The sequence below is a fragment of the Carassius carassius genome, chromosome 10, assembly GCF_963082965.1.
Source record: "Carassius carassius chromosome 10, fCarCar2.1, whole genome shotgun sequence".
Taxonomy (NCBI): domain Eukaryota; kingdom Metazoa; phylum Chordata; class Actinopteri; order Cypriniformes; family Cyprinidae; genus Carassius; species Carassius carassius.
In genome coordinates, this window is record NC_081764.1 from 28,654,705 (window position 1) to 28,798,883 (window position 144,179).

The following is a 144,179-nucleotide window of genomic DNA, read 5'->3' on the forward strand; positions in this document are numbered from 1 at the left end:
AATATTATTTATTCCTGTGATGGTAAAGCTGAATTTCCTGTATCCATTACTCCAGTCTTTAGTGTCACATTATAAATAAAAGTCCAATTTCTTTCGGGGGAAAAAAAAGAAAGAAAAAGACAACCATACTGTTTGACCTTAGTGTACATGCTCGCATTCATAAATATTTATATACAATCTCCACTTTCCTTGGTGATTATGTATGATATCGATTCATGGAACAGAACAGAGACTTTTGCCAGAAATTTGGTACAGTAATAAACTTGGCCTTCCAACACTCCCCGGGTTTCGAGTGCATGCAATAACACGTTAAGCCTTTTCCTTCCACCTTCTTCAAAACCATCATAAGGCTTAATGTGTTTTTAAACGAGTTGCATTCATATTCAGGGCTCATCTGATTTTTTTTTTATAGATAATATACTTTATTAGTATGATGTTAAGGGAGTTTGGTCTGTTAATATTTCGGTCGAAGTAGCCTACATCAAGCCACGTAAGCTTTTTCACGTTAAGCATTTTAGAATGACCGTTTTTTTTTTTCGTTTCTCCCATTTCTGTTTTTATGGCTGTCAGAGTTTCGTATTATGATAGTATTAGATAAATATACTTATATTTAAGTTATGAATAACAGCTAGTTTTGGCATTTGGCGGTGGGGTTACTCTATCTGTAGGTTATCGTTACTGTCACTGAGTTATTCATTCAAATGATCAGATTGATTAACAAAACACTTGTACAGTGTGATGCTCGAAGATGCAACTGTTAATTCTGCCTTGACTTTTTTTTTAAAGGGTTTCTTTGGCAAAAAATACATAAAGTAATTATAGTAATGTTTATGGTTTATTTAACTGAACATTTTTCAGAATATGCCCTTTAGCAATAGGCTACTTACTGAATTTTGTGCTGTTGTTTGTTGTGATTAGTTGCAGATGAGATACTGCTATCCCATCCTTGGTAAAAACATGCCAGTTATAACTGATAACCTGAAATGGTCCCAAGAGCTCAGAGAACAGATCCTGTTAAACCATAGCTAACCAAGCCAGCTGATGCATGTGTAAACAAATTCACCTCAACACAAATGACTTACACGAATACAAACCCATATTTGACAATGTAACATGCCATATTCTGGATGTGTTAGGTTGTTAGACAGTCCTGAGAACCAGGTGTGTGAGTGTGTATTGGAGGTTCTGGATCAGATGGATGAGGAAGTCTTCAATAACTGGAGTGTTGGATTTGATGAGTTGTGCCACACACATCTGAATGAACTACTGCAGTTACTGAACAAGAAAAGCTAACTTGAACAGCTCAAACTTTAACCCTGCTGTAAGACACAGGCATACATTCATCTAGATAACTAAATGGAGAATGGTTTTTGCAACCTGAAAGAATTTTGTCCATTCATTGAAAGATTATTCCACCAAAAATGTGATGCTTCAAAAAGTTCATAAAGAGATCCTAAAAAAAAAAAAAAAAAAAAAACACCACACACCACACAACACAAAATAAGTGCCAGTATTGCCTCCGCAGTGTAAGTTACTCAGTATTAACTTTCAGGTTTTTGTATTTAAAAAAAAAAAAAAAAAAAAAAAACAAGCAATACACTTGATACAGTCATGATATAACTTTTTTTACCTGGTTAAAAGCCACTTAGAACATCTTCACCCACTGCACTGATAGACACAGGCCACTGAAGGTCACCAGATTACTGAAAGTCATTTCTCAGATATTCCATGACCTGACTGTAACAGAGCGAACCAGACGGGAGACGTGCAGATCCATACGCAAAGCTTTTGACAAGACATGGTCAGAAACGGGCATAGATCAGGTGATGGCAAACAGGCGTGTAGAAGGAAAGGCTAGAGCAGTCCGAGAAACAAGCAAGGGTCAGTTCACGGCAAACGTAATCCCTTCAGGGTGAGACAAGAGGGATAATCCAGGTACAAGCAAGGTCCAGGCAGGGGCAAACAATATCCAAAAGGGCTAAATAAGAGAGGTAATCTGAGGCAATCATGCTAAGAACAGAACACAGGGAAACAGGCAAGGCAGGACTAAGACTTAACTTTAACCTAAAAAAAAAGCAGACTCCGTAGGGTAGCTATCAGCTAACTAGTGATAAACCCATACAATACTCGGCAGCGTGCAGGTGTCTGAGTGAGTTTTTATATAGTGAGTGTAATCAGCATAATCAGCAGTGTGTGTGTGTGAGAGATCATGCCTTCAGCTGTGTGTGCTATTAGTGCAATGGGTGATGGGAACTGTAGTCCGGGGTGAAGTGCAATAGTGCGTGTAGTGCTGGAGTCCATGTAGTGAGTGGGTGACCTCTGGTGGTGAATGAATGGAAGTTCATATACCAGATTCGTGATACTGACAAACACACATTCAGCATGTTCAAACAGGCGACTGACCTCTCTTAACAGATGGTGACAGGGGTAACACAACGATCTTAAAAATATTGATTCTCAGCATCTGTCGATGCAGTGTAAAATAGCCTTTAGAAACAAGATTGCAAAGGCCCTGGGTCCAGTCACCAAGAGAAACCATCATTCACATTTTCATCAGAAAATCTAAAAGTCTAGGTGTAATTTCAATACACAAATCCTAATTCCACAAAACAACTCTAACAACAACCATTTTATAATTGTTTATTAATTAAATATTCGTCCCATTTATGTTTTCTTGTATTATTGTGTTATCAATTAGCCATTCGTTTAGTTTGTTTGTTTAATGTTTTAGATAAGTTTAAGCTGGGAACATTTTGTCCCCAAAATACAGCTCAGAAACACAGATGCACTCAAACACTCATGCTTTCTCCATGTTTACTGTTATATGATGTTGATGTTTTAGTTGATGTCTGTTTTGAGGGAAGTGGCATTCTGAAGAACCACAGCATTCCTAAGGCTGCTGTGAGTCTGTATTTTAAATGGGAAATGCTTCACATGGTAAGACTGTGTGTAGACATCTGTGCCTTTATTTTTAAGTAACAAGTTGAACCGTGCCAAGAAATTAGTTCTGTTTATTCCATCCTTTCAACTTTCTTTTGTCCCTCTCTCTCTCTGTATGTGCATGTTTAGTACACCAGTACTCTGTTCCAGATCACTCAGTGGTATAATAAACTACACAGCACATTTCTGGCAGTTAAGCTGCTTTGGGAGAGTCTGAGCTGGAGAAAGTGAGGTGTATCTTAAGGCCGGTGTTAAAGGAACTGCTGACTACGTTAAGAGGTAACAGATATATACTCATACTGTTGTTAGCAAATCCAAAAAGTCTTTAAATGTTATTGGTCTACTATGTAAAGGCGCTTAAATTAACGTATAGTACCCTCTCAGAAAAGAAAGTACATAATTGTACCTTTAGGGGTACAATGGCTTATCACTAGGGCTGTACCCTCAAGGGTACAGTTTTTGTACCCTTGTGTTTTGTACCTTAAGAGACCAGTTTTGTACCTGTGGTGGCAATTTTGTACCCTTATTTAATGGTACAAAAATGGACCCTTCAAAAAGGGTACAAAATTGGCTTCGACAGGGTACAATCATTGATATGAGATATATATATATAATTTACACACATACACACACACACACGCTGAATTAAAATCAGAATTTATTCAATCCTTTTCATTTTCACATTTTACATTTCATTTTAAACAATATCTAACTGTGACATATAAATGATCATCTACTGAGTAAGTGTATTTAACACCCCTGGGGTTGTTTTAAGTGTAATTAATTAAGTCCTCTTTTCAGTGCAAACAAATTTTTTTTATTATTATTATGTTAAAAATAAAGTTAATGTACAAGATTAGACATAAAAGCAAGAGTCTTCAGACAGATGTATAAATTTCAACATTTATTGAACAAATGGGCAAACTGGCAACTTTGAAGCATATACCATATATGTATATATATGTAGAGATTAATTAGTTACATTCATTAAGTGTTGCACAGAAACATACAATAGTTAATAAAACACAAAATCATCAAATTTACCTAGACATGAACAAATATGACGTGTGGAGTTGTGTAGCATCCATGAATGATGTTCCTCATTGTCCAATCAGCGAGCAGGTACTGTGTAGTCTCTTCTCTGCATCAAGCTGTTCTTGTTAGTGCCTGCAGACAAAAGAGAAAAGTAACACTCAAGGTCAGCTCTCCAACTGATTCTATTTATATTAATTGCGTTTTTCATATACCACCCATCTGGCAATATTTTGAGGCAGACAATAGGTAGTGAAAGAAATGTCCAAATGTACCTTTTTGAAGATGTTTTTCAGCTTGACAGGATGACATTTTTCCAGGTCCCTTGCAGCCTTGTGATGATGGTGGAATCAAATGAAGTAGGAGACCAATTGATGCAATATCGCTGTCCATTCTAGATAACAGATATGACAAAATCAGCAAAAAAATTTAATAAATGCATGAACACAGACTACAGTTACAGCAAAAATATAGATATTTTTATTCTGAAATATAGTCTAACCTTAGACAATCGGTTTCTTCCTCCTTTACAGCTGACTCAGAGGACAATTGGGTCCTTGAAGGTCTTGGGAGAAGCCAGGAACTTGGCTTCATGAAAAGAAAGAAAAGAACAATGACAACAACAAAACAACAATTAATGTCAACATCTCTCTCAGGAACCATTCTGCTCAGTTGACTGTGTAGTCACACAGTGGCTCTTTTCACAACCTGGCATTAGCACACATCTTGAGTGACACATATGGCCATATACAGTTATTAGGGTTCGTTAAAAATGAACATTTCACCAGTTTATTTAGCCTTTTGTTATCTTTGTAACAAAACTGAAGATATTTTAATAGAATATAAGATTTCTGTCCCTTACCTACCACTTTAATACTTCATAAAGAGCCCTAATCCATAAAGAGAAGCAGGGCCGTAGCTGGGGTTTGAGGGGCCCCGGTGCAGGATGTACCAGTGGCCCCTGTTTGAAATTGTTTAATTTATATGTTCATTCTATTTATTTATTTGTGCTAATTGCACAATGTTTAAGTTGTTTCATGTTTGTATGTGTCCAGGTACAGAAAACAAATAATTAAAATAGCACTGCATAGTCTTCACTGTAAATTAACTGTCATACCAAAATGTATTCAGACACCTTCAACATTTCTTAATTATCACAGTTTATTTGCTCTAGTTTATAAAGTGGTAATAAAATAGGATAAGAAATCATAGTTGATCTGTCAGAACAAATTCATCTTGATAATATCAGATAACTTTGATAGAAAGATATGTAATGGATAACAATCAAACCAAACTTCAGACAACTGTTAGTATGGCAATATTTACACAACTATCAATACTTTGTTGAACAATTACAAAGCAATGCTTAATTCTGTTCAGTCTGTGGTGTGAAAAGGTTGCATTAGCAATTAAAGAAAAAAAAAACACTTAAGCAAAACATGAGGTCAGAGTGTGTGAATAATTTTGGTCCCATTTTTTTCTCTATCATTTTCACTAGTTGTCCACTGTATTTAAGTTTTTTTTCGGTATAATATGTCACAGTTCGCTTTATTTTGCTATACTCACTTACCTAAATTAATTATAGTGTCCTGCACCTACTATTAAAATGAGTTGGTGCCAGACGGGCCGGTCTGAGTATTTCAAAATCTGCTCAGTTACTGGGATTTTCACGCACAACCATTTCTAGCGTTTACAAAGAATGGTGTGAAAAGGGAAAAACATCATGTGGGCGAAAATGCAGATCATGAAATACTTAGACCGGCCCGTCTGGCACCAACCCCATGCCACGCTCAAAATTGCTTAAATCACCTTTCTTTCCCATTCTGACATTCAGTTGGGAGTTCAGGAGTAGTGCTGTCGCGATAACCACAATATTGTAATACCGCGCTATTGACAAGCAAACCGCAGAGGAAAGATAGCAACCGCAGAAACCGCGGCAACCAGGTTCAGGTTTTTTTTTAATTAGGCTGTCGCCTTCTTGTTTTTTCAATTTGTCCCTTAGCATTCAATGTTAAATAAATTAAGGATACAATAGGGTTACGACTGTAATTTTCTCGCGAGCCGTTGTAGCTTTGAGGTGCTTCGTTTGTTTTGAATAGGCCGGCTGAAACGATGGGAGGCGCTCGATCTGGTCCCAAAACCTAATATCACGTCGCCAATATGGGAACATTTTGGCTTTCAAGCCAATGAAAAGTGCGAGCCAGCGAATATAGATGAGGCAATATGCAAAATTTGCTGCAAAAAGGTTCCTGTGACGCGGCAATACATCTAATTTGAGGTCGGGACATTCTAAAACGCTTAACGTGAAAAACGCTTAACGTGGTTTAATGTACTAATACATTGATATTAACAGACCATCCTCACTAAACATCATATTAATAAAGTATACTATCTACAAAAAATCTGATGATCCCTGAATATGAATTCAACGCGTTTAATAACACGTTAAGCCTTTTCCTCTCATAGAAAACCATAAGACTTAACGTGTAATTAAACGACTTGCATTCATATTCCAACCCATAATCAGGGATCATCTGTTTTTTTTTTTAGTTTTTTGTACATCGTAGGCTATACTTTATTAGTATAATGTTTAATGAGTTGGGTACATTAAGCGTTTTCTAATAACGGTTTTCTATGGGAGGAAAATACTTTACAGTATGTTATTAAATGAGTTGCATTCATATTCAGGGATCATCTGATTTTTTTTATAGATAACAACTTTATAAGTATGATTTTTAGTGAGTTTGGTCTGTTAATATCACTGCCTTAGTAGCCTACATTAAGCCATGTTAAGCGTTTTTCACGGTAAGCGTTTTAGAGTGTTCCGTCATCCAGCGCAGCTGCCCCCTCAAGCATCAGGTCGCGGAGCAACATCTTAAAGAACAGCTGAGACCGGTACTGGCCGACAGTTAGGAGTAGCTGAAGCCTTTGCGAAATCTGTAAAATACAGCCGTGAAAGTAACAGGCATAACCTACTGCTGAAGTCACGGACAACCTCCGCGTCAGTGCCCATACCCAAGAGAGCGTGAGCAGATATCGAGCTCACACACGCTATCTGCATGAGGAGTGCATCGACTCCAGCGCGAATCCACTGTCCTGGTGGTGGGCCAGTGGTGGCGCGATAATCAGTCTAGATTTCCGCTGCTGTCCAAAGTCGCGCGCAAATACGTGTAATACATGTTAGAACTCTTTGATTTCTTTAAAAAATATATTAGAAAACGCATGTTCTTGTTGCTGTTTGGCATTTAACATTAAACAAAAATGTTTTAAAACGTGTCTCTCTGTCAGTTAAAAAAGCAACAATATATGCTACATAACTCAACGATAGAGCTTTGTATGCAGCAAAATCAGGATAAATTAGGTATGTTAAAAAAACAAAAAAACAAAACAAAACGGCGGTAATACCGCATATCGCCAGGCTTGGGAGGGTTACTTTAAAAATGTATTCCGTTACAGTTACTAATTACTTCATAAAAAAAGTATTCAGTAACGTAATCCAAGTACCACAAAATGAAAGTAATGTAACTGATTACTTTTGGATTACTTCTGGATTACTTCAAGGTCAAATATTATTTTTAAAAAACAACAACATTTATTAATTAAGAATTTCACAGCCCTGAATTAATATATAGCCTATGTAAAGGATTATACAGACATCTAGTGCATGGTATTGGTATTACAGATTATTTTGTTTTATTTTCAAGAAAATATAATAAGAAAGAATTTAAGACAATGGAAATGTTTCTTCAACAGGAAAATAGAGAATACAAATTTCATTTTTTCCCCCAAGCAAATATAGTAAGAACTGAATTTTTAGACAGTGGAAATGTTTCTTCAACAGGAAAATAGAGAATACAAATTAAAAAAAAAATATTCGATGAAGAACGTGTTTTCGTTACTGGAAGGCACAGTTTGCACTGTACAACCATGTTGTTTGCATTTTCTTCTTTGAAAACAAAATAGCAGCATAATTTCCATGAAATGAACGCGTTTTTGCCCACGGGCAGCATATCATTTAGCAGCAGTGATTCAATCTGCGTCTGAGGAGATTGTAGACAGCTGTTATTAGCGCATGCACCAGCGGGTGGCACACGTGACTTACGTGAGTCATTAATCAAGCTGCGCTTAATATAGTGTTATTATGCCAAAATACTGATTTATTTAGTTTTAAATGAAACCATTGTAATCCTGAAAGTATTCCCCCTTTTTTCAAAATGTAACTATATCTGATTACTACGTTTTTTGACGTAACTGTAACGGATTACAGTTACTGGATTTTTGTATCCTGATTACGTAACGCCGTTACATGTCCGTTAGTTCCCAACCCTGCATATCGCGCTATTGAGCCACCCATAATAACCGCAGGGGAAATTTCTTTACCGCGACAGCCCTATTCAGGAGATTTTCTTGACCAGGACCACACCCCTAAATGCATTGAAGCAACTGCCATGTGATTGATTAGATAATTGCATTAATGAGAAATTGAACAGGTGTTCCTAATAATCCTTTAGGTGAGTGTATATATACATACACACACGACATATGACATCAAAGAGAGTAGACGCTCCTTATGCTTTTGAATCGCTCTCACAGTACTTTAATGTCATAAACCGATCGTTCTTGCAGTGTGCAGCGCCGGTTCAAGTCGAACAAGCCTAATTTCTTTTCTCTCACAATCTTTATAAAATATATATAGGCTATATAGCAAAAAAAAAAACACAGAAACAAGACCATCTAGTGGCAATGTGAAAGGAGTGTATCTACTAATGTCAGAGGGGTTAACCGCAGTTTAAAAAACAAAACAGCATGTCCCAATATAATAATACCCTACTAAAGCATGTTAACATCAGCTTATATAACTAGTAGCTAATGTTAGCATCTTATCTGCTGCTTTCTCGTCGTCAGACCGATAGCACTCCTTTCACTGGTGACTTTGTGTTTGAGGCCACAAATGTTACAAAGCTGTCATTAAGTTGAAGTTGTCACACAGTCCTCGCTAAAGCCACTCACTCGCTCTGTTTCAAAACAGAAACAGAATTACATTACTTTCATTACAGTGTGCTCCTTAGCACTGGGAGCTCCCTCTGCTGTCCATAAGGTGCCTCTGCGCACCAGCCATTTCAAACCCAGCCTCCAGTATTTGGGCCACGCCTCCTAATTTGCATACATGCCTCAATCCTCAAATGCCCAATCCTAAATCCCCAATCCTAAATGGCTTAATGATTAAATCCCCAATCCTAAATACCAAGTTCCCAATCCTAAATCCCCAAATGCCCAATCCTAAATCCTAAATGGCTAAATGACCAAATGCCCAAGCCTAAATACAAAATGCCCTATCCTAAATACCAAATGTCCAATCCTAAATACCAAATTAATTTTCTACTTGGACTTTAAGTTTCAAATTTAGATTTTTAGTTTTGGTTTAAGACTTTTCATTATTTAGACTTTTAGTTTATAATCTGACCAAATAATCCCTCCATAAGAGTCATCAGACTCACAGGAGCTTCCTTCACTTGACACTGCAGAAGTCTGAGCCAATTCTATTGAAAAAGGATTAAAAAAAAACAATTATTTCAGTAATTTAAATAAGTAAATGTGGTAAAACAATTGTGATTACCCCTAATTATACTGGATGGATTGCAAACCGTCGCCACGGACTGTATTTTTTTCTCCTACAGGTCACTTGCGGGGCTGCGCGTAGTTTCACGATACTTGCATAAACGTAACATTACTTGTCTTAAGAAAAACTTGATGATAGCGCGTTTGTGTCTTGACGCAGATATGAAATGACAGACAGATATTCAGTGCTGAGAACAAGCAACGCAAGACAGTGGCGAATAGAAGTTTTTAAACGTGCTCTAGTCTTGCATTAGATAACGTTAGTATTAGAGTTTTCCTTTAGAGTTTTGTTTTAGATAACGTCCATCAAATGACGGGTAAATGTTCCGCGTTATAGCAGCTCTGGCTGCAGAAAGACTACACACCTGCAGCGGCGAGACAGACACTTCAACACGGTGTTATAAGTCAGAAAAACGAATGCTATTAGCGCATAATAAAATGCAGCACTCAACGCTTTCAAAAACAAATACATTTACCATTTGATGAATTTTCTCATTTGAATAGAAAGCCTACCGAATATAAAGTTAGCTGCCTCGGTCTTCCGCGCCAGACTACAGTAACAGTTACGTTAAACCCAGGCCTTGGCGGGAACAGAGGCGAGAGGACGTGTCGGCGAACAAAAATGAAAGAAGCGTAAAGCATAAATGATTTACATTGTAAGCACATTCCAAAAAGTTATTTTACACATAACGTTAATCACCTTTTTTGAGGAAACCGAATGATGAGAAACTTTAACGGTTCTGTAACTTACATCTCTGCACCTCATGATCATCATTAAACCTGACAACAACACTTGCAGTTAGTAATTTCTAAATGTGTTCACCAACAATCATATTTTGAGTAAAATTATCAACAAAAATGTTTTTCCAATGTACTTTTATCAAGGGAAAAGCAATCCAACTTACCGTCTCGGTCGCTCGAGGAAAGAATGTCGTCGTCGCCTCGCGAGGCAGCAGTTACTGAGGGGCGGAGTCCAGACAATTCTGCGTTTTTTTTTATTCCGCACTTTTAGTGTAAAAGTGAAATTACACCATATAACAGGAACATGATTACTATTTAACACTGTAGATTTTTAATTCAACTCTTTGGCAATTAATGACTTTTAACACTGCAACTATTACACTGCTGATTTTACTGAAAGCCCTGTAAGAACCATGCTATGACTTCGTCTCCGTCAAAAGAAAGACCGCCAACTGGACATTCTTGTAATTTGAAAATCAAGCAGCCAGTCAGGGCTGGCTCTTGATATTGTACCTTAAACTTTAAAAGAAATGGTACATATATGTACTTTTTAATGCTTGGGAACATATATGTACCTTGAGGTCCTTTAATAAGCCTTATGGGGTACATTAGTGTAGATTGTACCTTGGGGGACAGAAATGGACCCCTACTGTATCCCTATTTCTGACAGTGTTGTTATGTTGGAGTATTTCGGTTAGCTATTAAACACGAAGCACACACCTGAGTGATGAACAGAATAGTGGAAAAAACATCATGTGTGTAATTGAGGAATCCCTCTCTCTTTCCTTGTAATTGAGTTTTGTGATGGATTAGAACACCACACTTGGTGATCTCTTAGAGCTGCAGCTCCACCATGCGGAGGAGGAAGTGAAGAACATTGTGGACAAAGCAGTCAAAGAGATGGGAATTGATAAGGTACAGGAAGCAGACTGAAAGCATTTCTGAGAAACTTTTTGAGGCATTTCAGGTCCCAATAAAATGTATCTGTTGTGTGTGCAAATTCTGGTTGAGATTCAGCAGACATGGTCCATGATGTCTCTGTCATATGAGACATACACAAGTACCGGAACACCTCTGCTCAAAGCTGATGAAAACCTCGTTGAAACCCTGGATGACAACCAGGTATCTTCCTGTATCAGTCAGCTGGGTTTAGCAGTTCCAGTCTGCATAAATAAACGTTTACTTTGTTCAGGCCAGTTTGGTTCTGTTCAGATCAGATCAATTTTTTTTTGGCGATGATCAGTTTAAAGTAGTCTAATTCTAATTCCAATTAGTTTGATTAAATCCAGTTCAGTTCTGATCAGTTTAGCTCAATTCAGTTCAGTTCAAATCAGTTAAGTGTGGTTATGATCAGTTCAGATCAGTCTAGTTCCGGTTTGGTTCGGTTCTGCATGATTTTAAAGTCAGATCAATGTAGTGCAGTTCAATTTCAGTCAGCTCAGTTTGGCACTAAAATACTATTTGTGCAGCATGAAACATATTTCTGCATCAGTGTGGTGTAATTCCATTGCATTTTAGTGAAGAAAAAAACATGCAGTCCAGCCACTGTGGTTGGATTCCCAAATGATTGAATTTTACTGAGTGGATTCTTTTTACACTTTTTACTTTTTCTTTTTACATAAGTTTATAATACTTGAATACTTTTGTCATACTGGAAAATTAAGAAAAGGGAAAAGTTAAATGCAACTTTTTAAGGAATTATGTTACAATAACTGACTGTAGTATTTTTTGTTTTGTTTTCAGATAAACAAGTATGTTAACTTAGCATGTTTCCTTAAATATCTGCAAACATATTATGGTACTTTTATGCTGTAGTACAGTCAAAAACCTACATACAGCACCTTTAAGAATCATTTCAAACATTTGTCCATTTATATATGTTTGGTGCAGGTAGCACTGACTGGCAGTCAAATTTGGTGGGCAACACACGTGGGCATTGCCTTTGAGAGGGTGGAGGAGGGTTTTATGACTGCCTTGAAAGACTACAACCGAAAACAGATAAATAAAAATATAAAAACACTTACTCATTTACTTCATGTTGATAGCTGAGAAAATGTAGATCAGTCAGCTGAATTCTCTGATAAACATGCTACTGGGTGACCTCATCCCTAGAGGTTGAAAGAAGATCATGACCATCTACACTACTGATGTTAATGCTCGTGATGTAGTCACTAAACTAATATCTCAGTAGCAAATCAGACCAATAAGTCTGTATTCTGTTGCCTAAAATAAGGGTTCTCAAAGAGGAAATATGAAGACGTTGTGACAGGAGGAGCACAAGACAGACACAGTGGGCGTGGCGTCAGGCCTCGGAGAGGCTTTTATTAACAGAAAATCATAATAAAAGGGGATAAAAGTGGCCCCTGTTTTATTTGATTTTCTGTTAATAAAAGCCTCTCCGAGGCCTGACGCCACGCCCACTGTGTCTGTCTTGTGCTCCTCCCGTCACAACGTCATAATGACCTAGGTAACCAGTTGACAGGTGTTTGCGTGGCTTTTGCAGTTAAGGCATTGATGGGATGAGAAGCAGAAGCACTTTTTACATCAACATCTGTGATGCACAATTTCAGTTCTCATATGAGTATCTAGGGAATGCCAACAGACCGGTCAGTGTCACACAAAGTTACTGATGAGATTTCTGCTGGTTACTGATGCTAATTGACTATGCTGATTATTGAATCTGCAGATGCTACATCACTCTGACTCAATCTCTTCACCTCATCATGATTGGTGCAACCTATGGTCCTGCTGGAACTGGCAAGACTGAAACCAACAAAGACCTAGGCCGATCACTCAGCAGTGATCTCAGTGTAGATGTGATGTATTTTTGACATGCCAATGTTCTTGGGCCTGATAAGTGATCTCTTTCCTCTGCTGAGCATCCTACGCAAGAGAGTCCAAGAGCTTGAACAGAATGTATGCCGGTTGGGTCACTGAACTCCACCTGAGGCCAGAGGAGAACTTCATGCTCAAGGTGTGTGTTGTATGTGAGAAATGTTAAAATGTTTTGTCATTTTATGGTTTTTGATATAGATCCCCATGAGTTGCAAATCTTCTCCTCTGGTTCTTATCTCTTCTTCCCCTCTCAGGTGACCCAGCTGGAGGAGCTATTTTCATTGAGACACTGTTTTTGTAGTGGGTGGACCTGGAACAGGAAAAAGTCAGGTCAGTCTAATGAACAAAAAAAGAAAAAGTCACATTAATAAATAAATGTTTTTCAAGGTTATGATCTCTCTAATTTATTCTATGTATTTGCTGCTTGTTGTTTTTCTAATACATTATATTCATAGAGACTATGTTAGCTAGCACAAATGTGTTGAGTGAATCATGTTTCTGTTCAGTAAACAAATTATTTATGATTTATATGATTGTTTGTTGGTCAGATTCTAAAGACGCTGCATAAGGTCTACTCTAACATGAAACTGAAGCCCATCTAGACTGACATAAACCCTAAAGTTGTCACTACTGATGATCTGTTTGGCTTCCTGCACCCATCTACACGGGAGTGGAAAGATGGTATATGTGTGTGTGTGTGTGTTTATGGAAGTGTGGTTTTGTTTGAGTTTCATCTCTATAGACATCTGTAAACTGTGGTGTATTTATGTGCAATTGTTTCACTCTACTTTTGAGTGTGTTTCATTTGTCTATAGCTATGAGAAATCCCCATAAATGTCTCATACAGATCTAAAATAAACTACATGATATTCTAATGCAATGATATTCTTAAATTATGTGTGGATTAAATGTTCTGATTCTTTTTTTGTGGTCATTTTATGCATGTATAAAAATATATAAAGGTGGTGTTTGTGTGACCAGTTCCTTGGGTGCTTTAGGTCTGTTTTCTTCTACTGTGAGCGAACTCTCTGCTATATCTCATGATGGGCCGAAGTGCAGTAGTATCTTTAGATGGTAAATTTAGATTTCAAATTCAATATTGATTTTAGAACGGTTTAAATTATTTACTGTACTGATTTCGAAACTCAAAGAGGATTTCATGGTGGCAAAAGTGCCTTTCAATTACTACACAACCTCAGCAATGTTACAATGTGAGTGAGATGATGGAAGCTATATATGGGCACAATGTATACACGATTAAAAACCAAAAAGAATAACATTAGCAACAGTAAATAATATAAATAATCACTGTACATTTATGTTTGCATTGCAGCTTTGCATTGTAGGTATGACCGTCAGAGACGAGCTCCCAAGGAGATTCATAACTGTCTTTATATCACCTGCATGAACCCATCAGCAGGAAGCTTCTCAGTTAACCCTTGACTACAGGTAACCATAACAACCCATACAAATCCAGCCCACTCCTTAAAGAAACCATAGCAATATTTCATCCCTGATTAGATGTAATTTTAACAACCAATTCATATCCAGTTTAGTATCGAGTGTAGACTTGAATCGAGCCTAGACAAAGAGTTGCTTGAATAGGATGGGTCTGATTTTATTATTTGGTCTGTAAGTGAAAGTGACATGACACACAGCCAAGTATGGTGAACCATACTCAGAATTTGTGCTCTGCATTTAACCCATCCAAAGTGCACACACACAGAGCAGTGAACACACACACACACACACTGTGAACACACACCCGGAGCAGTGGGTGTGTTTTTTAAAGTTCAACTGGTTATGCAACAGTGCTTCTTGTGTCCTGGCTGACCTCAGTGGTACTGTGACATGCTATTGGCATAACAGTGGTAATAAAATGCTGTGCCTGATGGTGACCCCAGTAATGCTGTGTATAAAAAAAATTTGAGGGCCAAGCGCCGAACCCTGAGGCACTAGTTGATAAAGTTAGTTGATAAAATAATATTTCTGGCATTTCTGAGTGTTTGCAGTACATTTCCCTGGTGTAGAGGCTCTTAGCACTATATACAGCAGCATTCTGAGTGGTCATTTCCAGGAGGGTGGCTACAGTTATGGTGTTAGTCACATTACCAGCACACTGGTCCTGGATGCCATCTGCCTGCATCAGAAAATGAGCCAAAACTTCCTTCCCACAGCCATTCGTTTCAACCTCAGAGACATCTCAAACATCTTCCAGGTGTGTGTCTACTGAACAGATTTAAGTGTGCATCTGTGCAGTTACATGGCCATATGTATGTATACAGTGGCCTAATTGTGCCACTTTATATCACACCGCTGGTAGTTTAGATACTTTATACATATTAGTGTTAACATGTTGTTTTCTGTGTTCTCGTGTGTGTGTGTGTGGGGAATTCTCTTTGCTCTGCCAGAGCAAGTGTGGTACCCTTTAGACCTGGTTTACCTATGGCTGCATGAGACTTCTCGTGTGTATTCAGACAAACTGATGGAGGAGAAAGACATAGAGATGTTCAACAAGATTCTGTTAGACACGGGCAAGAGATACTTTGAGGTGATTATAATTTCTCAAAACCCTGGTGGGGCTTCCAGTGAATTGGAAGACCATTTATCAAAAATAATCTTTTGGTTTCTCTTTCCCTTTTTATTTTTTTTAAGGGTATAGATGAGTCTTTTTTTTATCAACCAGCCATTATTCTACTCTTATTTCGCTCATGGTGTGGGTGAGCCACGTTATGCACAGGTGACCGACCTGGAGAAGCTTCAGAAGACCCTGATGGATGCTCTTGAACACTACAATGTACTGTACACTGACATGAACCCAGTGCTGTTTGAAGAAGCCATACAACACACATGAGCCATCTAGAAATAGCAAAATCACATAATTCAGAGTTTTAAAAATGATTAACACAATTTACATAAATCGTATTAAATGAATAATGCATAAAACACCTCAAATTTAGTTTGTCTTGGTTTACACACACAAAAAAATGACTTCTAAGTTATCGAAGATATTCTGGAGGTTAACAACCTATTTTGTTGAAGTGCTGCAACTGAAGCCATGTGTGTGTGTGTGTGTATAGCTGTAGGGTAAGTCGAATTCTTGAGTCTCCTGTGGGGAATGCCTTGTTGATTGGAGTAGGTGGTAGTGGGAAACAGAGTATGTGTCAGTTGGCTTCTTTTCTCAGCGTCATGGAAGTATTTCAGATCACACTGAGAAAGGGTTACGGCATCGGCGACCTGAGGGTAACACACCCACACACACTGCATTTCAGTGATCTTTTTATTTGAAGCTTAATATGAAATACCATGAAAAGTTTTCCCAAACGTTTCTTCTTTCTTTGTAGAGTGATATTGCTGCACTGTACAGAAAGGTGGGAGTGAAGAATATTGCAACAGTCTTCCTGCACAAAGATGCCCAGATTCCTGATGAAAGATTCCTGGTGCTGATCAATGACATGCTAGCATCAAGTACACATTGCAAACACATTTCCTTCTCCTTCCTCCCAATCCTGTCAGTAGCTCTCAGTTTGTTTGTTTATATATGTGTGTTTGTGTACAGGGGATATACCTGTGAGGAAGAGGTTGATATGATCTTCACCTCTATTCGAGTGGAGTTGAGGGCGCTTGGTTTGGTGGACACGTGTAAAAACTCCAGGAACCTCTTCATTGATTGTATATGTAGACAGCTTAAGGTTGGTTTACCTAGAAGACTGCATCTAAGTGTATATATAAAAAATAAAAATGCAAATGTGACTCTGATGTCATGCTCCTCCTGCATTGTAGGTGGTGCTGTGTTTTTCTCCGGTTGGCTTCACTCTTCGTACACATGTACAGAAGATTCCGGCTCATGTGAACTTCACCGCCATTGACTGATTCCATCCATGGCCCTAGCATGCATTGCAGTCCGTCAGCAGAACATTTTATACAAAATATCTCTGGCCTGGAGGTAACAGAGACTAGGGACAGTGAGGAGATATGTTTTTTAAAATTTAAAGCTTTAAAAAATGGCCCTCTTTTTCAGGTGGAGGATATAAATTGGCCACACAGGAAGTGGAATTGCAATTAAGAAACACTGATACTGAAGCTCTCATCACTAAAATTGGCCAGCAGAGTGCCAGAGTGTCAGGAGAGGAGTGTAGCAGATGCAGAAGAGCAAAGAGTAAGACACACACACACACAAATGCAGATATTTCCACAATCATGCACAAAATTGCACATATTACCATAATAGAATATCAAATGATTTTTTAAAAAATATTTAAGACATCATTATGATTGTAAATTGTGTAAAATAATTACTGTAATATCGGTTAGAGGCCATCCAAGTAGAAGAGACCAAGCAGCAGCAGGAGACTAAGCAGACTTGGTGAAAGCAGAACCAGCTTTACAGGCAGCTATTACAGCACTCAACAGGGTGTGTATTTGTGTGTGTACTGTACAGTATATATACTTGACTATAGTTTGGGCACTTAAGTATGTTTTCTGTCTCCTGTATTGAACCATTCTTACACTCAGAATTCAAATGTTTTGTTTTTATGTGCAGAATTGTTTGTTTTGTTCAGAGTAATTGTGTATTTGTTTGTCTATAGCTAAATATAACCACCACGGATTTTTCCAAATCCTTCTGCCATCGTATCAAATGTGTCTACAGCTGTTTTGGTGCTTCAATCTCCTAATGGCTGTATCCCAAAGGACCGCAGCTGGAAAGCATCTAAAGTTGTCATGAGTAAAGTGAGGAGCTGACATTTAATATTTATTCTCTTAGGGATTTAATGAGTCATATTTGCAAACGTTTCTATTTTAATTCTGCTGACATTTAACTTTAGCCATGTTTTTGAAATCTGGCTTTTACCTCTGATTCCCTCTATAAGCAGAAGCCTGAAATGTGCTCAAATGGCCAACATTTGAGAATTAATGTTTTTTTAATTAAATCTTGAGAATTAAAGTTTTCAAATGGAACATTGATTATCAGAATGCATCAATTTGTCAGGGAAACTATGTTGTAACTCAACAGGTTATGAGAAGAGGTAAATTGGGGCGTTTAGTTGGATGACTTACAGGCACTAATTAATTTTGATTAAAAGCATATCACTGGAGCCCCCAGTGCGTGTGTTCAAAGCAGAGTATTTGAGTGATCCTGAGTTTAATCCAGAGTTTGTGCATCTGAAATCATCTGCAGTGTCTCTGTGCCTGGGACATTAACATCATCCACTTCCACGAGGTTCTGGTCCCTTACACTTTCATAATCATTCAGAACCAGTGCAGTCCATTAATGACTATATTTAAAGTACTGTTTACACAAAGTGCAAGATGCACACAAAAATGCAAGATTTTAAAATCAATACCTTTTTTTTTTTGCAAAACATTAGCAAAAAGTCAGAAGTTTGCCAGTGTGATTTCAGTTTCTGAGAACAGTTAATCTATTATACACAGAATTTCAGTTTCACTGAATAAATTTTCTTTTTTGACATTATTTTGTTGTGTGATTCCTACTGAGTTTGTGATTGTATTATGTGACATTTTTCTGCTTCTCTCCTCTATGCTGCTCTGTCTAGATGTATTCAAGTAAACCCATGCTAATCTGTTCACATAAAGTGATACAACATAGTTATGTTACAGCAATGATACAGCATAGTACTTGGAAAAATAACATTTTAATGCAATCTCAAAGACACATGTAATTATCTAAAATGTTTTGAATGTTATTGTGGAGTTACTCCACAACCTCTGGATGCCTTACCTGAATGACCAGAAGGTGTGTGTATGTCTGTGACCAAAACTATTTGTCTTGAGTACTGATATTGTCTGTTATTGTAATAAAAATGTGTATTGTTTCACCTGCAAATTTAAGAAACCTCAAAGAGTATAGAGTGCAGGGAAATAAAAATAAATTGATTATTTGCATTCAGTTCTGTTTCGGTTATAAAAAACAATATTTTACACTAGAAATTCACAAACTTTGGTTTGCAAACCTTTGTGGAAACTGCGGGAGATGAACTTCTGATGAAATAGCAATGCTGGATGAAAATAAATTATACAGATATGTTACAATCATGGACTTGTAGCTGGAGCAGGGGGAACGTGCCCTCGAGGACCACACCAGACTATTTCTGGACATTGCCAACAATACCAGCTACCCAGACGACACACTCTGCTCATTCTACATAGCATCCTCAACACCAGAGATTGTCCAGAGATGGTCCTCGAAGGAATTTTACCGCCTTTGTGGAGTGGGTACTGGTGAGAAACGGATCCCAGTTCACTGTCTGCCATACTGATGAGCCATTGCCTAATGGAGCGACAGAGCTGAGGACAGTGGCGGACTGGGACAGTAAATCAGGCCGGGAATTTGACTCCGCCCCAGGCCACCTCTGTTGCTGCAGTCACTACCACCCAATTCATGTGTCCACCAGACTGCTAAACTCTTTGGCTCTTTCAGTTGTTTGAATTGGGTTATATTTAAAAAATAAAACGTACTCGGTTACTAAACGTAACCTCGGTTCTCTCTAGAAGAGCGAACGAGTACTGCGTCTTAGCTAAGACGCTACGGGAAAAGTCTCTTTTCACGAAATACTGAAGCAAAAAATTATCCTTAATTTTGTATTTTTGTAAAGCGCATTTGCAGCAGTACACAGCCATAGGCGAGACGGCTCGTTCGCTCATTGGCTTGTTCTGCGGCAACTGCACAGCCTATCGAGCGCGGGCTGATGCAACATCAGACCAATAAGGGCGCTTCGCGCCCTTCTTGCCACTTCCCGCCGAAACGGGTGTGGCCCAACCTATAAAAGGAGCTCGAAAAGGCTGACTCACCTGATTTATTTCATCGCCGAAGCGAACCAGAGTGAATCGTGCGCACGGCAGAGAACGCAGTACTCGTTCGCTCTTCTAGAGAGAACCGAGGTTACGTTTAGTAACCGAGTACGTTCTCTTACGAGAGCTCTCTCGTACTGCGTCTTAGCTAAGACGCTACGGGAACCCAATGTAAAACGCCGTGCGCGCAGGGATCACACACCAATAAACCTGAAGCAACGCCCAGGATTTACAGTGCACAGTCACCTGAGGGACTCACAGAGAGTCCAGGACAGAAAAGGGAAAAAGCCCTCCGTCCCATATCTAGCAGCATCCGTAGATGCGGCAATATGACGTCACACAGCCGAGGCAAGGCCTGACCAATGTGGCAATGCGGGTCTTACGCAATACTGCCCATATAACAGTCGGCAGCGCATAGCGCTCGTGAACTCAGAATTCCCCTCAGGGCCCTGATTCGCCTATACCGACAGCAGCCTTGCTTGCAAGGCGGGAACCTCCAGGTTATTGAACCTGATAAATGTAGACGGCGAGGCCCAACCTGCCGCCATACATATATCCTGCAAGGAGATCCCAGTAGACCACGCCCACGACGAGGCGATGCCTCTTGTGGAGTGTGCTCTGACGCCCAACGGGCACTGAAGGCCCCTGGAAGCGTAAGCTAACGCTATGGCGTCAACTATCCATCTGGATAGAGTCTGTCTCGAAACAGCCATTCCCTTGGAACGCCCACCGAACGAGACAAATAGCTGCTCCGTCTGCCGAAAGGCAGCAGAGCGAGACACATAAGCTCTTAAAACCCTGACAGGGCAAAGAAGACTCGAGTCTCCATCCTCCCCTGACACCGGCAGGGCAGACAGGGCAATAACCTGAGCCCGAAACGGTGTGTTGAGGGATTTCGGCACATAACCGTGCCTAGGTTTGAGTATGACTCTTGAGTCATTGGGCCCAAACTCCAAGCACGACTGGCTCACCGAGAGCGCGTGCAAATCACCCACACACTTCACAGAAGCGAGAGCCAACAAGAATACTGTCTTGAACGGCAGATGCTGAAGGCTAATCGATTGGATAGGCTTGAAAGGGGGACCTTTCAAGGCCTCCAAAACCGCCGCGAGGTCCCACATAGGGACTGACGGAGGTCTGGGAGGATTCAGCCTCCTAGCTCCTCTGAGGAACCGGATGACTAAATCATTCCTTCCTATTGACTGACCGGACGCCGTTTCAGAAAACGCCGCGATGGCAGCCACATAAACTTTGAGCGTGGATGGGGCTCTGCCCTTATCCAACAGCTCCTGAAGGAAGGAGAGGACCTCCGTCACCTCACAACTAAGGGGTGAATAACCTCGAGCTGTGCACCAGCTGGAGAACACCGACCACTTCGAGGCAAACAGACGTCGTGTCGACGGAGCTCTAGCCTGAGTGATGGTATTTAGCACTCTCACTGCGAGATCAGCGGGTAACCATTGAGTGCCCATACATAGAGGGACCACAACTCCGGTTGAGGGTGCCAAATCGAACCCCTGGCCTGCGAGAGGAGGTCTCTCCTCAATGGTACCGGCCACGGGGCGACATCTGCTAACTGCATCAAATCTGGGAACCATGGTTGGTTCTTCCAAAGAGGTGCTACAAGCAGTATTGAACATCTCGTTTCTCTCACCCGTTCTATCACCTGCGGAAGGAGGGAGACGGGAGGGAACGCATAAAGCGGGCAGCACGGCCATCTCCGTGACAGCGCGCTTTCGCTCTTGGAAAAGAACGCGGGGCAGTGAGCGTCTTCGTGGGACGCAAAGAGGTCCACCTCCGCCATGCCAAATCTCTGCCACAACAGCCGGACTGTTTGCGGGTGTAGAGACCATTCGCCCGTAGGAATATTGCCTCTGGACAGCCTGTCTGGACCCAGATTCTGCAGTCCAGGCACATGCACTGCTCTCAGCGAGCACACGTTGCGCTGAGCCCAAATCAGGAGGCGTTCCGTCAGCCTGCACAGGTTTCGGGACCCGAGACCGACCTGGCGATTTATGTAGGACACCACGGACATGTTGTCCGAACGGACTATGACGTGGTGATCCTTGATATGGGGACAAAAGCGCGTCAGCGCGTTCTCCACTGCCAGCATTTCCAGGCAGTTGATATGATGGAGCTTTTCCCATTCTGACCATAGGCCAAAGGACGGTCTGCCTTCGAGCAGCGCTCCCCATCCCGAAGTGGAGGCGTCCGTCGACACCATTTTCACACTCGGGGAAGTCCCCAGGCTTACACCTGATCGGTACCAGCCGTTCGCTGTCCAAGGTGCTAGAGCCGCAACACAGCTCTGATCGACCTTGAAATGCAGCCGGCCAGACGCCCACGCTCTGCGCGGCACCCGAGCCTTCAGCCAGAACTGCAGGGGGCGCATGCGGAGCAGGCCCAGCCGCAGAACCGGAGATGCTGAGGCCATGAAACCCAGCATCTTTTGACAGTGTTTGAGCGACACAGTCGCGCCACAGCGGAAAGAACTCGCTGCACGCTGAATGCCCATCGCGCGCTGTGGTGACAGCCGCGCCGTCATGGAACACGAGTTCAGAACTATACCCAGAAACAGGATCGTCTGACTGGGGTTTAGCGAACTCTTCACCCAATTGACACTGAGGCCGAGCTTCTCGAGGTGATCGAGTAAAACGGCTCTGTGGTCCATGAGCTCCGCTCATGATCGGGCCAGAACCAGTCAGTCGTCCAAATAATTCAGCACTCGTGTGCCTCTGAGTCTAAGAGGAGCGAGCGCTGCATCCATGCACCTCGTAAACGTACGAGGAGCTACGGACAAGCCGAATGGCAGGACTGCAAACTGGTATGCCTGGCCCTCGAAGGCGAATCTCAAATATCGCCTGTGGTTTGACGCTATCTGTATTTGAAAATACGCGTCCTTCAGATCTATTGACATGAACCAGTCCCCTCTGCGAATCTGCGCGAGGAGCTTCCTGGTCGTGAGCATTTTGAAACTGCGTTTCATCAATGCCTGTTCAGCTGTCTTAGATCCAGTATGGGCCGGAGACCCCCGTCTCTCTTGGGCACCAGAAAGTATCTGCTGTACAGCCCCCCCTCGCTTTGAGACACAGGCTCTACAGCCCCTTTGCTCAACAGTTTTGATATTTCGGCCCGAAGTATGTGTGCTACTTCTGTTTTGACCGTAGTTTCGACGCGCGCTGAAAAGCACGGTGGGCGTCGAGAAAACTGTAGCGTGTAGCCTCTCTTTATAATGCCTAGCACCCAATCCGAAACCCCTGGAAGCACTGACCATGCATTTGCATGAATGGCTAAGGGCTGGATGCGAAACGCGCTCTGTTGACTGGGCAACGGCGGCGCTCGAGTGTGCTGCGCATCTGAGGCGGGGAGCGCGCTGATCACAGCGGGCAGATCGCTCTTCCTCGACCCCGTTCCGGCGCTTAACCGACTGGAGGGAGGCTGAGCGGGTCCCGTGGGACTCGATATATCTGCGAGTAACCGTGGGCTGCATGTGTGCACTTTTACCACTTTAAACTCGCTGTCTGCCTGTGCAGAATGTACGTGCACGGGCCTCGTTTTTACAGAAGCCCCGCGCCGTATGTGACATAGTGTATGTGGGCACTGGGAAGTGGGCACGTTTACTATGCGGTGCGCTCGACCGATCTGTGTCGATCTTATGTGCGCTAGCCCTGTGTGCAGGGCTGTGCTTATATGTGGAGATGGGCACTGGGTAGTGGGCATCGTCACTGCATTTATAGCACCATCGGCCGTGGCCGGACGAGCATGCACGGGTTTCGTTTTTACAGAAACCACATGACGCGTGTGACATAGTAATTGTGGGCACTGAGGGGTGGGCACGTTTACTACGCAGTGTGCGCGACCGACTTGAGTCGACATTATGGGCGCAGGCCCTGTGTGCAGGGCTGTGCTTACATGTGGAGATGGGCACTGAGGAGTGGGCATCGTCACTACATTTATAGCACCATCGGCCGTGGCCGGACGAACGTGCACGGGTTTCGTTTTTACAGAAACCACATGACGCGTGTGACATAGTGATTGTGGGCACTGAGGAGTGGGCACGTCTACTATGTAGTGCGCGTGATCGACTTGAGTCGCTTTTATAGGCGCGAGCCCTGTGTGAAGGGCTGTGCTTATATGCGGAGATGGGCACTGAGCAGTGGGCATCGTCACTACATTTATAGCACCATCGGCCGTGGCCGGGACACCAGAAATTACACCTTTTTCGGGAAATATCTGGGTAGCCGTGATAACGATTTTCGTGTGCAGGCAAGCGGGCAACCGTACAGGCTTGCGCATTGCAAACAACGCTGAAATAGTCACAATCTCTGGAAACTGAAACAGCGGCGCGCTTAGGTGAGAGCCCGGCCGCAGCGGAACTCGTACACTGGCGCTTCGATGAAGCAGCCATCGTGTGTAGTGCCGACGCAGCGTCATGCAGCATGCGTAGATGGCTTTCCCAGGATGGCTTCGGGGCTCCCGGCCTCACCGTAATCCTCTGCCGCGGTCCCCGCGGCGCGGGGCGACGGCCAGTAGAGCGAGAACGGGGGTCTCGAGCTGCGTTGCTGAAGCTGTTGTGATAACGGCTTTTGTGTGCAGGCAAGCGGGCAACTGTGCAGGCTTGCGCATTGCAGAAAACGCTGAGACAGTCACAATTCCTGGAACTGAAACAGCGGCGCGCTTGGGTGAGAGCTCGGCCACAGCGGAACTCGTACACCTGCGCTTCGATGAAGCAGCCATCGTTAGTAGCGCCGACGCAGCGTCACACAGGAGGCTTTAGATGGCAACACCGCTTTTGCCGCCGTCCAGCAGAGGGCGGACAAAGGTGCGTCGCTATCGCCTGTTCCACCGGCGGAAGTGAGTGGTAGTTCCTGTTTTTAGCATCATCAGTGTGGAGAATGCTAGTGAGACAGACGAACGAGTTCGTGCTGAATATGGAGCGTTCCAAGCCTTCGCCACCTCTTCGTGAAGCTCAGGAAGAAATGAGGCGGGCTTTGAGAAGTACGCTCATCCGAAAGGGAAATACCATCCAGCCGGGAACGAGAGGGGGGGGCGCTGGTGCAAACCACTCGCGGCCGAGACTCATCGCGGCCAACACGATCATTCGCCCCGGCTCCTTCTCGATGTCAGCTCGTCTGCTGGGCTTCTGAGCAGAAGGCGCGAGATCCTCGGAGCTCGCCCAGCCCTCACTGCCCGAAGCTAGCAGAGAGCGCGTGTCCTCTTCCCCCGACGCGGCCCTGAGATCGACTTCCTCGGACGACGCGCCGGCAAACAGCGGGCGCTGCCCACCGGGAAGCGATGCAGGGGGGGCCGGTGAAGCAGGGCGAACCGGCGAGCTCGGTTGAGCTGAAGACGGTTCCGGAATCCGCTGGAAGCGATGCTTTTACGGCGCCTCAGCGCAGCGGAGAATGCAGGCTCAGAGAAAAAGGCCAGGCGAGTCCTCAGAGTCACCATGGCAACAGCTCGCAGTGGGGGCATCCGCCGTCAGCGAGCGAGCGCTGCATGATCTTCACCCAGGCAGGAGACACACATGACGTACCGGTCTCCCTCGCTGAGTGGGGCTCTGACGAGCCGCAGGAAGGCATCTTAAAAAAGACGCGAGCTCTTTTACGAGTGTGTGTCGCAGGGCGAACACACACACACACATAAAGAACAGCTTGTATATAACAGGATTGAAAGGATATAGGCGCCGGATAGCGCAGCAGGAACGGCAATGGAAGGCGGCGATGCCAGCAGCTTCAGAATGGCTCGTCCTGCTGATGTGCTTTCTCTGACGGCGCTTGCTTCCTCCGTGATCCAGCGATGCGTGAGCTTCGCTGAAGAGATGAAAAATCAGGTGAGTCAGCCTTTTCGAGCTCCTTTTATAGGTTGGGCCACACCCGTTTCGGCGGGAAGTGGCCAGAAGGGCGCGAAGCGCCCTTATTGGTCTGATGTTGCATCAGCCCGCGCTCGATAGGCTGTGCAGTTGCCGCAGAACAAGCCAATGAGCGAACGAGCCGTCTCGCCTATGGCTGTGTACTGCTGCAAATGCGCTTTACAAAAATACAAAATTAAGGATAATTTTTTGCTTCAGTATTTCGTGAAAAGAGACTTTTCCCGTAGCGTCTTAGCTAAGACGCAGTACGAGAGAGCTCTCGTAAGAGAACAAAATCCTTAGACTGTGGACGGGAAAAATAATCAATTGAACTATCAAGAAGTATCAAGCCATTCACTTTCTCTTATCATCTTTCCCTTAATTACCCTCTCTCTCACTCTGCACATTGAGTTTCTCTGCAATATGAAATAAGCACTTTCAATAATCTATATTAATTATTCAGCCATCAGTTGTATGTCCCAATGATCACAGTCCTACTACTGATGACCTTATAAATCATAAAAGCACATATTTTTAAGAGTATAGCTAGCATGTTTAGTTTTGCTAATAGCTTAAACTATAGCCTACCTGAAGGATCCTGCCCACACTCAAAAGCTGAACTGTCCACCCTCTCTTGTTCAACAGCAGGAGTACTTTGTTTATTTTTTATTATTATTATTTTTTTTAAATAGATTTTATCTATTGTAAGTCGCTTTGAATGAAAGCGTCTGTCTGCCAAATGATTACGTAAATATTAGGGTGGAACAGTTCAACTTTTTCACAGTTCGGTTTGTTTCAAAGTTTTTAGAGTCACGGTTTCGGTACCGTTATATGTGCTATGTTTATGGAAAAACTATACTTTCAAAAATATATATATTATCATATTATTAAGAATATTCTAACTACAAGCAACAGCACAAATAAATACAATAGAGTAAAGATACAGACATGTAAAGATAAACTTACTTTCAGGTTTTTTTTGGTAGGTCTTGCATTAGTTTTTAGGTTCAGAAATTAAATAAAGTAATCAAATGTAAAACAGCATTGCATTTTGGACTATGAATTAAAGACTATTATTTTTTAAAGTTAAAAAAGCTTTTTAATCAAGAGCAGTGAGTGATTTCTTTGTTGTTGCTGTTCGATTAATATAAAGACTGTCACTTTAAAAGAATACACTGATACAGTGTTCGTATTAGTATTGAACAAGAGTCAATGATTTGTCCAGGTTTTTTTTTTTTTTTTTCATCGCTGTTATAATGTCTGGGAATCCAGAATGTGCTTCCATTATTAGAAACATATATTAGTTGATCCCAGTTTGTTTTACGTGTTATTTATAGTAAACCATATTACATGCTTTGTCAGATTTAAGTTGAACAGCGGTCCCAGCGCGTGCCGAACCGTGTGTGGAGAACTGAACGTTTTTTTTTTTCAGTGAACCGTCCCATCCCTAGTAAATATAAATGTTATTCTGACCGACCTACTCCCTTACTGGCGAACACGGCTGGGATTTTGCAGCAACTTGCTGCGTCTGTGGCCAGGGCTTTTCTCCTTTTTATACGTTCCGTCTCTGCTCCTCCTTTGCTTTTACGGCTTCATTTTTTGAGCGATTTTCTAAGATAAAGCCTGCCTCTGGATATAGCCAATTAGGCAGTGCTTCGCTGATGTTTGGTCATGTGGTGGTGTCATTTTCACTCCGAGATCGCCTGATTCGTAGATTCATAAGTCTGTCAGTTAATTCGCAGTTGCATACCAGACTATTGCACGTCAGTCTGATCGACTGCACAGTGGCAGCCGGCAGGCCAGAATGACCGTCAGGCCACCGGGAAATGTCCCGGTGCTCCCGATGGTCAGTCCACCCCTAGCTGAGGATAACCCCAGAGCCAGGGCCTCATGGCACGTCTGACCAGGTAATGAGCCGGCAACAATGCCCGCGATGGATGATTGTACAGTGGAGAGCAAGGGTGTGGAGGAAAGCCCTGCCCACTGTACAACCACTGAGGAAGGACTCAAGGGGATTTAATAGATTTTTATTCAGAAATACCCAGTCTTCCTTCATCATCTGAAATCTCTGCCTGTCCTGTTATGGCTATGAAGGCCGTTTATGAACTGTTTGTCTGCTCTGAACAGTATGCATGTCCTATCACAACCATTGAGAATGTTCCCCTATCTCTGGTACTCCCAGAGCTGGGAGTTGCCATCTGATGTGTGTGGGCAGCACACACCATCCCTGAACCCCGGACTGCTCAAAACTCCAACCCAGCCTCCCTCTCCACTTCATCAGTCCTCACCACCACCTCCGCTGTCCCCTGTTAGTCCATCTACTCACCTTCAGGCCACCACTGGTGATGTGGGTTTGCCGTGGGACTGCCAGTCTCCATTTCGGCATTGTGGATGGAAAATCTCTTGTCTCTGCCTCCAGCCTCAGAGTCCCAGATTCTGTCTCTGTACATCGACCCAGCAACTTCACCATGGCTCCTAGCTCCCTCCTCTCCCATGTGGCCCATCAGTCCACCAGCTCCGCCAGGTTTCCTCATACATCTGGCTCCGCCTTGGTCAGTCGTTGACCCGCCATCCCCTCAGGACTCCACTCCTCCGGCTGTGCCTTGTTGATCTGCCCCACTGGCTCTGTTGGGCTCCTCCCTTCCTCCAGCTCAATCTTGGTCCCCACTTACACCTCGGTCGACTGAGCCATCTGCTCTGTATTGGCCATCAGGATCCTCCCCATTACCCTGGATTCGTGGCTCTCTGTTTCGGCCCCTGCCCCCTCCCACTGATATACCATGGTTCCTCCTGTTTCCCCTGTGGCTACTCCCTCCGTCATCGCTACCCTGGACATCCGCCTGCCTACCTTTCGCCATCCCCTGTTGGCATCCCAACTTCGCCCCTTTCGTCCTCCTCCTAAGCCCCCTCCATCCATTCTTTGTTTTTGTTTACGGCGTGAAGTCATGCCTGGCTGGAAAGGAGGGGTTCTGTCATGATCATGGACTTTTACTTTGTTGTCTTTCCTCTTGTTTTTCTGTTTTGACCTAGTTTTCCCTTAAGCCTGGAACGCACCAAGCCGACGGTTGGCCGTCGGGCAGTTTTTGTGCGTCGGCCGACTAAGTTTCCTCAGTGTGTTCCGCACCGTCGGCTGAAATTGGTCCTCGTCTGCTTTTCTTCTGCCGATTCGACATGTTGAATCGGCGTCGGGCCGTCGGTGAAAGAGGGAACTCTGATTGGCTATTCAGCTTAGTGAACGAGTCAGTGGACGAGAATAATAGCAAAACAGCGAGCAAAGTCAAAACGGTACAGATAGAGGCTGTTCTAATGATATGTCATCTTACCTGATTGTTCCTTGGCGAATATTTCAATATTAACAGGAGAGGAGTGGAATAAAGAAAGTGTTTAGCAGGATTAATATTCAAAACAGTAAGCACGCGTTGCTTTGTTTACGGTTTCTATAACTTCAGCCAGCAGCGTCAGTTTCCCTTTTTGAATGACGAATATAGACGAATATATCTGCAGAAATAGACAGTTGTCGCATTTACACGCAGGCGCAGAACGCGCATTCTACCTTACAGTCGGCAGTAGTTCTCTCGTGCGTTCAAGTGCAGCTTTTTACCCCGACTCGAGGCGACAACACAGTTGGCTTTCATCAGCGCTAGTTCGTCGGCATCGGCTTGGTGTGTTCCAGGCTTTATGTCTGATAAGTTTATTCTGATCATCTCAGGGGCGTGTCTAGGGGGAGGCTGAGGAAGGCAGTGAGGATAAGCCCTGCCTCCCCTGAGAAATGGACTGTCCCTCTGATGATAAATAAAAATGTAAAAGTGGATTGTCTTGTGCATATTTTTCCATCACTAGCAGATGGGTCTGACCCAACAAAAATCCAGTTTGGCGCTTTTTGACAGTGCGCCCGTGCTTCGGGCGTATGCGCTCAGAAAAAGATCATCATGTGAGAACAGAACGCCAATGAAATGTTTACCTGGCAGAGCTTTAGAGCAGTAGCGTGTCCACAAGGCCAGGGTGGCACAAATGAGCTTTGCCACCCCAGTTGCCACAGCAAAACAGCGTTGAGAGCATTGAGAGCTGAACAGCGTGATTTTGACTGAAACAGTTTTTTTTTGAAAGTCAGAGAATTCTGCGACTTTGAGGTCCAACGCTAAAGTGCCCTCGCTGTCCGGTCTGCCCGCTGTCCTCGATTTCTGCTGAGGGTAGTATATTAATATTTTTGGTTTTGGAAGATGTCTCCACAATCTGCTTTTGAAGAAATGTTGTATTGTGCTGCAGCGCACATTGTATCAGCTGCAGTTCTGGCGCCACGGAATTTATATACTGTGACATTAACATCAGTGTTAACTCAGCGGTAGAGTTACTCAGGGACAATGCACTTATTCACAAAATATTTTTTTGCATCTGCTTTAAATCCTTACTGGTTATTTAAACGTTTAATTCGTGTGCTTTTCTGACGTGCGGTTTTTCTGAGCTCAATCCACGCGGCATGAAAATGAAAAAGCCCTTCAAACTGTTCCTGATTACTAAGTTATGTTCTGTGCTAATACTGTCAAAAGACACAAGGTTTATGTATAGACTCAGTTGGATATGTCTAAAATGAAAGTAAACAACTGAAAAAGGATGCATGTCTGTAAATTAGATGCGCGCAGGTCTTAAAGGGACAGTAGGCTACATGCTGCCATGTGAATTAAAGGGATAGTTCACCCTAAAATTAAATTTCTGTCATTGTTTATACACTCACATGTTATCCAAAACCTATATTAACTTCTTTCTTGTGCTGAACACAAAAGATATTCAGAAGAATCTGTGTAACCAAACAGTTGCTGGTCCATATTGACTTTGATAGAATCAAAACATACTATGGAAGTCTCTGTGAACCAGCAACTGTTTGGTTCCTTTTCAGGAACTTGAGCTGCGTCAAGCGCTTCGTGGAATGTCCCTGACGAGACCGACTCTGAATATCGTGTGCAATCTGTCCAACGGAAGGGCGTGACGTCATGGGCGGGTGACGTAGCGACCAGGAAGCTATAAAAGCATGTGTCGTGCAGCTGGCTTCAGCTTCGCGTCTGTCAGCAAGCGGTCTGTGTGTGCATGTCAAAAGTCTGTCCCGTTGGTCCTATTTATTGTTGTCTGTCCCTCAGCCATTAAAAGATCACTAAAACAGCTCGATATGCCTAAAGTGAAAGCAAAGACCAAACATATTAAGGGCGATTCCAAGCCACGTTATAGATTGTGTGTTCCTCCCTGCCCTCGCTACATTATGAGTGGGGATACACACAATTTATGCGTGGCTTGCCTGGGATCGAAGCACGCTGAGTCGGCTCTCGAGGGGGCCGACTGTCCGCATTGTGAACGATTGCCAATGCGGACGCTTCGATCCCGGAGGGCTCTCTTCGAGGAGGGAGCCTTCACCAGCGTTCCCCTCGGTGAAGACGGACCAGTCCTTATCTCCTTCCTCATCTGCCAGATCCGGTGCCCAAACCCTGGGTTCGGAAGCACGCTCGTCTGTTTCTTCCCCCCAGGGTGAGGGATCAGCTCTTCACCTCTCTTCCTCCGAGGAGGTCGATGTGGAGACTGTTGCTGGGGATTCGCCACCCCTGTCGCCCCAGTATGAGGAGCTTTTGGAGGTGGTTACACGAGCAGTAGATAAATTAAAAATCGAATGGCCTGCTGAGAAACATTCTGAGCCGCAGAGAAGCAAATTAGATGAACACTTTCTGCGGCCTAGGCAACCACCTCCACATCGGAGCCTACCTTATTTTCCCGTTCTCCACGACGAGATATCGAGATCGTGGAATCATCCGTATTCGACCCACCTCTTTGGCCCCGATTCACTATATTATGGCAACGTGATGGGGCTGGGAGAGCGGGGTTATAGAGCGATGCCACGGGTCGAACAGACGCTCGCGGGCTATCTGTCGCCCGGATCGGCATCGTCTCTAAAGGCTCCGACGTTGCCCACCAAGCCTCTTAGAGTTACATCATCGCTGGTGGGCAAAGGTTATGTGGCAGCAGGTCAGGCTGGGGCTTGCCTTCACACCATGGCAGTCCTACCAGCTTATCAGGCCGACCTGCTGGGAGATATCGATGAGGGAGAGGGGATCAAGTCTGAAGATATTGAAGAGCTTAGAAAGACCGCTGATCTCTCCCTCCGCGCCACTGAAGAGACCGCTCGTGCAATTGGGCGGTCTATGGCAGCCTTAGTGGCCGCGGAGAGGCATTTATGGCTGACCCTGTCAGAAATCAAAGAAAGAGACAGGGTCTGCCTCCTGGACGCCCCGCTTCAGCCTTCTGGCCTGTTTGGTGACACAGTCAATACTGTCATCGACAGGTTCCAGGAGGCACGAAAACAGGTGGGGGCATTCCAGAATTTCCTCCCTCGTCGCTCTCGTGGTGCATCTGGGCGGGAGATGGTCACGCCACATACCGGCTCCTCATACAGGGAAGCGCAAAGACAGAGTGTCGAGTCGGGGACTTCCAAAGCTAAGCCTGATTTAAGAACTGTTATCGAGGCCCGGAAGTCCTCGACAAAAAGATCCTGACGCCAGTGGCTCAGGGGTCCTGAGGGTAGCCCCTACTGGGGTAGAGCGCAGTCCACCTCATTATACGGTGCCCGCCTCCCTTCAGTGCCTTCAGGAGGTCGGTCTGCCAACCCTGCCAGAGTTTCAGGGCCCAGCGGCCTCCAGCGAGCTCCAGTTATTCAGTTATTCCAGTTATTTCCACCCGCGAGCGTAGCGGAGCTGGGATGCTCGCTGCCCCTTCGGGGGCCTCTTACACCAGAGGTCAGTCTCGAGAGACTGATTCCCTTAGTAGATTATTAAGCAGCGTGGAAACTACTGCCAAATGTATCTCGGGGGGTCTTGCGTACAATAGAAAAAGGCTACTGCATTCAGTTCGGTCATCCACCGCCAAAATTCAATGGGGTTACACCGACAGTGGTCGGCCCCCGGCAGACTCTGGTTATGGAACAAGAAGTGAATACCCTATTAAGGAAGAAGGCCATCGAGGTGGTCCCTCCTCTAGACAGGGAATCCGGGTTTTACAGCCGGTATTTCATAGTTCCAAAGAAGGATGGGGGGTAGCGTCCGATCCTAGACTTACGTCACCTGAACCGCTCAGTTATGCCACTGAAGTTCAAAATGCTCACTGTCAAGCAGGTTGTAGCTCAAATCAGATCCAAGGACTGGTTTGTCACGATAGATCTCAAAGACGCATACTTCCACATATCCATCCTTCCACAACACAGGAAGTTTCTGAGGTTCGCTTTCGGGGGCAAAGCTTATCAATATCAAGTACTTCCCTTTGGCCTCGCACTCTCACCCCGCATGTTCACGAAATGTGTAGATGCGGCTCTGGTATCCCTCCTTATGCAGGGCATCCGCATTCTAAATTATATCGATGACTGGTTGATTCTAGCTCAATCAGAGCAGATGGCGGTTCGACATCGAGATGTCGTTCTCGCACATATGGGGGAGCTGGGTTTGAGACTAAATGCCAAGAAGAGTGTACTTTCTCCAGGTCAGAGAACCACCTATCTAGGCGTAGTGTGGAATTCGACCATGATGCAGGCACGTCTGTCTCCTGCTCGGATCGAGTCGATCCTCACATCAGTCGAGAGAGTCAAAGAGGGCCAGTCACTCACTGTCAAACAATTTCAGAGATTGTTAGGTCTGATGGCAGCTGCATCCAACGTGATACCTTTTGGCCTGCTGTACATGAGACCCCTACAGTGGTGGCTCAAGTCCAAGGGCTTTTCCCCGAGGGGAAATCCACTTCGAGTTATCAAGGTCACGCGGCATGTGGAACAAACCTTGGTTCTTGAATCAGGGCCCGGTGCTGGGAGCTCCTTGTTGCCGTGTAACGCTAGTGACAGACGCATCCCTCACCGGTTGGGGTACGGTCATGAGTGGCCACCCTGCCCGCGGTCTGTGGAGTGGTCGCCATCTGACATCGCACATCAATTGCCTAGAGATGCTAGCAGTCTATCGAGCATTGAAACATTTCCTCCCAGACCTGAGAGGTCACCATGTGTTGGTGCGCACCGACAACACATCAGTGGTCTCTTATATCAATCACCAGGGGGGTCTGCGTTCACGCCCCTTGTACAAGCTGGCACACCAGATCCTTCTGTGGTCCCAGGGCAAACTCCTCTCGCTCAGAGTAGTGTATATTCCTGGGAGATTGAATGTGGGAGCAGACATACTGTCGAGGCAGGGGCCAAGGCCCGGGGAATGGAAACTTCACCCCGAGGTGGTGAAACAGATATGGAGAGTGTTTGGCACAGCCCAGGTGGACCTCTTTGCGACTCAGGAGACATTGCAATGTCCCCTCTGGTTCTCTCTAATTCATCCAGCTCCTCTGGGACTGGACGCTACGGTACAGACCTGGCCGAGGCTTCGTCTGTACGCATTTCCCCCTATCGCTCTGCTCCCGGGAGTTCTGGTGAGAGTACGCCGGGACGGGGTCCGTCTGTTATTAGTAGCCCTGTTCTGGCCTGGCCGAGTATGGTTTGCAGATCTAGTCTCACTCCTCGACGGCTCTCCGTGGGAGATACCGATCAGGACAGACCTACTCTCACAGGCGCAGGGCATGATAAATCACCCTCGTCCGGAGCTGTGGAAACTGTGGGTGTGGCCCCTGAGGGGGCACAGCTCATAGAATCCGGTCTCTCAACTGAGGTTGTTGAGACCCTCCTCCAATCCAGAGCCCCCTCTATGAGGAAACTGTACGGCTTGAAGTGGAAACTCTTCACTTCATGGTGCAGAGACCGCCAGCTTGACCCTGTTAACTGCCCAGTTGGTACAGTTCTGGAGTTTCTACAAGCTAGGCTCTCTGCGGGGTTAACCCACTCCACCTTAAAGGTATACATGGTGGCCATAGCTGCTTACCATGTCTCTTTCAATGATCAGTCACTCGGTAGACACCCCCCTAGTTACACGTTTCCTCCGCGGTGCGCTGAGGCTGAGACCTCCAGTACGATCCCATGTTCCCCCCTGGGATTTGGTTGTGGTTTTAGAGGCTCTTTGTAAAGCTCCATTCGAGCCAATACAAGATATCTCAGATAGACATCTGACACTTAAAACTGCCCTGTTACTGGAAATCACCTCACTAAAGAGAGTTGGAGATCTTCAGGCCCTTTCGGTGGCCCCTACTTATCTAGACTTTGCCCTTGGTATGGCCAAAGCATTCTTATACCCTCGTCCACAGGGTTTTTTTTGCCCTGTGGAAAAAATCCGACCAATTGCTTGTTTGCCACGGTCCTCCTAAAAGGGTTCTCCTGCCTCCAAGCAGACCCTAAGTCATTGGATAGTCGAGTCTATCAACGTCTCCTATGAGTCCTCTGGTCTTTCCCTTCCATTGGGAGCCAAGGCTCACTCTACTCGGGGTATGGCGGCCTCTAAGGCCTTCTCAGCAGGTGTGTCCCTCTTGGACATCTGCAACGCTGCGGGGTGGTCCACGCCCTCTACATTTGTCAGATTTTATGACCTTGACATGCGAGCCACTCCGGGCTCTTATGTTCTCTCGCCTTAGCTGTGCTCTTCGGATACACACTAGGCAGGGATTTGGAAGTCTGGCAGTGTGGGCACATCGTTCCTCAAAGCGCTTGACGCAGCTCGAGTTCCTGAAAAGGAACGTCTCAAGGTTACGAATGTAACCCTGGTTCCTTGAAGGAACGAGACGCTGCGTCGCAGAGCTATACTCCCGGCACCCCTGCCGGCACTTGCTTCCCTACTCGGAGCTGAAGCCAGCTGCACGGCACGTGCTTTTATAGCTTCCTGGTCGCTACGTCACCCCGCCCATGACGTCACGCCCTTCCATTGGACAGATTGCACACGATATTCAGAGTCGGTCTCGTCAGGGACGTTCCCCAAAGCGCTTGACGCAGCGTCTCGTTCCTTCAAGGAACCAGGGTTACATTCGTAACCTTGAGACGTTTTCCACCTTCAAAATAGCTTATGTTTAGCAGAGGAAAGAGGAAAACTCATTGAGGTTCTTTTTTTCATAACTATTTAAACATTGGGTGAATTATTCCTTTTTCGTTAATAAAACACCAAACACACAGAGAAAAATCACTCGATACTCTTGACTGGAAAAAAAAACTTTAATACATTTGCTTTAATAGGAATCAGTGTGTATATAGTGTTTTATTTTTGTATTTGTTCATTTTTTTATGCTCCTTCTAAATACACCTCTTGTACCTGAAAATTAAAAACTTTATTTTTATAATATCTGTATTTGTACATAGAGCTTAGTGGAATAATGAGGGTTTTCCAGGTGATAAGATATCTACTCAGAATGCAACTATACTGACCAACAGTGAGCGCTGGCCTCTGCTCATTGACCCCCAGCTGCAGGGCATCAAGTGGCTCAAGGGTCGCTATGGAAACAGCCTGAAGGTCATTAACCTCAGCCAGAAGGGTTGAGGGGGTTGATGAATTTACTCCAGAAATTACATCACAAGAGAATATGAAAATTAAATTATATATTTATAGTTATTATTCTTATTTTCTTTTTTTTTGTTTTATTGTTCACTAAATGTTTATTTTTTTATTTTTAGATTAAATGCATCCTAATGACATTTCTTGTTATCTAAAAGACAGTTCTTAGTGTTGTAATTTATTTAACCTTTATTCTGTGTCATTGTTGTTTCAGGTATGTGCATGTGACTGAAAAGACCTTAGTGTCAGGAGAGCCTGTATTGGTTAAAAATCTGGAAGATACAATCGATCCAGTTATTGAACCACTGTTGGGACGACACACCATCAAGAAGGACAGGTAAACCACCACAACGTGGCAATAATCACAACAACCCAGCATTCCACACAAAGTACTCCAAAGACATTTCCTATCGGTGTATCAATATAGTAAAAATATATTTACTATATTGTTATATTGTTCTCTCACCCTCATAATGCTTCTTTTTCTTCTCACCTCTGCAGATGTATTAAAGTGGGGAATCAGGAATGTTATTTCCATCCAGGCTTCCAACTGATTCTGCACATTAAACTGGCAAACCAACACTATAAACCTGAGATCCAGGCTCAGACGACTCTCAGCAACTTTACTGTCAAGATGGGCTCAAGGGCCAGCTGCTTGCAGAGGTGGTGAACCTGGAAAGACCAGACCTCAAACATCTCAAGGTGCATGCGTGTGTGCACTTGTCAGATCTAAAACCCTTTTGAGTGTCACTGATGGTTATAGTAACTTCTTTGGAGACAACATGCTGCTGGAGAAACTGGAGAGCCCTAAACACAGCCGCATAGATTGAGATGAAGGTTTGTCTGTTTTCAACCATTTTTTCTTGGAAAACTGAATATGACTGAATGGTGTGGAAATCAATGTCAGTTTGCCATTATCAATATGCAGGAAGTCCTTTTGTCATGTGGTAAGAACCAGTAAGCACAAAGTGATATCACGGTGAGAACCACTGATAACTGGGTGTCACATCACTAACTTTGCACTTACATTTTATCTAGATTTTTAAAACATTTCTTCTCTACCATTTTGCACTTCCATATTTGTCACTGACTCCCATAAGCTCTCTTCAAAACCTAGTGAGCTTCTTAAAATAACATATTTATGTTATTTTATGCATGTATTTTATGTACGAATGTTTGTGTTTCTTCTAGAAAGTTCATCTGGTGGCAAAGTGGCTGGGAAATCTAGAGAAGCTTCTTGAATGTTGCTGTGTGAACAGTCACCAAGACTATGAGTGCACATCCCACTCCACAGGAACATATCATTCCACAGGGATTCCACACTTATGAGCCACCCACAGGCATGCTGGCCAACCTACACGCTGTTCAGGACAACTCCGATCAGGTAAACAAAATGAAAAAAGTTGCATGTTGTGCTGGAGGCCCCACCCACTGTAAAATCCTATTGGTCCAAAAATCATGCTTTATTAGCTGTTTATTAAATATCAAACATGTTCAAACGTGTCAAGAATGGGATGTAATACAAAACATTTACTTGTGTGAATGATTAAGTCAAATGAGAAAATGTCATTTTAGAAACAATTTTGATACATGCCAGTGTGTGTGTGTGTCTGTGTAGGACATTCGAGACCAGTGTTCCCAAGAGCAGGAGTTTAAGACCATCCTGCTCTCGTTGTGCTATTTCCACGCTAGTGTGGCTAAAAGGAGGAAGTTTGGGCCACAGGGCTGGAACAGGAAGTACCCTTTTAATGCAGGAGATCTCACCATATCAGTTCATGTGTTCTAAAACTAGCTAAAAGTCAACTCACAGGTGTGTAATTAACTATGGGACACAAATCCATCTTTCTCTCTGTGTTTGTGTAATACAGAACCATGTAAACAAAGGTGTATTGCCCAGGTACCCTGTGAAGAACTTTTTCCAATGCCAGTCTGTAATTAACTGCATTGTGGTATTATGAATTGTGCTTGTTCGCTTGTCACATCACAATCTCTTGTCTAAGACTTTAGGGTGATTGTCAAAAGCCTGGCTAAACCGAGCTTATTTTCTCTGGCAGGGAGAGCTGGCAATTTCATCAGAGATGGAGCAGATACAGACAGCTCTGTTTTTGACAATGTTCCAGATACCTGGGCTAGACTGGGCTACCCCTCTATATATAGTACAGCCTCGGACAGTGGTAATCAGTGATCACTGATAATGCTGTTGTAGTTCTTGTAAATGTTTTTTTTTAATATTTTATTTTAATCTAGTTTATGTTATTACTTTTTTCAAATAGGTCTATATTTAAAAAAATATATATATTTTAGTACCTCAACTTAAACTTCCACTTGCATTTCCATGTCTTGGCAACTATATTAAGATGATATATCTTGTCTTGCTCACATTTTTTGTGGATAAAATGATCCCAGAATGCATTTAAGTTGTATCCATTAAGATGTTATTGTTCATTATCATAATTTTGCTGCTTGCTGTATGTTGTCAGCTCACTTAAGTTTAAAAAATTCTATAAAAGCTGTGCCATTTTATGATAACTATCTGTTTATGTGATGTCTGTGTGTTTGCAATCAGGTACATTGATGTGTTACTCCGCTGTAGAGAGTTAGATAGCTGGACTCACGATCTCTCTCTGCCTAGTCTGGACTGGATCTCTGGTTCATTTAACCCTCAGTAAAGCTTGTATATAAATAAGAAGAAAATGTATGTACGCTACCATTCAAATGTTTGGTGTTGGTAAGATTTTTTAAATGTTTTTAGAAGGAGTGTCTTAAATTCTGTCTTAAATTCTAATTCTGCACTTTTTATCCTCACTAATGAAATTAGGATTAAAAAAAAAAAAAATTCTGCAAAGCAGGATTATTTTACTAGTGGCCTGATAATGTACCCCATCTACAGTATATTTAAATAAATCTGTTTCTGCGATTTAGTTTTCCCCCACTTTCACCTATTCTATATGAGCTGTGTACTGTGCCCAGGAACTAACCAAAATGCCCAAAGTGTGAATTCTCATTTCAAAAGGATTTTGCAGATGGTGGTGCATAAAAAAAGCCTTAGGTTTTCCACAGATTCTTACATATATAAAGTATGCTTTTTCAGGGTTTCTGTGGTTCTTAATGTCTTAAATTAGTGCCCTCCAATAATATTGGCACCCTTGGTAAATATGAAAATAAACCTGCATCATTTATCCTTTTGATCTTAAATTCAAGAAATTCACAACATTCTATCATTGTAGTAAAACAACGGAAAATGGGTGTAAAATCTCATTATGAAATATTTTTCTTTAGTTCACGTTGGCCACAATGTGTTTCCCCCACTTTTAATTGTTTTACTTCAGTGAAAGGTTAGAATTTTGTGAATTTTTTTTTAATGAAAGATCAAAAAGGTAAATGATGCAGATTTATTTTCACAGCCACCTTTGCTCATACAGTATTTACCAAGGATGCCAATATTAGTGGAGAGTACTGTAGAGCAGAAAGTAATGGAAGTTATATTTTCAAACTAATACAACTCACTGTCTGCAACTGAGATTTACATTGTGTTCCCTTCCATTTATCCCTTCCATTTCTTTGCTTGGTTAAAAAGTCTTACATTTAGCCTCATCAAACCTGCTGAAACCCTGTTTTTCCATAAATAATCTTGTGCAACATGGTAAATTAAGCATTCTGTCTTTTATTAATTTACACAGTTTTGGTGACTTGTTATATTCACAATATACAGCATAAATATAATACATACCAATATATCCAAGGAAGAAAACATTCTAATCTGCTATGTCTTGCATTGTATAAAATACAGTGTCAAACATTTAAAAAATGCATAAAAACAATTTTGCGAACAGCACTAGTTTTAAAAAGTGACACTGTACAAGATGTTTAAAAGAGTTTGTGCAAAAGATCGCAATAGTATAGTATCTCTCTCTTGCTCTTTTCCCACACTGGGCACATGTCCTGGCCATGTCCCACAAACACCCCTAAGGCAAACCAACTCTGGCCAACTTCCTGAAACACCAGACATGACTTCGACCATCTCAAAGGAAACTGTTAGGTCATCGCATGCTGTGATCACAGAGGTCACATGAGCCAGACAGGACAACCAATGACATCTGTGTGATGGCAGATGAGGATTTAAAGCCTCTCTCGCATACACTGTTATTTCACAATGCTCCGCCTCCAGATTTCAGCCTACCAATCAGATTAACTCATTCACATTAGAAGCTCTAAATCTGCTGGCCCTATGAGTAAATTAATAAATTAAGACATGCATATATTTTTCCTGCTTTTATTTTTATTTTTTTTTAGCTGACAATAGGAAGACTGTGTGTTTCAATGCATCTCATTAAATGTGAATAAGTGATTAATTCAACTAACTAACTTTGGTTAAACATGCAGTCCTTCTACACATGAACTCAATGCCATGTTATACTGCAAGACTAAAAGTGTGCATTTTATGGGTTCTGTTAACATAGATCTATCATCTGGAAGGCCAGGGATGACTGCTGCTACCAAACCTAGTGCTTTCACCTCCAGATCACATTATCCAGATATATTTCTACAGATAAGCACTGCTACAGCTTCAGAATTAAAGAATCTTCTAAAGTGAATCTGTAAATTGCATAAATAAATGACGACAAAAAAGCATAAAGAACACAAAAGGGCTTTTCACAGGACCACTTTTAACCCTGGGTTGAGCAACTGTCCAGCACTACATGAAATCAGGCATTAACCTTGCTTTAACTGCTAGAATCCAAAGGCAACAGACAACCAATCATATATAATAGTTATACATCAGTCTTGATTTGTCATGGCTGACTCCAATACTGTTTTGTTATTATAATTTTTTTAAAGCAGTATATAAGATACAATGAATATATGAGTATATGAACAATGTGTTTTTTGCTCTATTACAGGGCAAACTCTCAGTAGTCATTTAAAATTAGAGGCAAACACTGCATTTTAATCATGATCCAAAAAAAGATGCTACATACATGAGCAGTTTCTGATTTAAATTAGATGTCATTTCAAAATCTGAAGCAAAAACAGAATGTTCTGACTAGCACTGTGAAATTATACTGTATAAAACATATCTGCCCAAAACTGAAACAGCAGACGGGCTGAAGGAGACGCAATTTCACTCTATGACAGAAGGTGGTGCCTATGAAACAGCATCCGATCTTGGAGAAAAAACAGGCCGGTTCAGATTTATGGCCATTTGAATGTTTTCTAACATTAATTGTTTCAGGACAGTGATAAGCTGTTTGTTCTTGGCTAAAAGAAAACACATTTATTTTCCAGGACACTTTACTTTTTTTTCCTCATTTTGCATGTGTTTTCCAGGAGTGGAAAATGAGTCATAAATTTTCCAGGACGTGTGGGAACCCTGGTAATACAGCTCAAACTGCAACCAGAGTGGATCACTGTGGCAACCTTTCCACAGATGGACAAGAAGTTAAATTGTTTTATCATAAATTTGCCTCAGAAATATGCAAATAATATCTACCCAGGGTTAAAATGATCCTCTAAGTGTTAAAAGCCCCAAAGTGGAGTGTTTGTGAAGTGTTAGGACATTCATCTTTAAGGTTTAAAGGGTTAGTTCACCCAGATAGCAAATTTATGTAATTAAAAACTTACCCTCATGTTGTTTCAAACCCGTAAGACCTCCATTTATCTTTGGAACACAGTTTAAGATATTTTAGATTTAGTCTGAGAGCTCTCAGTCCCTCCATTGAAGCTGTGTGTACGGTATACTGTCCATGTCCAGAAAGGTAAGAAAAACATCATCAAAGTAGTCCATGTGACATCAGAGGGTCAGTTAGAATTTTCTGAAGCATCGAAAATACTTTTTGGTCCAAAAATAGCAAAAACAACGACTTTATTCAGCATTGTCTTCTCTTTCGTGTTTGTTGTGAGAAAGAGTTCAAATCAAAGCAGTCTGGATATCCGGTTCGCAAACGAATCTCAGTTCACCAAATCGAACGGAATCATTTTAAACGGTTCGCATCTCTAATACGCATTAATCCACAAATGACTTAAGCTATTAACTTTTTTAATGTGGCTGACTCTCCTTCTGAGTTCAAACAAACCAATATCCCGGAGTAATTCATGTACTCAAACAGTACACTGACTGAACTGCTGTGAAGAGAGAACTGAAGATGAACACAGAGCCGAGCCAGATAACGAACAAAACATTGACTCATTCACGAGTCAAGAACCGTTTCTGTCAGACGCATCCGATTCGTGAACCGAGGAGCTGATGATACTGCGCATGTGTGATTCAGCGTGAAGCAGACCGACACACAGAGCGCATGAACCGAACTGATTCTTTTGGTGATTGATTCTGAACTGATTCTGTGCTAGTGTTATGAGCGCGGGTAAACCGAAGGCTTGAATCAAGGGCAGTCATCGCAAATGACGCCATTATACGTCGAGCGCAAAAGAACCGGTGAACCGTTTTCTTCAACCGGTTTATTGAATCGAACTGTCCGAAAGAACTACTGGTGATCCGAAAACCGATGCAACCGGTTCTTCACACGTAAACGAGTCAGTCTATTGTTCGCTATCTGGCTCGGCTTGGTGTTCATCTTCAGTTCTCTCTTCACAGCAGTTCAGTCAGTGTACTGTTTGAGTGCATGCATTACTCCGGGATATTGGTTTGTTTGAACTCAGAGGGAGTGTCAGCCACATTAAAAAAAAGTTAACAGCTTAAGTCATTTGTGGATTAATGCGTATTAGAGATGTGAACCGTTTAAAACGATTCAGTTCGATTTGGTGAACTGAATGATTCGTTCGCGAACCGGATATCCAGACTGCTTTGTTTTGAACTCTCTCTCTCAACAGACACGGAATAGAAGACAATGCTGAATAAAGTCGTCGTTTTTGCTATTTTTTGGACCAAAATGTATTTTCGATGCTTCAAAAAATTCTAACTGACCCTCTGATGTCACATGGACTACTTTGATGTTTTTCTTACCTTTCTGGACATGGACAGTATACCGTACACACAGCTTCAATGGAGGGACTGAGAGCTCTCGGACTAAATCTAAAATATCTTAAACTGAGTTCCAAAGATAAACGGAGGTTTTACGGGTTTGAAACAACATCAGGGTAAGTTATTAATTACATAAATTTGCTATCTGGGTGATCTAACCCTTTAAATTGCCCAACATGAGGGCCAAAAATGGTGGCATTTATACCATCAAAGTTTTGTCAAATTCAATACTGAGACATGATATTGCAATACTGACAATGTTACAATGTTTAGTTGGCTCTGAACGGACAGTGTGTCGTTTGCTGAATGTAACTTTCCTGTGTAAATCTGATATGGGCAGAATAATGTGATATTAGGAGATGATGACAGTTTGATGATGAGACTTTGCTTTGCAGAGTTCAGTTCAAGTAAAAGATTCTTCCTGAATACCAGGAAATTCATAGTTAATTAAATACATACATAAGTCTCAAATAAGTGATATAATGACAAAAACCAAGCTCATGTCACTTGATTACTAATGCAAATGTGTTTTTAAGAAACATGCAAAAAAACTAAAACAAACACTGCATTTTTTCCCCAGCATGCATCTTTCATTAACATGGTTGTATGTCCAATATGTTACTTTCTGAACAATGTTTTCATTTATATATTTACAAAATGAACAACCTTTAGACTGACTCATACTGCATTAATGCATCTGTTCACCAGTTTTTGTTTGACTCCTTTTAAGGTAACTATAAGGGACATGGAAGGTCATTGTCAGTTCTTTGCATATGACTCTTCAGTTTTGTGTTTTCTACCCTGAGTCTAGCTGTAGCTGCTGTTGTTTTGAAGGGAGGAAGTTAAGCTTACTGAAGATATTGTTCTGTCTATGCATAGTTACTTGATAGCATACAGAAGTTTGACTCCTCTATGAGGCATTCTTATTCAAACCTCATGATTAAACACTGCTCTTACTGTATATGCCCCTTGGAATTCTGTTGTTATTGGATTCTGTTTCATGACCATGAAACTTTAACCTTTGACCTTTTGTTACTGCCCTGGAAGACCAGGATCAGAGGAGGGCCTGTGGAGACCGTCGTCCCACTCTGGCTTTGCCACCAATGGCGAGGCCGTGTTGACTTCAGAGTTTATCATCGTGGTAACAGCAGTCGTTGGAGTCTGGGCTTTACAGGCGTTCTCTAGATCATCAAGACTCTGCAAAGAATAAAAACAGATTAAAAATACTGCTATTTCTGCCATTTGAATGTTGTATGCTAGTGTAATTGCAAAGTCAGTCAAAATCAACTGTAATCTGGCAAAAGTTTTTAATCAAATGATGCTTCACAGAGCAGTGGACAAATGCTTGTACTATTGATAACATTGTGCTACTGTTTGAAATGGTTATTGTTTCATATTGCCTGCTTTCACATAGGAATTTTAAAAATAGTATGCGGTAGCGTTGCTAGGCAGTTGCCAGGGTATTTCCAGTTGTTGCTAGTCAATTGTAAGGTAGGGTGATCATATGTCCTCCACATTTTTGAAAAAGTTATAATCACTGCATACAGTAAAGTTACGGCTTATGAAAATGAAAATGTTAAATATAGTTAAATGTTACACGTATAATACAATTATTATGAAAATGGTAAATATTTTAATCAATCATCAATCATCATCAATTTATTTAGCTTTGTAATAAGTGATACGACTGTACGTTATGCCTTAAATGTCTGTCTTGTTAGAACTTCGTCTAGGATCAAAGTCATTTGTTAGGAACTGCTTTTTATTATGGAAGTTTTGTATTTGAAGAGCTATAAAAAATATATTTAAACTCAAATCAATTTTTTGTGTGTAATTATTTAATTTACGTGGCAAGTAGCCATATAATATTGTATCGACAGGGTTCATTCACTGATAACAACCAGCAGGATGCATAAAATATAAGTGAGATTTCAATTAAACTTGGCCTCTGAAATTAGAAATATCCCTGGTTTCTTCTTCAGAGATTCTGAACACAGCCGGTGTGTTACCTGCGTCTGCATGGCAGTGACGGGCTGCATGGGTTTGTGGTAGTCTGGAATGACGGCCACACTACTGTACGCTGGAGGTCCCAGAGTGCTCTGCCTCTGGAGCAACTGTAAAATAGCCTGGATGTCTGATGTCATCTGCTCTTCCAGCCTACAAACACACACACACATATATTGACACAGAAGTCTCTGACCAGCAGATGGCGGCAAGTACCATTCTATAAACAGCACAAAATGTTCTGCATGATAAAGTTGATGTTTTAACTCAGATTTACTCTTTCATGTGACCTACTTTATCTCATGTTCTCTCTCTTTCACCTGTTTAGGTGTTCCTGCAGTACATCCAGTCTTTGCTCCATTTCGCCGAATGTGATGTCACTTTCACAGTCGTCTACTCCTTTTCTGTCTTGAGATTTCGCTGAGTCATCTGCATTCCCACAAGGCCATTCTTCAACACACACATCTAGAGAAACACAAAGTCCCAGTGCAATTAATCACAGAAACGTACAAACACATCAGATACATACAAACCCAAATGAATCAGACATATATATATATATATATATATATATATATATATATATATATATATACAGTACAGACCAAAAGTTTGGACACACCTTCTCATTCAAAGAGTTTTCTTTATTTTCATGACTATGAAAATTGTAGAGTCACACTGAAGGCATCAAGGGCTATTTGACCAAGAAGGAGAGTGATGGGGTGCTGCGCCAGATGACCTGGCCTCCACAGTCACCGGACCTGAACCCAATCGAGATGGTTTAGGGGTGAGCTGGACCGCAGACTGAAGGCAAAAGGGCCAACAAGTGCTAAGCATCTCTCGGGGAACTCCTTCAAGACTGTTGGAAGACCATTTCAGGTGACTACCTCTTGAAGCTCATCAAGAGAATGCCAAGAGTGTGCAAAGCAGTAATCAAAGCAAAAGGTGGCTACTTTGAAGAACCTAGAATATGACATATTTTCAGTTGTTTCACACTTTTTTGTTATGTATATAATTCCATATATAATTCCACATATGTTAATTCATAGTTTTGATGCCTTCAGTGTGAATCTACAATTTTCATAGTCAAGAAAATAAAAAAAACTCTTTGAATGAGAAGGTGTGTCCAAACTTTTGGTCTGTACTGTATGTCCGACAATAATTTTATCCACTTAAATCCCGCCCCTTACAGTTGGCTGCAAGCTTGCATTAAGATCTGCCTCCATTCAATCAGCAAATGATGGATATAACCAAGTCCCCTATATTTTTTACTTTTCTGTTTTACTTTTTTACGTCTCTGTTTTATCTGTTTGTATGTCACAAGTAAAGTGTTACTGTAGGGCATCCTGGAGAATGAGTATGTTATACCTTTGTGAAACAGATTGTTTTCAACACAGTCTTTAGAGTATCTGTCAGGGATGGTGCTCATGTTGACATGAATGGATCGACTCAAAGTCCTCGCCATCTCTTCCTCACCCTCCTCTTCCTCTTCCTCTTCCTTCTCCTCCTCCCTCGGTAACGTGTGAACCTCTCGATCTCTTCTTCTTTCTCTGTCTGTCCTGCTCAGTCTGCTCGGAGAACCTGAGGGAACACAAGGTCCTCACAGAATTACACACACAGTTCTCACGGTCACTCTGCAGACTACACTTTGAACAAGGAAAAAGATTTGGCTGGGATGAATAATCCAAACAGCAGGTTACACAGGGACGGGGGATAAAAGGGCTCTTGACCGTTCAGGTGAAATCTGGCACGTTGCAAACATACAAGAACAAACATCTGTCTGTGACCAACAATCACCATGACAACAGCTTGAAACCCAGCGGGAGAAAAAAGAGATGGGTGGAAAGAGGAGGGGAGGTGATGGGGGAAGGGAAACAAAGGAGGAACCGAAAAAAGAGAGAAGCTCCTGACCTGCAGAGCCGTTCTTCTTAAAGCAGGGATGGGTCCTGATGTCAGGGTCTTCTGTGTCTGAATCACTCACAGCTGTGTAAAGGTTCCTCTGAGGAGCCGTGGCTCCCTGCCACACAAGACCACATCATATTAGGCAAAGCATTATACGGACACTAACTTTATTTACTGCAGCAACATCAGGAAGGGAAAAACAGATAGGCTTTCTTCTGCAGAACATAAAAGCTGACTTTTTGTAGAATTTCCAGACCATTGTTTAAATATGAAAACTTCAAAATGACATAGAGAATAATACATCAGAATGATAACATACATTTCAGTCTCTTTGTTAAAAGAAAAAGTCAAGTGAGCTTTATTGTCATTCCAATATATGTGGAGACATACAGGTATCATCAAATCTAATTTAATGGCTTTCTAATGCCTTTTTAAAATGTCTTTAATGCCATTCACAACTCATATATATCACACACACTCCCGGAAAAAGGTTTTTAATTTTTTTGAAACAAGTCTCTTCTGCTCACCAAGGCTACAGTAATAGTAATATTGAGAATATTATTTCAATTTAGAATAACTGTTTTCTATTTTAATATATTTTAAAATGTAGTTTATTCCTGTGATTCAAAGCTGAATTTCAGCATCATTACTCCAGAGTCAGCGTCACATGATCCTTCAGAAATCATTCTAATATGGTGATTTGCTGCTCTGTAATGACCAATTATTATTGGAGCTCAATTATTAATAATGGTTCTTATTATTATCAATATAGTACTCTTATTTTTTTTGTGGAAACTACTTATTTTTTACTTTTCAGATTTTATTTTTCACACTTAGATAAATGGAAAGTTCAAAATAACAGGATTTACTATATTTGAAATAAAATCTTTTGTAACATTATAAATGTCTTTACTGACACTTTTGATCAATTAAATTCATTATATATATTGCATATATATATCCTACTGATAGACGTAATTCAACCATACATTGACTTTACATATACTTTAAACACATGCTTTTGGCTTATGTTTAATTATATTGCTAATCTAAATACATGTCATATACAGTAGCAGTTATTTATGTTATTATTTATATTTAGTTTTAAAAATATTGTTTTACTCACAATTTCCACCTGATAAAACATTTTATAACTTGGAATGAGTAGGAAAAGGTAAATTCATAAAAGATGTTAAAATACCCATGGGCTTTATTAATTTTACATTACTCGTCCTGGTTTAGAATTCACACTTTTAAAAAATTAGGCTTCCACCTATAAACAGGTTTTTCAAGAAAGTGGAATCCTTGGTCTTTTTTTTTTTTTAAGTCATGGTAACACTTTAGTTTAGGGACCAGTTCTCACGATCAACTAGTTGCTTATTAGCATGCATATTATTAGCATATTGGCTGTTTCTTAGTACTCATAAAGCATAATAAAAAAAAACATAATAGTGTTACTTTAACTCAGTTGGTAGAGCATTGCATTATCAAGCGCAAGGTTGTGGGTTAGATTCCCCGGAAACAAATGTTAGGTAAAAATTGATAGCCTGAATGGACTGTAAGTTGCTTTGGATAAAAGCGTCTGCTAAATGCATTAATTTAATTAAATTTAAAGCACATAGTTATACCTTATTCTGCATGACCATATTGTACAACTTCACGTGAAAACTACTGGCCTAATTCACAAAATGTGTATCAGATGATGCAAGTTGTTGCATATTAATTACATTTTGTTCAAATTAAATGTGGGTTGCCATGATGATATCTGTTTCCTACATAATCTATTTTTATCTACTGAAACCGTTGCACAGTATACAGTATTTATATTCCATTGCACAGACCACTGTATATTTTATAAGGCATTCTATTTCTATAACATTACTCAATAAACCATCATCTTCTAATCTCCCATGTCTTCACTTGAACCTCTGTACTGTATATGTTTGTCCACTCTGTAAGCCCAAATCTACAGTAAACTGTTCCTCTAGGATTAATAAAATCATACAGATTTATATGAATGTGCTAATAGATAATTCCATGATTGCTGAAGATGCTCTGCTAAGTTTTCATAAAGGCTCGGGCAGACTGTAGAGGGAGCTTTATGTAGTCAGTGCTAGCATGGAACATTTGATCTTATTTTAAAACATCAAGAACTTATAGCTTGCTGCTTTACCTTGCCATTTTCATCACGCAGGTTAAAGGTGAGCTCCAGATTGGACAGGAAGTAGTCTGAGAATTCAGGATACATCTCCAGAACCTCCAGCAGATCTTCTCTTTGGATGGTGTGGAGGTCGCAGTAGCTCAACGCTCGAACATCTGCATTGGCTTTCCCTGGTTTGGCGTACAGATGAATCATCTCACCAAAAATATCATTCTTACCTGAGAGGTGGGCGTACAGTGATCAGAGGAGAAGACAGGGAAGAAAAGATAAAGCAATGAGGGAAGAAAATGAACAAAGAATTAGAAGGGAGAAAGTAAGTTCCTATATTAGTGTGTGACTAAGCAAGCAACATTTCACAGGCAGAAAAGGCCAACTGTAGTAGTGATGTAAGAAACACTGCACACACAGAAGTCACTTTCAAACCAGGCAGATTTCTTGAACCCATTGCAAAATCTGTGGGTAGATCTTCTGCATGTGAAATTCCTAATTCCTTTTGAAATTGTGAAATGTGTGTCAGGGCTGTCTACAGAATATTAAGTTATGCAAGACATTTGCATTAAATTGATTTTATTGAATGTTTATTGTGGCGAGTGGGGCGGGGCCGAGGGACGTGGGAACAAGGAGGGAGGCCGGCAATGATTGGGAAATCAGTGGCACCTGCGACCCACTGCCGGTCTCGAGTCCCACGTAGGAGATGGAAGGATATAAAACTGGAGCGACGACAGTGAAGGACGAGAGAGGACCAGGCCTGGGCATTATTTTAGGTTTTGTGTTTATTTTGTATTATTAAACTGTTTTTGATTGTCCGCCGGTTCCTGCCTCCTTCTTCTGGATGAATTGGAAGTTTGAATTCATTACAGTGGGGCCGAAACCCGGGAGAAGGAGGGACGCGCTGCTGAAGATCCCTCGCCACTGTGGGGAATCCGCGGTGCCATAGAGCTGGCGAGGAGGATGCCGCCATGGACGCTCGAGGCGGTGGACTGCTGCCGTCCGCCTGAACGGGGAGGAGCAGGGAACGGGGGACTCCTGCCGGCTGCCCAAAACCGGAGGAGCCGTCGCCGTCCACCGGGCGGCGGAGGAGTGTCGTGCCGTCCACCGAGGGCCGTCCAGTGCCACTGCCAGGCACCGCGGAGGAGATCGTCCAGCCGGTGGAGGGCCGAGCAGCAGTGCGTCTGGGAACCAGAATTTTTTTTTTCTCTCTCCCCTCTCCCGTCTCTGTCGCTCCTCCTTCCATCTCCTTTTCTCTCGCCTCGTCTGTCCTACCCCCAGGTTCCCGCAGGTTCCCGTGAGCGGTCCCCCCCGGAGGGAGAGGGGGGGGAGTAGAGCGCAGTCTCGAGGGTATCCCCCGGCCTGCGAGGGGCGATGGGGGTATGTGGCGAGTGGGGCGGGGCCGAGGGACGTGGGAACAAGGAGGGAGGCCGGCAATGATTGGGAAATCAGTGGCACCTGCGACCCACTGCCGGTCTCGAGTCCCACGTAGGAGATGGAAGGATATAAAACTGGGGCGACGACAGTGAAGGACGAGAGAGGACCAGGCCTGGGCATTATTTTAGGTTTTGGTTTTATTTTGTGCGCACCAGTCGTCCGTGAGGGGCTGGTGCGCTGTTTTGTGTTTATTTTGTATTATTAAACTGTTTTTGATTGTCTGCCGGTTCCCGCCTCCTTCTTCCGGATGAATAGGAAGTTTGAATTCATTACATTTATCTTTAAAGTTGAAGTGTGTCATTTCTCATAGCTGTTGGCAAACGTGCTTCCAAAACACTCCCCATCTGCCACTGATTTCGTTAGAAATGAAGTCAAGAAAAGAGCATTTCACTAAATACTAGACCTAATAATCATTATATTTTACTTAACTGTTAGTGATGCCTTATTTAATGTTTAAATAAATCTGTATAAGAGTCACTGTGTAAATGTATACCTTTTTTAAGTTAAGTGTTGATTATTAAATTTAAAAATAAATAGTAATTAAATTTAAATTTAGGCTCTGTTGTTAATTGTACCGTGACGTCAAAACCGAGGTATGTTTGTGTACCATTACACCCCTAGGGTTGATTCTGTCACGGTTGGTAAACACCGGACACGCGATCCAAGCGCTGGTGACACAGGTGTCCGAGCTCATCCAGCAGATTCATCAACTCACCTCTCTCACTGCGCCCACCACACCACACCGCCTACGCCGCCCGTCCCCCGGGAGACCTCCCAGGACCACTTCCGGCCAGAGCCGTGACTTCCGGCGCCGGAGAGTTACTCCGGTGAGCCAAACTTTTGCAAGACTTTCCTTAACAAATGTTCCATGCATTTTGCATTGCAGCCCGCACCTTCGCGACAGAGGAGTCCAAGGTCACGTTTGCTCTTACCCTACTCTCTGGCAGGGCCGCCTTATGGGGGACGGCGGTGTGGGAGAATCAACATCCGTGTTGCGCCTCGTTCCACTCCCTCTCCGAAGAGATGAAACGGGTCTTCGATCGAGCCACGGCCGGCAGGGAGGACGCTCACCAGCTCTCGGACCTGAAACAAGGAAAATCATCAGTGGCGGACTGTTCCATTCAGTTCAGCACCCTGGCGGCCGCGTGCCAGTGGAACGAGGCGGCGAAGTGGGATCGATTCCTGCATGGGCTGGCCGACCGTGTTCAGAAGGAGATCTACCTCCTCGAGCTGCCCCCAATGCTCAACGGCCTAATCAACCTGGCCCTTCGGGTGGACCCTCGGATTAACCGCCTGGGTAGACAAGTCAGTCCTACACGCCATTACATCTCTCTGGAAAGGGGCCGGACGAGTCGAGAGAACATGGTTGGTCCCGTCTACAATCACGAACCCATGCAGGTGGGTAGAGCTCGGCTTTCCCAGAGGGAGAGAGAGCGGCGGAGGTCCCAAGGACTGTGTTTATATTGCGGTGGCTCGGAGCATTCCATCCATTCATGCCCGGTAAAAGAGCCAGCCCGGTAGTAAGTTTGAGGCTACTATCGGGTGGGATCTCCGCCGGGAAGTCCTCAACCACATCATCGACTCTCCTTCCGGTGAAACTGCGGGGGGAGAACCACACTCACGACTGTCACGCCCTTCTAGACTCTGGGGCCGAAGGAAATTTTATTGACTCTCTCCTTGTACGTCACTTGAACCTTCCTGTCCTTCCTGTGTCTCATCCCATCCATGTCACCGCACTCAATGGCCAGGAACTGCCACACGTCACCCACTACACTGAACCCATCACTCTGCTCACCTCAGGCAACCACAGTGAAACCATATCCTTTTACCTCATGGACTCCCCTGTAGCTCCCATTGTTTTAGGTCACCCCTGGTTAATCAAACATAATCCACGAGTGGATTGGGGTTCCAACACTGTCACCTTGTGGAGTGAAAGTTGTCATGAGTCTTGTCTGGTTTCTGCTTGTCCTGTTGTGCCTGTTTCTGTCTGTCAGAAAGAGACCATGGTGTTATCAAACGTGCCCGCAGTGTACTTGGACCTGAAGGAGGTGTTCAGTAAGTCCCGTGCTGCTTCTCTTCCTTCGCATCGTCCCTACGACTGTGCTATAGATTTAGTGCCAGGTAAGTCTCCGCCTAAAGGCAAACTTTACTTTCTTTCTATTCCGGAGAGAGAGGCCATGGAGAAATATATTTCTGATTCCTTGGCATCGATGTTCATCCGTCCTTCCTCTTCTCCAGTGGGGGTGGGATTCTTTTTTGTGGGTAAGAAGGATGGTTCTCTGCGACCTTGTATTGACTACCGAGAGCTGAACAACATAACAATAAAGAACACCTATCCGTTACCGTTGATGTCTTCAGCTTTCGAGAGGTTACAGGGAGCATCCGTATTCACAAAATTGGATTTACGTAACGCTTATCATTTGGTCCGCATCAGGAAGGGGGATGAATGGAAAACTGCCTTTAACACCCCTAGAGGGCACTTTGAATATTTGGTGATGCCGTTCGGGCTCTCCAATTTGCCAAGGGTTTTCCAAGCACTCGTTAATGACGTGTTGAGAGACATGGTAGATCAGTTTATATATGTTAACCTGGATGACATACTGATTTTTTCTTCATCTCTCCAGGAACATGTTCAACACATCATACGAGTGCTCCAGAAATTACTCGAGAATCGGCTTTTTGTCAAGGCGGAGAAATGCGTATTCCATGCACAGTTTGTTCCCTTCCTAGGGTATATCGTCTCGTCCGAGGGAATACGTATGGATCCTGACAAAGTTAAGGCTGTGATAGGTTGGCTATCTCCAGATTCCCGTAAGGCCCTACAGCGGTTTCTGGGGTTCGCCAATTTCTATCGACGTTTCATTCGTAATTCCAGTACTTGGTGGACTGGGAAGGTTACGGTCCGGAGTAGAGGAGTTGGGTACCTGCTAGGGACATACTCGATCACTCCCTTATTGATGATTACTATCAGCAGGTAGGCCCTTCTGGGAACTCCAGGAGGCGTTCTTAGAGGGGTGGGAGTACTGTCACGGTTGGTAAACCTTGATCTCTGGGTTTTGCACTTTGTGGGTGAAGTCTGTGTGTTACGCGTCTGCACTGATTAGTTTGTGGGTGTCTCCATTAATTGTCATCAGCAGCAGCTGTCACTCATTACTCATCCCTATATATTGGCTTGTCTAGCGTCTTGTGTTCGTGAGAGCATTGTTTCATGTTTGTAACCTATGCCTTGATTTCTTATGTTTCTGCGTTGGATGTCCGTGTCTCCCCGGAACCACGTCCACTCTACGCAACCCACCACCAAGCAACACCACTTACCTTTGGCTCGCTTCCCCGCAGTTCCTGTGTCACCCTCTCCTGCTGCCAACTCACCTCCGCCTTCCGGATTCGTCATTCCTCAATACCATCTTGGACTGTGCATTCCTCCCAGCGTTATTTGTGTCTCAGTTTTGTATTGTCTCATTGTCTTCATTAAATCTCATTAATCTCGCACTTGCTTCCTGCCACTCCTTCACCCAGTCGTTACAGATTCAAACTGATAATAATTTTTTGTTTATTTTATTAAAAGAACCAGCTCATAAGAGTCATTTGTTGTGGACAAGGGAACACTTGTTGGCAAGTGTGTGCTGCCAGTGAAGACAAAATATTTACACTGAACAAAATTATAAACGCAATTCTTTTGTTTTGCCCCCATTTTTCACGAGCTTAACTGAAAAGTCCTCAAATATTGTTCACAAATCTGTCTAAATCTGTGTTAGTGAGCACTTCTCCTTTGTCGAGATAATCCATCCACCTCACATATCCACCTGGCATATCAAGGTGCTGATTAGACAGCATGATTATTGTGCCTTAGGCTGGCCACAATAAAAGGCCACTCCAAAATGTGCAGTTTTAATATATTGGGTTCGAAAACCAGTCAGTATCTGGTGCGGCCACCATTTGCCTCACGCAGTGCAACACATCTTCTTTACATAGAATTGATCAGGTTGCTGTATGTTGGCAGGAACTGGAACACACTGTTGTATACGCCGATCCAGAGCATCCCAAACATGCTCAGTGGGTGACATATCCAGTGAGTATGCAAGAACTGTACAGATCCTTGCAACATGGGGCTGTACATTATCATGCTGCAGCATTAGGTGATGGTCGTGGACGAATGGCACAAAAATGGGCCTCAGGATCTTGTCACGGTATCTCTGTGCATTCAAAATGCCATCAATACAATGCTGACTGTTGACATCAGCAAACTGCTTACCACACGACGGCATACACGCTGTCTGCCATCTGCCCTGTACAGTGAAAACCAGTGAACAGTGAAGAGAACACCTCTCCAAAGTGCCAGACGTCATTGAATGAGCATTTGCCCACTGAAGTCGGTTACGATGACGAACTTCAGCCAGGTTGAGACCCGGATGAGGACGACGAGCATGCAGATCAGCTTCACCTGAGACAGAACTGTGACTCACCGGAAGTAAACTCACCATTCTGAGAAATAAATCTGAACTGTGAGATGCCAACTCAGAATTCTGAGAATAAACATCAGAATTACAAGATAAAATCTGAAAAAATAAATAAATTGTAAGATATCAAATCTGAAATTGTAAAAATAAAGTCACAATTCCTTCTTTTTATTTCAAGCTCACAATTTGGGTAAAATATATTGTGATAAACACTGAGGATGTGATATTTCTGAAAGCCCCTGCAAGCTTTCTGAGAACATGTGCCAAGAGAAAAGGCAAGCCCTTACAGCACATTTCTGCTGTGATACATATCAAAGGTCAGACCTGACAAACAAATGACAGCCACCTGGGCAGCAGCCACCTGCCATCCGGCTCAGGGTCGTGGCTTAAAGGTGCCATGTGCAAAAATTGAGGTAAAAATATTAAAAAAATGACCTACACGCATCAAAAGTATGAGAAGAAATAAGGGCGATGATGTCATTAAAAAAATGTCAAGTTATAGTGCTGAAAAGATATAAACCTTAATTAGCAGTAGCATTACTAGCCCCGGCCCGACAGGTGTCGTAATACCAGTTTCGGCCATGGGAGGCGGTATGCGGGCAACATAATCACCAGCCAACCTGCAATACACGAATAACTCGCACGGCTTGTGGGCGTACTTATACCTGATGTCAATCATGTGGAAAGTACAGCCCACTACTTCAGTTCAGGGAAGAGAGCGGAAGGATGACTTAAGCCCTTGGCAAGAGACCACTACCCGCTACAGGGAAACAACCGCGCTCGGAATCACAAATCAAATCCGATAAGAAAAGGAGCCGAACCAGAGTAAACATCGGCAATGCTTTCAATCGCTGGAGACAACTGATGGACCTGAAAGAAATGAGGTTCGACACCGAACTTGCACCATTTATTTTGGATTGGTAAGTTAGATGCTGTTAGTATTTCGCTAGAAGTTTGTTTTATATGTTTGTGTATTTTTTTTCGGGAAGTTATAACATAGAAATGTATCGAAGGCTGTTCTATAAACGTGCTAATGTTAGCGATGGCTAACCGTAGCTGCGTTTGATAATTAGCTAGCTATAACTTACCCATTTTTTTATATCATAAGTAACCTGCTCTAACTAGTCTGTTGGTCTCCGTGTCCTCTTTGCTTCGTGGTTTTTCTGTACGTGAGAAAATTGATGTGTGGCATGAAAGCGTGTGAAAAGAGTCAATTGCGTGTGTCTCACGGTGAATGCTTGAGAGTTGGCAGCTCTGGTTACTGTTGGTTGGCGCTAGCTTGGTCAACATCAGCTGTCTGATGTTGACCAATGATGTTGACAGAATGCTGTCTGTCAAATTAATTTAATTCAAATAATGTGTATATACAACTCAATGTAATATGAACAAAACGAATATGAACATATTCAAGGGTAAACGTGAAGGGGAGTAGCTTGAAGATGTCATGTTTCAAAATCACTTGACATCACCCAACGTTCCTCTGGAGGCAAAATGTCCTCTTATAGCAGCGGTTCTCAATTCCAGTCCTCGCGCCCCACTGCTCTGCATATTTTGCATGTTTCTCTTTGTTAACACACCTGATTCAGATAATCAGCTCGTTAGAAATGAACTCCGTTCATGAACTGTTTTTCAAATGTTCATTGCTCCCTACTCTCTGAGCAGGGGAAATCTGTTGAAGTTTACCTCACATCGAAACATTCATTCACTGATTTGTGCTGTGCAGCGTCTTTAAACATGGACAACTGTGACATCATATACCTCTGTAAATCAATACAATTTAAATTCACGTCTTGCACACTTCAATGCACTTTGATTGGAACATATAGCTACGTTCGCTTCGAACTGGAATCATGGCTGAATATCCTGTGATGTCCACTTCGCAGGGCACTTATGTTCGAATAGAACAAATGTCTAAAATGGCGCGAGGACTGCAACTGAGAACCGCTGTCTTATAGGCTTCGGCTATGCTCTAGGGTTGTTGTGAAGGTAGGGGCGGAGCATAGAGACTATGCCGTTTCTCGTTTGTTACTCTAGAGTAGACCAATTCACTTTATTGAGGCATACTGCCCCCATCTGGTATGGAATGTGGAGTATGACTTGATTTTTTTGGCAGATATGACAGATTGCACCTTTAAGCCATTAGTGCTGTATATTATATATCAATTATTTGAGATGAGTATGATATTAGTGTAACAGAGTCTGGGCCAGAACCAGAATTAGTGTACAGTGATGAAGTGTTCATCTGCAACACTTTCGTAAGACAATAGATTCTTGCTGAGGTAGTGATTTTTCAACTGAGACCTAAGAATACATATGAAGCAGGAGGTAGCTTCTCTCAGCAATTTCGTGTAGTGTATAGCAAGTTTCTGCTGAGTTGCATGAGTGTGTAATTATGTGTCTCTTTTTTTTCCCCCTGGCCTTATTCTGTTAATGCCAGCTTGCGTAGGAAGAGAGATGGACCATTTAAATTTGGCTTACCCTGCTCCACCTGCATCAGTGAGGCTGGAGACTCTTGAGCATCTGTGTGCATGAGTTTAATAAGTGCGCCTGTAAATAATGAAACTAGCGCTGTCACTCATGGCTCTCCATCACACTAAGTGACACTTATTACACAAATCTAATGAACAACATGCACCACACTGCCATCACTCTCATTCCCGCATCTTCTTATTAAATTACAACCCTTTTTCTCCCTTGTTCTCTCATTTTTTTCAGCTTTCCACTATTTCAGTCTCTCTCCATCTATAAAAGAACATGATGCACTCATCATAGGAGAGATCTCTTTGAATGAAGGACAGCACATCTTTCATTAAGTCTCTTATTACCTTTGAGCCTCTGAGCTGTTTATATTAAATTTAGATGAGTGTGCAAGTGCCATATTGTAAGACAACCCATTTTCCACAGCATTGCATTAACCCACAATTAGGACATTGATACTGTACTTATTATAGGATATATACACCGATCAGGCATAATATTATGACCACCTTCCTAATATTGTGTTGGTCCCCCTTTTGTTGCCAAAACAGCCCTGACCCGTCGGCATGGACTCCACTAGACCCCTGAAGGTGTGCTGTGGTATCTGGCATCAAGATGTTAGCAGCAGACCCTTTAAGTCCTGTAAGTTGCGATGTGAGGTTTCCATGGATCGGACTTGCTTGTTCAGTGCATCCCACAGATGCTCGAATGTACTGAGATCTGGAGAATTTTGATGCCAACTGAATACCTCAAACTAGTTCTTGTGCTCCTCAAACCATTCCTGAACCATTTTTGCAATCCTGTTTCAATGAAAGGGTGTCCATGGTCTGCAACAATGCTTAGGCAGGTTGTGCGTGTCAAAGTAACATCCACATATATGGCAGGACCCAAGGTTTCCCAGCAGAACACTGCCCAGCATCACACTGCCTCCACTGCCTTGCCTTCTTTCCATAATGCATCCTGGTGCTATGTGTTCCCCAGGTAAGCAACGCACATGTGATTCATCAAACCAGGCCGCCTTCTTCCATTGCTCTGTGGTCCAGTTATAATGCTCGCATGCCCACTGTTGGTGCTTCTGGCAGTGGACAGGGGTCAGCATGTATACCCTGACTGGTCTGTGGCTATGCAGCCCCACACACAACAAACTGAGATGTAATGTATATTCTGACACCTTTCCATCAGAACCAGCATTAACTTCTTAAGCTACAGTACAGTAGCTTGTCTGTTGGATTGGACCACAAAGGCCAGCCTTTGCTCTCCACATACATCAATGATCCTAGGTCACCATGACCCTGTCTCCAGTTCACCAGTTTTCTCCTTCCTCAGACCATTTCTGATAGATACTGACCACTGCAGACTGGGAACACCACACAAGAGATGCAGTTTTGGAGATGCTCTGACCCATTACAATTTGGCCCTTGTCAAACTCGCTCAAATCCTTATGCTTGACCATTTTTCCTGTTTCTAACATCAACTTTGAGGACAAAATGTTCACTTGCTGCCTATTATATACCATCCATTAACAGGTGCCATGATGAAGAGATAATCAGTGTCATTGACTTCACCTGTCAGTTGTCATAATGTTATGTGGTCATAAGTTTTTTAGGGTTTGATTGGAAGCTGAAATATGTTAGAATGTAAGCCCTTTTCACAGCCCTTTTCAGATTTTACTGGTGAATTACAGGTAACTTACCGTTAAGAGAGTCAAGTGTGAACAGGACCTTTTCAAAAATACCAGTAAATTTGTTCCCGTAATTTATGAGACAATTTCGACCAGATTGTAAGGGGTGGCTTAGACCAGGAAAGAATTAAGCATGTAAACGCTTGAATTTGACTTTTTTTCCAAATCAGATTTAAAATACCTGTGCAGTGCCAGAATGTGTATGTTTACATTTAGATTTAGTCATTTAGCAGACACTTTTATCCAAAGTGACTTACAAATGAAGATAATGAAAGCAATCAAAATCCACAAGAGTGCAATGATATGCAAGTGTTATAACAAATCTCAGTTATCTTAATGCAGTACATGTAGCAAGGTTTTAATTTTTTTTATTATATAATAAATAAAAAATAAAATGGATAGTATAGAAAAGGAATTGAGAGAGCTTTTTTGAAAAAAAAATAAAATAAAATAAGCAGTTTATGTTTACATAAATTAGAGCTCAAAATTTTATAACATTTACTAAATATTTGTTAAAAAGCTCTTTTGACATAAATGTCAGCTTTGTTTTTATATGTCATCAAGACAAAAATTGCAATTATTCTAACAGAAGCTTTGATGACATTATTGAGGTCAAGGTTAAGTCACCTTTATTTCTTTTTCAATCTATACCATACAGTTTGTGTCAAAGCAGCTTTATGGAAACTCAGTTATGGAATGTGAATCCTTATTGGATTCATTCTGATTGCCGAAAATGAGTGCACGTAACCATACCTAGTGAGATTTCGTCACAAAAAATGTTGGTGGGTTTATAACAGGCTCACAGTGAAAGTTTGTTCAATTGTTCATTGCTCACCCAGGATAGCCACCACTATATCGTCTCTGAGGATCTCGATGGATCCCCTGGCCACAAAGTAGAGGGCCGTGAGAACGTCCCCGCAGTGCACCAGCGTGTCACCTGGTGGGGCATGAGTGGTCTTAAAGCGCATCGCCAATGCCCGTAGACATCCTTTGGTCGCTCCGTGGAATGCCTTGCAGCTCTGGAGCAAACTTTCATTCAGATGAAGACAGATATCAGCCTGCAGGCACTCTGGAAAGCCCTTCAGTACCTGCAAAGAGGGAAAAAAGAGAGAAAAAGACAGAAAGAGTGTTCCCCATGGAGAAGAGGAGAAGGAGGGTAGAATGATTACAGGTTTTAAGAGCTTTGTGTTAGAGCTTAGATTATACAATACTTATATAGCCCTGCCTCCCTCAACTACAAATACATAAAAGATGAAGCACAGTATGAATACATCTGGGATCCTTTGTTTCTGCTGCATTGCATTGTGTTTGCCTTTGATTTGCTTTTGCTTCATATAATGATATATGGCACATCAAGCAGAGGAGAATGCAACTGCCACTTATGTTTTATTCCAATTTTTCTGGTTCATGTAATAAAAATAAAAAAAGGACTAAAAGACACTGTTTCTTGTTTAAAATTACATTTAGGAAGTCTGCCAGGGAACAAAGACTGGCATGGAAATGTATTAATCTGCAATAACTATCTATTTGACTGACTAACTAAATAGTCTGATGCCTAATAAAATGGGAAATGTAAATATGACCTAGGTCTATTAAAAGTGAACCTGATTTAATTGAAGGAAAATGACTGAAATAGAACTGGGCAAATGTCTGTATGCAGGATTAGCCACAGTACACATGCCATTAGCTTTGTTAATAGAGATTTTGATTTAATGCCAGTCTTCAAATGGACCAAACTTTAATTACCTTAATTGAGATTAACATTTAGACTATGCTTACCTTATAAAACTGTACGTATATAACCAACACTGCTCACGGTTAGACATGCATAGTTTAAAATCAATGGCATGCTTTGATACAAATATTTTTTGCAGCTTTTTTGGTCAAAAGCAAACATTAATCTATACCTCCTGCTCACCAGGGTGTTGAAGTCAGTCCATTTGAGTGCGTATAAGAAAGAAAAATACTTATCAGATCACTGCGTAGAAACAAGAACACATTTGACATTAATAGTCTGTGACTGAGATACATATGTTTAAAACACTAGATAGCTAACACACTGGCGCAAACTGTACACACTGACAGATAAAAGCACTTATTTATTCAATGACAAGAATTTACGTTAAGCGGAAAAAACCTGACTCTTACCATGTTCATGTCGATGCCATTGGTGTATGTCCATGCGTGTTGGAAGTACTCCTCCAGTCTTTGTCTCAGTGGGTTAGGGATCTGGTGGAAGCGAATGAATTCTTTGACCCGAAGCATTTGCAGATGATACCGAGCTGTTCCTGAGTACAGTCGCTGAATTATAGCAGACACATTCCCAAAGATACTAGCATACATCAGAGCTAAAACACAAAGAGAGAAGACATATACAGTATATGTATATATATATATATATATATATATATATATATATATATATATATATATATATATATATATATATATGTATATATATATATATATATATATATGTATACATATTTGTGTGTGTGTTTGTATATATATACATATATATATATATATATATATATATATATATTTACATTTCTTGTTATTATTGTTGAAAACAGTTGTGCTGCTTAATATTTTTGTGTAAACCATGATACATTTTTTTCCAGGATTCTTAATAAATATTTATAGATAGATAGATAGATAGATAGATAGATAGATAGATAGATAGATAGATAAAAACACAAACACACATAGACTCCTAGAAAACTAGTGAAAATTATTTTAAAGTATAACGTAAACTGCAAAGTAATTACCAAGTATATTATCAGAAATTTTGTCGCTAAGTATAAAAGCCCATTATATTATATTATATTATATTATATTATATTATATTATATTATATTATATTATATTATATTATATTATATTATATTATATTATATTATATTATATTATATTATATTATATTATATTATATTATATTATATTATATTATATTCTGTTTGTGAACAGCTAAGATTAAGCTGACTTAAAAATCGTTCCTGTTTGCTATACTGGTGTTAATTTTAATTTATTGATACCCACAGCCAATGAGCATGACACAGATGGAGAAGATCTTCTCTGAGTTGGTATTTGGCGACACGTTTCCAAAACCCACGCTGGTCAGACTGCTGAATGTGAAATACAGTGCTGTCACATACTTGTCCTTGATTGAGGGGCCTGAGGAGAGGTCAGTGCCGTTGTACTGCTTGCCGATAGATATGGCTAGATTGTCCAACCAGCCGATAGTGTGATCCAGATAGTGCTTCTCCACATTGCCGATTGCATACCATATGCAAGCCAACCAATGAGCAATCAGCGCAAAGATACACATGAGGAGCATTAGGACAGCCGCCCCATACTCTGAGTAACGATCCAGTTTCCGTGCCACACGGACCAATCGGAGCAGTCTGGCAGTCTTCAGAAGGCCAATCAGAGTTGTGGTCTAATTAAGAAGGTGAAGAGCAAACATAAATTCACGTTAACATAATGTTAAGATAAAATGACACTATTGCAACAAAGTTAAAACAGCCAGTCATATTTAACACTACAACTGCCACGGGGTAAATTTTACCCATGACTGTTTTTCAAATGTACTTACATAACTGATTTTCAGTGAAATATCCAAGTCTCTAAGTCATTGACTTTTACTAAAATTGTGTTATTTGCAAACCCCTGTTGTTAAAAATTGTTTATATAAAACACTTTAACTCCCAGGGGTTATTGTATACCTAAAAAAAACGTGAGTAAAATTTACCCATGCACATGACTTTTGATATGGTTTTTATATGGTTAAAAAAATTATTATGTCAGTGTATTATGCCAATGTGTTCACAAAGTAATGTCTAGAGTCATGAAATTATTATTTTAGTCAACAAATATGAGCAATAATAATTTACCACACTGCATAGGATGTATGATGCTATGACTGATTCAAGTGCACAGTCTCATCTAATTGATAGCAACACAGTAGTAAACAATAAAATTAACAAAAATAATAATTAGTTTTTCTCAGTCACTTTGGAACATTTCTCAGATCAGAATTGAAATTCTCAAAACTATCTGTTCAATTCTCACATCATTGTGTCACTGGTGCACATCAAAAAAGCAGTTTCTCATTTCTTTGAACAAGTTGCAAATGCTTTGGTACATCCATGCAAATGATTATGTACAATTCTCTGTTGTTTCCTACATTATCAGTTGCTAATGTCATGTTGCTCAAAATTTATTATATAGTTTTCTGTGCAATAGTCTTACCCCCCAAAACATCGGGTCTTTAGTTCATCGTATAAGTCATTACAGTTTTTTACGATTGTTTACACACTAAAATTAAAATTTCCACACAATTAGCAAAATTTTACTCCAATGAGCAAAACACCTCCACAGATTTGCACAACATTACACACAATGTCTGCTTCCCCCTTTTTGCAAAACATTACACACAGTGATTTGTAAAACTCTACACACATTTTCACACCTTAGACACAGATATATATTGTTAAATATATATATAAATATATATATTTATTTATTTTTATCTTTTTTTTTTTTTTACATAGGATTGAGGGCAGGGGCGGACTGGGACCAAAAAGTGGCCCTGGACTTTCTGGCCCACAGCAGCCCACCACATCAAAACGCAAACGCCCCTGTTTTGATGTAATTTATTTATTTGATATTTAAGTATACTGTTTGGGGATTTTAACCAATAGGGCAACTGATCCTCCATTGAAAAAAAAAAAAAAAAGATAACCTGCGTGCTGCAGCTGTTCATTTAACGACTCCTAGTGAGCGATACATGTTCATCACGAGACAAACATTCTCCTAGAACTCACACTTTGCATTCAATTAACAGATGCATGAATATGCGGTAATATAAGTTCATGATCCGATTCGTGAACAGATTATTCTCTTGAGTAAATCTTTTAAAATAATCATTTATTTTGTTTAACGAAAACATTGTGGAAACCAGTGGTTCACAAACTGGATAGATCTGAGGTGCAGGGCTCGCAAAATCGCTAGCCCGACGTCCAGGGGCTATTGTGTTTTGCAGTCGGGCTCCAAAATGTATCAATGCTCTTCCCGACGGGCTATCGTGAATAGTGATTTAAAATTCGCGTTGTTCACTCGCTTGGAGGGGTGAAATGTATCGTAGTTGATCGTTTTCACTTGTTTCTAAATCTTGCTGATTCAACTTTTTTAAACAATTTGCGCGCGTTTGAAGCTTGCGCGCACTCGTTCAAAGCACGCGCTGTGAGCAGCATTTCAGACAATGCGCGTACAAAGAATTAATTCATCTTTTGGGTATCCTAACTTCTGAATGAACAAATACACACACAATTATTTCAAAATAATTGTCTCTGCAAGTATTCTCGTAAACACAGTCGGTTATGTTTTAAGTGAACGTATACAGTGGCCTACTGCTCAGAGAAATTCGCTGTACCAGATGAATCTGTCTCTCTCTAAATTAGACGAAAACGCGCTTGTTGGCTGCGCGATCGACTCACTCATCCATTTGCGTAGAAAAGAGATGTAATATTATGATTTCCGTCAATTAAAAAAAAAAAAAATAATAAAAAAAAAAAAAAAAAAAAAAAATGCACTTACTGTTTTGCCAATTGCGAGTTTGATTCGAGAAATGTACCAAAGCGACTGAGAAAAACTGTAATCCAAAGTCTGAACATTTATGAGTAGGCTAAAATAACCTTTGTGATCAATTATACATTTTTGTTTTGCAATTTTAGTGTTTATTGTTTGCTACTGTGTTGTTTTTTTATTATAGTCTGCATATTTCCTGAAAAACAAAAATTATTCTTATATATTTATTCTTAATATGTGATTAATATGTGATTAATTACATATTATTATAACATGAAACCACCCAAATATGTATCTATTTCCTTTTATTTTCCATTTGCATTGTCATTGCTGGATGTTATAGCCTACATCCACCATTAAGAAAAGTGTTTAGTGTAGCCTGCTTAAAATAGCCTTGAATGCAAAACAACAGGACAAAAACATAGTTGGTGACTAAAAATAATCATTTCATGAATCTAGACATTACTTTGTGAAGACAGTGGCATAATACAGTAACATAATACGTTTATAGCCATATCAAAACAGTAGGCATGTGAATGGTTAAATTTTACCCGCGGGCAGTTTTAGTGTTAAATCCATATTTAAGCATTAAACTGTATTTTATATTTAACCCCAAAAATGTTATTTATTTATTTTTTTTTTTTGCCAGGTGTTCAGGATGGTTGGTATGCTGTTCCATGAAGTTTAAAGTAGTTTTTTGTGTTTGTTGTATTTGTCACTCAAAGTATAAGCAATAATATGAAAAGCATGAAAAATCATTCATTCTTGAATGCTTAAAGCAAATCAAACCACAGGTATACATATGCACTGCTCACCTCTTCTGATCCTCCCTCAAAAATGAGCAGGTCAAAAGGTATGGCTGCCACCATGTCTATGAAGAACCATCCCTTGAAGTAATGCACTGCTATCTTAGCCGGATGACTAACCACCTCTTCATTGGTGTTAACGTACGTAGTCCGGAAATTTATTAGAATGTCTACAATAAACATGATGTCCACCATGAGGTCCACCACGTTGATTGGGCTGCAGGAATAACCACACTCTCGTCTCTTCTGCTCCTCCACATCATTGAGCAGGAAGGCCGCACTGTAGGGTGTGAAAACAGCCGTGTAGATGACTAGCAGCAGAATCAGCCAATCCCAGACTGCCTTAAAGGGGCTGTAGTGTAGGATGGTGAACTTGTTGATGCGTGACGTCTGAAGTTTATACTCTGGAAGCACGTCGGCGCCTAGCGACAACACCTGAAGCATGGAGACGCGGTTACTATGACAACAATGGTAATTTTATATTTTGCAGCTATTAACAGATATCAGAAGCTGCAAAATCAGAGACTGGAAACAACACAGTGACTCATGTATTAAATGTACACATGATTTAATTCATGCAGTGTAGAATGTGATTAAGATGTGATCATGATTCTGATATTCATGGTGTTAATAATCTCATACATTTGAAAATTAGACATCATATTATCAGCATAGCAATTTGTCATGTTCATGTTCATATTAATAACAAATTTGCCTCAAAAGTCAAACTCCTGATTTAATTCTTATTAATAGTTAGTAAGGTAGTTGTTCAATTTAGGTATGGGGTAGGATTATGGGATGTAGAATATGGCCACATATAATAAGGCATTAATATGTGCTTTATAAGTACTAATAAACTACCAAAATGCTAGTCCTATACTAATAAGCAACTATTTAATAGTGAGAACTGCTCCCTAAACTGAAGTATAACCAAAACTGATATGGCATACTTTTGCACAAGCTAAATTATATAATGTTTATGCAAATACTGGATTATTGTTATCCAAGATTATTTGAAAATGATCCAAAGAGCATCTTGTTCTTCATTCTAAGCCATGGATTCGCAAAACTGGGATTCATGAGGGAACTACAGAGGGTTTGTGAGTTAATACTAATTTTAAATAATTCAAAGCATTTTAATAAAAATTAAACACTAACTTAAAAAAAAAATAATATTTTATGTTTTCCTGAATGCATTGTGACAATTAACCAACATCAGAGAACTGTGAACATGCAAATATGTTAAATTATTCAAAAACTACATAATTTATTGAAATAAATTTGGGCTGTCAATTTAACATGCTAACTTGGTGTGATTAATTATAGAAAACAACATGTTTTCTATATGTTAATAATATTTGTGCATTAATGCCCAGTACGGTGTACATTTTAGGACATCCTCAGACCTCAGTCATTAAATGAAAAGGCGTCATGCCTCAGACTAAAAGGCTTCAGTCATCGGACAAAACGGCATCACGCCTCTGACGAAAAAGCTTCAGGTAACAGGAAAAACAATGTCAGGAGTCAGGTCTCATACAATTAACGTTATGCATCAGACGAAACGGACTCGGACAAAAAGTCATCAGACGAAACGGACTCAGACAAAAAGTCATCAGACGAAACGGACTCAGATAAAAAGTCATCAGATGAAACGGACTCAGGTGGACTATCGTGTTGCCCCGCCCCATGTGACGTCACACGCACGCCGTTCACAGGAAGTGGTATATAATGGTTGATTGATGGCAAAAGGAGGTAAGCAGCGTCTGATATTTTATATTTTAACAGTTTTATTCAAATGTTACACTAATTAAGTTATATAGGGAAGAGAACATGCTTTTCGAGAGTCCTGTGTGCACGTTTAAAAAGTTAGTTAGCCATATTGCAACTAGCGAGCTTTTATTTTGGCTAAGTAGTAAAATTACCCTTACGAAAAATAACCATGGTTTTACTATCAAAAAAAAAAAACAAAAAAAAAAACACATGGTCGATATAGTTAAATCAAGTACCATATTACACATATGATGGCTGTTTAAGGAAAAATAATATTTTTATTTTCATTATGATTGTTGTAGTTATTTATAGTGGTATTTGCCTGCTTTAAGTAAGGTAACAAAACAACAATGCCAAGATATGAGACTTATATTATATCTAAGGGAAACATTCTATTGTAAGTTAAGTGGATGCATTATATTCATTGCATATTATAAATCATAATCTTAAATGATATAACCACAAATAAGTAAACATTATAACACATTAAAACTGTTGTTATGATTACTCATGAGATGATATTACATATTACAAAGTTTATAAGAATACTCTTATAATTTGTTGGTCAATATAGTTATATCATGGTATCCACAGATTAACCATGGTTTTGCTACACTAACCATAGTTTAACCATGGTGTTTATAGTAAAACTGTGATTATACAAATGGTACGTTAATCATTACACTAAAAAAAAAAACATGTTACTACACTTTTACTATAATAAAACCATGGTCACTTTACGTCTGTGTAAAGCGAATTCTTTCAAGCTATTAGATTGAAATCTTGGTCTAATTATAACATACCTGTATGAGTCTAACACTAACATTAGTTGTTGAATTAAATGATTTTGTAAAAACAATCGTTCTGTCTTATAATTAAATATATATTTGTTTGTTTCAGCCAATCAAGTTATTGCTGACATTTTCTGGGTAAGCGTGGCCATGCTGAGCAGGACGATTACCTGGATTCAGTACCCATTTAGATGTCCAGGCAACAAATAAGCTCCTCCATGCAAGAGAATTACCATTTGTTCAATCCAAACCTGCATGTCATCCTGGACTGTACAGAAATCTGCTGTGAAAGCCCTACATCACTGAAACTCCACTCTGAAGTTATAAGTGCACTACCACATTCAAAGGTCTGGTTGGGGTAACTCTGTGTGGTGCAGTGGAGATGTGGTCATGGCAGACAAGGGGTCCACTATTGAAGATATGCTCTCCAGTGTTGGTGCTAGACGGATCATTCCACCTTTCAAATGTGCCAAGCAGTTCAGCAAACAGGACTGTGAAAAAACACAGGCCACTGCACACCTCAGACTTCTGGTGCGAAGGGTGATTAGAAGGGTCAAGGAAATACACATCTGGGATTCTGGTGTGCCACTCACCTTGTCAGGAAGAATTAATCAGATCTGGCATAATTGCTGTTTTATGGTTTATTATCAGGGACCAATGTTTCTTGAGCAGTGAATGTATATTAGTATATTAGATTTTTAAGAATAACTGTGATTATATTATAATTTATTTTATTATTTTTTACCTTTTCAGTTAGTTGCAGTGCATACCTTTAATACCTACCATCATTAAAAAAATTTTGTAATGTAAAATTTTATATTTTGTAAATTAAAATTATTTAAATAAAATGTGCCTGAAAATAATTTGACAGACACAATGAAATAGTTGACAATGAAAAGTATTTTTATAATAACTAATAAAAAATCTTCTTTGTTATATCATACAATGTATGTGTCACGGCTTACGCTGCTGGAAGGAACACGGAGCCGAGGGATAAACGAAACAAGGATTTATTAAATCAAACATAGGCAAGGTAAGTAGCAAATAACAGGTGGCAAGTGGCAAGTAACAGGTTACAAGTGGACAAGTGGACAAGTAACTAGTAACGAGTAGACGAGTAGACCCGACAAAACAGAACTGAAAGGACAAGGCTTTTGTACAAGGGATAATTGGGAAAACACAGGTGGATGGCATGACTTAATTAACAGGGACATGGGACACATGCGGAAATGACTAGACACACCTGGGAACTAATCAAACCACATAGAGACAGAAACTGGGTCACAGGGGCAAAAACACACAAAATGAGTCCAGGTGTGTGACAGTACTCCCCCCTCCCGGTAGGTGCGTCCTCGCACCGTAAAAACAACAAAGGGAGGCGTGGGTGGGAACTTGGGAGGAGGTTCCGGTGGAGGACAGCCTCCCAGGAGGGGGCCAGCAGACAGGGACTACAGAGGAAGGAGCCAGGGAGGAGATGACGGAGGGAGGAGCCAGGGAGGAGACAGGAAGGATCTGAAGCAGGAGGTACCCAACAGGACCCAGGCCACAGCCATAACGGCCCAAGGTGGGGCCGACGGTGGAAGGAGCCATGGAGGAGGAATGGTCACCGACTCCAGGGACTCGACCCACGGCAACGGAGCAAGTGGAGGAGGAGCCCGAGGCGGAGACGGAGAGCCGAAGAGCCAGGGTGACGGGGAGGAGCCGGAGGTCCTAGGCGGAACTGATGGCTCTGGTGACTGACGCGGCGATGTGGATCCGGAAGGCCGCGGTGAGGCCAGAGTGACCGAGGACTGAGGTGTAGCCGAGGGGATGAAGGAGCCTGACGGAGCCGGAGGGACGGAGGGATGAGGCGAAGCCGGAGGAGTGGAGTCCCGAGGCATAGGATGGACGACGCCAGACCAAGGCGGAGCCGGAGGGACGAGGGAGCCAGGCAGAGCATGTGGACTGCCGGGCCACGGCGGAGAGGAAGGAGCTAGGAGCCATGGTGGAGCCGACGGGTCAACGGGCCGAGGCGGAGTCCAGGCCCCAGAGGCTGGAGGCGGAGGTGAGGGAGACGCCGACCAAGGCGTCGCTGGAGGATGGCGGTCCCGCTGAGCTTGCACCACAATGATGGTAGGCTGAGGGCGAGCAGAGGGGCAGCCAGACGACAGCGGAGGAGGAGGCAGGAGTGGGTGGGAGGGTGGGAATTTTGGAGGAGCAGGCATTGGAGTAAGCTCTGGGGCTGGAGCCCTTCCTGGGCTTAACGGAGGATCAGGAGCCCGTCCTGGGCTTAACGGGGGATCAGGAGCCCGTCCTGGGCTTAACGGGGGATCAGGGGCCCGTCCTGGGCTTAACGGGGAATCAGGAGCCCGTCCTGGGCTTAACAGAGGATCAGGAGCCCGTCCTGGGCTTAACGGAAGATCAGGAGCCCATCCTGGGCTTAACGGGGGAACAGGAGCCCGTCCTGGGCTTAACAGAGAATCAGGAGCCCGTCCTGGGCTTAACGGGGGAACAGGAGCCCGTCCTGGGCTTAACGGGGGAACAGGAGCCCGTCCTGGGCTTAACGGGGGAACAGGAGCCCGTCCTGGGCTTAACGGGGGAACAGGAGCCCGTCCTGGGCTTAACGGGGGAACAGGAGCCCGTCCTGGGCTTAACGGGGAATCAGGAGCCCGTCCTGGGCTTAACGGAGGATCAGGAGCCCGTCCTGGGCTTAAAGGAGGATCAGGAGCCCGTCCTGGGCTTAAAGGAGGAACAGGAGCCCGTCCTGGGCTTAACGGGGGAACAGGAGCCCGTCCTGGGCTTAACGGGGAATCAGGAGCCCGTCCTGGGCTTAACGGAGGATCAGGAGCCCGTCCTGGGCTTAAAGGAGGATCAGGAGCCCGTCCTGGGCTTAAAGGAGGATCAGGAGCCCGTCCTGGGCTTAACGGAAGATCAGGAGCCCTTCCTGGGCTTAACAGAGGATCAGGAGCCCGTCCTGGGCTTAACTGAGAAACTGACATAGGTGAATTGGAAACCCCCTCATTTTGACCCATTTGGCGCTCCACATTTTGCTCCCTCGTGGTGGGCAGTGTCGCCGGCTCTCGCACCTGGTCTGACGGGTTGCTCTCTGGCTCTCCGTCATCGGTGGGCTCGGGCTTATGCCTCGTACCGTGGGGAGATTGTAGGCTGGGCTCTGGGTCCAGAGTGGACCTGGCGAGATCCTCCATTGGGCCGACCGTGAGAGGTGACCCATTTCTCACCAGATTCCACTCTATGAATGCGGCGAAATCCTCCCGAGGACCATCTTCGGGCGACAACGCTCTGCACCTGGAGTTCAGGCTGGCGTGATAAAAGGTGCAGAGCGCGTGGTCCGGGTAGCTGGTGGCATTAGCTAGGAAGAGAAACCGTCTAGTATGGTCCTCGAGAGAAAGTCCCTCCTGCTCCAGCAGGAGGAGGAGGTATTCGGGGCGATAGAGGGGATCCATTACACACTACGGAAAGAAAAAGACTGTGAAAAAACGGAAAACAAAACGGAGGGAAAACACGCAGTTTTTAACTTTTTAGGTCGGGTCTTCTGTCACGGCTTACGCTGCTGGAAGGAACACGGAGCCGAGGGATAAACGAAACAAGGATTTATTAAATCAAACATAGGCAAGGTAAGTAGCAAATAACAGGTGGCAAGTGGCAAGTAACAGGTAACAAGTGGACAAGTGGACAAGTGGACAAGTGGACAAGTGGACAAGTGGACAAGTAACTAGTAACTAGTAACTAGTAACGAGTAGACGAGTAGACCCGACAAAACAGAACTGAAAGGACAAGGCTTTTGTACAAGGGATAATTGGGAAAACACAGGTGGATGGCATGACTTAATTAACAGGGACATGGGACACATGCGGAAATGACTAGACACACCTGGGAACTAATCAAACCACATAGAGACAGAAACTGGGTCACAGGGGCAAAAACACACAAAATGAGTCCAGGTGTGTGACAGTATGAAACGTAAATATACACAACTAGTAAAAGAATATGCATATCATATACATTACAGAAAATGTAATACAAAAAGTATTCACCTTAGTATGTACATATTTCTAATTAATAGCAAGTACAATATATTTATTGTTATAATTTGTGATGTATCTAATATGTTACAAAAGATCTAAATAAATCTTAGGTTCATACTATAATATGAACAGAATCTGTCCATTCATACCACTGAAAGATACACATCCAGGTAAACGTTATAATAGTACTTTCATTGATGCTATGAAGGCATCATCTCGCCAAATCATCTGTATTATGAAATCTGATTTTGTGTCAGTCACAAAGTCACACCAGTGTAGACCAGTGACTGCAGTCTGACCTTGTACCTGCCAGTACTACTTATGGGTCTCTTTAAGTTTGGGTAGTCCTCTTTGAATTTTCATAAATGTAACCTGAGCAACGTTTTCAGCAGAGGTGCTTTTTACCTCCACTAGTCCAAACTGGAATGTTTCAAATGGATCATGCACTCGTCCGTCTGGACTATTTTAAAATTACAGCCAAACTGAAAACCAAGCACAGGTAGTGGGGGAAAATTAACATTAGGAACACCTGCAGCTATAGGGGGACATTGGTATGAAAGTGGACTGCCAAGAGGTACAACTCTACTTTTGACATGCCCTCAAGTATGTGTGTCAGCAAAGGCTTGGGATTAATCTGACTTAGTTTTGCACCAGAAGCCAAGACATCAGCATCTGGGGGGACCTAAAGAAATTAACACAAATTATGAGTCGTGAGGACATTAAGCTATAGCTGTGCGCACACACACACAAACAAACAAGAGTTGTGAATTACCTGTGTAAGCCTTTTATGGGGTAGACTTGATTCCATTCTTCCCAACTGATTCTGGTTTCAGGACACAAAGTTCACTCACTGCCTCTGGATGAACTCTATAAAACGAATACAGTAATAGTTAAAAGATTGTTTACTGACCTTGGGTAGTTTTCATTTATATATTTGTTACTTAATCTGCACTCTTGTTCATTATTAGTCTATGATGTTTAAATGTTTACATATACTTTCTTTGAGTTAATAGTGTTCTTACCAATGCAGAAAAGAAAAATACATGCCTGTGCTCTTGGACGATGCCATCTTTGTGGCTCACTTGATTTTATTCATCTTCTTAGATGCCTTCACTGCAAGATAAAGGCATTAGATGCTGTAAAAAAAAATTCATTTGTATAAGGATATTGTATAACATCAGTGAAGAAGTACATTATCGATTAAACTTAACGGTAACACTTCCTATGAAGCCCGTATTTAAAACAAATTATAAGAGTATTCTTATGGCATTATAATGAATGCATAATGTATTAGAAAAACTTATAATGACATAAACTTTGCAATATGTCATATCATCTCATGAGTAATCATAACAACATAACAACAGTTTTAATGTGTTATAATGTTTACTTATTTGTGGTTATAGCATTTAAGATTATGATTTATAATATGCAATGAATGTAATGCATCCACTTAACTTACAATAGAATGTTTCCCTTAGATATAATATAAGTCTCATATCTTGGCATTGTTGTTTTGTTACCTTACTTAAAGCAGGCAAATACCACTATAAATAACTACAACAATCATAATGAAAATAAAAATATTATTTTTCCTGAAACAGCAATCATATCAAATATCTGATCAGATGAATGTGTAATATGGCACTTGATTTAACTATATCGACCATGTGTTTTTTTTTTTTTTTTTGATAGTAAAACCATGGTTATTTTTCGTAAGGGTAATTTTACTACTTAGCCAAAATAAAAGCTCGCTAGTTGCAATATGGCTAACTAACTTTTTAAACGTGCACACAAGACTCTCGAAAAGCATGTTCTCTTCCCTATATAACTTAATTAGTGTAACATTTGAATAAAACTGTTAAAATGTAAAATATCAGACGCTGCTTACCTCCTTTTGCCATCAATCAACCATTATATACCACTTCCTGTGAACGGCGTGCGTGTGACGTCACATGGGGCGGGGCAACACGATAGTCCACCTGAGTCCGTTTCATCTGATGACTTTTTATCTGAGTCCGTTTCGTCTGATGACTTTTTGTCTGAGTCCGTTTCGTCTCAATGTTAATTGTATGAGACCTGACACCTGACGTCGTTTTTCCTGAGACCTGAAGCTTTTCAGTCAGAGGCGCGATGCCGTTTTGTCCGATGACTGAAGTCTTTTAGTCTGAGGCATGACGCCTTTCCATTTGAGGTCTGAGGATGTCCTAAAATGTACACCGTAGCCCAGGTTTCTAATAGATCAAGCTAGCCAAAGATTCAGTGACTAATTATTAAAGACAGCCTTGTTTTTAAACAAATCAGCCATTTGAATGAATCGGTTGAATGATAAACTCATTAAGACGTGACTTGGTGGCCACAGACAAGCAGTTTTAGTTTCATATAGAGAGAAACATTTAATAAAAAAAAAAATAATAATATAATTTCATGTTTTAATATTCTTTTTAAAAACAAACAAAAAACATTAATATCCATTTATTATCACTATTTTTCAACAAAAAAAAATTCTTAAGCTAAAAGCTTGGGAATCACTGGTTTAAGCAAATATATTATATTATAAATATACATATTTGTTTAGTGACTGTTGATTTCCATCTTCAAATTTTAAAATTAGTTTTCTGTGACCATTTTCAACCCTCTCTGACCCTTAGAACTGAACTCACTGTTTTTCCTACTGTACTTTTAAGACTTAAAGATTTAAATTAGTAAGTATAGTTCATAAAGTTGTTAAAATAATCACGGTTGTGATGCCAATATCATAAAGATTTTTGTAACTTGTTTCAAGAAATAATCTGTTCTGATTGGCCAGGATGCTTTGCAATGTGAATGTTAGAGTATGTCTGTTTAGTACTTAGTAATCGAGCTCCTTTTTTCAATAGAGCATCACACTGTATATCTACTGTATAGAAGTTTTGGAAAATACATCATGCTGATGCAAATTTCATGATCCAGCTCTCAGATGGTAATGTGAAAAGCTCAAAGAAGGCCACATGGTGACGGGTCACAGCCGAGGCAGCCATGAGTTAATCATGGACCACAGCACACCATCCAGCCAGCCAGCCAGAGAAAAAAATGACATGCAGAAAGACTGTTATGTCCTTCCCATCAGGGAACCAGTCTGTACAGACAAGACCAGTCTGGGTGTTCAGTGAGCAAACAAATGCATAGGGTTATATACACAGCATTGTATTAAAGCATCCAGAAACACCCTGGATGGTTATTATTACAAATGAGTCAACAGCTGCTTTGATCTGTACAGTGATGTATGACAGCATACTTGTGGGACTCAATGTCACAGAGGCAATTCTCATACAGCCCTCCTCTCCATTCCTCCACTGATACAGAGAGGATGAGAGACAATTTCCTCTTGCTTTCAGTGACAGTAATTGCCAAGCCTTACACACACACACACACACACACACACACACACACACACACACACACACACACACACACACACACACACACACACACACACACACACACACACACACACACACACACACACACACATGCAACTACACAAACTGGCTGAATAATGTAGTTATCTGCTTGGAGGACCATGGGCTGCAGCCACTAAGAGGTATACTTTTAATAGTGTATGCTGCATTTATTTTATTCATATCACAATTTAACACAACTGTTTATTATTTTAATGTTTTTTAAATTGCAATTTATTCCTGTGATGGCATTCTCAGCACCATTACTCAAGTCTTCTGTGTCACATGATCCTTCAGAAATCTAATAGGTTGATTTGCTTTTTTTTTTGTAACAAATTGTAAAGTCTTTTAAAGTTTGTCTCTGTCTTTTCATCAACTGAATACTGTGTTTTGATCAACTTAATGCATCCTTGCTGAACAAAAGTACAGCTTTGATATCTAAAAAAAAAAGAAAGGAAAAAGCACTGAACCCAAAAACAAACATTATATTTTTTACTTAATCTGTTATTGTCTGAATTATTTAATGTATGTTTATAACTTTATATAAATTATAATGTGTTTGACATTATTATTTCTCATCAACAGTTTTGAGTAGAAACCTAATTATATTGTATTAGAAAGTGTCTTTTTCATCCAGTGCATTACCCTCAAATTGGGTCATAGTGTCTCAAAATGGTGAAGCAGTTTAAAAAAAATGCTCTGTATTGACTGAGGCCATCCTAATTAGTAGAATAATCAGAGCTGTCTCCATGTGTTCTCCTAATAACTGTATATGATATTGTCTGTGTACCACTTGACAAGTTGTGTCCTGCCAAATTACTTCACCCATGCAGTGTATAAATAAATTATTAGGGTTTAATTATTAATCTATAATGCAGTGCGGTAATCAAACTCTTGCTTTAAGTGACATTTGTTGGTTTACATCAGATTAAACTTTAAAGTTATGTTTATCTTTAAACTATCATTGTGGAAAGCTTGGTTATTTTTAATCTAATATGGATGTGTTAAAACACGTGGTTGCACATGAATGTAAGTGACTTCTCTGAGCTCATTAACTTTTCATGAGTTTTCATTTGAGGATTTCATTATTATAAAAAAAGTATAAATATATGTATTAAAAAAGGGATATATTAAAAAAGGGTCAATCAGAAAGAGAGAAATCGTGTTTGGCATAAAGGTTGCGGATGTGTGGGAGGCTACATTTCAGGATTAGATGCCAAGAACCAGTTTAATTAGAGTCCAACTTTTCAACCAGCATGACACAAAGAATAAAAAAGATGAAACAAGCCATCTGGGTGTGTAACTGGCCATCTGGTTAGTTACAGGCAACAAGTCAATAATGTGGCAAACAAACAAAAACAGCACCACTGAAAGGAATAGACAGAAGAGGAGGGAAAGAGATACAATCTGAGCCAGTATTTTGCGTATATGTGTTTAGTCATTAGTGGTGCATGTTTGCATATACACTACTAGATTTATTACTTAATGCTTCATGATTAGTTCCTACTACTTATTCCAGACATGTGGTTAAAATACATGTATGAAGAATATGGTGTTCCATACTTCTTATTGTTTTATCGATCCTGCTAATTGTGCAGAAAATATCAAATTTCAAGCAGAGGGACTTTATATGTAGAATCAACAGACATTTTATATCTATTTTGAAAATAGGGGCGAGGTCCTGTTGGGGTATGGGCGTGTTTGTTTTGGTGCTTTCAAATATCATCATTATTTCGCAAAAATCTTGCATCTTTAAATGACTTGTTTTGCAAGGATTTGAGAAAGGCTCCATTACCTAAAACAAAGCCCTTAAACAATTATTAAATATTATTTGGCAAATGGTATAAGATATTATTTTTGTTTAAAGATTAGGAGGACAAACATATTATTCATTGGAATAATGTGCAGTGATTAATACACATAACAGTATGAACAGAAGTTCTAAGAGAGAATTACTCTGAGGCAAATTCTTCATATATATATATAACATATATATAAAAACATATATTTCATAATGACCCCCCCCCCCCATTTTAAATTCGTATTATCCAATGAAAGGTAATATTTTTGTGGGGGTTTTTTTAGATAAAAGATCAAAAGGATTAACAATGCAGATTAACTTTCACAGCCTTCTTTGATCATATTTACCAAGGGTGTCCATACTTTTGGGCATGACTGTAAATGTTTTCATGATGTAATGTCCATCGCTCACCTGTGTGACCTTCTCTGTGACATTGTGTGTTCGATCTTTGACCTTTGGTGCAATGATGGTTTTCTCTGAGGAATGCGGAGATGATGCCCGCTTGTCATTGTTGGTCTCTGAGAAGTTTAGAGTGATGAGAGGGATCTTGTTGATGGTGCTGTACTTAGTAAGGTTTGAATCAGATGTGGAACCCAAAATGCTGGACTTGATCTGATTAAATGGACCTAAAAGCAAATATACACAAATTATGAGCAGGGTACAACTCTCTCTCTCGCTATCAAAAAATAGCAGTGTATCAGGAGTCACTTTCATAGTGACATCAACACTGATCATGTTAATAATCTGCATTTATAGACCAACATTATTAAAACCAGCACCACCACCACAAACAACAACATTTAAATCAATTGCAAACACAACATACAAAGACAGTAGACGCACGCACAACAGAGACATGACAACGGTTAACATCAAAGAAGTGAAGCCCTAGCCATACCCCCAGCCATCCAAGAGCGCGACACTAGCCAATGAGAAGAGAGCGAAAGAAAGGGGGGAAGGGGAGCAAAGAATGATTTAACTTTTGAAAAGTTAAGAGGTCAAAGGTCAAAAGAATCTGGAATCATCTCAAGAACTCTACTATCATAAACAGGTGACTGAATTGAAATGATCCACAAGATTTATGACAAGAATGCTACAAGAAACTAAACAATCCATTCTCCTGTGGAATACATTAACTTTAACCTGAGAGGTTGAAAACCCATGTAGGTTCAGAAAGAGAGATTTAGAGGAAGAGAAGAAAGACAGAAGAAGCTGCAAAAGCTCAAAATTAGTTCTTAAATATCGGCTCAAACAATCCAGCAAATTATTTATTTCACATGCACTTTCACGTCATGCAAGGCATTACACATGCAAATCTCTCCTCGGTCCCTCTGGCACATTCACACTTATTTTTCAGTATTTTGTGATTGTTAATTTGGTATGTTTCAGGAGCATTCAGTGTAAGCCTGAGCATGCTTTACACAGGCAGGCAGGCAAGCATGTGCTGAGTAACAGCTCTGTTACCTTTAATACTATGCCCATTATCTGAGAAAGCAATAGACCACAGATGGACAGGGTGTAAGGAGAGAAAGACAGTGAAAGGCAGTCAAAAACACCAGTGACAGGTGAGATCTATTAGGTTTTTCAAGTGTATGAGGGTATGTGTTAGTAAAAACAAAAAAGACAGTTCATAAAGACAATAAATAATTTAGTGGGGAGGAAGTATAGGCATAAATAATGATTTTGGGTTAAATGAACAATTTTGACTTCCCACAGTATTTTGGAACTTAAAAAAAAATATACAAAATCCAAACTTTCACTTATATTAAGAGTTACATTATCATTAGGTAACGTCTTCCAAAAAACACTTTCTTAAAGTGGCATTTCGCTAATATAGCAAACATACAATTTCATATTTTATATTAGGAATAGACCATACAAATTTTAGTTGTGTTTAATAATGCTGTAAATTATGCCCGTTGGTATCTTCTTCCAAAGTATAATAAATCACTTGTTCAATGAACAACCTTGAGATGCTTAACATATTAAATCAAAATGTTGTCACAGTTTTCTTGAACTCTACATTTTTGATATTATATGCAAATGTGTGTGTCTTTGATAAGATGACCCTTTGCATATTAAAAGTACAATAAACTACATTTCTTACCTTATAATTTACTTCATGTACAAGGTATTTACTGTATTTTATTGCTTATCATAATGGAAATATATACTAAAAATATATAAGTTTGTCTGTCTTACTAACCTAACAAGTCACATCACGTTCCTCTGGATTTTATTGCCCTTTTATTTAACACAGGCAATAAAAAACTAAATTTAATGTGACATATAATTGGCCAAAACTAAAGTCATTCGTCCTTGTAAAGACATCTATCTACAGACAAAACAACATTTTTAATTATGTTATAGCTATCACAGAAGAAGAACGTGGCTGGAGTACAAACATGGTCAGTCCATTAATAACTACACCCGAGTGCCAAACAACTATAAAAACAGCTGCAGTTGAATTTAACGCTCAGCAATTTCAGGTTACACATTTCAGGATATAGGTCACAGTTTAACATCTGCTGTGTCCTAGAGCCTTACAAAGTCAAGGCAGTGAGAAAATTACTCATTTTAATGAGAAAAGCTGCCCTGTCTCTTGATTTCATCAGTCAGTTTCAAGGACTAAGAAAAAAAGATTAGTTTTTACTTTTAAATATTTGAGCACACTTAAATATCCTACCCTATTCATATGTAGTGTAGTGCCTCATTCTATATTATAAAGTTTCTAAATTAATAGTTATTAATAACCATCTTATAATTTCAACATATGTAAATTGGAAGTCCCCACAGAGATAAGCAAGCAATGTTTTTAAAATTTTGTTAACATGTTTTACATCCTCAGGCCTTCCAATATGTAGATGAGTTTGTGTCTTTTCAGACAAAAATTGAGAAATTTAGCACTCAAAAATGTTTCTTATGCTGTGAATGAGTACAAACAGCTGATTAAAACATCATAATAATCCACACTCCAGTCCATCAATTAACTTCTTGTGACTCGAGAAGCTGTAAATTTGTAATAATAAAAATCTGTTAGATCATGCCTCCATAACAGAAATTTCAGATCCAGCTTTGGGTGCCAGATCCTTGTCTGGTACCCAAAACCAGTGTTAACAATCTTCTATCAGTCAAGCAGTTGACTGAGTAAAGCCAGAGAAGAGCAGAAGTAATGATGAATGATAAAGTAATGATAAAAAACAGCAAAGATTACTGAATAGTTACGTATGTTTCAATGCTTAGACTTTGTCTGACCAGCACAAATAAGTGTCATTATACCACAATCAATAGCAATGGAAATTACTGCTTCACAACAATGTCCCGTGACATTAAAAACCTTGGAATAAAGACATTCTCTTATCTCTTACTCATGAACACAAATATCCTTGAAACCACAAATCTAAAGACTAAACAACAATGGAAAAATAATAAAACATAATAATAATATAAATGAATAATCAATTAATATAATAAGTATATAAATGGTTTAAAATTAATATTATGAATGATTATATGATTAAATGGAATAATAAAAAGATTAAATTATTATGAATGAATGAATGAATGAATGAATATAAAATAAAGAAAGTAAAACAACACAAATGTATGGTTGCTCTCTTGAAGCAAAAAACACAGTTTGCATTTGAGGATCCTTAGATCTTTTTCCTTCCAGCAAAATAAAAAACAAGTCCTATATACATAATATAGATTTTTTCCAGTGAAAAATAAGTAATTTTGTCTGAATCAGGAGAGAAATATGCACAGATCAAGTGAAAAAAAAAACAGTCCAAAACCGTTCTAAACAAATGTGTGGGTGGATTTTAATGTGAGAGGACAATGGGATGAACCTTTTCACTGGAAGAAACATTATTATGGATTATGGCCAAAAGGGACAGTTTACAGTTCAAATTATGGATTTTTTTTTTATTACAAACACAGGTTTTCACTTCAGAAGCCATAAATTGGTGGGCTGGAGTAACAGTATGGATTACTTGTGGATTATTGTGATGTTTTTATCAGCTGTTTGGTTTCTCATTCTGACAGCAACCATTCAATGCAGATGATCCACTGGTGAGCAAGTGATTTAATGCTAAATTTCCCCAAATCTGTTCAGGTGAATGAAACAAATTCATCTACCTCTTGGATGGCCTAAAATAAATAGTACATTTTATTAAAATTTTCATTTTTGGGTGAACTGTTCCTTTGACACAACCAATTACAGTCATATAATTCTTCTTAAAAGCTTATGCTTGTGTGTTTAGATGTGTTTGTATACCTTCGCTAGCATGGCGATCACGGTACGTCCTCTGTGTCTGTGTGCTGAGTCCTTCTAAATCTTGTGTAGATGATACTCTCCTAAATGTGCACATACTGGCCCGTGATGCTCTCCTAGATGCAGTCGGCAAAGGCTCCTGTGGGTCCACTCGTTCCCAAGGGCCCCGTGGAGACGAGTGATCCTGTGGCTCTGAGATAGGTGAGCATGACCCCAGATAATTCTGGCCAATCAGAGCCCAGGTGTCATTTCCATAGGAAGGGCTACAGCTCTCGCCAGTGGGTGGATGGAGTTCACGTGGAGAGAGGGAAAGAGAGACAGATGACGAGCAGGAAGAGTGTTTCTCATTCTGATCAGCCAAATGGATGGTCACCTCATCCGGGTCTTCCTGGGGGAGGGATTGCTTACTCACTCCCAGCATGCTTAGTGGTGCAGGCAGACGAAAACCAAAGAAACGTCCTTTTTCTACAGGAAAAAACGAACAGAGTAAGGTTCAGAGGAGGTAACAAGAAATAGCGTTATTTTATAAAATTTTATAAAAAGGCAAAGTTAATGTCCATCTCCAGCGGGCGGGGGAAATTACAAGGGACTTGGGGCAAAAATGCCACCTAAATGAATCAAAATGCCCTCCAATTTCAAGATAAGGGAACCCTGTACATTGAAACTACATTTACTAATTAAATTTTACATTCACTACTAATGGTTGTTGATTGTGGCATAAGATTTAGATCAGCTCATGGTGCATCAAATTATGTTTATGCAAATTCTTTATTATTATTGCACATTACTAAGCATAAAGGTTTTCTGAATACTGCATTTATGCAAATGTACTCATAAACTACAAAGTGCAGATATGATGTAAGATTCATTTTGCAGTGTAGACAGCTTCAGTGATTATAAAGGATAACCAGATACATTTAAGAAAGTAATTATAAAAACTGCACCTTACAAAGGTTAAAGAAAATCCCCCTGTCCCTTAATTTGAAATACAATTTCTGAACCTGTCTTCCTTCACCTTCTTAAAGGCCCAATATATAATATTGAAAGCTGGTGGTTGAAATGGGTACTGCAGTCAAAATTCAAGATGTTGTAGAGTTGTTACACCTCCTCCTCCTGAGACTTGTCATTCATGCGGGTTGCCAGATTGAGGACACACAGCATGAACAAGCACAACTGACAATGGTAGACAACAAACCTTGCACTGTAAGGCTGATGATACACAGGGCAACTTTTTGAGCAATTTTGCTGGGCAACTTTTTTTGAGCAATGTTGCTTGGGCACTTTCACATTGAGAATGGATAACAAATGTCTATCTGGATACCTTAGATCGGTTGTAGGCCCTGTGTCTCATCTGGTTGCCCGTTGGTGGCAACATTTCCCAAAAAGTCCTGTGTATCATCAGCTTTAGTTTATAAGTTGCATTTTAATTTGCCTCTGGTCACAGAGCTTTTTAGAGGTATGTCTTTTTAGTACAGACCAACACAAAACAGGCATTCCAACACAGAACACTTATTTCAAAGTAGAATAACTGGCTGTAGTGTTTCTCTGAGAAACAAGTATGTGATCTTATAAGTATCTGCAAACATATTATGGTATTTTTATGCTTTAGTACAGTCAAACAAAATTACATCCACCTTTGGTCCCTGAAGGTACAGTACTCCAGGGGCTCTGGGAAGAAGATTTAATGTAATAATGTTAGATGACATTCTTTATTGTTCTATAAAGTGTTACTAAGAAAAGTATTGTATATTGTGCATTTAGCCCTTACTCACCCAAACTTGTCAACAAGGCTACTTTATGTGAATGCAAGTTCCTTAGCAAGTAGTTGTGAATCACAGGTGTTTTATAGTATATGAGATGAGGACATTGCATCCTGCAATGAGGCTGGAACCAGCACATCCAGTGCAAGAAGGCTTAGACTTTTTAATTTTACTTAACATTATTTTATTTATCAGGATATATATAAGGATACTGTGTTTTTTTATTTTGCAATTTGAGGTGTTCAGTTTTATTTTGGTTTTAGAAAAATGAATGTGATTGTTCTCCTCACAAATCAACTCTTCCTTGTTTTTCACTGGCATGTCTCTTTGACTAGTGCATCTTTGAGCCTATTTTTAAGTACTGTTAAGATCAGATAATCTCAGACTTTTACTAAAGTTGTTTTGGAATTGGTGAATTGTAAACTTGTAATAGTAGTAGTAGTATACTTTATTGTCCTCGAAAGGAAATTAGTTGTGGACTACATGTTGCCGCATATACATATATATAAAAAATTTAAAAATAAAAGTTGATTTAAGACTTACAAATTTAAAATTAATAAGATAAACTGTTATTAAGCAATGGAGTAATTTTAACTGTAAGGGATTTATACTTTTATTTAGGTATGGTTTTCAGGTACTCTTTACACCTCTGGTTGACTAATCGAATAAAAGGGAACTGCTGCTGCTAGTCAACATGGGAAATACTAGTCGAAATATACTCATTTTAATGTTATGTTTTTGAAAATTGGTAAAAAGTGCAAATGTTAGTGGAAAAATAATTAGTTTCATTTCATGTCAGACCTTGCAAGCATGCACTTTCATCATGTTACTCACTGCAAGCAAGGTGTGAGAGCGCATTTACCAGTTTAAAGGGGGAATTATTATGAATGAAAGGGAACTGACTTTCTGCAAAAGGGTTTTGTTGACATTTTTCATGTTATCTCCACATACGTAATTCTATATAAAATAGTGATTATATGTTTAGCTCTGCTTTGTTTACAGGAGTAACCATGGTATCTGCTAAATTTCTGCTTGTCCAGAAGCGGCACCTAGTGTCAGAGAGTGAATTTGCATTTTCATTCACCCCGTCTGCTGCTTTAGTTGCCGTTATTGTTGTAAATGTGAACTTTGGTGGAAAATATGAACAATTCAGATAATAAGGTATCTGGAATTATTTGATTGTTTGGTTCATAGTTTAAGTATTTCAAATAGATTGCACATACTCACTGTTTTTGACTGTCTTCAGAGGGTTTTTTTTCTTTTAGACTAGTCATTTAAAAAATTTCCATTAGTTGTTGTGCACATCACAATTTCCAACCCCAGAAATACTAAGGATACAAATCACAGCATTGCAGCAGCCGCCGTCAAACAAGGTTACACTAATGGGGTTTCTGCAGCAAAACCTCTGCACCCAAGCGGTCCTACCCACACCGTCAATCTTTAACAAGAACTTCCTAAATGTTAAACAAACAGAATTGTCTCTGATAGAAGGAAAAATGGGACATCAGCATCAATGAAATTCAGTGAGAAGACGAGAGGAGACATTAGATCAAATGAGCTCTCAATCTGTATCTTTCTCCTCTGGAGGACAAAGCAGCCTTAGGACTCTACATGGATTTCATTACCTGAGCTTCATATCATCCACAGATAAAATAAAGCTAAATAATTTATGGACCAGTGAGACCAACTTAATCAAATATTATAGTATTTGGCAATTCCACAGCATCGAGTGTAGGAGAGCTTTGTGAACATGTGATGCCTTACAAAACCATTTCTGGTGTCCTAGTAAAACTCATGACATCTGTTTCTATTGTATTTGTGTTGTTGCATAACACTTCAAGCAGCCACAACAGTTTGACATGCTACATTTCATTTAAAACAATTTAAAACAGTGAAACAGTGTATGTTTTGTTATATATATATATATATATATATATATATATATATATATATATATATATATATATATATAATAAACAGCATGATAAATATTCAATGTCAACATTTTGGCGTTAATGAAATGCACCTTTGTGCTGATTGGTTAACCAAAGATCAAACCGTGTCTTCATCAGTTCATCCTCAGTTCCACGCAGTAGAATAATAGTCCTCCGGTGCTACAGGTGTATAGATTCTTAAAGCGTTCGATTCGAGAATCTACAGGTGTATAGATTCTCAAAGTTTGTTTCCTGCAAACTATTGCGAGTTTGACGTTCCTCTCAAGATGCACACAGGATCGTTGGGAATTTTCTCTGTGTCATGGTGAATGTTTGCGGTCGTTTGTGTTGGATGATATACGGGCTTCGGAGTTTTCTCGGCAGAGGATGTGAAACATTGGCGGATTTCCGAGTGCTTTCCAGGGTTGCCAGGTTTTCTCAAAACCGCCAATTACTACTAAAAACTAGCCCAATCGTGTTTCAAAAATGGGGTTCCCCTGTAGAATTCACATTCCAAGGGTTAAATATGACATTATTGGGGTCACCTCAACCCACGGACAGGAAAAGAAACCCGCAGCAACAGTGTTTAAAAAAGCCCAATTTCGATGAAAAAAAAATGCGGACTTGGCAACGCCGGAGCTTTCCGAGCTGTCGCGTTGGTGCTGCTTGGGTCTCAACAAAGTCCTTTTAGGCAAGTGGTGCCACTCGGCCGCCATCTTGGTAACGCCTCCGGGCAGCTATTTCAGACTAACAAGACCAGGCTCCTATCTAAATTAATGGGCATAGAGTCAGAACTGCACTTTCAGTGGTCACCGGGACATAAAAACTAAAATATAATAAAAATCGCTGAAAAATGTTGATGACTTTGCCCCAAAATAAGGTTTAAAACGCCTTTTTCCCCACAGGTTATACTTTTACTATGCATGCGCAAGGGTTCCTCAACTGTGCGCATACGTCAGTGGAACCACACGATAGGCTTAAATGCTTCCCAGCTTGACTGTTAAAGCAGATGATTGGCTTTCCAGAGGGAGGGGCGGGACATGTGCATACAACCGCGATCTTTGCCGTTACAGGTTTTCCTTATATAGTTGTATTGAGGATTGAGGAAGTGGCATGTCTCTTATAAATTGTCTCTGGTCTCAATCAACAAAATATTTCAACTGTGTGCTCACGTGAACCTGCAAGAACGAAGTCTCTCCGGACCTGCAGAAACAAGGCTGCCGGTCTCTTTTGGCATCTTGCCTCCATCCCTTCATCAGTTTACAGCATTATAAGTATCACTTTTGTGGTGCTTGTGCATTAATTTTATTCTCTGTGAGGTTATATACTCACACGTTCAAGATAAAGCACTGGGAGTTTCGTGCTTATCTAGCAAACTCACACTGCATAATTAAGATGTTGATCAAATTAATGCATACAATTTTGGAATAACTCGTTTGTAACGAGGCATTTTAAGGCTTGTTAATAAAGGCTACAATCTAAAAACTAAAAAAGGCTAAAAACTGATAAAGATTGTTGCTTGCATAATTCATTTCTGTAAAAATATGCTATGTTTAGCACACTAAAGGTATTTGTCTTAATCATATGCTTTCATCTTTGTTTATTCAGCCATTGTTTCATTCGCGTCTATCTACATCAATTCCTGAATGCTTTGTACAGGAATGGGGTAAGTATTAAGACTTCCGTCTCTCCGGTCACATAGACCATTCTGCAAAGAGGTCTTCGCTGTTGATTTCTGCACCAGCATCCTCTGAATAAGAGAATGAACGTAAACGGACGCATTTTGTTGCTATGCTCAAACACTAAAGTTTTCCCAATACACATTATATTGACTAATCATTTCATCATACTTTCGTATAATCTGCCAAGGCCTTTCTATAATCTGTTTTTATGTACTTTCTATCATAGGGGACGTCATCTCAGGGTTTCCTTGTAAACTTCACCAATGTCTGGATTTGGAGGTTATATTTACTATTGTTAATTTAGTTTGTGTCCCGTGATTTAATGTCCTAAACAGTGTATGCTCACTCATAGCATCTGCTTTAAAGTTCTGCAAAAATCTTTGTGTAAAGACTTTATGGTTTTACAGGATTCAATAGCCATCGAAGTTTAATTGGTTTGTAAGGCACCATTGTTAAATGTAAAGCGTTTTTATCCTTCTGCAATGGTAATGTATCAAGATTTTCTATCTTTGTCCTAGTCCATACATTACTAATATTTTTGATCTGGTTTCTTTTTTCGAAAGTTCACTCGTCGGGTTCATATGGTTAAATGGAGTCTATCAATTTTTGCGGGAGTTAGCCAGAGAATAGTTCTGTTTTACAGTTCCAATATTTATACTTGTGTTTTTATGCTTTCTGCATAAAGCTAATTACTCAATTAGATTCCATGGATTCAGATGCAGAAAACCGTTGCTCACACCTCATTTTTACACAGCTCTTCAGACTGGCGCTATTATGAACACGGGATCTATCAAGCTGATGTATACATGGTCCTATTCCATTTGAGTCTAGGTAAGATTCAGCTCAATGCTCCTCAGGCATCTTAAAGTCCATGTGACCCGGAAGCTGCTGCTGACTTTATTTCAGTGTAGTGACACATCTCCAGCTGAAACATTTACATTTACATTTACATTGAATCATTTAGCAGACGCTTTTATCCAAAGCGACTTACATAGAGAACAATAGAAGCAGTCAGGTTAACAAGAGAACAACAACAGTATACAAGTGCCATGACAAGTCTCAGTTAGTCTAATATAGAACGCATAGCCAGGTTTTTTTTTTTTCTTTTTATTTAATAAATGAAAAGACAAGAAAAGGAAAAGTGCTAGTATTAGTTGGTTAAGTGCTGTCGAAAAAGATGAGTCTTTAGATGTTTCTTGAAAATGAGTAAAGATTCAGCTGTACGAATTGAGATTGGGAGGTCATTCCACCAGCTCGGCACAGTCCAGGAAAAGGTCCGTGAGAGTGATTTTGAACTTCTATGGGATGGCACGACAAGGCGTCGTTCACTTGCAGAGCGCAAACTTCTGGAGGGCACATAAGATTTAACCAGTGAGTTTAGGTATGTTGGTGCCGTGCCAGTGGTCGTCTTGTAGGCTAGCATCAGTACCTTGAATTTGATGCGAGCGGCTACTGGTAGCCAGTGTAACCTGATGAGGAGAGGAGTAACATGAGCTTTTTTTTGCTCATTGAAGACAACCCTTGCTGCTGCATTCTGGATCAATTGCAGAGGCTTGACAGTACATGCAGGAAGGCCCGCCAAGAGAGCATTACAATAGTCCAGTCTGGAGAGAACAAGAGCTTGGACAAGAAGTTGGGTGGCTTGCTCTGACAGGAAGGGTCTAATCTTCCTAAAGTTGTATAAGGCAAACCTGCAGGACCGGGTCGTTGTAGCAACGTGGTCTGTGAAGCTTAACTGATGATCCATCACAACTCCTAGGTTTCTGGCTGTCCTTGAAGGAGTAATGGTTGACGAACCCAGCTGTATAGAGAAGTTGTGATGAAGCAATGGGTTAGCTGGAATCACCAGGAGTTCTGTCTTCGTCAGGTTAAGCTGAAGGTGATGGTCATTCATCCAGCTAGAAATGTCACTCAGACAGGCTGAAATGCAAGCAGCTACCATCGGGTCATCTGGTTGGAAGGAGAAGTAGAGTTGGGTGTCATAAGCGTAGCAGTGGTAAGAAAAGCCATGCTTCTGAATGACAGATCCTAATGACGTCATGTAGATGGAGAAGAGAAGTGGTCCAAGTACTGAGCCTTGAGGAACCCCAGTAGTAAGGTGTTGTGACTTAGAAATATCACCCCTCCAAGAGACACTGAAGGATCTGTCAGAGAGGTAGGACTTAACCCACAGGAGTGCGGTTCCAGAGATGCCCATCTTTCTGAGGGTGGACAGGAGAATCTGGAGATTAACGGTGTCAAAAGCAGCAGACAGGTCCAGTAAGATGAGTACTGAGGATTTTGAAGCTGCTCTTGCTAGTCGCAGGGCTTCAGTAACCGAGAGCAGAGCAGTCTCAGTTGAGTGGCCACTTTTGAAGATTGGTTGCTGTCCAGTAGGTTGTTCTGAACAAGGAACATAGAAAGCTGGCTGAACACAACTCGCTCAAGTGTCTTTGCAATGAATGGAAGAAGGGATACTGGTCTGTAGTTTTCAAGAAGCGCTGGATTTAGAGATGGTTTCTTGAGCAGTGGGCTTACCCGAGCCTGCTTGAATGCTGAGGGAAATGTTCCAGAGTGAAGAGAGGAGCTGATAATGTGAGTAAGCAAAGGTATGACTGAAGAAGTGATCGCTTGAAGGAGGTGAGTGGGGATCGGATCAAGTGAACAAGTAGTAGGATGATTGGACAGGAGAAGTTTGGAAACGTTCATCTCTGAGAGTGGGGAGAAGGAGGAGAAAGAGTGTGCGTCGGTCATTGTGAAGTTGTCCTCAGTCTGCGGTGTGGAGAATTGGTCACTGATGGTTTGTCTTATTTGTGAAGAAAACTGCAAAGTCATCTGCTGTAGGAGTCGATGGAGGAGGTGGTGGCGGCAGATTAAGAAGAGAAGAGAAAGTCTTGAAGAGTGTCCGAGCATCACAACAGCTGTTAATTTTGTTGTGGTAGTAGGATGTTTTAGCCGTGAAGACATTTGCAGAGAAGGAAGAGAGGAGAGACTGATACACACTGAGGTCGGTAGAGTTTCTTGATTTCTGCCATTTCCTCTCTGCAGCCCTGAGTTTAGAGCGATGTTCACAGAGAACCTCGGACAGCCAGGGGGCAGGTGGGGCGGTGCGTGCTGGTTTAGACAACAGTGGGCAAAAGTTGTCCAAGCAAGATGTTAAAGTGGAGCAAAGAGTGTCCGTAGCGCTGTTCGTGTCCAGAGCTGAAAACTGAGAAAGTGCAGGAAGCAAGGATGAAACCACAGAAGATAGGCGCGGTGGAGAGAGTGAGCGTAGCTTCCGTCGAAAGGTGACCTGCATTGGAGTGTGAGCTGCTTCAGGAGTAAGTGCTAGGTTAGCAGTAATGAGGAAGTGGTCTGAGGTGTGCAGTGGAGCAACTGAAGAGTTGTCCACAGAGCAACAGCGCGTATAGATGAGGTCCAGTTGGTTGCCTGATTTGTGAGTCGCTGTAGTAGACACTTGCTTGAGATCAAATGAGGCGAGCAGAGTTTTGAAGTCAGCAGCCTGGGGTTTATCTAGGTGGATGTTGAAGTCACCAAGCAGTACCAGAGGAGTACCATCTTCAGGAAAGTTTGATAGCAGCACATCCAACTCCTCCAAGAAGTTTCCCAATTGACCTGGGGGACGATAAATGACCACACAGTGGATTTTAACAGGGTGGGTTACAGTAATAGCATGTGATTCAAATGAACCGTTACCTGTAGGTGATAGCTGAAGATCAAATTTCCATTCTTTTGATATAAGGAGACCAGTACCTCCACCCCTCCCAGTGGTACGAGGAGTGTGGGAACAAGTGAAATTGGTGAAGAGGGCTGCAGGGGTGGCAGTGTCTTCAGGTTTGATCCAAGTCTCAGTCAGTGCCATGAGGTTGAGACCGGAATGAGTAGCAATAGATGAAATGAAGTCTGCTTTGTTAACTGCAGACTGGCAGTTCCAGAGACCAACTGGGATAGAGAGCGTAGTAGTAGTAGAGGTCAGAGGGAGACAGGCCGTAGGTTTGTCAGACAGGTCTCCCTGCAATGTTTCTGGCTGTTTTTTCTGACAAGTGCTTTCAAAACAGCTAATTAAGTACTTTCACTGGCTTTGGCCATGCCTCACTATTTAGCAGATCGAAACTGGGCAGTCCCGCGATAGGCAAACGCAAAACCAAGCGCCACTTTCAGCACGTATTTACCAGGGTAAGACACACACAATTTAAACAAAAAACTTTCCTAGCAATGACGATCACACAGAAGTCTAATGAGAAACCAAGACAAAACACTCACAAGCTGCTGTCCTTCTCTGTTGCTGGCTGTTTCTTCTGACAAGTGCTTTCAAAACAGCTAATTAAGTACTTTCACTGGCTTTGGCCATGCCTCACTATTTAGCAGATCGAAACTGGGCAGTCCCACGATAGGCAAACGCAAAACCAAGCGCCACTTTCAGCACGTAACAGAATATTAATTTGAACGCATGGTTTTGGTTGGGCTCCTGGTCTCTGTCTCTCACTCATAGCAAACTAACGGCTGGAGGGGCGTGTTTAAGGATATTCTGCAAATGCTGTCAAACTGTCGTCATCAGAAAACGTCTTGGTTACCTGGGTAACCCTCGTTCCCTGAAGGAGGGAACGTAGACGTGACGAATGGGATCTCGCCCGAGAGCCCAATCAACTTTGAGTGGTACAAAAACAAGCAAATGGTACACAAAGTACCTTGGTCTGCGGAATTTGCATCGCAAGCTCCTCCCCACAGAGCGGGTATATAAGAAGCAGCGCGGGCAACTCGAATTTAAGTCTTCAATGAGGAGCCGAGCCGATGTTCAGGGAACGAGGGTTACATATGTAACCAAGACGTTCCCTTTCAGGCGGTCACGTTCGACGTTACGAATGGGGTCCCTTACAAAACGCCACATGGCTGTCTTCCAGCGACCCGTGTGAGTGATAGCACCCTGTCATGAGGCCAGCACGAGTGAGGGCCTATAGCTTACACAGAATACACTGGGTAGCATATTCCAGCTGGACGTATGCTAGCAGGCTGCCTGCCCGTGGTAGGACTTACAGAAGGCAGGTATCCACTAAGGTGGTGATACATAAGAACTCTGAGGTACCCAGCCCGCAGGGTGGAAGTTTTAACGACAGAGCTGGCAAGGGGCTTGGCAAGGGAAAGACACATGCTGCGGAGAGATTTACTGTGGACATACGCACGTGGGATTGCCCAGAAAAGGGGAATCACAACACATGGAGGCACTTAGTCCCACACAGGGCTGACCAAAGGGCATGTACGCAAGTGTGGGACATCAACAGTGCTGGAGGAACCCAGGGTTCTGACTGCGGAACTCACCTGAGGGGAATAGCGCACACATCCAGTTCGCGGAGTGGAAGGCGCAGCAAGCGGATTGACACTGAGCAGGTCCTTACTGGCCAGAAGGGGCGAGTACCCGGGAGGACATGGGCTCTAAACGGAGATCTGTCTGATGGCCTCAGACTGCTTCTGGGCGGCAGAGAACTGCTGGGCAAAGCTCTCTACAGCATCGCCAAAGAGGCCATCCTGGGAGACCGGGGAGTTGAGGAGCTGAGCCTGATCAGACTCCCTCATGTCTGCCAGGTTCAGCCATAGGTGGCGCCCCTGGACCACCAAAGTGGACATCACCTGACCCAAGGAGCGCGCATTGACCTTCGTCGCCCGGAGAGCGAGGTCGGTAGCAGTGCGCACCTCCTGCAAGACCCCTGGGTCAGCACTGCCCTCGTGCAGCTGCCGGAGCAGCTTGGCCTGATAGACCTGAAGTGAGGCCATGGCATGCAGGGCAGAAGCGGCCTGACCCGCAGCTCTGTAAGCCTTGGCCCCAACCGTGGATGAGAACTTACAGGCCTTGGAGGGCAGCTTGGGACCACCACGCCAAATGGAGGCGCTCTGCGTACAGTTGCATCGCAGCAGAACGCTCCACCGGGGGAATCCCAGCATACCCCTTGGCCGCCCCGCCATCAAGGGCAGTGAAGGCGGAGGAAGTACCAGAACGGTTTCGGGCAGTTAAAGGTGCCTTCCATGAACTGGTTACTTCCATGAACCAGAAGTAATGAACCAGAAGGGGGTGCTGGCGATCCGCATGAGCAGCCCCCAGGAACCAATCATCCAGCCTCGAGCGCTTGGGACAGGGCGGAGGATTCCACTCAAGCCTGATGCTCTCCGCTGCCCGGGAAAGCACGGCCGTCAGCTCGGGATCGGACTCGGACAACGCTGGCACTCCTTAGGGAGGCAACGCAGCCGAATCCTCATCTCCCGAGGACTCAAGCCCGCCTTGTGATGCGGCGATCGACATACGGTCCTCTTCGCGAGCCCCGAATGAGATGTCAGGAGCCTGAGAGGGTCCAGCAAACTCATCCGGAAACTTGGGTGAGGTTGGCTAGTCAGGGAAGCCCACACAGTAACCCTCAGATCACCCTGGCCACCAGCCGAAGTAGCCCTCTTACGAGAAGAGGAGCTAGAATGGGGTGTGGCAGAGGGGACTCTATACCTTTTAAGGTATTCGAGTCTCAATCTCAACGCCGAGATGGTCATGTCCCCACAATGAGAACATAAGCCATCCAAGAACTGGAAACCCAGATACGTGACACAGCGATCGTGGCCGTCACGAGGAGCGATGTATCGACCACACCAAGAAAAACACGGGCGAAATGACATCATCCTCACGATGCAAATTCCGCAGACCAAGGTACTTTGTGTACCATTTTTCTCGTTTTGTACCACTCAAAGGTAATTGGGCTCTCGGGCGAGATCCCATTCGTAACGTCGAACGTGACTGACTGAAAGGGAAAAAATGCATTACAGAGTGGAAGTAAATGTTCAGATTTTGATTAAAGACTACAAAGACAAACAATGATTAATTTTTTACATCAAGACTAGCAATGTGTGCTAGCAAGTAAAGTCAATTTTGATTCTATGCATACTTTAAGATATAATCAAGGCTTGTTTATTTTGTGCATCTACTAGTGTTGGTTCATTCTGTCCCTCATACCTATTGACTTCGGTCTTACTTTGCTGTTGTGGCACCTTGCATAACACTACTATGGTCATCATCAAGTAAGTTTGTCCATTACGGTTTATGAAATTCGGCTTATCTTGGCCTTCACATATCACTGTCTATTGAGGTCTTCGCTTAACATTGAGTATCTCTTCTTTTATGGTCCTGCTGATCTGGCTCATTTTCTATTTTTGGGGCAGAATGTGTTTCCTCTGTGGGTTCTCTCAGTTAGATGGAGTTGTATCAAGCGTGCACAGGAGTCTAGCCTAAAGAATGTTACATATCTGTGTATGCTCTTAAGTCGCTGCTAGGTCCCTAATTGTACCTCTATCATTTAACCTAAACTAATGGTCCCTCTTACTCAATGTGGTGGTTTAGAATTCCCATAATCCTCATCTATTGCCATGTACATGATTGTCCTCATTGTATTTCTGTCAAGATTAGACTCTAAACTATTTCATGTAAAACCCAAGGTACAGTATAATACTCTTTGATTTTCTCAGCCTAGCTAGGCTTTTCTCCGCAGCCATTGTGGCTTTTCTTTAAGGCCTATCAGGACCGTTCCATCTTCTGTGGCCCACCGTTGCCTTTTCTGTGGCCTATCGTGGCCTAACTCTCAGCATGGCCTATCGTGGCCTCTATCACTGTCCGACCTGTTTCTCTGGCCTTCCCCTCGAGTCTATCTTCCTTTTTGGGTTTACCCTTTGTAGCTATGGGGTAAGTCCTCTGTGGCCCTCCGGGGCCCTTTTCCTCTGTGGCCCTCTGGGGCCCTTTTCCTTTGTGGCCCGCCGGGGCCCTTTTCCTCAGTATGGCCCATGGGTCTCTATCACTGTCTAGCCTATAGTGGCCCCTATCAATATCCGGCCTTCTCGGCCTCTATTTACTATCTATTCTATGGTTGCCTCTCTCTCTGAGGCTCTGTGGTCTATCTTCATTGCCATATAAGATAATGCTTTAGCTATAATCTGATTTTGTATTCTTATGTCTGGCTAAGTGATCTCTTCGCAAATACTGGTGGTGGTGGTGAAATACTGTATTACCTCTTTTCAACCAATCATTACTACCTGTGGCTTACCTTAGCCTTTCTTTCCGTGACCTACCCTCTATTCACATCTAAGTGTCATTTCCTTCTGCAGCCCGTTTCTCTGGCCTTCTCCTCTGTGGCCTGCCGGGGCCTTTTCTGCGACCTATCATGGCCTCTCTGTCGGAGGCTCTGTGGTCTATCTTCATTGCCATATAAGCGCATTCTTTAGCTATAATCTGATTTGTATTCTTATGTCTGGCTATTTATCTCAACTTATCTCTTTTCATTCATGTTCCAGGATCCTCTAAGAAATACTTCACCTGGTGCGTATTACATTTTTCATCTTTCTTTTGGGGTAGGCTCCTCCCTGCCTTCGGCAGGATTAGCTGGTATCTACAAACTTCAGATCCACACTATGGATGGGGCCTACGCCAAAATAATTCTGTTTTTTGTATTTTTTTGTAAATAAATACTTCAGTCTTATCTACAGCTCCTGAGTCTTTCTGGTAGAACTACATGAGAGTGAATAAATTTTGATTTTATTTTTGAGTGAACTATTTCTTTAACACTTTCACATTGTATATTTCACAGTGCAGGATTAATTTAACTGCAAAAAGCTAAAGGTTATTTAAATTGGTGAAAAACCTAAAGCAGTCATAATTTTTTATTATTATATTATAATTTTTATTTTGCCAAAAACTAAATAGGTTTTCATGACTATTTTACACCCAGTCTTTAACTTTTAGAATTAAACAGGCTATATTTGCTGCAACACCCTTTAGAAAAATGGCGCCTTCATATGTGAAATGAGATGTATGCTAATTTGCAATCTGCAGATTTCCTTTTGCTTGCAATATAGTTTTTCCTGCTATCTACTTCAATAACAGCCTTTTTTCATCACATTTTGTAAACCTGACACACTTCAAGTGCAACACAAATTGTTGCAATCAGCCAAGAATGTTTAAAGAACTTCGATAAAAGCGTTTCTAACACATTTTTGACTTGGGTATTTAAGGATGTGCAGAGCATCAGGTGCTACACAAAGCTACATTATACCCACACATTACTCTTATCATTTGTTCTTCTACTGTTAGGAATAATAGCATGTATTCTACTTTCTATTACCTCACTGTTAAAGTTTCTTAATATGGGATAGTTTGAATTTGTGCTGTTTAAATGTATTCATCTGGCTGACATCAGAAATAATCTTAATTATTATTACATATTTCATTTCATTCAAAAGCCATATGAAGTTATAAAGCCCTCAGTCTTGTATATCAGTTAGAATCTTCTTTTTTAATCTCTGCCGTGTGATTTCTCTCTTTCTCTCTGTCTGTCTCTACCCTTGGGTTTCAGAACCACGCCAGCATTAATTAAAAGTCTCTCCAAACTGGGCTATTTATATCACGCCTTCATCAAAACAACCTAATGTACCCCACAAAAGAGGCTTTTTGGAGGGGGATGTCCATCAACTTAAAGTAAAGACTAATAAGTCATTGACAGAATCAGGATGGAAATGCTTGTAAATTTTACTAGCTAGATTGTCTCTGCTTTAATGGTTCAATGCACTTCCTGTCTGGTTAGCCCCTCAGCCCTGTTCTCAAAGGAAGCAAGATCTAGGAAATCTATATTCATCCCAGCTGGAAGTTTTTTTAAAGTGTCATGTTGAATGTCTCAGCATAACACTGAACACACTGCCATAGCAAATCATCAGTTTATAACAGCCCTGACTAAACAGTGTCTCTACAGTAACTCGCACATATACAGTATGAACACACAGATGTCCTTTTCAAAACATTCCCTGTTGCTATGATACCACAGAGATGGTACCACAGAGACGGTATTAGCATTGGATATTAATTGGATTTCACAGTTCAGATGTGACTTTCCAATACAGAGTTAGAGGAGGACATCATGCAGTGTGTGTGTACTGTATGTATGCATGTGCATGTGTGTAAACTGATGCAGTAGCATATTTTGAAGAAAATGCAATGCAGCAGTTTTATTGCTTACAGGTCTCTAGGAACATTTGTCATAATTATAGCCAGTACACACACACACACACACACACACACACACACACACACACACACACACACACACACACACACACACACACACTCTGTTTATATTGGATGGTTTAGTGAGCACCATTTTACTGAACGGGATCCCATAAATGAAGCACCGTTCAGCACCTGGCCTCAGGGATCCAAATAATTGTAACACTGTGTCAAATAAATTATTCCCACCCCACTTTATTTCCTTTCTGGCTGACTGGGTTTGGTCTTGACAATGTGTGCTGGTGAGCCAGAGCAACTGGAGCAAATAAAACCATTCTCTCTTCCTCTGCCTTCTCCATATTTCTTCCTGCACACCTTTTCATCAAACATCATTTGTTTGAAAATGTCTCTTCCTCACTCCCATCTGGCAGACAGGTAGTAATCAATTATAGCAGATGCTGGCAATGGATCACATTGATGGAAATGAAAAAAGAGGGAATTATTGAAAGAAAATAAATAATACTAAAGAAAGAGCCTCACTTTGTTCATTTCTGGTTGGCGAGGTGTGGTTGAGTCGGTCTAATGAATCCATGCTGCCCTCTTTCAGCACGTAATCAAAGCTCAAGATGAACATCATGACAACCCCCTCTTCGTTCTTCACAGGAATGATGTGTGTCGCACATAGGAAGTCTGATCCTGCAAACATAAAGCGACAAAAAAAATTATCTTTTGGTTTAGATAGCAAATCAAATCCAAACATTAAGTTCAGTGAGCATCTTTGCATCTTAAAGTCACCATTGACCTCAGATTATTAAGAGTCATCAAATGAATAAGCTTAATTAGCAGAAGTGTACATATAAATTACCAGAGGCAGAAGGTGGTTATGGAGAGCAGGTTATATTTGCTACTTTACTACATATACAAACATGCAGTTTCGGGTGTAGATGTTGATGCTCATTCAGTTTGACAGCTTAAGGATTCATTCCTGACAGGCAAAGATGAGGGTCGCCATGGCAACTATAGGGCAAGACAGCCCTTGAGAAAAAGCACAATGGAGCCATGGCTCTGATCTGTCCTCACATTTGTTAGAAACCTGTGGATTTGAGTTGATCATAATCGGGGCACAATAGCGGACATGCTAATTAGACAATGGCCTCCATCTCTAAAGTCGCAATTATAGTCATCACTGTCATAACTATTATCATTCATAATTTAAACAAAAAAAACAAAAACAAGCACATCTCATGTTCTTTAGAGAAAATCTAGATTATTAAAATATCTTCCAAGGAGGCTATAGGTTGACAATTTTTTTTCAATTAATATATTCTTATTAATATAATTTAATGTTATTATAAATATATTAAAACAATTTAACTTAATTAAAATGCTAAAAACTTTAAAATCACAAAAATAATTGTTAATCATTTTACCTCAGACACTCTGTTAATAATATATAATAGTTTGCACCCTGATCACAATTTATGTAATTATATTGCTGATAAATAACAAATTAGCCTTCTAAACTGTATTCAGTCATGTCCCAAATTTTGGTAAAAAGGCTTGATATCTGGTTTATCTGGTATATCTGGTTGCATATGCCAGATAAAATGAATAGAAAACAGCTCATACACTATATTTGTATAATATAATATAATATAATATAATATAATATAATATAATATAATATAATATAATATAATATAATATAATATAATATAATATAATATAATATAATAATTTGTCATTCTTAGTAAGCACCTCCTTTCACTGACTATTTTTTTAGTTGAAGAATAATTTGAAGTTTGAAGAGTCTGATTTTATACTCTACACAGGATACATGAAAAGTTGATCTCTGTTTTACTGCGTCACATCACCAATGGTCACTGTCACTCAAAAAGATGGAAACTGCTACTTCAGGTCTCTGCAAATCGCTGTCAGTGTGATCGCCCTCTCAAGATGATGAGTTCATCTGCTTTGATGGCTACTTTTTTCAGTTTATTGAGAATTATCTCAGCAACAATCAGAGAACAGTACAGAGTTTACCATGACAAGAATTCCCTGTGTGATTATTCTGCCCTGCAGGAACAGCCTTTGGGTGTGAGTCTGTAGAATTAGCTCAATTTAGAATGAACTTGTTTGAATGATCGCATATCAATTAGAAAGACACAGAAAAAATAAGTTGTGTTTGTTTGTCTGCTTTATTTGGCCATGTGATCTATAAATAAATCTGAGCTTTCGTCTAGTGTGCCCAGTGTTTCTCTGTCAATCTGTGATATTATTAGCGGCTGTGCACACACACACACACACACACACACACACACACACACACACACACCACAGAGCATCTGCAATCAGCACCAGCAGAACATCAATAACGCACAAACACACACACACACCTGGAACTAACGACAGCAATCAGTGCTTAAAGAGCTCAGATAAACAATATCATCATTATGGCATCTATAATGATAGAGCTCAGAGAACAAAGTTTTTTGAACTTCTGTGCAAATGCAAATCACAGTAACTGCTGTATACATTTGCTCGAAAATGAATTATGATTGACAACAAATCAGTCTATAATGTGTCCAGTGACCCAACAATCAAACTGGGGTCCAGGACTCCCAAGGGGTTGTTGCAGGGTCTACAGAAATTGTCAAAAGAAGTGTAAAAATAGAATAGAAAACAATAGAATAGAATAAGAAAAATTGTATAGAATTGCATAAATGGGTGTTTTATACATGAAAAATATTGCTGCCTTTATTTTGGGGGTTCTCGATCATTATATTTGAGGGTGGAATTACATTTTTTTAAACACCCCTAACATGCCATCTGGCTCAAATATGCTCAGATTCAAAATGAACAGTGTGAAAACGGATAGAAATTCAACAGAAATTCAATCCAAGACATCTGAGTTTCAGAGTTGGAATATTTGTTTAGCCTCTGTCAGACGGCACAGCTTTGAAAAAAAAAACACAAATTATAATTTCTTCACTTTTTGTCACGGTAGACAACATATTTTATCAAACTGGAATAAAAATGTGTCTGTGAGGGATAGACACTAAGGCTGCATTTACACTGCTTAATGTCTTAATGCACAGATCTGATCTTTTGACCATATCCAATTTTTTGACCCGCCTGTTTACATTCACTTTAGGCACGACTGGTGTCTGATATCTGTGTTTAAATTCATTCCTGCTCAAATGGATTGTCTGCAGTTATCGCTTTACTATGCACATGGTAGACCCTCAGGTTCTGAATGGCCGTGCTGTTAAAATTATTTATATACTTTAAGTTGAGTGGCCATTATTATTTGTCAGAATGGACAACGGCAGTCATGGATGTTTTGTAGCACAAAATCTGACTGAACGGATAAATAACTAAAAATAACGGTAATTTTCATTCATTAGGCTATTTTATCTACAGCTCATTACAGGTAGAATTCTTAAGTGACATAAAGAATTGCCAAAATTATATTTATTGTAATAAATTCAAATGAATTAACGAGAGAGAAAGAGAAAACGCCAAGCGAATGTTAAGTTTGCTAACAAGTGAAGCATGTTGGATTAATTAAAAAAACTATTTTCACACAGCTGTATAAACTAATTAGTAGCCGGGACTGTAAAGTCTTAAAATGACTGATACTGATAAAGTGTAATAACGAATTTAATGTAATCTATCCCTCTCTTTCTGCAGTTGACGAATGGAATACGAGAGGCAGGTATGCACAGAGAAAAGCAGGCTATGACCCTCTACTATATCAATGTCAATATTAGCACATAATGCAATACATCCTGGGACAGGAAGAGAGCTGCAGCTTGATCACTCTAGGCCATGAGGAAAAATCTGTAAGGAAAGCATTTTGAGCTCCATTAGTTCATTTTTATATTTTACCATGTCAGAAACTGGGTGACAGGCAGATGTTTCACACTCTATAACAGCCTTTCTACCTCTACATCTTGAATCCACGTCCTCTGCAGAAAACCAAAAACTATTCTATTGTGTTCAAACATCTTTATTAATAAAGTCTAAGAGTGACAGAAATAAGTACTATAAAATAATAAAGACCAAAACCGAAAGCATCTACAAGCTCATTTTTACGCTACATTATCCTAAAACATATGTAATTGTTTTACATAAAAGTGCTATCTAAAAATATCTACAAAAAGAAACTGTCTACAATGAAGTGGATTTGGATTCTTTGCATATTGGCTTAGCTCCGTGTGGAATAGAATTTATTGCATGACTGAGCATAAATATCCATTTTACAGCAGAAAATGTTTGTGGAGTGTAACAGCCTGTCAGTTTTAATCTCAAACAGTCTTGGTTGATTATGTTCGGCATTAACCTAGGTGAGAGGCAAATTGAGGAAACCATCAGGCTTGTTTGTGTGTGTGCGTGTGTGTGTGTAGACCGAAAGGACAAGAGAAGCTTAAGAGATTAGGAACTGAATAAGTGCTTTAAACGCTTGAATTTCATGCTGCTGTGGTGCCATTTTAAATTAATTAAGCAGTCTAGTAGGGCAGATGAAAAATCCCCAGCAAACTTGTATATTTTAAAATGTATATATATATCACATATTTTTAGTATATTATTATATTATACTATATTATGAATATCCACAAAGGGATCTTTTTAATTAGTAAATACAAATGCCTTTGCTTGATGTAGGTGTTACAGATCACTCGGGAGGCTGAGGAGTAACAGACAGAAGAGTTTATTAATAGACACAAGCAGAGGAGCAGGTAGTGTTGGGTAGAGTGGTGAATGGATCCGTGAGAGCTGGGTGAAGACGTCAGAGGAAGGAGGTGAACCACACACACGCACACTGGGGATCTTGATCTTCGGAGAATCGCTGGAGAGAGGTAAGTAGAGGAAGAGTTAGTCCTTTGAGTGAGCATACAGGTAAGACCTTGTCGCGAAGTACTCAGTACTCAGGTGAGGGCGTGCGTTGTGAATGAGTGCAGGTGGAACCTGGCGTGTTTGTAACAGTACCCCCCTCCCCACGGCCCGCTCCTGAGGGCCGAGGACCCCGACGACATGGTGGACGTCCTCTTCCCCTGGGAGCTGGTCCCGAAACCGCTGCACTCCTCCGCCGAACCAGAGTAGGGCGCCGGCCGGGCCATGGGACTGGCGTGAACGGAAGGTGAGGAAGTGCTGGCATCGTTGACGGAAGTGCTTGCTGGTGTTGGGGATGTAGGTGTAGCCGTGAGTGTTCTTCGGAGTGCATCGACCAGATCTTGAAAGGGGTCCGTGAGGCTTATGCTTGTGCCTAGCGGTGTGCCTAGGTGTGACCACGGGTGATTAGGAACGGGCAGAGGATGAAGCTTGCCTGATGGAAGATGGCGAGGGCTCTTGGATATGGCGCAGCTTGTGCATCCGTTCACGTACCTCCTGACATCCGAGGCCATGTTGGGCCACCAGAAGCGTTCCTTAAGCAACGAGAGGGTTTCATTGACCCCCGGGTGACCAGTGCCAAGAGATGTGTGAGCGGAGTGAATTAGTGGAGTGCGTCGTGTCCTGGGAATATACTGATGTCCCGGTGGGCAACCCGGCGGGGTGTTCGTAGTAGGATCAGTAGGAGGAAGAGTCTCTGCAGACCAGGTAATAGGAGAGACGATGACCTTTTCTGGATGAATGGTTTCTGGTTCTTCGAGATTCTCTTCGGGGGAGTGACACCGGGACAGGGCGTCAGCCTTTACGTTTTTCACCCCTGGGCGATATGAGATGGTAAAGTGGAAGCGGGTGAAGAATAACACACAGCGGGCTTGTCTTGGATTTAATCTTTTGGCCACTCGAAGATACTTCAGGTTTTTATGATCTGTGAGGACCAGAAAGGGGTGTTTGGCTCCCTCCAACCAATGCCTCCATTCTTCTAAGGCCAACTTGATGGCCAACAACTCCCTGTTGCCGATATCATAGTTGACCTCCGCCGGGTTGAGTTTCCGGGAAAAGAAGGCACATGGGTGGAGGCGACTGGGATTCCCCTGCTGCTGAGAAAGGACCGCTCCCACTCCGGTGGTTGAGGCGTCGACTTCCACGACGAAGGTTCGGTCGGGGTCAGGATGAACCAGGAGTGGGGAGGTCGTAAAGGCCTCTTTGAGGGTGTGGAAGGCCTCTGTGGCGGCAGGAGTCCAGGGGAGAGATTTGGGTTTGTTACGGAGGAGACTGGTGTGAGGGCTGGTGATGGTACTGAAGTTTTGGATAAAACATCTATAGAAGTTGGAAAAGCCAAGGAACCCTTGTAACTCTTTGATGGTGGTAGGAGTGGGCCAATCTCTGACGGCATTTACCTTCCCCTCGTCCATCCGGATGCCACTGCTGCTGATGTTGTATCTATGGAACTGCACTGAGGGCTGATGGAAAGAGCACTTTTCGGCCTTGAGATAGAGTTGAAAGGCCCTCAGGCGTTGCAGGACCTCCGTAACGTGGCGTTGATGTTCTGCCAGGCTCTGGGAGTATATGAGGATATCATCTATGTAGACAAGGATGAACTTGTGGAGAAACTCCCGGAGCACCTCATGGATGAAGTCCTGGAAGATGGAGGGGGCATTAACAAGTCCATACGGCATCACGCAGTATTCATAGTGGCCAGTTGGGGTTATGAAGGCTGTTTTCCACTCGTCCCCCTCTCGTATCCTTATGAGGTTATAGGCGCTGCGGAGGTCCAACTTGGTGAAAACAGTGGCACCACGGAGATGTTCCAAGGCAGCTGGGACGAGGGGAAGTGGGTACCTGAACTTGACAGTGATATTGTTGAGAGCCCGATAATCAATGCATGGTCTTAAGCCTCCGTCCTTTTTCTCCACAAAAAGAAACTCGAAGCAGCAGGGGAGGTAGATGGACGAATATAACCCTGGGCCAGCGCCTCCTTGATGTATTCCTCCATGGCCTTCTCCTCCAGAATGGATAGGGGGTATATCTTTCCTTTAGGCACTGGTTTACCCGGCACCAGATCGATGGCACAGTCCCACGGCTGGTGTTAAGGCAGCTTGGAAGCCCGTTTAGGGCAGAAGACGTCACTGAAGGGGGCGTAGCAGGTAGGGATGGCGATGGATTGGTTTTCCACTGGGCTCTCTATTGAAGTGGAACAAACTGGAAGAGGTTCAGGGGAAGATGTGGCCGGAACTGGACAACCTGAGATGCAGCTCTTGAAACAGGCGTCGCCCCATTTCAGGACTTCACCCGTCTTCCAGGAGATTACGGGATTGTGCTGCTCTAACCACGGGCGCCCTAGAATCATGTCAGCGGTGGATTCCTCCAGAACCAGCAGATGGATTTCCTCATGATGGAGTAGTCCGGTTTGGAGGGAAATGGGACCCACACTTTGACGCATGCATCTTCTACTTAACGGTTTGCCGGTGATATTGTGGACTAGGTAGGCTGACGGCGTTGCCGTGGTAGTGAGCTTGTAGTAGAGGCACAGATTCTGGGCCAGCCGTCTTTGTCTTTCAGCCATAGAGAGATGATATGAGTCCACTAGCATGGGTTCGCTGGCTGGTTCTGGGGAGCTGACGGCCTCTGGTCGGCAGAGTGGCGTAGAGGAATACGTCTGGCCCTGGTGCTCTTCTAAGCACGACTGCATACGGGTGGCGAAGCGGATGGACAGCTGGATGAATCGTTCAAGCCTGATGGTGTCCTCGTATGCAGCGAGATGCAACCGCACTCGAGGTTCCAATCCCTGACGGTAGGTAGTCAGTAAAGCCTGTTCATTCCATCCACTGGAGGCCGCTAGAGTCCTAAACTGAAGGGCATATTCATTGACAGACATTTTTCCCTGTTTGAGATGAAAACTTCTTGGAAATGGTCGATGAAGCTGGAATAAGACTGGATAACTGGGTTATTTTGAGTCCATATTGAATCTGCCCACAGTAGTGCTTTACCTTGCAGTTGAGAAATTACAAAGGCTACCTTGGATCTCTCGGTGGGGTACAAGTGCGGTTGCATCTCCAGGACCAGCGAGCATTGTAGGAGGAAACCGCTGCACTCCTCCGCCGAACCAGAGTAGGGCGCCGGCCGGGCCATGGGACTGGCGTGAACGGAAGGTGAGGAAGTGCTGGCATCGTTGACGGAAGTGCTTGCTGGTGTTGGGGATGTAGGTGTAGCCGTGAGTGTTCTTCGGAGTGCATCGACCAGATCTTGAAAGGGGTCCGTGAGGCTTATGCTTGTGCCTAGCGGTGTTGGTCCGGTCTTCTGTTACAGATCACTCGGGAGGCTGAGGAGTAACAGACAGAAGGGTTTATTAATAGACACAAGCAGAGGAGCAGGTGGTGTTGGGTAGAGTGGTGAATGGATCCGTGAGAGCTGGGTGAAGACGTCATAGGAAGGAGGTGAACCACACACACGCACACTGGGGATCTTGATCTTCGGAGAATCGCTGGAGAGAGGTAAGTAGAGGAAGAGTTAGTCCTTTGAGTTAGCATACAGGTAAGACCTTGTCGCAAACGAGACCGGACGCTGATTGAGTGCGTGTGTGTGGTATTTATGGTGCCGAGGTGATTGGGTAATGATGAGGGTCAGGTGGAAGTGCTCAGTACTCAGGTGAGGGCGTGCGTTGTGAATGAGTGGAGGTGGAACCTGGCGTGTTTGTAACAGTAGGACATCAATAGGACACACAGGAGAATTATTTCTGGTTCTGGTTTCAGGAGAAAGTATTTGATGGTAAGGGTATAGGTTCTGTGTATATGGCTGTGAATATACACACACATAAACAAACATACAAATGTTTGTGCAATGTGGACTTACAGAGGTATTTTAAAATCACTCCATTACCATGACCTCTATAAATAAAGAATGGATCGGTTGACCCAATGACGTCTTAAAGGAAATGTGATCTGATGCTTGTCTTGAGTGTGTAAAGCAGGAGAAACCACAGTCAAACTAGCAAGATACACTGAGAGAGGTTAACAGGGCACATCAAGCTCTCAGCATTAATGAGTTTAAACTATTAAAGAGTTAAGCCATATTAAGACTGCTATTCAACTGGTATAAAAATAACAGACCTGTTTTTTTTTTATACTCGATTTATTGATGATCAATACCACCAGTATCTCCAATGTAAACATATTTGTTTTCAGGTAGCCTAAAAATGTGTTTTTATTTGTAAAAAAAAAATAGATCAACTAGAGTCATTTTATGGGTTAAATCAAGTAGGAAATAGATTATAAAAAAAATATAATGTCTGCATTGTTTCATTGTTATCAAGATACTATGAGCTATTTCTACTTGATCTGACCCTAATGATGTACCATAATTATTGTAACCATATATAGTCAGATTACAGATTACTTTGGTACTTATTGTAGACCAATATTGTCCTATTGATTCAGTCATTTTAGATAATAAATTTGTCTTGAATAATTCCAGTATATTCAGATTTTACCACATAAAAGTGCAATTCTGATCACCTTCACGTTTGCTAAACAGTTTTATCATATAATATAGAAACACTGTGTCACGTTTCTGAATTCTGTTTCCTTATTTGGTCACCTTCTTTTTCTTGTTTTAGTTAAGTGATTGATCCCCACCTGTTTCCAGTTCCCTCATTACCTTCTGTGTGTATAAATACCCATTCTGTTCAGTTCCTCCTCGTCCGTGATTGTTTATCGTTGTTGATATCGTTGTTGATGTGTTTGTTGTATGCTAAATGTAATATTGTTAATATAGTCTGTACCTCCTTCGTTTTCATCAGTAAACTCCTTATTTGTTCCAGATCCTCTTCTCTCCCTTTGTTTTACGTTTAGCACTACCTCATCTGTAACAGAATCACGGACCTAAACAGTATAGTTTATTTTAGCGGCGTTTTTTCTTTCATTTATTTTTTGCTTTGTTTTTCTCCTCTCCCGGAATGGCCATCCCAGCAGTCCGTCTCCTATGCCTGGAGCAATTGGACCGTTCGCTGGAGGACCACACCAGGGACTTTTTAGATCTGGCGTGCCTTACTCACTTCCCCGACCGCTCGCTCTCTAACTTTTTCTATGCCGGCCTGAGTGAGCGGAGTAAGGCACGCCTACCAGCGAACGGTCCCCGAGAGGATTTCGCCACTTTTGTGGAGTGGGTGCTGGAGAAAAATGGTTCTTCATTCACCATCAGCACCGCCGAGGAGGATATCTCCAGTCCCACTCCCGACCCAGAGACCAGCCAGCCATCATCAAGCCACACGGAGCCAGAGCCCACCGCAGCCGCAGAGCCCGAGCCTAAGCAGGACCTCGAGAGCGCGACGGACCAGGTGTGTGAGCCGGCAACACCGTGCATCGTGGGAGTCCTCCTGGAGATCAAAGGCGTGGAGGAAAGCCCTGCCCACACTCCTGCGACTGAGGGTGAGCTGTATCCGGTCTCTGGAAATATGGAGCAACTTATGGATCTAATGGACTGGTCTATGGAGGTAATCCCTAATCTTCCTGTTTCTCCGCTGGTTCCGTCCAGCCCTGATCCCCTTGTATACCCTCTCAGTCTCCCACTCCTACCTCCTCCAGTCAGCTCCTCTGCTCCATTTCCGCTGGTTCCGTCCAGCCCTGAATTTTCTATTTCTCTGCTGGTTCCGCCCAGCTATGAATTTTCTGTTTCTCCGCTGGTTCCGCCCAGCCCTGAGTTTCCTGTGTCTCCGCTGGTTCCGCCCAGCCTTGAATTTTCTGTTTCTCCACTGGTTCCGCCCAGCTCTGAATCTTCTGTGTCTGCGCTGGTTCCGCCCAGCTCTGAATCTTCTGTGTCTCCGGTGGTTCCGCCCAGCTCTGAATCTTCTGTGTCTCCTGTGTTCCCTCCCAGCCTCCCTCTCCCACCTCCTCCTGGACCTGCCGGTCCCTCTGCTCCACTTCCGCTGGTTCCGTCCAGCCCTGATCCTCCTGTCTTTCCTCCCATCCTTCCTCTCTCTCCTCCTCCTAGACCAGCCAGTTCCTCGTCATCCCTGCTGGTGCCAGTCAGTCCTGCTGCTCACCCTCAGTCCGCGCCATCTGGGCGCGACGGTTCGCCACTGGAATGCCAGTCTCCAGCACCGCCTTGGCGCGTTAAGGCCCTGTCTCCGCCTCCAGCCTCCGAGCCCTGGACTCCTCCTCGGTTCTTCGACCTAGCGGCTCCGCCTTGGCTCTTAGCTCCCTCGTCTCCACCGTGGCCTGTCATCCCACCTGCTCCACCGGGCTCCCTCGTCCCTCCGGCTCCACCTTGGTCAGTCGTCGACCATCCGCCGCCTCGGGACTCCACTCCTCTGGTTCCACCTCATCACTCCATCCCTCCGGCTCTGTCAGGCTCCTCCTTCCCTCTGGTTCCACCGTCATCCTCAGTCACTCCGGCTCCACAGCGGTCTTCCAGGACCCCGCCTCCGCCTTGGTCGCCAGAGCCTTCTGCTCCACCTAGGCCCTCTGGATCCTCCACGTCACCCTGGCTCTGCGGCTGTGCTGCTCCATCTTGGGCTCCTCACCCACCGGTGCAGTCTCCGCCTGTCGGCCCCCTGGTGTCGTCGGCCCCTTCACCATGGCTCCTCCCGCCGTCGACTCCACCGTGGATCTCCGTCCTGGCTGGTCTCTGGTGGACCATCTGGCTGCTCCGGGCTCCTCCCTGGCTCCTCCCTCCATCCACTCCGCCCTGGTCCCTACCTCCATGCTCCCTCATCACCTGCTCCTGGCCTGCTCCTCGCCCGCCTCCAGAACCCCCACCTTCCCTCCGCTGGTATTCCTCTTGCGGTGCGAGGACGCACCGTTCCGGGAGGGGGCGAACTGTCACGTTTCTGAATTCTGTTTCCTTATTTGGTCACCTTCCTTTTCTTGTTTTAGTTAAGTGATTGATCCCCACCTGTTTCCAGTTCCCTCATTACCTTCTGTGTGTATAAACACCCGTTCTGTTCAGTTCCTCCTCGTCCGTGATTGTTTATCATTGTTGATGTGTTTGTTGTATGCTAAATGTAATATTGTTAATATAGTCTGTACCTCCTTCGTTTTCATCAGTAAACTCCTTATTTGTTCCAGATCCTCTTCTCTCCCTTTGTTTTACGTTTAGCACTACCTCATCTGTAACACACTGCGTCTCACACACTAAAAGTGTGCATGCACAAATTTGTGTGTGATATCTACGTACAATTTTTTCTCATGTACCAATCATGATTCATCAATACTAAAAGGAAATTTTAAATGTACAAATAAAAAAAGAAAAACTGAAATAGCATATGGCTTTCTAAAAGGGTTTGCTGAGAAACAAAAGGCTGTGTAGAAACCCCTTTTTGTGTTTTATGCAAATTATGGTAGCTTATTTAGAATACTCCAAATTCATTAGCATCAAAGTGAAGTTAAGAACAAATTTGTGTGTATGTATGCATGTGTTGTGAAATAGACAGATTGTTTTGGTGAGTAGTTTTCCTTTGTGAATAAATACAAATAATCTACAATCATTAGTGAATGAGACCAGCTGACTCACTGGTGCATCTTATTTGCTTGAACATTTAAGCGTGTACAAGATTTTTTTCCCAAAGATTTGTAAGAAAGTTGGAAATTTTTACTTTCCAAGCTGAACAATCTGCTGTTGAATGTGATCATAGCCACACTGTTGTTTAGCCAGAGAATAACTTTTTCTCAAAGGAAATTGTTTTGTTTTTGATGAAATAGTACTGTTGTGTAAAACCAGCACTCTTATTGTAGCAGCATGTTTATGGTTTTATAATTCTGTTTTCTTCCAAGCTGCATTGATCAGGCTACCATCATACCATGAGAGTAAAAGAAATTCAGCTCAGGTTGCAATTTTCATTTCCCACACATTGCGTGTCCTGAGGTGAACTATGTAATGTGTAAGAGAAGAGCTGTTAAAGAATTTTGCGGCTCCCCCAAATTGGTTTTCCCCTTCATTTACAGCAGACACAAGACACAGTTACACTGTCTGTGTGTTACTTTCCGTTGTTGCTTGAGATGTTAAGAAAAAGTGGGGACATCCCATATGTAATGGTTTTTATTCTGTACAAACTGTTTATTCTATCGCCGTACAAAAACCCACCCAACCCTAACCCTCACAGGAAACTTTTTGCATTTTTACTTTCTCAAAAAAACTCATTCTGTATGGTTTATAGGCGTTTTGAAAAATGGGGACATGGGTTATGTCCTCATAAGTCACCCTCTCCTTGTAATACCTGTGTCATACCCATGTCATTTTACAAAGTTGTGTCCTGATATGTCACACAAACACACACACACAAGCACACGCACACACACACACACACACACACACGCACACGCACGTACACGCACACGCACACACACACACAAGCACTGATTGGTGACAGATTGGTCTTTGAGGAGCGTGTGAAAGGTTGGTTATTACTGTGCTACAGAAGAGACAGAAAATACTGTAATCACACACAGACCAGATGGGCAACATGTCAGAAAGCCCATTATGAGCTGCTTCTGTGTACTTTTTCCAAAAATGATCAGGTTTCAAATCTTGTGAACTCCATGTGAGTTGTTTTACTTGTTTGTGTTGTGTGAGTGTGAATTTTTCAGGACTACCCAACTATTCACAACCCCCAAACAGTCCTGTCATTAACTAAAGTGAAGACCCATTTACATTTACTCATTTCATGTCTTGTATGTGTCTGCCTACTAAGGTGGCTTGAGTGGCTGAGTCTTGGAATACATATCAAAGGCTTTTATACTTTTAAAGTGATTGGGCAGAAGCATGAAGTGACCTTGTGTAACTACACGCAGACTAAGGGTTTGTTCATACTTGTAGCTCGGTTCGTTTGTTTCGTTTGGTCCAGCCTATTTAGTTCTGGTCTTCTTAGCATTCACATTGGCATTTTAACATCGAACTAAAAGGCATAGGGATATGTTCCCTTACGAAAGGAAAATATATTTACCAATATATTTCTTAAAATATATTGTGATATATTGTAATATATTATTTTCCCTTTTTATTTTCTAATATTTTAAATATTTGAATACATTTAATAATATTGATGATACATATATTATATAATATATTGCAAAATATACAAATGATTGCCGCTTTCAATATATTGCAATATATTGGAAAAAATAAATATATATATAAAAATATATGCCTAATATATTACATGATATTTTCCAATATACTGCAATATATTTTTGTTTCATAAGGGTTCACAACCTAATTGGTCAGCTTTTATGACATAAATTTTGTGACAGAACATACTGGACATCCACAGCAATGCTATGTGTTGGGCTAAATGCATTTGTTGTATCTAAAATATTGGTGCCAACCTTATGTATTAAAATACTATTTCACATGAGTCAAAAACATAGAAAACTATACATATTTTAGTTAACTATGTATATTTTTATACTTAACTAAATACATTAGGTTATTCAAACAAAACAGAATTCAAGGGTTACTGTAGATCAGATAGAAACAGCTCCTTATGCTTTTAACAAGGTAACACACAATATGCACACAAACTCATAATTTAGCCAGCTCTATGATGGTCAGTATGCATGTTGTTATAGACTAAGACTAGAATGAATATGACCTGTTGTCTTGCAGAACTAAGGATGAGGCCAGTCATGTTAACACAATCCCAATCTGACTGTTGAGCTCATGGGTTCAGAATGACTATCTGTATCTCTTTACAGAGCTCTAACCCTCATCTGCTCAGTGCTTCTCTAATTCAACTCATAGTGATGAGAAAAGGTTTGTAGTCTGCCAGAATGAGTATATGAGGATGAGTATGTTTACGCCATAGTAGGAATAAAACATGTCAGTATTTCCTCAAACAAACCTGTAATATTCTTGTTCCTTTCACAGAGTGTTGAACGCATTCACAATCTGACAAAGCATTTTAGATTTGTGGTATATATAGTAATGACTAGTGCTGATAGGGTTAGTTTCTGCTATATTGCTGTGGGTTAACAGTACAACAGTGCAGTCTGTGTCTCTGTTCCCCTGAGTAGAGACTCCAAACACCATACCTACCAAAAGCACAAGAGCTATAAATACCTCTTTCTGTGTGTGTGTGTGTGTGTGTGTGTGTGTCCTCCTCTCTCTTCTGTCTCTGCCAAAGTGAAACTGTAACATTTAATCTGCTCATAATAGAAAGAGAATCTGCATTGACAGATTTCAGTTTCACAGAATTAAGATACAAGATACAGAGGCACAAGTGTGAATAATTCTGATTTCATTAGAAAGTAAATCCACATAATCATGTGTGCTAGAGTTTGGAAAGAAGGGAATAACTGAGTCAGATGTTGAAGCAAGTGAATTTTGAATGCATGAACAGATTGTCATTATTTGCCGATCATCACCTGATTTCTGTACCAACAGCATTTATACACCCTTTGACACAGTTGTGTTCGGTCTTTAAAATGATTGGTATACGGAGCTGAGTGCTGATTGGTGGAGCCTTGTGTTAATAAACACAGCTCATTAATCATACAGAGAGGCCTGCAGGGCAACATGACGGCATATGTTCATTAGCAAAGCAAAGAGCAAAGAATAAAAGACATGAAGAGTCATGGGTCACTCTTTTCTAAACACTTCCTCATCTGACAATATACACAGTCATAAACCAACACTGTTATTCACCCCAAACAAAAACCTCAAACGTCATCTAAAAATCATATCTGATCACATTTTATAACTTCTCTACAGCAGTAACAAAAAAATATAATGCTTAGCAGATTAATGGTTCATACACAATACATGTGACAATATGTTGATAAAAAAATCGTTAGTATTAGTCTTAGTATTCTGATGTACATTAACTAATGATCTGTTAATAACTTTATTATATTTTCTATTGTTATTTTTAAGAATACATTCTCAATATGACTTATTCAAGAACAGCAATTTAAAAACACTCAGAAGGATTGTGAGTAATGCATTGCAGCATGAAAACATACAAAAGCTGAATGCAAAAATACTGTAAGAAATAGCTTTAGCTGAATTGAATTATTTATTTTATTCCTACTGAATGGATGAAATCCTTTGCGGCAGGGAATTTGCCATGCCAGCAGTGTAGGATAACAATGTCCTCTCAGACAGGAGGTCTCAGAAGAATTATGCAGGGCTATCACATTCTACTGCAATATAAATGCTAAATAAGGCATGACCCATACTCATGAGAACTTAGCTTGGTTTGGTACAGTTCAGTGTGTGTGTGTGTGTGTGTGTGTGTGTGTGTTTTAGGCTAATGTAACTGAATAAGCTCTAATATGACCACACACTCTTAAGGGTTATTTAGTGGTTCTTTGCAGCAAACCACTTCAGCAAAGAACCCTCTTCTGATCAAAAGCATTTTGTATCCACCTTATCTTTCAATGCGGAAGTAAACACTTTTCTGTGCGAGACTTCCGGTTCATTGGCATTGTAAGGAAATAACAAGAATAATAACAAAGTTCAGTAAACAGTAAAACTGTTTGAACCACAAACCAGTGTGTTTATAGTTAAGATAATACATTAAAATAATAAGGTAAGATACACCAGTTTGTAATATCAAGCAGCAAAAGGAGCCATTTTTTTACAGCTAAAAATAGCTGTAACACATTAAATTTACAAGAGGCCAAGCCCACTCTTCCAGGAAAAATAGAATGGATAGGGCACTTGGTTTGGCTATATGATTCTCTGGAGATTAAAAACTTTCTTTATGTTGCATTATAGGTTCTTCAGATCAGTGTAATAAACATAAAGTTTGAATTCTGAGTATGGGTCACCATACTTGGCTGTATGTCACGTCACATAAATAGATAACACCAGAAAAATAAGAAAAAAGCATTTCAAAATGATAAATATGCCACAGTTATATCTTTCTTACTCTGAGATTATTATTATTATTGTTTATTTTTTTGTTTGTTCTAATTTTATTCGTTATTCTTATGAATGTGAATAGAAGAATGAAAATCAAAGAAGGTAGGGAAACAGAGGGAAAGACAGATGCTTTCTAAAAATGCTACACGCACCTGCTCATCATTCACAGTGTAATGCATTCACAGCAAAAGCCACTAAAGTCAATATAGAGAGCAGGTCCAGAATGTGTTGTGCTATGGCTCAGTGAGAGGAGTGTAGCCTCATTTACACCTCAGAGAGAGAAGTGAATTTATATGCGGTCTCCAGGGTGGAAACCAAACATAATGACATGTCCATTAGGTTATATGTTCATATGAAGTATAAGAGACATACAGAACAAAGTCAACATTGCATAATGCACTATTACGAGTTTACACTTTCGCTTAAGAGGGAGTGTAATTGTTGTGGTTATGATTTCCGTGCTGAAGGAATGATGTCTTTGCCCTGACAGATCTGAGCAGGTAGAGTCTCCCATTATATTTCTCCAAAAAATCATCATGAGAGATCAAAACTAAGGACGGAAAAATAAGACGGGAAGACTACGAGAAGCATCTTGCCAAGCACAGCAGTAACCAAATGAGAAACATAAGAGCAGAATATTGATATTACTGAATGAGAGAATTCTCAGTGGGAGGACAGGGGCCTGGTTTGTGCTGTTGCAAAGAAGCTTGATTATGTATTTATTTAATGTATTAAATGTAAATCCAAATAACCTTCTGGGACTCAGCAAATAATTTTAGAGGATATTTGCATTTTCTATATTTTATTTAAAACTAACTGGCATAACAGTTTAAAAATTATACAGGAAAAGAGTAACCAAGTTGTACATTATTTAGCAATTACAACTGTGTTTGACTGATTTGCCATTTTCTTGCAAATTAACATACAGTAGCAAAACTAATTCAAAGCAAATTATAGAGTGCATTAGTGTCTGCTCACTTTTTCAGAGGCATTAGTTCTGCAGCATTTCCCATTAACTTTTCCCATAGGGATTTTTTAAAAAGTCTTTGTTTTGTCTTTGCCATGAACCAAGCCAACCAGCTACAAGGCGATAATATAAAACAGTACATGAGACTTAACATCTTTATCAAGGCAAATATCTACAATGCCAGAAAGCACCGTGAATGACATAATCAAATTGAAAACCATGGAGACATAAAAAAGTTGTTGATTATATCTATTGAAAAAATATATTTTACATTTAATAAAAGAACACCATTATAATAAAAATAAGCTGAAATCATGAAAATGGATGGCTTCAATAGAAGTAGCCTACCTCAATTAACAAGATTGCAGAAAACTTGTCTTTAAAGGTTTATAAGTTATTATTAAAAATCAGTTTCACTATGGAGAAAATTGAGTTTTTACTTTTGGAACTCAGCTGTTGCACTCTATAGCCTCTTTTACACATACAGTCTTTACTGGTAAATACCATTTAGAAATCATGTTTGAACCAGGCCTTTTCAATAATACAGTAAATTCTTAGGTCAGATCAGATTACTGTTATAATGCTATGTATTAAACAAAGCATAAGATTACTGGTATGAGCACATACAAGGTCAGGATGCACTAATGTAAGAAGTAAAAAAAAATCATATTGCTATGTAATGTTTAAAGTAAGCTCTTTAAAAAAACAAAAAAAAAAACACGGGTCTCAAGACCCTCCCTTTCTTACCCCTTGCTGCACAGCAACACTGCAGTTTGATACTATTGTGCAGCGTCTCGTGTTTTTTTTTACCTATAGCAAAAACATATTCTGTGTGATCGGCCATTTCTGCCTGTCAGTGGGAAGTCAAAAAGATGTTGTTAAATTGGACAGATGTGTATCTAAAGTTCTTCTCCTCAACCAGGCGAATGAAGACAACAGCGCAGTGTTTAAAGGTCACATACGATGACTGGCATCAAAGAATTTACTTGAATTTTGGAGATAATGTTTGAATGGTCCCTTAACACTTAAAAGCCAGAACACCACTGCTCGTGTGAATAGCACATTTTTGTATTTAGGGGAAAAGTCAATCTGGTAATTTTACAGTAATTTACAGGATTAAATGCATGCAAGGGGCTTATTATGATCTTGTACAAGAAAGAACAAAATCTATGTCCTCTGCTGGGGGCATGTAGTCACTACAAGAGACACTAGGGCTGAACAGGATAAAAAATGATCTCAGCTCTGAGTAGTTTCCCTGTGATCTGAAGCAAAATTGTCGAAGACAATAGGAGCTGTCATTTCAGTGCTGACTTCAACTTACTCTGCAATAATTTAAACACTCTGTCTTTTACTCTCTTTCTCTCTGTATCTTTCTCTCTCTAACTCTCTGAGTTTATATTCCATATCCCAAGTATCGGTTTATTCCTAGAAAGACCATATAAAAGGAAATAAAGGTACTATTGAATAATAAAAAAGTGACATAACCCAAAATACATTACAGTGACTAAAAAAAAAATTCACTGGAGAATGTTTTCCTTTTGCATAATGAACAGAAATTTGATTCACAAATCAAAGTACATCATTAATGTGGAATTTAAAGCTGAAAAGTATCATTTCTGTGCCACTGCTATCAGCAAATGGAACTGCAAAAATGATAAATGCGTTCAAACAGGTTTAACTATCCCTGTCTGACATTGGTCATCAACACATGGCCCCGCCCAAACCTCAATCTATTGGCTAAGAAGATGTTTATATGTCAGTCTAGTCGGGATAATTAAACAAATAATGTCACATTGCAAAAGTGCGAATCAACTTAATAATTTACATATAATTGTTTAATGCCATATTTTCTGCAGCATTCTGTATAAAACATTAATTTTTCTTTTGCTTTAGAGGGGGTCATGAACTGAAATGTAAATAATTCCCTAAGAGGTCATTTTTCAATAAAAACATCCTGTAAGTTCTAAAGTCCTGTAACTAAATTTTTTTAGTTATTTATGTGTTTTTAAAAATACCATAATATGTTTGCAGATATTTAAGAAACATGCTAAGTTAACATGTTTATCTGAAAACAATGCTACAGTCAGTTATTCTCCTTTAAAAATATATGTTCCAGTCCAGAATGTCAGTCTTTGTTTTGGTTTGTGAAGTGCGCTCGTTCCTGTTAGCGTCATCAATCTGGCAACCTGTGTTCAACCAAGTACAACCACTTGGTTTCAATCCTACATACAGCACCTTTAACCTAAATCACAGCAGCATCCGTCTATGGAGGATGTAGGCTTTCAATATAAACAACTGTTAGCCAATCATAGCAGTGCGCTTTGCTTCTACAATCCACCTCGCCTATTCAAACAGAGCGTTCCGATGACAGGGTCAAAACAGGACAGAAAATAGCATATTACTTCTAATTTCTGATGTTTTTTAATGTACAATTGTGATAAGATTACAAGTGGACCTCAGAGAACAGTACATAATAATAAAAAGGCAGTTAATGACCCCTGTAAGCAAAGGGCTTTTTTTTTCTTTCACTGAGGTTTCACATGGTGATTATAATAAGCAAAACATTAACCAACAACATAACATTCAGTAAGCATAACCCACATCTCAGGTTCATTAAACTACTTTAAACAAGTAAAGCTCATGCACTCACCATCCTTGCGATGATAGGTGATCTCTACTTTGCGCTCCTCTGAGCCCAGGAGAGCCTGTGCTACCTGCGCAATAGTGTGCCGATTGGTCAGCTGTCCGTGCAGGAAGTCACAGGTGCATGGCTTCTGCATGATGTCCGGCCTGGAAAAACCTGTCATCTCACAGAAGGAATCATTGCAGTAGATGATGGCACAGTTCTGGACACGTGCGTTGGCTATGACAAATCTCTTGTCTGTAGAAACAAGCAGAAAAGAGAGTTATTGTGATAAAGAAAGTGTGTCTAGGTAGTGGAGGTGAAACGATATAGTAAATCATTTTTAAAGCTTTTATAAAAATGTTACTTTTCCTGCCATATGTGCACTTGTGCTTTTGGCAGAGTGTACCTTTAGATTAGCAAATGTAGGATTGTGAATTTGAGTCATCAGGCCTGTAAGCCTTGCCAAATTTTATTACATTACTCTGGCAATGTTTACATGGACAATTTTGTTTAAATCAAAATTAAATTATTCTGATCTATGATTCTGATCTTTTGACATGCACACAATGCACGAATATTCAGAGTTGCCCGATGTTTGCACATACTGTTCTCCTAGCATTGTTTCTTTTCTTTGCTTTAAAGACCAGACTTAATATTTATCTATTTCAGGACCTAATTAGGAGACAACGAGCTAATAAAACTTTGTGCTGTGCTGCTTTTATCAAGCAATAAAATCACCCATTCCCATGGCCAAAAGAAGCAGTCTGTGGATGAGAGTATGAAGTGAGGACTGATGGGATGTTATTCTGTGCCACTTCACAGACGATGAGTGGAAGGAGAATTTTAGACTAACATGACAGTCATGACACATTATTCCACAAAAACAACAGCTCCTTCCAAGCTTCATACGTCAGTACGCCATTTCTTCATCATTCCACATGCGCAGTACTTTCCGATTTACATGTCCTATCGATCATATTAGAAAATGTCTATATCACACCTTCCAATCCGATCAAAATTAAATTCGGATTGAGCTCAGTTGGATCGATTCATTTTTTACATTAAGGTTTTTCAGTCCAGTTGAGCCACGAATCTGATTAATAATGGATTAGCCGGTTGCATGTGCTTGTTGACAGTGTGAATAGAAGTGAATAGCAGTCTCTGCTGTTCACACCACTAAGCACATAAGCAAAAAAAAAAGGCAATTTGTATGTAAATAATATTATAACCTTCCATCTATGCATGATGGAAAGAAACTTCAATGCATCACTAAAATGTGAGAGTATGGAACAATTTTAAGGAATATTTAGGATTCAACACAAGTGAAGCTTAATCATAATGTTGATTACCACTTGTCTCTCATTTTCTTAAAAAAAAACACTTCAATATTGCAAAAGTACAGCCACAAGACAAACAATATGTGTTAATGTGATTTTACTTGGAGAAAAAAACCTTTAGTAACCTTTTCCAGTTTTTATAGTTATATTCAAATATATATTATAGTTATATTCAATTCAAACTGTAAAAATTTTAACAGAAGAATTGATGTACAGTACTGTATAGTACTTTCACAAAGAAAGCTTCACTTTTTTTTTTCTCCAAAAACTGGCCCAATTTATTTCCATTTTAGAAACCTCACCTCTTCTTCTTTTTAAAGAAAACTCAGGACAAGCCAACATATTATTATGATTATTATTATTATTTTGTGGTAACCAACACCGATTGAGATGAACTGAACCTGGCATATTCCTTTAAAAGAGATTTGCACAAGTGGTCTTGTCAACAAATGTCCTTAATGTTTTGTCTACCAGAAACTGTCCTTCTCTATTAACAGTTATATTAGCGAGAAAACAGCAGCGACAGTATAGTCATGGAAGAGTGATATTTTGGCAGTGGACACTGGGCCCCTCAGCTGAGTGCCTGTGGTAGTGTGAGTAAACACATTAACACTCAAACACAACACAAACGCTGACATTTTCAGATACTGACATGACGTTTGCTGTACACTGGATGACACAAACGGAAAGTTTCCTACCTACTGGAAAAAGACTCCAGACACTATCCAAAATCTATTGCGCTGTTAACCACTTAACTAATCAATGTTTAATTACATCAATGCGAAACGGTAATAGAACGCTAAAGAATCAAAATATCTATTTCTAAGTTTGGACATAGAAGTAAGGATTAAACAAGTTGTTCAGTCAGCGTGTGGAGGTACATTCTCGCCAGTTTAGAGGTCACAATCACTAAACAATAAACCGCAATTGAATCGCAGCTTATTGTTGCAATGAAATAAACAAACACTGCTGCAACATCTGGAAGATGATACTCACTTTGACCCTCGAATTTGCGGATAATAATCCCGAGAAACGTGTTCTGTGGCGCAACGTGACCCCGTCGCACCGGCATGTTTGACGGCTGGTTGTGCGCGAGAGCCGCTCGATCGCGCACCCCTTTAAAACCGTTGGATGAGATTCACGAGCACAACGCGAGGAAACGCGTTTCTTTGTGAGGGGTCATTCCGGTGACTTCTTCTCCTTCTCTCCACCGTTAGATGTACGCTTAACGTGATTCATTCCCGTTTTTGTCTTCACCGGTAGTCGTTGTTTGAAACGAAAGACGAGAAAACGAGGCGCTCTGTGGGGAGGCTGCGGCTCTGAGCACCATCTCAATCGAACTGAAACAGCCACAAACGGACAGCAGTGACGTCTGTCTTCGCGAGGGGACCTGTGCAAGGAGATGCGCGAGGAAACGGTGTTGCGCGAGAGAAGCCCGGGAGGAGGGCACAGTTCACACGGAACGCTCTCCGCAAACCACGTCAAACAACACAACACATGGGGTTTTCTTTTTCCACCTTTAGGATATCCATAACAGTGAAATTCAGAGCGGCTGCGACTAAATTAAACAGGGCAATTACAGTGTTATCTGGATCTATAAATTAAAGAGTGTTTATGCACAAATGCGACGGCAAATGTAAACTTTAAAGTGCCAAAACATGAAAAGTAAATAGGTTCGACCTTTGCAAAGTGCATATTCGCATGCGTGGTACATTTGGGACTGTCCATGGTGCTGGAAATACTCATCTTAGAATAACAGCTATCCCGAGACCGTTCCTCCAATAATAATACAAAAAAAACCTTTGAAGGAAAGAGTGATAGATTCCACATTAATAATACAGACCACAGAAAAGCAGTTTATGACAGAAGAGCCTTCACAATAAATGAAGAGCTTAAGTAAAAGATAAACTGAATAACAAGAGATAGAAAAATACAACTTATTCATAGTTACAAGAAATGAATTTGTATATATCTTTACAAACCTATTACATTTTTTTATTGGTAGTTAAACAAAAATATGTGAGCATTGAGTCTACCTCAGTCAAAAAGTGTGGCAGGAAGTGAGTCCATAAATTTGATTATGTATAAAAAATTACCAAAGAAAATGAAAAAGCTGAAAAATACATTCTTTAGAATTAGATTTGTTGGCATTGTCAGTGTTATAACAAATAATATCTTTCAAATTAAAAGATTGTGGGGTTGGGGTGTATTGTTTTAATGGGTATACAAGTCAAACCAAAACTTCTGAACCAATTCACAAGTAAGAAATAAACGCATTAATGTTTCATCTTCATTACCTAATATAGCCTAATGGAATCTGCCTCAAGGAATAATATGGTCTATCTTCTGGCAAAAAAATTTATTATTGCATTTATTGTCATAAATGCCAATGCCATCCAGTAACAAAACCGACCTCTTTGTATCTTTGTGTCCATATATTTTTTTATTTTATTTTAAATTTGAGTCTATTAGAGTATACTAAAGCCAAGAAATTGTAGTCAACTGTAAGAAACGTCATTGGTAGCCAATTATCTATTAAGAGAAAATATTTTTCAAGCTTTGGAAATATTTGTTAAGAGATCATTATTCCCTCTTCCTGACTTCTGATGTCATGGAAATATGAGGAAACCCCCGCTGAGCGAGAGATATAAGAAGAAGAAGAAAAAACAGTGCTGGCATCTAGTGGTGACAACAGTATATTTACTGTCCTGCTTGCAACAAAATCTGTCAAAAAGTGTAAAATGCAGTAAACAAAATACAGTTCAAAAGATTGGGAATGGCAAGTTTTTTAAATTATATTTATTTTATAGATATTTTGAATCATTACAATTTAAGACAACTATGTTGTTGTTATTTTTGTAACTATGTTTTTTTGTTATATATATATATAAAGCTTTATATATAAAGTTTAGAAAATAATTTATCAGTATTATTTATTAGTATTCTAGTATTCTTTACCAACAATTTTGACCAAATTAATGTCTTGCTGAATAAAATAATTAATCTCTCTCTCTTTCTTTAAAAAAAATACTACTTTCTTGAATGGTGTACAGTTTGTGTGTGAGAGAGAAAGAAAGAGAAAGTGTTAGTCATTCTTTGGAACTGGGTGTAAATCAATAAAGTGAACTGAAGCACTTACAGTAAACCAGCTCTTTCCTTCATTAATTATCAGGGCAACTCATCAATATTCAACTGTATGCAATATTCACAAGAATGAAACTTAGAAAGTGACACAGACCCCTTTGGTAATGTCTGCTCCGCTGTAATGGAGATGTTTACTGGCACATAAGAAGACAAGTGTCTGTGTATGTGCCAATCTGCATGTGTTTGGCAATGCATATCAACCACTGTGAGTAGTTTCTTTGTCAGAATGTCACATGGTACCTCCTACAATCCAGTTTGATCTCTGTCAATTATAAAAACGACTAGAAGGAAGGACACAGGAGAGAGATTTTAAGACAACAGTGATTCGAGTCTGGAGATTGGTTTATTGGTTTAATTTATTGAATATAAGTGTGTAATTTTGAGCGTGAATTATAATAATATAAGTGAATTATAGCTGGCTTACATTGGAGCAGCATTTAAAAGTGAAGTTACTGCATTGACCTACTCAATACAACTATATATCAATCCCTAGTAATCTTGTTAGATTCACACTGAAACTATGAATTAACACATGTGGAATTATATATGGACTTATATACATAACAAAAAAGTGTGAAACAACTGTAAATATGTCATATTCTAGTTTCTTCAAAGTAGCCACCTTTTGCTTTGATTACTGCTTTGCACACTCTTGGCATTCTCTTGATGAGCTTCAAGAGGTAGTCACCTGAAATGGTCTTCCAACAGTCTTGAAGGAGTTCCCCGAGAGATGCTTAGCACTTGTTGGCCCTTTTGCCTTCAGTCTGCGGTCCAGCTCACCCCTAAACCATCTCGATTGGGTTCAGGTCCGGTGACTGTGGAGGCCAGGTCATCTGGCGCAGCACCCCATCACTCTCCTTCTTGGTCAAATAGCCCTTGATGCCTTCAGTGTGACTCTACAATTTTCATAGTCATGAAAATAAAGAAAACTCTTTGAATGAGAAGGTGTATCCAAACTTTTGGTCTGTACTGTATATATATATATATATATAATTAACTAATCCAAAAATAAAACAAATAATTAAAATAATATAATTAATATATTAATATGATATGTAACTATTAAACCAATTAGGTAAGTAACAGTTGACTAAATATTTTTTGATTAAAATGAATAATAATTGAATTAATCAATAAAAAAAAAAAAAGTGTACTCTGTATAATAACAATACAGTTGAATCTAATCTAATCTAACTCACTTATCACCTAAATTCACAAACTGACTTGTGGCGTCCATTGATGTTTCTTTTCTCTGTCTGAAAAAACACTGATAGCTTGAAAATTCCATTTAGCCATGGAGGTCTGTGTTGCAACTTGATGGAGTTTGATGGAGATATTTTTAAGCATACAAGTTCTTAATCATTTTCGATTGGTCATTTGTTAATTCACTCAGTGCTGGGGTTGACAGACTTTACCCTACTGGGTTTTGTTTCTTACTTTCAAATATTTACAGAGTGGATATTTAAAGAGATCTAAAGAAACCTTACACAGCCTCTAAGATTTCGTCTGCCAAACCATTATCAATTAAACAGGCTCATGCACACACTTTGCCAATTAAGCACTGTTTTGATAGTATGTCTATATCACTGAAACATAGTCTGACATATAACCTTGTGGTGATGGAAATCAGCAGTCTGACAGTGCTGAATGCAGATAGCTGTACAGTTTGTACAGTTTGGAAGAAACGGTTAAAGGGATACTCCACCCAAAAATAATCATTTAATCATTTACTGACTCTCATGCCATCCCATATGTTTATAACTTTTTTTCCTCAGATAAACACAAACTATAATATTGTGAATTATTACAATTTAAAATAAATATTTTGTTGTTGTTGTCGTTGTTTTAATTAATTAATTCCTGTGATGGCAAAGCTGAATTTTCAGCATCATTACTCCAGTCTTCAGCGTCACATGATCCTCAGATAAACACAAGCAAAGAGTTTTAGACTAAAACATTTAAACATTCAGTATCCAAAAACTTTACAAAAATGAACACGATGGAATCTGATGGTAATCAAGGGAGTACTAGAGAGTAAAATAATATATATAAAAAAATGATAAAAATGATAAAAGTGTAAAAAATAAAAGCAAAATCAAAATATGAATTACACTACAAAAGTAAATAATAATAAAATAACAGTGTCAGAATGAGTGATTGAGAAATCTGAACAAAACAAGCATATTTTCATTTAAGATTAAATATGACTGTATTTAGATTGGAATGGAGTTCTAATGTTGTGCTGAATCTCATCCAACAGCAGATGGCAGCACATTTACATCCATTATCCTTACTCAACATTTTTAACTCATGATTCACTCAAAACAGACCCCTCTAACTGTCAATAGGAAGGGATGAAAGTGCGTTGTATTTGAACCACTGCATGTATCAGGTATCACAGGTTTTAAAACTGAAATACATACTACATGAACTAATTATTGCATAATATTTCATTGCTAATTTTTGTACAGTGGTATTCTCCTCTCCGTGAAGCAATATCCCGCAACATTTTCATTTCCAAGAAAGTATCAGTTCTCATCTAATGGATTTAATAAATGAAGACTCTTGTAGGTAATTAGGGTGATGCATCAACTATTTGGGTTGCACTGAGGCACAGCAATGGGAAGAAATCGAAGAGAAATAAATTATTCAGGATTTAGGTGTTTGCTTATGCTCCCTTCATTCACATCATTTCAAAGAAACAGGCAAACACCCACACAAGACCTGCGCTTCAGATTTAATCTCGTCCCCCCATCTAGCAAAAAACTAAGATAAAAGAATAATTATATAAAGAAATCCCCCTATTTACAAAGTCTGTTTGAAGCGAACTTTTGATTGAAAACAGTTTGGCTTAATTTTTCCTTTAGAGAGAGAGAGAGAGAGAGAGAGAGAGAGAGAGAGAGAGAGAGAGAGAGAGAGAGCGCGTAATTAAAAGCCCCCTTCAACAGTTAAAGAAATGACAGGCCAACCTCAATTTTCTTAAATTAACATGAGTAAAATCATCATTTGTCTCTGAATTGCAGTTTGTCTCTCTTGGCAACTCAACGATTTCCAAATGATCATGTCTTATTCTCATTATTTTGATTATGCTGCCCACGCTAGATCTGCACTTTAGGATATTAATGTGAACTCGAAAACATGGGTAGCTCACATGAAGTAGGTTGGGAGGTTAACATCTAAACAACATTTTGCTAATTCTTTTTTTATTGTTACAAATTGAGATTTTAAGACCATATCAAACAACAGACTACATGAAATATGTCTACTTTCAAAATTCATTAAAAAAATTATCTTTAAATTTTTTTATGGTACATGACAGAAATGATTGCTGTTCACACCACCTAAAAATACCCTTATATATTTTAAATATATACATTTCCCTTATATAATAATAAAGCATTTTATATTCATATTTACATTTAATCTAAAACGAAAATATTTAAAACATTTATATGCACCAACTGTCCATATATTCTGCAGCATTAAAGGGATAGTTCACCCGAAATTTTTTTATGTTGAACACAAAAGAAGATATTTTGAAGAATGCTTGTAACCAAACAGTTGCTGGTCCCCATTGACTTCCACAGTATGGAAAAAAATTCTATGGAACTCAGTGTGGACCGGTAAATGTTTTGTTGCCCACATTCTTCAAAATATCTTCTTTTGTGTTCAGCAGAAACTAATACATTCTTAAAGGTTTGAAACAACTTGAAATTTTCCGAATTTTAGTTTTTGGGCGAACTGTCCCTTTGAGACTTTTAATGACTAAACTTGTTTAGAATAGAATTATTTGTTTTTTTAGAAGTTCTTTATTATCAATACAGAAAGTAGTTTGGTATGTGTTCAGAATTAAATATGGTTAAACAGCCGTACTGAGATGAAACCAGTATGGAGAAAAAAAAAACCACAGAAAAAAAGGAGAGAAGTGAATGAATGCTATATCAAGATACTGAATCAAACTGATTTGCTCTCACAAGTAAGATTGATGACAAGACATGTTTTCTTTTTTTTAAATCTTTGTCTCATCTGTTCTTGCCGATGGTAGAACATCATTCAAAGTGACTGAGTCATAAAGACATATGTCAATCATCTTCTCATTTATGACCTCTCTATGGAACGATTCAACTCCTACTTGAACTCAGAGTGGTTCTCAAACATCACGAGTCAATCAGCTCCGCACCAGAGGTGGGCTCGGGGAAGGGTCGAAGTGTTGTTTAGTCATAACAGTGGGCTCGCCCGCTCGTGACATGCACAATTACAGCTGTGGTTATTAACTACTTTGTCTGACACTAAAACTTTCAGGCTCTGCGTTTTAAAGGTTGTCCATCCTTAATACGTTTCCTGTTTCACCCGCATGATCAACCAATCGGAACAGAGCTTAATGAATCTCCTGCAAGGTTAATTTGCTCAGTAATGGCATTAAACGGATATATGGAAACAGTTTCTCCTCTAAATACCAATTCATTACATCTATGCTTATTAAGAGCGAGGAGTATGAAATTATGGCCAACATCACCACATTAAGAGTCATTAGCTCCACACTCTCGTATTTGCCTCAGCAAGTCTCATCAGTGAAAGCGAAAAGGGGCTGGATCTCCATCCACCAAACACCCGTAATTACTTCTCACAGTAACATTCTATCCAAACCTCACATTTTCATAATTTTGCCCCACATTTGCATTCTTTCCATCCCTCCATTGGATACTTAGTCAAGGTCTGCGAGTGGGCCGACCCATTTGAGTGTGAAAATGAAGTGATTAACGGAAAGAGCTCTTCCTGACTGAGGGGTTTGAAGAAATGGATTCATGGCATAAAAAAGGGATTTAATATAGAAAAAAAAACTCATTATGCCAACCCACTCATTTTTTGTTAACGTTCTTTATGCAAGGTTGTAACATTTCTCTCTTTCTGTGAGAATTTGCTACTTCAAATTGTCTCTCAAGGTTATGTGTGTCTAATGTTAAGCTTTAATTTTAATTTTCAGCCCTCATCCTCAATTAGACTTCTCTACCTGAGAAGGTACATGTGTTTGTGTGTGTGTGTGTGTGTGTGTGTGTGTGTGTGTGAGTGCTGGGGCTCTGTACAGGCCTGATTAAAATGGTGCTGTTGTGGTTTGAAGGGCGGTAATTACATAGTTTCTCTCCTTTTTCTCTCAACCCTCTTTGCTCACCCACCACTGCTGATTATAATGGATCATAGATTTTTCTTTATTGGCTTTTGTTTTATAGAGCCGTTTAAACAATAATAACAATAAAAGATGCAATTAATTGCAAAGGTAATTAATGGTAGTTGTGATGGCCATCAGTGCGTATGCCTGTGTGTGTGTTTTCAGCTATACAATTTCATAATTACCCACCACACAGACGCACGCATGGTCGGAGAGCTAGAAAGCTTTGATAGATGTGTAATGCTGAAGCGCTTAAATGGAGGCAAATTAAACTCATAATGTAATTAAACAAAACTGCTATGCATAATTATTAGCGAAAAGCAGATTGCAAAATGGGGGTGTAATGATGTCAAACTTAGTGATAGCTGAGGACATTAAGCATGTGAAGATATTAACAGTCTTTTGGAGAAGCATTAAATTGACATCCTTATCGACACAAGTTATTAAACTGGTTTGGATTAGCTTCCTCTCAAAGATTCAAAGATACCTCTGTGTATGTGTGTGTTGTGTTTCTGTCCTATGCTGAAACGCACAGAGAAGGAATTGTGATTATTCACTAGGGTTAGTCTGAGATTGACTTTCCAAAGTATAGGAAAAGGCATAGAATCATCCATTCTGAACACAGAAGCAGAGAGACTGTTCAGCCGTCAACCCCACTTGACTTTCTTGGAGAGAGCCCTTTCTCTGTCTCCCTCCCTCTTTCTCATATGCACACACGCCGCTGACATGCATATTGACCCCAAAGTTGCATATGCTCATTGAATTCAGATGGTATGCTAATTTACAGAGCAAGGAGAGCGCGCGTGTAGCGGCTGTGCCGTCTCGCCTCGTGACTGTTCGCTGGTCACTGCGTAAGCATCCACACAATGCAATTATGAAAGAGAAACAAAGCCTTTCCTTTGTCTGTACAACTCATGGACATACTTAGGATGCCAAAAGTGGCAGAGACATGCTGTGTTTAATATGCTGAGACTGAAATGCGGAGGCTCGAGGCTGTGTGGTTAATTATACCTTCATGAGCACTTCACAGACGAGGACGTACAGATCTTCTGTATGTCTACATCATTGTCTGATACTATAAATAATCACAGTAGACAGTCATTTCAGAGAAGGGCACTTACACATTAGCTAAAGCTCTGGCGGAGCGCTTGATGGATAGGAATGTGAGAGATCCGTATTGAGGGCAGGGAAAGAGTCAGTTTGAAATCAAGTGGGAATACTGTGATGGTCCTGCTTGCAGTGCACCAGTCCATTTATGAAAGAATTTTCTGTGTTTTTTCCATAACGTAGTGCCTTAATATTGCTCTAAAGCATTTTAAAGTCAAAATGATACATTGATACATTCACATTTTCTAGTGAAATGGGACATTTATTTATTTGTGTAGTCTTGGGCTTTAGTGGAGACTTGTCAAGAAGTGAATTGGGAGAGAAAGTGGGGACGGGATCAGAAAGAACACAAAGAACCACAAGCCTTGATTCAGACTTAGGTTGTCTGAAGAACAGCATGCTGCATGGTATTAGGAAAAAACTCTCACTGCAATATTTTGTTCTCTTACGAGAGCTCTCTCGTACTGCGTCTTAGCTAAGACGCTACGGGAAAAGTCTCTTTTCACGAAATACTGAAGCAAAAAATTATCCTTAATTTTGTATTTTTGTAAAGCGCATTTGCAGCAGTACACAGCCATAGGCGAGACGGCTCGCTCGCTCATTGGCTTGTTCTGCGGCAACTGCACAGCCTATCGAGCGCAGGCTGATGCAACATCAGACCAATAAGCGCTTCGCGCCCTTCTTGCCACTTCCCGCCGAAACGGGTGTGGCCCAACCTATAAAAGGAGCTCGAAAAGGCTGACTCACCTGATTTTTCATCTCTTCAGCGAAGCTCACGCATCGCTGGATCACGAGGAAGCAAGCGCCGTCTGGAAGAGCATATCAGCAGGACGAGCCATCCTGAAGCCGCTGGCAACGCCGCCTTCCACTGCCGTTCCTGCTGCGCTATCCGGCGCCCATATCCTTTATAATCCTTGTTCTGTGATATTCTGTGTGTGTGTTCGCCCTGCGACGCACATTCACAAAAGAGCTGCGTCTTTTTAAAGATGCCTTCGTGCGGCTCGTGCAGAACCCCGCTGCGGCGCGACTGTGTCGCTCAAACACTGTCAAAAGATGCTGGGTCTCATGGCCTCAGCATCTCCGGTTCTGCGGCTGGGCCTGCTCCGCATGCGCCCCCTGCAGTTCTGGCTGAAGGCTCGGGTGCCGCGCAGAGCGTGGCCGTCTGGCCGGCTGCATTTCAAGGTCGATCAGAGCTGTGTTGCGGCTCTAGCACCTTGGACAGCGAACGGCTGGTACCGATCAGGTGTAAGCCTGGGGACTTCCCCGAGTGTGAAAATGGTGTCGACAGACGCCTCCACTTCGGGATGGGGAGCGCTGCTCGAAGGCAGACCGTCCTTTGGCCTATGGTCAGAACGGGAAAAGCTCCATCATATCAACTGCCTGGAAATGCTGGCAGTGGAGAACGCGCTGACGCGCTTTTGTCCCCATATCAAGGATCACCACGTCGTAGTCCGTTCAGACAACATGTCCGTGGTGTCCTACATAAATCGCCAGGGCGGTCTCGGGTCCCGAAACCTGTACAGGCTGACGAAACGCCTCCTGATTTGGGCTCAACGCAACGTGCGCTCGCTGAGAGCAGTCCATGTGCCTGGACTGCAGAATCTGGGTCCAGACAGGCTGTCCAGAGGCAATGTCCCTACGGGCGAATGGTCTCTACACCCGCAAACAGTTCGGCTGTTGTGGGAGAGATTTGGAATGGCGGAGGTGGACCTCTTTGCGTCCCACGAAAACGCTCACTGCCCCGCGTTCTTTTCCAAGAACGAAAGCGCGCTGTCACGGAAATGGCCGTGCTGCCCGCTTTATGCGTTCCCTCCCGTCTCCCTCCTTCCGCAGGTGATAGAATGGGTGAGAGAAACGAGATGTTCAATACTGCTTGTGGCACCTCTTTGGAAGAACCAACCATGGTTCCCAGATTTGATGCAATTAGCAGATGTCGCCCCATGGCCGGTACCGTTGAGGAGAGATCTCCTCTCGCAGGCCAGGGGCTCGATTTGGCACCCTCATCCGGAGTTGTGGTCCCTCCATGTATGGGCACTCAACGGTTACCCGCTGATCTCGCAGTGGGAGTGCTAAATACCATCACTCAGGCTAGAGCTCCGTCGACACGACGTCTGTATGCCTCGAAGTGGTCGGTGTTCTCCAGCTGGTGCACAGCTCGAGGTTATTCACCCCTTAGTTGTGAGGTGAAGGAGGTCCTCTCCTTCCTACAGGAGCTGTTGGATAAGGGCAGAGCCCCATCCACGCTCAAAGTGTATGTGGCGGCCATCGCGGCGTTTTCTGAAACGGCGTCCGGTCAGTCAATAGGAAGGAACGATTTAGTCATCCGGTTCCTCAGAGGAGCTAGGAGGCTGAATCCTCCCAGACCTCCGTCAGTCCCTATGTTGGACCTCGCGGCGGTTTTGGAGGCCTTGAAGGGTCCCCCTTTTGAGCCTATCCAATCGGTTAGCCTTCAGCATCTGTCGTTCAAGACAGTATTCTTGTTGGCTCTCGCTTCTGTGAAGCGTGTGGGTGATTTGCACGCGCTCTCGGTGAGCCAGTCGTGCTTGGAGTTTGGGCCCAATGACTCAAGGGTCATACTCAAACCTAGGCACGGTTATGTGCCGAAATCCCTCAACACACCGTTTCGGGCTCAGGTTATTGCCCTGTCTGCCCTGCCGGTGTCAGGGGAGGATGGAGACTCGAGTCTTCTTTGCCCTGTCAGGGTTTTAAGAGCTTATGTGTCTCGCTCTGCTGCCTTTCGGCAGACGGAGCAGCTATTTGTCTCGTTCGGTGGACGTTCCAAAGGAGTGGCTGTTTCGAGACAGACTCTATCCAGATGGATAGTTGACGCCATAGCGTTAGCTTACACTTCCAGGGGCCTTCAATGCCCGTTGGGCGTCAGAGCACACTCCACAAGAGGCGTCGCCTCGTCGTGGGCGTGGTCTACTGGGATCTCCTTGCAGGATATATGTATGGCGGCGGGTTGGGCCTCGCCGTCTACATTTATCAGGTTCTATAACCTGGAGGTTCCCGCCTTGCAAGCAAGGCTGCTGTCGGTATAGAAGAATCAGGGCCCTGAGGGGAATTCTGAATTCATGAGCGCTATGCGCTGCCGACTGTTATATGGGCAGTATTGCGTAAGACCCGCATTGCCACATTGGTCAGGCCTTGCCTCGGCTGTGTGATGTCATATTGCCGCATCTACGGATGCTGCTAGATATGGGACGGAGGGCTTTCCCCCTTTTCTGTCCCGGACTCTCTGTGAGTCCCTCAGGTGACTGTGCACTGTAAATCCTGGGCGTTGCTTCAGGTTTATTGGTGGGTGATCCCTGCGCGCACGGCGTTTTACATCGGGTTCCCGTAGCATCTTAGCTAAGACGCAGTACGAGAGAGCTCTCGTAAGAGAACGTACTCGGTTACTAAACGTAACCTCGGTTCTCTCTAGAAGAGCGAACGAGTACTCCGTTCTCTGCCGTGCGTACGATTCACTCTGGTTCGCTTCGGCGATGAAATAAATCAGGTGAGTCAGCCTTTTCGAGCTCCTTTTATAGGTTGGGCCACACCCGTTTCGGCGGGAAGTGGCAAGAAGGCTGTGCAGTTGCTGCAGAACAAGCCAATGAGCGAGCGAGCCGTCTCGCCTATGGCTGTGTACTGCTGCAAATGCGCTTTACAAAAATACAAAATTAAGGATAATTTTTTGCTTCAGTATTTCGTGAAAAGAGACTTTTCCCGTAGCGTCTTAGCTAAGACGCAGTACTCGTTCGCTCTTCTAGAGAGAACCGAGGTTACGTTTAGTAACCGAGTACGTTTTACTGTGATATGTATATATATATGAGATGACTTGAATAGATATATATGGAAATAATTGATCATTCTAGAATACCTCTAGAAACTAGTGATTTTGTTGAGGTGTGCATTTGAATAGAAAAAATTACTTTGCACTATGAATTCAGATTTTTTTTTTTACTGCACGTGTGCAGTGTCTCAAAGAGGCTTTACTGTGAACCAAGATGTTCACAGAAAAAGCCACAGCCAGATGATTGACAGGTGTATATGAGTCATAGTGAACAGACAGATACATGGATCTGTTTTACGGGCCCATATAAAAGCAATCTGTTTCATACTGTAAGTACTTGTTGAGTTATAGGTGCTGACTCAAGGTCAGCCTGTCAGAATGTTCTCTTCTCAGATGGCATTTACAGAGAGGAAGAAAAAGAGAGAGAGGAAGAGATAAAAAGGTGGAGGTAGCAAGGTTCGTCTGCTGAAGGGTGGCTTCAGAAATGCGTGGTGACAGCGAGCCTTTACAGACAGTGGGACACCCAAAACCATTTATTCACAATCCTATGATATTTGCATTTATGTTTCCACAAGAAACACAGACAGAGACAAACTGTTGATCAAAAAATAAATAAAGAAAGAAAGAAAGAAAGAAAGAAAGAAAGAAAGAAAGAAAGAAAGAAAGAAAGAAAGAAAGAAAGAGACAACAAGGGTGTGTGTCTGTGTTCTGAAATGATCTCACTTTGTTGGATTAAAACAGTAATGAAGCACGCTCAGACCATTAGCCATGTAATGTGTCTCCAGAGACACGATGCATCACACCCATAGATGCACGGCTGGCATTTTAGAATGAAGGGCTGGTACATTAGAGTTATTTGTATTTCAATAGGTTAAAATTCACTCTTTACCTCATTCTCAACCAATAAGATTCAATGCCAAGGAGGAAAAAGGCTAAAGTGCAGGAAGTAACAGACACAGTAGAGCGTAAACTTTTAAACCCAAGGCAAGACTTCCATTCTTCTGTGGAACACAAACCCAGAAAGCTTGAGGACTTTGCTTTTGACAGACCTTGAGGATGCGTTTTTGTAAGCAGTTTAGCCATTTCTATGTTCATTCTTTAAAATTTCAGTGTGCATTTATTATAACATTGTTCTTTGTGATAAAAAAAAGATCTGACACTGCTTTGAGTGGATTCCTAATATAGCTGCTGAGGTAATGACTGTAAATCTTTAAATCTTTGGATTGCTGAAATCAATCTCTCTGTATTTTCCTCTTTTATAAAGTCACAGAAAGGCAATGGCGTTTTTCTCTTTTGTTGTTGGAGCAAATGGGAAATTATACTTAACTTGGGGACATGAGGGGGCTCACTCCTGTATGAGTGTGTAAATAGATTTTAATTATGAAATATAATGGTTTATTTTAAAAATATAGGTGCCAAATGCATACGCTTTCTATAGCATTAATATGATGCTACTTATAGCATCAATTTAGGACAGTCGGTTTTACAAAGTTGCATTTTAATTGTTATTTCTGGCACAAATTCCTGTGCAAGCGGTGCAAGTATGCAGCACTACTGAGTAAACTTTGATTATTATTATTTTTTTTATGTTTAATAATGGTCTAGATGATCGAAGTTAGTTAATTATTTTGCTGTATTGTTATTGTTTGTTGCTGTTCAAGTTGTTCTAACTTAAAGGGGTCATATGATGCAATTAAAAATTTCCCTTTTCTTTGGAGTGTTACAAGCTGTTTGTGCATAGATAATTTCCCTGAAGTTGCAAAGACTAAAGGCTCAAACCCAAAGAGATATTCTTTATAAAAATTAAGACTAGTCCACACCCTCCTAAAATGCCTCGTATAAATATGCCCCCACATGTCTATGTCACTGTGTGGGAAGATTTGCATAACACTGTCCAAATTTACACGTAAAGAAAGAAGGCGTAACTTTGATTCTCAATGTAGTGTTATTGCTGCTACCATAATGTCATGGAGAAACTTTCATTGTGAAAGTGAGACTACTTTGTTTGGCCTTCCAAAAGAGGACACAACTGACTCCTGTAAGTAAGTTTTTATATTTAAAGAATTTGCCACTGATGATTCAAACACAAGTTTTGAGCAGGGTAGAGTAGCACTTGTTTGTCACTTCTCCGATCACAAATTTTTTATGTTTACATGGCGCTATGCAACACAATGCGTAAAAAGATAGTACAAGTCATTATAATCAGTAATTATATCCCCACTGGATGCAACAAATGCCTCATCTGTAATAGGTTTTATTGGTTTTGTCTTGTTGCACGGTGTTCTGACCGGGACACGGCATCACGATATGTTAAGGGGCGTAACATTTCCATCACATGCTTGAGGTATTCCGCCAATCACAATGCACTGGAATCTGGCCAAAGGCGGGGCATAGAGAGGCAACAATAATGTTTTTTGAACCTTAAACCGCATAAATACATTGCATTACACCAAATACACAACATAATGTTATTTTTAGCAATGTCATATGACCCTTTAAACTGTGTAAATGCATCTTAATGCTATTTCAGATTCCTGAAATGTTTTCTTATGTTGGAACGAAAGACAACTTTGTTGGAAAAAAGAAAACGGGTAGAATACAAAAAGAAAAGCTAGTGTTTTTTTTATAAAGAAAACAAGAAATTAGTAAATGAAAAGAGTGCAAGTATAATAGAATTAGATAGAGAGTGCTAGAGTTATAGGGTTACACACTGAAGTAAGGAACTGTTACAATTTTAAGTTTGGTAGAGCACTTTCAGCTCTGAGTCCCATAATGGGGGGTCTGGTAACAGGTTAACAAAAGCAAAAAAGCCCTCTAAAGCACTATTCGAAAAGGATTAGTATTACCTAGTGACCTCCAGTCATTTGCAATATTTGCGGAGGTTGTCTGTTATCTTATTCCCATGCGAATCGGCCATGTCTGTAACTTGTAAAGTCAAAATTCCCCCACAAAAGACCTACCAAATTTCACCAAACACAGAGGTCCTGTGATTATATTAGTCCCGTTTGAATCGACAGCTCTGTGATTTGGCCTGGATTTGGCGGGTCGTAGGCTATATAATTTTTCGAGGTTTTTGTTTTCTATGAGCCTTTTTATCCATCTTTCGTGAAGAACTGACCTGCGTTGGAGTGTCTGATAGTATTTTAGTTGCTGTCATCATATCGCTACATAATACAATTTGCAGAAAGAGAATGCTGAAAAGGTTTTGAGGTTAATGTGTTACAAATAAATCAAGCATAAAGCTTAAGATATTATTTTAACCTGGTGAAATGTAAATGATACAGCGCAAGAAACTATATTAATTTCTTTTATTTTTAAATCCATCTGGGCCATAGAACGGGACTCTCAAACCCTTGAAATCCGGGTATCCAGGAGATAAGTCAGTTAATTCGATTAAAATCACAGGCTTCAGTGGTGTAAAAGTGTAGCCTATCCAAAGTAGAGACATGACATGAAAGCAGAGACAGAGAAAATTAGCTCAAAACTGGAGATAAAGATGGGATAAAGCACATCTATCTATCTCTGAAAGACATCTCTATGTAACAAAAAAAAAACCTCAAATCAAAATGGTATATTTTTAACGGTTCAGTGTTTAACTCTCAGTTGTGAACAAGGGGTCTCAGTGCCTGCCAAGGCAGTACTATGATTATTCAAATGAGTACTCTACCTTACATTTGAATGACTTGTGTTGGGGGTAATTAATGAGTCTATTAAAATAGAGAATCGTGATGATGAATACATCTTCATTCTGGCTTAACCACAATAACATGTAGATAATTGTCTGAGATTAGAAGACATCATCACAGTTATCAGCGCTCATCTAGAACGAAATGTTCCCGCAACTGCAGGCACATTAAAAAGAGGATCAAATGCCAGGGCAGCTGATTGGACCATACGATGAACCGGTCAGCCATAGGTCTGTTTTTTTTTTTTTTTTAATTTTAATTTTTTTTGCTCTTAGCTCTACATGTAATTCAACTATTTTTTGGAAGCTTTTAGAGAACTTTTTAGAGAGAAATAAACTAGATTTGACCTTTTGTAAAGAAAATGTATGCAATGGAAAGCTGTTAAGGGTGACTGCTAAGGTGTTAGTCATTTGCATTGCTATATGGTTGATAGGGTGTTCTGAGTTTCTGTCGAAACCCAAAACAGAATGAGAATTATACTCTAAAAGCACTGACTGACTGAGCATTCTTCAAGAAGAAGGTTAAAATATTGTCTATCATGAAAACTGCTATAGTAATAGTGATTGTTGCCTTAGCAAACAAGGTATAGATGTCAAGTACATAAATATGTTTAATTTAATTGTTGGAATTTTCCAGAAAAATATAGTTGGATAATGATTGGGTGATTTTTCTGTGTTAAAGTGCATTTGTTGTGGTCATCCAGTGTGAAGACTGAAGGATTGAAACCTTATTTGTTCACCATGAAGTAAGCAGTAGGTAACTTTTGTGCACGCGCACACACACACACACACACACACACCTATCTATTGTTTTTATATCTGTAACCTAACCCTAACAGAAAATTGTATGCATTTTTAAAATTGTTAAAAATCTTTCTTGTTATTAAAAAACTAGGTTTTGAGAGATTTGTCAGGTTTAGCACACTTCTGGGTACACAATTTGTCTCCAAAATGTGGTTGCACACAAAAAAAGTATACACACACATTCATTCTAAATTCATTGAAATGAATCTGTTCAAAAGAAAGAACGATAATAAGTTACAAAGAAAGGTTAAATATGTTGCCTAGCTGTTAAAGTAAGAGAAAATACAAACAGACACATAAATGGACTTGCAGTTTGAACTTCATTCCAATACTACATGCATAATTACCCCGCAAATGTACCGTCATCCAGAAAGGCTTAATGCACACACAGACATGCACACTGGCATTTAGTGGTATATGTGTTCATTCACCCCATGTCAAATCTATCACACACACACACACACACACACACACACACACACACACACACACACACACACACACACACACACAAACTGAAGGACTGTCATTTCATAAATTTAACACTGCGCTTATTACTGGAAATTTAAGCTTTTAAATGGTCAAGTCCTTTTGTTATTTGCATAATTTATTCATGTTTTTCTTTCTCTCTTCTGCCTTTGCACAATTTCCCCTAATTTGCATAGACTGTCCATTTAAGGGTCCTTAAACAGAATTACTGCCCTGCATACTTAAATTGTTAAAAATTACATTTAATGCAGAAAAACAAAACAAAACAAAACAAAAACAAAGCCATTAAAACAGAAGTCACTGTGTGAGAATATAACAGGAAAAACAGCACAGAAAACCTTGAAGAAAAAGCTTATTGGAAGATATCCTCCTACGCACACTTTAACACCAATAAACACCTGAAAAATACAAATGAACTAAATTATTTAATTTACCTGAATAACACAGCAAACATAAACCTGTTCACTGTGTAGGCCTATATACTATTAGAATTAGTTATCCATTTTCTTAACCACTTGTATGTGATGCTGAAGCCTATTCCAGAATCTCACCCATCACAGGTCTAACACACAACCACACTCACAACATGCAGTTTTCCCACAATTATGTACAGTTTATCCATCTATAAACTGCAATACTACACATAATAAGTGATGAAAAAAAATTTTGATGAACACATCACAAAAAGAGAATGAAAAAATTAAAGTCTGTGAGATGCTTTATTAGTGAGTTAAATATCAGAACCATCTTTCATTGCACACACACACACACACACATAAAGCCTTAGCTATTTCAATGAGAAAATGTGCGTTATGAGTTTGATAAAAGCTAACTAACCATAACACTACTTCTAAAAGAAATCTATTCACACATATGTTTGTGCATTTACACCATAAATGTTTACCTGAATTAATATTTTTTACAGTATCTTTCACCCTAAAAAGTGGTTTTGTAAGATTTCTGGGTTTCTCCAAAATGTATAACTCACATAGAGTGTTTCACATCCATTCAACACAGCAAACAAGGTAAGATAAACATATTTAATTAGCAAATTGTTTACAATACTCCAAAAGTCATGAAAACAAACACAACAGAGTCGATTGAGAATATGGCAACACACTCTCTTTTTGACTGCAATTACAGTACATCACATCTCAGTTCTGAATGTAACTGTATTTTATATATTAAGAACATAAGCTGTAAAATGCTGTATTTTGAAACTCAGAAAGGAGTCACCAACCACTAAATGTGGTTTACACACAGTGAAACATCATGTGTGGTTGTAATGTAACTTTAACACTAATTCCAGCATTCAAAAATACCAAACACAGCTGTCCAAAGTCTTGATGTACAACAAAACAACTGTAGAGAGTTAAGTGCACCATTACTGCAAACACTACATAATTACAGAGGTTTCTGGCCAGGTTTATTTATTTTATTTTTTTCATGGCTGTAAAAGTGGTAACGAACTTTATGATATGATTATGATGTACGGTTTTCAATATCACTCATTCCATGGCACCTATTATCTCTGCTGTCTGCAAGGAGTATCTGAGGAACCATTACTTCAGTTTGTTACATCACTTGGTACAGTACATTCTGCAGACAACCTCTTTCCCTTAAATACACTTGAATCTTTTGTTGGAAAGTATCTAATGGAGGTCAATATCTCTGTTTCAAAACCTAGTGAGCAGCTTGGCTGCCTACATAAGCAACATCCTAATAGTTATGAAACTTCAAACATGCCTTAATGAAAATAGTCCCTTATATGTAGGCTTGGGTATCGTTTGGCTTTTTTATGATATCGGTGCCAAATCGATATTTAAAATGGTACCTGTGCCTACCCTTATGAAAATTAACCATGGTTCTCTTACGAGAGCTCTCTCGTACTGCGTCTTAGCTAAGACGCTACGGGAAAAGTCTCTTTTCACGAAATACTGAAGCAAAAAATTATCCTTAATTTTGTATTTTTGTAAAGCGCATTTGCAGCAGTACACAGCCATAGGCGAGACGGCTCGTTCGCTCATTGGCTTGTTCTGCGGCAACTGCACAGCCTATCGAGCGCGGGCTGATGCAACATCAGACCAATAAGGGCGCTTCACGCCCTTCTTGCCACTTCCCGCCGAAACGGGTGTGGCCCAACCTATAAAAGGAGCTCGAAAAGGCTGACTCACCTGATTTTTCATCTCTTCAGCGAAGCTCACGCATCGCTGGATCACGGAGGAAGCAAGCGCCGTCTGAGAAAGCACATCAGCAGGACGAGCCATTCTGAAGCTGCTGGCATCGCCGCCTTCCATTGCCGTTCCTGCTGCGCTATCCGGCGCCTATATCCTTTCAATCCTGTTATATACAAGCTGTTCTTTATGTGTGTGTGTGTGTTCGCCCTGCGACACACACTCGTAAAAGAGCTCGCGTCTTTTTTAAGATGCCTTCCTGCGGCTCGTCAGAGCCCCACTCAGCGAGGGAGACCGGTACGTCATCTGTGTCTCCTGCCTGGGTGAAGATCATGCAGCGCTCGCACGCTGACGGCGGATGCCCCCACTGCGAGCTGTTGCCATGGTGACTCTGAGGACTCGCCTGGCCTTTTTCTCTGAGCCTGCATTCTCCGCTGCGCTTAAGCGCCGTAAAAGCATCGCTTCCAGCGGATTCCGGAACCGTCTTCAGCTCAACCGAGCTCGCCGGTTCGCCCTGCTTCACCGGCCCCCCCTGCATCGCTTCCCGGTGGGCAGCGCCCGCTGTTTGCCGGCGCGTCGTCCGAGGAAGTCGATCTCAGGGCCGCGTCGGGGGAAGAGGACACGCGCTCTCTGCTAGCTTCGGGCAGTGAGGGCTGGGCGAGCTCCGAGGATCTCGCGCCTTCTGCTCAGAAGCCCAGCAGACGAGCTGACATCGAGAAGGAGCCGGGGCGAATGATCGTGTTGGCCGCGATGAGTCTCGGCCGCGAGTGGTTTGCACCAGCGCCCCCCCCTCTCGTTCCCGGCTGGATGGTATTTCCCTTTCGGATGAGCGTACTTCTCAAAGCCCGCCTCATTTCTTCCTGAGCTTCACGAAGAGGTGGCGAAGGCTTGGAACGCTCCATATTCAGCATGAACTCGTTCGTCTGTCTCACTAGCATTCTCCACACTGATGATGCTAAAAACAGGAACTACCACTCACTTCCGCCGGTGGAACAGGCGATAGCGACGCACCTTTGTCCGCCCTCTGCTGGACGGCGGCAAAAGCGGTGTTGCCATCTAAAGCCTCCTGTGTGACGCTGCGTCGGCGCTACTAACGATGGCTGCTTCATCGAAGCGCAGGTGTACGAGTTCCGCTGTGGCCGAGCTCTCACCCAAGCGCGCCGCTGTTTCAGTTCCAGGAATTGTGACTGTCTCAGCGTTTTCTGCAATGCGCAAGCCTGCACAGTTGCCCGCTTGCCTGCACACAAAAGCCGTTATCACAACAGCTTCAGCAACGCAGCTCGAGACCCCCGTTCTCGCTCTACTGGCCGTCGGCCCGCGCCGCGGGGACCGCGGCAGAGGATTACGGTGAGGCCGGGAGCCCCGAAGCCATCCTGGGAAAGCCATCTACGCATGCTGCATGACGCTGCGTCGGCACTACACACGATGGCTGCTTCATCGAAGCGCCAGTGTACGAGTTCCGCTGCGGCCGGGCTCTCACCTAAGCGCGCCGCTGTTTCAGTTTCCAGAGATTGTGACTATTTCAGCGTTGTTTGCAATGCGCAAGCCTGTACGGTTGCCCGCTTGCCTGCACACGAAAACCGTTATCACGGCTACCCAGATATTTCCCGAAAAAGGTGTAATTTCTGGTGTCCCGGCCACGGCCGATGGTGCTATAAATGTAGTGACAATGCCCACTGCTCAGTGCCCATCTCCGCATATAAGCACAGCCCTTCACACAGGGCTCGCGCCTATAAAAGCGACTCAAGTCGATCACGCGCACTACATAGTAGACGTGCCCACTCCTCAGTGCCCACAATCACTATGTCACACGCGTCATGTGGTTTCTGTAAAAACGAAACCCGTGCACGTTCGTCCGGCCACGGCCGATGGTGCTATAAATGTAGTGACGATGCCCACTCCTCAGTGCCCATCTCCACATGTAAGCACAGCCCTGCACACAGGGCCTGCGCCCATAATGTCGACTCAAGTCGGTCGCGCACACTGCATAGTAAACGTGCCCACCCCTCAGTGCCCACAATTACTATGTCACACGCGTCATGTGGTTTCTGTAAAAACGAAACCCGTGCATGCTCGTCCGGCCACGGCCGATGGTGCTATAAATGCAGTGACGATGCCCACTACCCAGTGCCCATCTCCACATATAAGCACAGCCCTGCACACAGGGCTAGCGCACATAAGATCGACACAGATCGGTCGAGCGCGCCGCATAGTAAACGTGCCCACTTCCCAGTGCCCACATACACTATGTCACATACGGCGCGGGGCTTCTGTAAAAACGAGGCCCGTGCACGTACATTCTGCACAGGCAGACAGCGAGTTTAAGCCTCCCTCCAGTCAGCCTCCCTCCAGTCGGTTAAGCGCCGGAACGGGGTCGAGGAAGAGCGATCTGCCCGCTGTGATCAGCGCGCTCCCCGCCTCAGATGCGCAGCACACTCGAGCGCCGCCGTTGCCCAGTCAACAGAGCGCGTTTCGCATCCAGCCCTTAGCCATTCATGCAAATGCATGGTCAGTGCTTCCAGGGGTTTCGGATTGGGTGCTAGGCATTATAAAGAGAGGCTACACGCTACAGTTTTCTCGACGCCCACCGTGCTTTTCAGCGCGCGTCGAAACTACGGTCAAAACAGAAGTAGCACACATACTTCGGGCCGAAATATCAAAACTGTTGAGCAAAGGGGCTGTAGAGCCTGTGTCTCAAAGCGAGGGGGGGCTGTACAGCAGATACTTTCTGGTGCCCAAGAGAGACGGGGGTCTCCGGCCCATACTGGATCTAAGACAGCTGAACAGGCATTGATGAAACGCAGTTTCAAAATGCTCACGACCAGGAAGCTCCTCGCGCAGATTCGCAGAGGGGACTGGTTCATGTCAATAGATCTGAAGGACGCGTATTTTCAAATACAGATAGCGTCAAACCACAGGCGATATTTGAGATTCGCCTTCGAGGGCCAGGCATACCAGTTTGCAGTCCTGCCATTCGGCTTGTCCGTAGCTCCTCGTACGTTTACGAGGTGCATGGATGCAGCGCTCGCTCCTCTTAGACTCAGAGGCACACGAGTGCTGAATTATTTGGACGACTGGCTGGTTCTGGCCCGATCATGAGCGGAGCTCATGGACCACAGAGCCGTTTTACTCGATCACCTCGAGAAGCTCGGCCTCAGTGTCAATTGGGTGAAGAGTTCGCTGAACCCCAGTCAGACGATCCTGTTTCTGGGTATAGTTCTGAACTCGTGTTCCATGACGGCGCGGCTGTCACCACAGCGCGCGATGGGCATTCAGCGTGCAGCGAGTTCTTTCCGCTGTGGCGCGACTGTGTCGCTCAAACACTGTCAAAAGATGCTGGGTTTCATGGCCTCAGCATCTCCGGTTCTGCGGCTGGGCCTGCTCCGCATGCGCCCCCTGCAGTTCTGGCTGAAGGCTCGGGTGCCGCGCAGAGCGTGGGCGTCTGGCCGGCTGCATTTCAAGGTCGATCAGAGCTGTGTTGCGGCTCTAGCACCTTGGACAGCGAACGGCTGGTACCGGTCAGGTGTAAGCCTGGGGACTTCCCCGAGTGTGAAAATGGTGTCGACGGACGCCTCCACTTCGGGATGGGGAGCGCTGCTCGAAGGCAGACCGTCCTTTGGCCTATGGTCAGAATGGGAAAAGCTCCATCATATCAACTGCCTGGAAATGCTGGCAGTGGAGAACGTGCTGACGCGCTTTTGTCCCCATATCAAGGATCACCACGTCATAGTCCGTTCGGACAACATGTCCGTGGTGTCCTACATAAATCGCCAGGTCGGTCTCGGGTCCCGAAACCTGTGCAGGCTGACGGAACGCCTCCTGATTTGGGCTCAGCGCAACGTGTGCTCGCTGAGAGCAGTGCATGTGCCTGGACTGCAGAATCTGGGTCCAGACAGGCTGTCCAGAGGCAATGTTCCTACGGGCGAATGGTCTCTACACCCGCAAACAGTCCGGCTGTTGTGGCAGAGATTTGGCATGGCGGAGGTGGACCTCTTTGCGTCCCACGAAGAGGCTCACTGCCCCGCGTTCTTTTCCAAGAACGAAAGCGCGCTGTCACGGAGATGGCCGTGCTGCCCGCCTTATGCGTTCCCTCCCGTCTCCCTCCTTCCGCAGGTGATAGAACGGGTGAGAGAAACGAGATGTTCAATACTGCTTGTAGCACCTCTTTGGAAGAACCAACCATGGTTCCCAGATTTGATGCAGTTAGCAGATGTCGCCCCGTGGCCGGTACCATTGAGGAGAGACCTCCTCTCGCAGGCCAGGGGCTCGATTTGGCACCCTCAACCGGAGTTGTGGTCCCTCTATGTATGGGCACTCAATGGTTACCCGCTGATCTCGCAGTGAGAGTGCTAAATACCATCACTCAGGCTAGAGCTCCGTCGACACGACGTCTGTATGCCTCGAAGTGGTCGGTGTTCTCCAGCTGGTGCACAGCTCGAGGTTATTCACCCCTTAGTTGTGAGGTGACGGAGGTCCTCTCCTTCCTTCAGGAGCTGTTGGATAAGGGCAGAGCCCCATCCACGCTCAAAGTTTATGTGGCTGCCATCGCGGCGTTTTCTGAAAAACGGCGTCCGGTCAGTCAATAGGAAGGAATGATTTAGTCATCCGGTTCCTCAGAGGAGCTAGGAGGCTGAATCCTCCCAGACCTCCGTCAGTCCCTATGTGGGACCTCGCGGCGGTTTTGGAGGCCTTGAAAGGTCCCCCTTTCAAGCCTATCCAATCGATTAGCCTTCAGCATCTGTCGTTCAAGACAGTATTCTTGTTGGCTCTCGCTTCTGTGAAGTGTGTGGGTGATTTGCACGCGCTCTCGGTGAGCCAGTCGTGCTTGGAGTTTGGGCCCAATGACTCAAGAGTCATACTCAAACCTAGGCACGGTTATGTGCCGAAATCCCTCAACACACCGTTTCGGGCTCAGGTTATTGCCCTGTCTGCCCTGCCG

The 144,179-nt window shown here is 41.5% G+C and overlaps 1 protein-coding gene and 2 pseudogenes across 3 annotated transcripts; 2 read left to right on the plus strand and 1 right to left on the minus strand.

The window, feature by feature from the left end:
* The first annotated feature begins 10,970 nt into the window (after positions 1-10,970).
* LOC132151430 (dynein axonemal heavy chain 11-like) lies at positions 10,971-13,163 on the plus strand (annotated as a pseudogene).
* An 83-nt stretch (positions 13,164-13,246) lies between these two features.
* LOC132151431 (dynein axonemal heavy chain 11-like) lies at positions 13,247-38,044 on the plus strand (annotated as a pseudogene).
* Positions 38,045-43,451: 5,407 nt separating this feature from the next.
* On the minus strand, positions 43,452-120,240 carry LOC132152087 (potassium voltage-gated channel subfamily H member 7-like). Of its 3 annotated transcripts, XM_059560770.1 has the most exons (15): positions 119,892-120,240; positions 117,583-117,813; positions 97,757-97,912; positions 81,847-82,308; positions 77,982-78,196; positions 65,753-66,178; positions 62,388-62,787; positions 61,494-61,693; positions 60,181-60,424; positions 49,317-49,522; positions 47,153-47,258; positions 46,610-46,822; positions 45,562-45,706; positions 45,247-45,394; positions 43,452-44,434 (listed from the first exon to the last, which is right to left on the minus strand). In XM_059560770.1, the coding sequence occupies exons 1-15, from the start codon at positions 119,965-119,967 to the stop codon at positions 44,270-44,272; spliced, it is 3,393 nt and encodes a 1,130-aa protein (XP_059416753.1). In that variant the 5' UTR covers positions 119,968-120,240; the 3' UTR covers positions 43,452-44,269. The 3 variants fall into 3 exon arrangements, 1 of the variants encoding a protein (XP_059416753.1); XR_009436474.1 differs by lacking the exons at positions 43,452-44,434; positions 45,247-45,394; positions 45,562-45,706; ... (1 more) ...; positions 47,153-47,258; positions 49,317-49,522 and adding an exon at positions 61,253-61,323 and having other exon boundaries at positions 60,302-60,433; XR_009436475.1 differs by lacking the exons at positions 43,452-44,434; positions 45,247-45,394; positions 45,562-45,706; ... (1 more) ...; positions 47,153-47,258; positions 49,317-49,522 and adding an exon at positions 61,264-61,323 and having other exon boundaries at positions 60,359-60,433.
* Between the last annotated feature and the right edge of the window lie 23,939 nt (positions 120,241-144,179).

Excerpts from the sequence above, each read along its gene's own strand:
- LOC132152087 (XM_059560770.1), bottom strand. The coding sequence starts at position 119,967 with ATGCCGGTGCGACGGGGTCACGTTGCGCCACAGAACACGTTTCTCGGG. Across the intron at positions 66,179-77,981 it reads TCACAGAGAAGGTCACACAG|GTGTTGTCGCTAGGCGCCGA; the intron begins GTGAGCGATGGA and ends TCCATGCTTCAG. Across the intron at positions 62,788-65,752 it reads TTGAGGGAGGATCAGAAGAG|ACCACAACTCTGATTGGCCT; the intron begins GTGAGCAGTGCA and ends CTTCTTAATTAG.